At 34.6% G+C, this 127614-nt stretch overlaps 4 protein-coding genes across 9 annotated transcripts in view; all 4 read right to left on the reverse strand.

Moving 5' to 3' along the window:
- The window catches only part of LOC128555334 (brain protein I3-like), a 7664-nt gene extending 3971 nt beyond the window's left edge, over nucleotides 1-3693 (reverse strand). Inside the window, exon 1 of the mRNA XM_053537483.1 lies at nucleotides 3607-3693. The gene's annotated coding sequence lies outside the window, so the exon portion shown is untranslated. The remainder of the gene's footprint in view (nucleotides 1-3606) is intronic.
- Nucleotides 3694-32691: 28998 nt separating this feature from the next.
- LOC128555336 (brain protein I3-like) lies at nucleotides 32692-73567 on the reverse strand. 4 transcript variants are annotated; one of them, XM_053537489.1, is made up of 4 exons: nucleotides 73499-73567; nucleotides 39780-39834; nucleotides 34619-34731; nucleotides 32692-33424 (listed from the first exon to the last, which is right to left on the reverse strand). In XM_053537489.1, exons 2-4 carry the CDS (start codon nucleotides 39805-39807, stop codon nucleotides 33296-33298), a joined length of 270 nt encoding a protein of 89 aa, XP_053393464.1. In that variant the 5' UTR covers nucleotides 39808-39834; nucleotides 73499-73567; the 3' UTR covers nucleotides 32692-33295. The 4 variants fall into 4 exon arrangements, with proteins under 4 accessions (XP_053393464.1, XP_053393461.1, XP_053393463.1 ...); XM_053537486.1 differs by lacking the exon at nucleotides 73499-73567 and adding an exon at nucleotides 48999-49158; XM_053537488.1 differs by lacking the exon at nucleotides 73499-73567 and adding an exon at nucleotides 46687-46776.
- Nucleotides 73568-83821: 10254 nt separating this feature from the next.
- On the reverse strand, nucleotides 83822-109564 carry LOC128555333 (brain protein I3-like). 2 transcript variants are annotated; one of them, XM_053537482.1, is made up of 4 exons: nucleotides 109437-109564; nucleotides 86358-86424; nucleotides 85216-85391; nucleotides 83822-84688 (listed from the first exon to the last, which is right to left on the reverse strand). In XM_053537482.1, exons 2-4 carry the CDS (start codon nucleotides 86383-86385, stop codon nucleotides 84560-84562), a joined length of 333 nt encoding a protein of 110 aa, XP_053393457.1. In that variant the 5' UTR covers nucleotides 86386-86424; nucleotides 109437-109564; the 3' UTR covers nucleotides 83822-84559. The 2 variants fall into 2 exon arrangements, with proteins under 2 accessions (XP_053393457.1, XP_053393456.1); XM_053537481.1 differs by lacking the exon at nucleotides 109437-109564 and adding an exon at nucleotides 87989-88081.
- Nucleotides 98920-121562, reverse strand: LOC128555335 (brain protein I3-like). 2 transcript variants are annotated; one of them, XM_053537485.1, is made up of 4 exons: nucleotides 121495-121562; nucleotides 107326-107380; nucleotides 102796-102908; nucleotides 98920-99638 (listed from the first exon to the last, which is right to left on the reverse strand). In XM_053537485.1, the coding sequence occupies exons 2-4, from the start codon at nucleotides 107351-107353 to the stop codon at nucleotides 99510-99512; spliced, it is 270 nt and encodes an 89-aa protein (XP_053393460.1). In that variant the 5' UTR covers nucleotides 107354-107380; nucleotides 121495-121562; the 3' UTR covers nucleotides 98920-99509. The 2 variants fall into 2 exon arrangements, with proteins under 2 accessions (XP_053393460.1, XP_053393459.1); XM_053537484.1 differs by lacking the exon at nucleotides 121495-121562 and adding an exon at nucleotides 109521-109605.
- Nucleotides 121563-127614: the final 6052 nt, after the last annotated feature.

Below are 127614 nucleotides of genomic sequence, written 5' to 3' on the forward strand. Positions count from 1 at the left end.
TCAAAATCACCTCAGACGAAATCTTATTGTTTTCTCTTGTAGATCTAGTATTCATTTTCAGGAAACGCTGGTGAGAAATACTTTGTCTTTTTATCTAACATACTTCTAAATTTGTATTATGCAACATTTTCCATAACGTTTATAGACCATAAGGTTTGATCAGATAAATATGGCAATATTTCTACCGACAAAATTTGGGGGGAAATGGTCAGTACGCTGGAGTTGAACCAAAAATGCAGTTCAGTAGCTAAACGTTTTGTCGGCACAGCTATTTGTATATGTGACATTGTGAAAATTATAAAGAAATATATACGCAATATTTATATCGCTATTGAACTTCGGACACCGAGAATTAATTTACGGAAAATTCTTGAGTGTCAGGTCAATACTTAGGGACAATAACAGGCATGAAATAAACATTACAGTTTGAACTCATCTAACATTCTTTTCACGTGCTCAGGTATGGTGTGATACCTGTGCACGAGCGCAGGTATGGTATGATACTTGTGCACGTGCGCAGGTATGGTATATAGGTATTCATTTTGGTTATTAACCCGCAGAGAACAATAGAACAGTTGTGTAAAACAACTTAACGATTACGTGGTAATAAATTAAATACTTCGTAACCAAAACATGCAAGTTGCGGTCAAATTATCTAACGAAATCTCGTAACTACTACTTGCGGTCGCCAACGTATGGGAAAACAGACGAAAACAAGAGGTCGTCGAACACGAAATGCCCCCCTTGATGCATTCAGTAATTGCACAAGGAACAGAAATTATATGCTCACTGTAAACAAAAGTTCTAACATTCTGGTTTAATCTGACCTTGACCTTTAACCTAGTAACCTAACAAGAGATTACAGAGTGATCTTGGCGCCATCCACTGAGCCATTTTTGAATGTTCCAAATTTCAAGACTAGCTCAAGGTCAAAATCAATGTCAAATTTCATTTCGGTTCAAAACAATGTGTATGTGATCCAAATTTGAAAGCTGTGGCTTGATCCAAATTTGAAAGCTGTGGCTTGAGAAATGTGAAAGCAGGTCACTAGATCAATTTCAAGGTCAAAGTTCATTTCGGTAGACAGAACTATGCATGTGCCTCAAATTTGAAGGCTGTAGCTTGAGAAATGTGAAAGTAGGTAATAGGTAAAAATCAATGTCAAATTTCAATTCAGAACACAAAAATATGCATGCGGTCCAAATTTGAAGCCTGTAGCTTCAGAAATGTGAAAGTAGGTCACTATGTCAATCTAAAGATCAAAGTTCATTTCGGTACACAAAACTATGCATGTGGTTCAGATTTGAAGGCTGTAGCTTGAGAAATGTGAAAGTAGGTCACTCGGTCAAAATCAAGGTCAAATTTTATTTCGGAACACAAAACTATGCAAGTGGTCCAAATTTGAAGCCTGTACCTTCAGAAATGTGAAAGTAGGTCACTAGGTCAATCTCAAGATCAAAGTTCATTTCAGTACACAAAACTATGCTTGTGGTTCAAATTTGAAGGCTGTAGCTTGAGAAATGTGAAAGTAGGTCACTAGGTCAAAATCAAGGTCAAATTTTATTTTGGAACAAAAAACTATGCATGTGGTCCAAATCTGAAGCCTGTACCTTCAAAAATGTGAAAGTAGGTCACTAGGTCAACAACAAGGTCAAAGTTTTTTTCGGTACACAAACCTATGCATGTGGTCCAAATTTGAAGGCTGTAGCTACAGAAATGTGAAAGTAGGTCACTAGGTCAAGATCAAGGTCAACTCATGTCAAGGTTCATCTTGCCACTCAAAACTATACATGTGGTCCAAATTTGAATGATGTAAGTTATGGACATGAAGGTTCTAAGTTTTTCCCTATATAAGTCTATATGAACCATATGACCCCTTGGGCGGGGCCATATTTGACCCTAGAGGGAAAATTTGAACAAACTTGGTAGAGAACCACTAAATGATGCTACATTACAAAATATCAAAGCCATAGTCTTTGTGGTTTGGACAAGAAGATTTTCAAAGTTTTTCCCTATATAAGTCTATGTAAACCATGTGACCCTCAGGGCGGAGTCATATTTGACCCTAGGGGAATAACTTAAACAATCTTAGTAGAGGACCACTAGATGATGTCATATACAAAATATCAAAGCCCTAGGCCCTGTGGTTTTGGACAAAAGGTTTTTCAAAGTCTTTTCCTATGTAAGTCTATATAAACCATGTGACCCCCGGGGTGGGGCCATATTTGACCCCAGGGAAATAATCTGAACAATCGTGGTAGAGGACCACTAGATTATGCTACATACCAAATATCAAAGCCCTAGGCCCTATGGTTTTGAAGAAAAGAAGATCAGAAACCGTTTTAACTGTTCCTGGCCAATGTGACCTTGACCTTTGACCTAATGACCTCAAAAGCAATAGGGGTCATCTGCTGGTCATGGCCAACCTAACTATCAATTTTCCTGACACTAGGCCCAAGCGTTCTAGAGTTATTGCCTGGAAACCATTTTACTGTTCCTGGTCACTGTGACCTTGACCTTTGACATACTGATCTCAAATCAATAGCGGTCATCTGCTGGTCATGACCAACCTCCCTATCAACTTTCGTGACCCTAGGCCTAAGCGTTCTTGAGTTATCATCCGGAAACCGTTTTACTGTTCAGGGTCACTGTGACCTTGACCTTTAACATACTGACCTCAAAATCAAAAGGGGTCATCTGCTGGTCATTACCAACCTCCCTATCAACTTTCATGATCCTAGGCCCAAGTGTTCTTGAGTTATCATCCGGAAACCGTTTTACTATTCAGGATCACTGTGACCTTGACTTTTGACATACAGACCTCAAAATCAATAGGGGTCATCTGCTGGTGATGACCAACCTCCCTATCAACTTTCATGATCCTAGGCCCAAGCGTTCTTGAGTTATCATCCGGAAACGGATTGGTCTACATTCCGACCGACCGACAGACCGACCTACCGACCGACATCTGCAAAACAATATACCCCTCCTTCTTCGAAGGGGGGCATAATAAGTTATACATTCAGTTTCACGTTCTAAAAATAGGTTTCGGTACTCCATGAAAAATAAATGGAATTCGAATATAAAATTGCTGTTTGCATAGTACGAAATCATGAATAAAAGATGTAAATTCTTGCAATTCCATGGAAAGTAACTTAAAAAGCATATTATTGTTAACAAGGTATCCCCCATACTCAACTGTAAGCGCACGTCTGCGTAAAAATTATCTTAGTTCATCCGAAGCGTAGCTGAGCCAAACTTTAGTACTACATTAAATAGGTTATCAAACAATTGTGAAATATGATAATAAAGTGTCACGTTAAACTCTGCATATTTTGAGATAAGAAAACGCCCGTTTGAAATGAGATGGTTTATACCAAGCCTTTGTATATGAATTAGAACATGAAGAAAATAATAGAATGACGGATAGATCTCAAGTTTCCGCTTACTTTAACCCTAGATTTATTATGATTTCTTTGCCTATCTAAACTGTGATAAAATCTTACGGACATTATATATATACAATAAAAACATTAAAAATATGTAGTCATTTCTGATGCTGTTTAAATCACAAACAGAACAAAAGAACAATTTAAGTTCACAAACATCGGTAAGTCCCTTAATATTCCTTTTTCTTTCTTATCTAAATTTAGCTAGTTTAACTTATAACATGTGACCATGCGTGAGTATCAAGTTTATTTACCGTATTATCTATAAATAACTTCCGGATGTAGGATGTCCATTCATGCATACTGCGCAAAATATTTCTTTTACATATATATGCGCCCTGGGTGGCTGCATTTGAACTATGTAAAGCGCCTTTGAACGTGAAATTGATCATGAAAAGGGCGCTATATAAATCTGGTATGATAATAATAATAATAATAATAATAATAATAATATACCGTTTTCATGATAAACACGTTCAGATGCGGTTCACACAAGGGCAGTCACACACAGAGCGCTTTATCATGTACTAGTGATCTGACCAGAGAGACAGAGTGGACCAGAGAGACAGAGTGAGGCTTGTCCGGCTAACTTTGTGTATAGTCTGGGTCTTTAACGTGTCCGGTGTATCTAAAGTACCGATACACGCGGAGCCGTCTTTCCTGGCTGGCCTTTAAGTTGGGTGGAAGATACTCAAGAGCATCTGAGAAATTGCCAGTTCCTGGACCGGGATTAGAAACCCGGCATTATGGATTGACAGTCGGGCCATCTATAACTTTATAATGCCACTAACTAAAATCCTCTGTAGGCTGCTAGTTATAACCGTAATAACGTGACCTTCCTTCTAAATAGTCATTTCTGAGTAAGTTATGACCGTTACATGTATAACAAAACTGTATTTGATTGAACTCTTACTCAACATTGAAAATATGTATTTAAAATCATACATTATTTTAAAAAGTATATTCCCGGAACTATTGTATTGTATTAAACAGTAACGTACAATATATTTGAACTAAATGAAATGCTTTCCTTTTTACTGTTTTACTGCCGTTGCCTACCTATACATTTTCTTTCAAAATACAGCTGTCACCAAACAGGTTTACACAACATCCTGTATCATCACAGACTTGTTGTATTCTGAAACTGTATCACTCTAGTCGGTCGATTTGGCGGACTCTCTATAATATACAATGCACTTTTATTTCTACAAAAACGTTGGTTTCATTTGCTTTATTTTACATTAATTAAGAAAGAAAAACTGATAGAATGTAAATCTGGGAAATGTAGTCAGTCAATTCCACCATGTAGGGTAATACGGGTTCAGAAAACATGAGTAGATGATGGTACAACATTTATAGGTTAGAGTAATTAAAAGAAAAATACACTTGAATATGTCTCTGTGCAGTTTCAGTTTCAACAGTGTACTGAATTGGATGCTTTGTATCATGCCCCTTTCAGTACCGCTCTCATTCTACGGACACGGGCGATAAGTCAAGTATCTCACTGAAAATAACATGTACTACTGAGTATTTTGTGTGAATCTACATTATTTATGATGAAGACTATTCTGGTTTGTATTTTAAATATAAGTAGTATAGTAATTGTTTGTTTTGGCGTTATTTGACCTCACTTAACTCATTATGCCCGCACGACGCATTAATGCGTCGTCCGATTTTTATCGGTATATCGCGTGCCACATCTAAGCGGTGTTGTAAACTACACCTGGATACCGCATGCCGCGTACATGCGTCGTCACAGTAGTAGCTCTGAATTCCGCGTGACGCATTGAGTCGTCACATTTTATTGGTCTTTTGATAAATGCTTTAAGTTCTTTCTATCAAATTGGACCGATCAAAATTTTTGTTGCGTAACATTCATGAGACATTATATAAAATGGCGGATGATGTGGAATAAATGTATTCGTACTGGAAGCTGTAAAAACGATGTACATTTGTTGCTGTTGTTATATATTTAATTCTACTGAACAGTGTATTCAAGTTTCATTAAAATCTGTTAAATTTTGCCAGACATAAAAACAAAAACATAAGTGTGGAGTGAGAAAAAGCCTTTAAGTATATATTTGATATTTTTCATTGTGAAAATTCCTACTAATTCTATGATTCACTGTAATATCTATTTCTGTATTTTAGCTGAAAAAAAAATGATAAAAAATACATAAATTCTTTTTTCTTTAGTTGTAAATTGATCAGTGACATTTATTTATCTATTTATTTCTGTTAAACTTTGAAACTGTCTCTTGTGCAATAGAATAAAGTGTTGTTTATTATTCACATATTTTGACCACATGCTGGTTTAGAAATGTAATGAAATATTCATTCATTCATTCGTTCATTCATTCATTCATTCATTCATTCATGTTAAACTTTGAAACTGTCTCTTGTGCAATAGAATAAAGTGTTGTATATTATTCAGCTATTTTCACCACATGCAAGTTTAGAAATTTTATCAAATAGTTTCGAAATTCCAATTTGCATAACAAAGTTTTCTTAAAATTGGTCGAAAATCATTTCATTTTCAAGACAGTTACATTTTTGTCTAAAATAGTTTATTTATTGATGTTAAACTTTGAAATTGTCTCCAGTGCAATAGAATAAAGTGTTGTATATTATTCAGTTATTTTGACACATGCGAATTTAGAAATTTTATGAAATAGTTTCGAAATTTAAATTTGCGTAACAAACGTTTTTCTTACAATTAGTCGAAAATAATTTTATTTTCAAGACAGTTATAGTTTTTGTCTAAAATAGTGAAACCGTTTGCTTATATTCGTTTTACTATGTCTTCATATATAATGATTTCACTATTTTTCTATAAATGCAATTCTGATTCACTATTTTGTAAGATTAGAGTTATATAAAATGACAACAATATATATTTCAAGTAAGTTTTAAAGATCTGTATTTATTTGTTGATTAAATCTGTAAGTAATAAAATCAAGCAAGTCATAAATGTTGTTTACCTTTCAGAAAAAAAATCTGATGATTGTGTCCACTTGTTTTGTGTCCTTATACATGTTAATTCAACAGTCTGTTGAAAAATGACTGTATTGCACAGCTGCATGAAATTACCTTGCTGTGTGGCTTATTCAATTAACTTACAAAGAATGTAAATTCCATACCTATTAACACATATTTGATGTCATGTGTGTTTAATTAACAACAATACCCCAAGTAAAATTGTGCAGTCAACTACAAAATCAATGCTATCTCTTATAATATCTCTAGGTATTCAGAGGTAGATTAGCTTATCAGCCTCCTAGGTGGTTCCTAGATAAATATCAGTAGAGCATAAGTGGAGATAAGGCATTAGGGTAGAATGAGTTAACCTCTTGTTTCTATTTTATAAGTGCACCTTAACCTTACCCCAAACTTATAATACTAACTCGATACACCTGTACCCTCAAAATCTTTTAAATCATCTTTAGTTAAACCAAACGAAACCCTTAGGTTTAACCAAATGAAGAAAATATATATTTTTATTCAAAAATAGTTTCCACTTAAAAACTTTAAACACTACACCGAGAGATAAAATGTAGAATAGGTTTGGCCTAATATAACATACAGGAAGTAAAATATAGTGTGGTTGAATTTAGACCACATTTATTTTCTGTTTAAATCACCCTTCTACTTCCTTGTTTTGTAATCCTTCTACATAGATAAAACAAATGTTAAAGACATTAGAAATGACACAAAATGTACACAGTACCAATAAATACATTAATAATTATCCATGAAACAAGAAAATTTCAAACTAAAAATAACACAGACCTGGAAAACCAAATGCTAAATATAACAAATATAACAAGGTCAGGTTATTTACAAACCTATCTCCCTTTAATAATTGAAATTAAAAAAACAAGTAATATCTCCCTCTGATAACTGAAATTCATACAAATTATTTTAATTAATATTGGAAGAATAAAATTACTTTAGGAGTTGTTATTATTTAAAAACAAAAAGTAATTGAATAAATTATAACCAAAAAGTAATTGAATAAATTATAACACATGAAAAATAAAATTATGATAATTTCAAAACCATAACATTATTATAATAAAGAATATACGTTATATAAGAACGGTTTCAACTTTTATATCATTGAGTCGAGTTGTGTTACGCTTTCTTCCGGAAGTTAATCCGACGTTTCCTTGTCTGTTTAAAGGTAGCTTGCAGTATGGTTTGTGCACTGGGTCGTCTTGTCTGTTAACGGTTACAGCCTGCTGTTATGACATTGACTGGTTCTGCACATAAAGAATTCTTCCGTCAATGTCGTGATAGCACTGAATTGCCTTACTTCGTTCTTGTCTCTAGTTTTTTCGAAGGTTTCGGGAAGCAACGAACAATGGGGTTGAAGGTGATTCTGGCTGCAAAACCGGGCAGGTTTGATGATTTAGGAAAAACCAGCTGTAGGGGTGAGCCTACAGATGAGGTCTCTTGGGAAAAGGGACTAATGGTTCACCCCGGGGGTCGGGTGTGCACGTAATAAATTCTACCTGGCGTGGGGGTTTAAATAAATGTACGCAACACGGCTTTTGCACTTTTTTAATAGATATTGTTCAACCATGCATCGTCGAATGGTTTCAGTTGTTTATACAACATTTACGAACATAGTTCTTTAATGTTATACAACATAACCGCTTTGAGGTATTAGAATTTAAGTATTATATTATTCTGTGTTAATCACAATTTAGGGGGGTGTAGGTTCGATTTCCTGCCGGAACCCATTTTTTAGTAAAAATGCTTTTTTAATAATTTTAAATACATATAATATAAATGAATCAAAAAAAAATTTTTGTTTAAAAGAAAAAAGATTTACTGATATATAAATCTCATTATGTTACAACAAAAACGGGAGAAAAATGAAATGGCTCCCTGTTCATCTTGTGGAAAAATGAAATCAAAGTTTGTTAAAAGTACAGGGGGTAATTTAGATATTCACAAAGCAATGAAACCCTTTATTACCTAAAAAGGGGTTACACTTCCGGGTTTTCGCTTTTGGGGCCGGGGAAAATTCCCTAGATAATGGACCCCCTGTCAATGAACTGGATGCAGTATGTAGGGATCATGATATCTGTTATAGTTCAGAAGTAAGTAAACAAAAATCGACAAACAAATGCTTTCCAACTTAAATAACACTAAATCAAAAACATTTGGGGAAAAGATTCCCAAACATTTAGTTGTAAAACCTATAATTAAAACGAAATAAAATTGGGCTGGGACGGGAAAACAACATTTCCCCTATGGGCTTAACACCCAGCAAAAACGAAAGTCAAAAAACGGGAAAAGGGGGTTTGGGAGTATATCCCCGAAATAACTGTACCAAGCTACCGCTGGAGCGATGAATTAGCAGAAGAATTACACAAACCAATTAAAAAAGAAAATTTAGGAAAACGAAGAGTGATATTAATGACATTGATGATACTTGGCCCAGTTTATTTAGTTGACATGCAAGCTTTTCAAAAATAATAAAGGGAGTAAAGTACTTGTTAACCGTTATTGATATATTTAGTAAATATGCTTGGGTTTTCCATTAAAGAATAAAACTGGAGAATCGGTTATGAAGCATTTGAAAAATAATTTCTGAAGATAGAATTCAGGGACGAAAGTCCCCGAAGACGCAAGGTTTCCCAAAAACTTATGGGTAGATGAAGGAAAAAATTTTATGATAAAAGTTGAATCATTTTGAATAAAAATAAAATTAAATGTACCTACATTTAATGAAGGAAAGGCTGTAGTAATAGAAAGATTTTATAGAAGTTTAAAAAGAATAATGTGGAAATATTTACAGCAAAAAATACTTATACTTAATTAGGTAATTTGCAGGATATGGTTGATAAATATAACAAAACAAAACATTCTAGTATAAAAATGACCCCAAACGAAGCTAGTAAAAACTTAATAAAGGTTACGGGTTTACTTTAATTTATATGGTAATTTAAAGATACCAAAGAGTAAGCAAAATTTAAAATTGGTGATCGAGTTCGCTTAAGTAAATTAAAGGACATTTTGAAAAGGATATACACCAAACTGGACAGAGGAAATATTTATAATTTATGGAATAAATAATACAAACCCCAGAACATACACTATTAAGTTTTAATGATGAAATAATTCAAGGTTCATTTTATGAACAAGAACTTTTACCTACTAAAACAAGAGGTTTTTAGAATAGAAAAACTTATTAGACGAGACTATAAGAAAAAACAGTTTTAGTAAAATGGAAAGGCTACAATGAAAAATTTAATTTTTTGGGTACCATTTAGTGAATTGGAAGAAATTTAAATTGAAAAATTTAATTAATTATATAAATGAGTAATAAAAATTAATTTCTTATAATAATGGAATAGAAACAATAGATAAATTTAAATTATTCACTTAACTAAAAAGCTGCCTGCTTACAAAAAAAAGTTATAATTTTGCGGGAGAGAAAGTACTTGGTTATATATACAGCAGGTATTTTTGGTTGCTCAGCTGCATTAGATTTGTTCCGCTATTCCTATATTTGTAGCAGTTGCTGGCGCTGTTCCAACAATAATTACCATATTTACTAATAGACTAAAACTTGACGACAAAAAATTTTATTTTAAAAGCACATCATCACAAAATAAAACAACTTGTAACAAAAGCACGGATCGGAAAATTAAATAAAGAAGATCCAAATAAAGTTATTCAGGATATTTTTACAATACTGTTAGAAATGCAGAAAGAAAAAAAACTATTCAATGCCTCTTGAAATGCCTATGAAGGAATTTAAACTTAACGGATATAAAAGTAAAACAGAAGAAGAGTTGTATTAAAGATTATTAAAGATTTTTTCTATAAGTATTTTATATAAATGAGAAAAATTATATCAGTTAAAGGGTTTAATATTGCATCAGGAAAAAAGTACGTTTTTAGATATTATTAAAAAATATAATCGTAATTTAATATAATTCCAGAACCAATTCACGAATGGCAAAATGTTATGAACCCAAGCGAAAATTCATATAACCTTTTTGAATTTGGCTGCTCAAGAACCTTCAAAATATTTATTTCCTTTCAGCTAACAACTTTAAACATTCATATAAAAAATGTTATCTTCTGCTAAACAGTTTGATGGTGTTTCTGTCCTTGAACGTTGTTATTTAACTAACGTAACGTTTTTACAAAACAACACGACAACGGTGTTATAAAGGGACCCGAGTGGGCAGTATACCATCTTTTCTTAACTGATCATATTATAAAACCATACAAAAAAAAACCCCCAATTAATGGATTTGTTTATGTTAAAACCGACCCAGAAATATGTCTTAAAAAAGACTTCAAAAAAAGAAACAGGAACGGAAGAAAATTTAGAGTTGGTTTTAGATTATTTAGAAAAACTACCAAATTAACACAATGGTTAAACAGAATGTCTCAAGAAGGTATTACAATTTTAACAGTTGATAACAATTTAAAAAAATTGACTTTAAAATCTTATTCAAAAGATATAGATAATATAAAAAAATTTTCTCAAATCAATATAATTTCTTACATGCGTTTTAAAGATTTTTTTTCTATAAGTATATTATATATTAGATGGTTAATAGAAAGGTAGATAGAATGATTATGTCAAATTATCTACCCACTTTAGGAGAAATAATGAATCCAGACAAAAATTCATATAAAAAGTTTTTTAAAAAAAGAATTTGTTATTAAATCAAAACTTGATCAAATAGTTAGCGATGAATACAAAAATCATGTCATTGATAAATTACAAGATGTTATAGATCCTTATCTTTTAAAAAATAATTTATTTGAATGGAACTGCGGTTGTCTATTTACTGGAGAAGAAAATGCTGAAAGATTATGTGATTGTCCCAGACCAAATAATATTCGAAAAAAATCCTAAAAAAGTTATTGCAACCAATTATGATACTAAGAAGAAAAACATATAAAAGCACTTATGTAGCATCCAAAGACCTTAATATTAATTCAGGGTTAAAAACAATGTGCTGCAAAGGAAAAACCAAGTTAAAAGCGGAATATCAAAAACCAGCGGAAAAAGATATAAATTTAAATATTTTAATTCTTCTCTTCTTAAACTTTATTTATTTATTATTTTTTAATCCTTTTTTCCTAAGTGATTTTTTTTCTAATATAATATTAGATGGAAATTGAGAGATTTACAAAACAATATTATAAAAAAATTTGAAATTAAAAATTTACATATAGACAAGATCTAAATAATCAATTATATTTAACTATAAACGACTCTTATGAAATACTTAAATCTGAACTTAAAACTTTAAAAGGTATAAAAAATAAACGTTATTTTAAAAATAATTTTTGCAAAAAATGGATAAAACTGATACAATATATAAATCAGCTTTTTTTCAATCAAAGGCTTAGAAATTATTAATAAAAATTTGAAATAAAAAAACTTTACGTCAAGCTTTTGATGAAATAATAAATAAAATTTTGGTAATTGGATTTCTGAAGGAAGTGGCTGGAGAATAGAGTCAGTTGATGCTTATTATATAAATAGATAAGTATAGTCCATTGGCTGCTTCAAGTTATTTAGAGTTACCAAAACCGTTACAACATCCAATGAAAGGATTAATAAATATAAAGAATGATGATAACGAATGTTTTAGATGGTGTCATTCAGCTTATAAATTTCCTGTTGAAAAAGATCCTCTAAAAATTTCAAAATATAAAAAACATATAAACGATCTTAATCATAAAGGAATAAAATTTCCTGTTACATTAAATCAAATACCTAAAATAGAAGTTTTAAATGAAATATCATTTAATATATTTGGTTTGAAGAACCTAGGGGAAATTTATCCATTGTACATATCAAAATATAAATACAAAGAACACTGTGATATTTTATTAATAAAATAACGAAATATCACATTATGTTTGGATAAAAGACTTTTAATGATTAATGAAAAACAAAACAAAAAATACAAACAAGAAACATTTTTGTAGATCTTGCCTGAAAACACTTTACCCAAAAAAGAATATTAAAAGAACATGTTGAAAATTGTTTAGCTATCAATGGTGTTCAGGGTTTTAAAAATTTGCCAAAAGAGGGAATTTAAAGTAAAAACTTAAAAATTATCATAAAGGTTTAGCGGGACCTTTTGTAATTTATGCTGATTTTGAATCAATAACTAAAAAAGTTTTAATGCCTTAAACCATCAACTGAATCTTCATTTACTGAACCATATCAAAATCATGTAGATTGTGGTTACGGCTATAAATTTGTTTGTTGTTATGATAACTGTTTACTAAACCAACCCAGATTTTAGAGGCCTAATGCAGTTTATAAGTTTATTGAAAAAATGTTTGAGGAAGGGATATTGTAAAGAAATATTTAGTGTTAACTTTTCAAAAAAACTAAAAAATGTCTAAAAAAGACGAAATTGAATTTAAAAAACAAAAGTTTTGTCATATCTGTGAAAAAGAATATATAGAAGATTAAATCAAAGAAAAGGACCTTTGTCTTTTATAACAGGAAAATTCAGAGGAAGTGCTCACTCAGAATGTAATATTATTTTTAGACTAACACACAAAATTCCTGTTTTTTTTTCATAATTTAAGAGGTTATGACGGTCATTTTATTATGCAACAAATAGGAAAGTTTAAAAAAGAAATTAAATGTTTTTTCCTAACAATATGGAAAGATATATGGCAATTTGATTTCCGACTTGGTCTTTATTGATTCATTCCAATTTATGTCTCAATTATTGGATAACTTAGTAAAAAATATTCCAGAATTTGAATACACTTCAACTGAATTTGATAAAAATATAGCGAAGCTGGAACCTTCGGTTACACTAGAATTATTAAAACAAAGGTGTTTTTTCCATATGATTACATGGATTCATTTAAAAAATTCAAAGAAACAAAATTACCTTCTAAAAAAGATTTTTATTCAATTTTTAAAATGAAACACACATATCTGACAACGAATATGAACATGCTAAAAATGTTGGAATAAATTTAAAATTAAAAAAATGGGAGATATCACGATCTATATTTAAAAACTGACGTATTATTTTTAGCTGATGTATTCGAAAATTTTAGAAAAACTATGTTTGAGTACTACAAATTAGATCCTTTGTCATTATTTAGTAGCCCTGGGCTTGCTTGGGATGCAATTGTAAAAATGACTGGAATTAGTTAGTTTTAAATAACTGATATTGTATGTATCTTTTTATTGAAAAAGGACTGAGAGGAGGAAAAAGTTATATTTCAAACAGATACAGTAAAGCAAACAATGATATATAAAAATATTATGATCCTAAACTGGACAGCAAATACATTATGTCCCTTTCGACGCCAATAACCTTTACGTTGGGCCATGTGTCAACCTTTGCCCTCTGGAAAATTTAAATTTATATCCGAAAAAACATTCAAGACATTAATTGCAAAAGGTAAAAAACAAACTTTTAGTTGAATGTGATCTTGAAATCCAAAAAAATTTACATACTGTACATAATTGATTATCCTTTAGCTCCTGAAAAAATGATTATACCAGATCAATGGTTTTTCTGGCTATAGTAAAACTTTTTAAAACAGAATTTGAAATAGAAAAAGTAATGTAAAAAAAATGTTCCAACTTTAATGAAAAAACAAAAATTATGTAGTTCATTTTAAAAATTTTTGAACTTTTAATACAATTTTTACAATTAGGGTTAAAGTAACAAAATACACAAAATATTAACTTTTGACGAAAGCCCTTTGGGTTTTTAAAAAAATATTATTGATTTTAATACTCAAAAAAGATCTAAAGCAAAAATTCATTTGAAAAGGACTTTTTAAGTTAATGAAAAAACTCTGTATTCGGTAAGGACGATGGAGAATTTACGCAAGAGGATTAATGTTAAATTAACTCATAATGAAAACCTTTTATTAAAGTATATAGCCAAACCTTCATTTGTTAGTTCAACGATGTTTAACAAGAATTTGTTTGGTATTCATAGAAAAAAGGGAAAGTTTGTTATTAAACAGACCTTGTTATGTTGGGAATGTGCATTCTAGATTTATCAAAATATTAATGTATGATTTTCATTATAATTATATTAAGGAAAAGTACGAGGGTAATTGTAAATTACTATTCACTGACACTGATTCATTATGTTATGAAAAAAAAACCCAAAGATGCATATGAGGATTTTTATAAGGACAAGATTTATTGATAACAGTGATTACGTTAGTAATTCAAAATTTTGTTTCGACAAAAATTTAAAAAAAGTAATTGGAAAATTTTAAAAGATGAAGCTGCCGGCATTCCCATTGTTGAATTTGTTGGATTAAGAAGTAAAATGTATTCATATTTATTAGAAATTTTCATGTGAGCTAAAGTCAGATTAATATTAAAAAATGTAAAGGAATTAAAAAACTTGTTGTTCAGAAAACAATAGTTCATAAAAATTACAAAGATACTTTGTTTAATTCAACCCAAAGTAATCACACCTTTAAATTGATTCGTTCTGATCAACACAATCTTTCCAGTTATGTTATAAATAAAACATCTTTATCATGTTATGACGATAAAAGATATATTCTTGATAATGGTACTGATACATTGGCTTACTCTTAAATTAACTCTTAAATTAGTTCCTAAATTAACTCTTAGATTATAGAACCAGAAATTGTTAATTGAATATTCATAACGTTTAAAACATTAATATAAATAACATCATTTATTTTAAATTTATTAGCATAATTAATAGAAATAGATTCAATTTTTCTGTTATTTTTTACATTGTAACTTTGAAGAATTACGTTTTCTTTATTTCTTAGTTGTAATTTAGCTTCTCCTTTATCTAATTTAATTGCATCAACAAGAATAATTAAAATGCAATTAAAATTAATTCTTACATTATACCATTTTGAACTAAACCAGGACTAGCATTTACAGTTTTCCATTGAAATAATCCACTACCGGTATCTTGAGTATAACATGTTAGAAACAATGGGGTTTTCTTTTTTTATTTGTTTTTTATTTTATTTACTTTTTCATTTATATTATTAAATATTCCCATTATATTAATTATTCAGTTAAATAAAAAAAACAGTAATTGAATAAAGTTTTAATTAAAGTTGTAACCCAAAAAAATTGCTTTCTTTATAATTTATATATTCCTCCAAAAGTTTGCTTTCTTTATAATTTATATTCCTCCAATATGTAGAATTTTGACATAACTATCCGACATAAGAATAAATGGTATTTCTGTAGATGATGAATCGTCTAGGATGAATGTCAAACATTGCCCTTTCTGTTAAATAAATTTTAACTTTTTTCTGATACATACATACACTGCCCGCTTCGGGCCCACTATCATCGATCTTGGATGTGTATTTTACACTCCCACCGGGAAATGTACCTGTAAAACCCTTTTGCCACCACCTAAAAAGAAAATGTGATTTTTTGCTTTTGTCGACTGGTGGGACGCCACTATAAAAACCTGATATCTATTATATAAATTCCGGCTTTTTTACTGAGGAAAACATTTTTTAATAGTAATCGGTACAGCTAGTTTATATTCTTGGTTTGTGTTTATAAAAATCTCTTAATTACGATATTTCCAGATACCAAATTAAATGCACTAAAATAGCCTGCACCACTATTAATTATATTTCATATAATGAATATATCCAGACACCGTGGCGATCAAAATATTTTTTCAATTTTATGTATGAATATTGCTACTACAATGGATTTCCTTCATTATAACCGCTGTTATATTCAAAAAGAAACACTTCACGTCTTACTTTCTCTAGTTCTTTTTCCAATTCTTCTCTATCTTTTCTATCTTTCTTTTAATTTTAAGAATTATTTAAGCTAAATCATTAAGCTTTTTTGTTGTAGCAACTTCAAAAGCAGTTAGATTGTCAACAGTATTCTTTGTTTTAGCAAAATTGTGTTTCTTGTTTTAGAAAAACATTTTTTACTTTTGTAATTTCTTGGGTATTAGTAGAAATTTCTTGAGTATTAGCAGTAATTGATTCTCCTTGTTTAGTTGATATTTCAACTACAGAGTCCAGATAATTTTTTTATTTTTTTAATTTTATTATTAAACTCGCTGAATCTTTTCTAACATTTCTGTAAGTGTACTTAATTCCGCGTACTTTAAATTGTGGGTGTGTCAACAGTACTAATCAAGTTCCGAAGTTGTTTCTTAAAATTTCTAGCTGATCATTATTGTGTTAATGCTTTAGCATTAGCAGTAATTTTGATTCTCCTTGTTTAACTGATTTTTAAAACTACAAAGTCCAGTTGTTTTTTTATGTTTTTCAACTGTAGCTTTTAATTCATTAATTTTCTTGTAATTTTTTTGTAATATTACTTATTTTCTGCATACTTTAAATTATGACGGGGGTCAACAGTATAATCCAAATTCGAAGTTGTTTTTAAAGTCATCTTTTTTAGAATTGAGCTCTTTGTTAAGGTTATCTAATGCTGTGTCATGATCATCACCTCTTGTGAAGCTGCCTTTTCCAATTCAGATTTATATTCTGCAAGTTTATTTGAAATGTATCAAGTAAATCTTGATTCCCTTTTACCATTTCAGTATTTAGTTTATTACTTCTTTTTTGGGATTTCTAACTGATACATATTTGAAAACTTTTTCTCAGTTCAATAATCTTGTCTTTTAGTTTTTCATGTTTAATCATACTATTTTTTAAATTTCCAATATTTTGCTTGTGGAAAAATGTTTAACTGGACCTCTAATATTTCTTTTATGTTGTCATCTGTCAAATCAGATTTCTCTTCATGTTCTTTAATAGATCAAACTAAGCTTTCATTTCTTTCCGAGTTTACCTTGTAATTGACTATTAAAAATTGAATTTTTTTAAGTCTTTTGTTAAATCTTCAATATTCTTTATTTCTTCTTCCAATGTCTGTTTTATAGATTTGATGTCTTCAAGATATAGTCATCTATTACATTTTTGAAATTTTTTTAAACACAAATCGCCTTTGAAATTTGCACTTTTGGGTTTATCTGGATCCCCTGGGTTTGATTATTCATTACTCCCATATCTAATGCTCTGTTCATTGTGTTATCAAGTTCCTTATTTCTGTGAAGATACGATTCCGTTTCCTTTTAAGTTTTTGAATTGTTTTTAGTAGCATAATCACTTAAATCAATATCAAATTAAACTTTACTTATACTGTCAGGTTCACTTATTTGTTCTATATTATTTAAAAACTCCCATTATATATACCAGTAAAGTTTTTTCTAAAAAACTTCCTTGTTTGTCAATATATGAGAAATAATATTTTTGATTTTGTTGCATTAGCAAAAGATTTAGGGTTAAAATTTTGTCATACAAATCTTATCATTTTCCTTTTTACCTGGGAAATTCAAATAAAATATAATGTTGAAAAAGTTAATTCGAATATTTTTAGTGTTTTATAGTAAGTACTGACTTAAATAAATAAACACAACGTTTTTGGACGTCCTGAATAAAGTATTTTGTTATTTTATTTCTGAAACCTTTTTTATCTTCACTACAAAATCATCAATTTACTACTTTTGTTTTCTGATTGAAGTTCTCACAAGGTTCCCAAACTGGTTGGAATCGCCGAATATTCAAGTATTTCATTTGGATCCTACTTTTTGCAATTTGGTTTTAAATTGTTAATTGATCTTGATATTTAGATTGTTCTAAGTTTTTTGCATATAGGTATTATTTATCATAAATATAAAAGGTTTTCGAAGTATAGCATTGTGTATTTGTTTTCCAGATCCAGAAGATCCACATTTTAACATTCTAAAACATGAATCTGGAATAAAAGGATAATGTTGTTTAAACTTATTAGATTTATCACTTTTTGTATCATAATTTGGAATTTTCATTTATATATAATAATACATTATTTTTCATTATCTTACATTTCTTACATTATCTTACGTTATTTTTACATTATCTTACATTTTTTTATATAAATGCAATCAAAACTTAACGAAAAAAAGAATAAGAAAAAACTTAGCGGGGAAAAGATGAGGAGCTCTTAGAGAAGAAATAATGAAAGAAAAAATTAAAAAAGCTTACAAAACGGGATTGTACACTGAAATTTATAAACCAATTACTGAAGGAATAGAAAGTCAAAAAGAAAATTAACAAGTCAGTTAAAAGAATTACCTGCAATAAAACAACAATTAGAGTCATTGGTGATGAAATGAAAAGACATACAAACATACAGGGTTTACCACAGCTATTCCAAGAACCGCAACCAATTACAGGGTCTCCTGGAGAAGTTGAAAAATCTAAAAGACAACAAGAATATATACCAGTAGATTGGGGAGATAACCTGTTAGATGGATACCAGGAGATAAATTAAAAAAATTAGAAGATTATGGGAAAAGAAAAGATGGAATAACTGAAACAACTGATGATACAACTGAAAAATCAGAAGAATTGGGAGCAAGACCAAAAGAATTTACAGTTTATTTTAATAAAGAAATTGATTTTTACACTTTTTTGGTGAAAAAAAATAATACACCACAAGGGAAATGTTTGAATTTTGTTCACAGCAAATCTAAAGATCCAGATGAAAAAATGACAGAGAAAGAAGAAGAAGATATCATAAAGAAAGGCATCAAAGGTTTTTAAATAATTGGTATGAATTGGTGGCAATAACTAGAAGAAAAACACAAAACAGATTTTTGATCTAAAGCAAAAGAAGCATTTATGCTGAGTCGGTATTTAAGAAAATATAGAGAAAGTATTAGGAAAATATTCTAAAATCTGGGGAAAAATATATGGGAAAAGGAATAAGTATCATAACCCATATAAAGTTTCACCAAACGGCAATATGGAAAATTTAATTATTGATCTTAATAAACTTATGGTCAAAAAAAAATAATTTGCTAAAGATAGAATAACTGTAAAGAAGTATAAACACTAAAGTAGATAATGATTTGATTTATCTGATTTAATAAAAAAATTTTAACAATAATAAAAGACATTCAAATTTATTCTAGAAAATATTTAAAAAAATTAACAAGAAAAATCAGGATTACCTATCAAATAAAAGATCTATGAAGTTTAAAAAAGTAATTAGAGGACAGGTTATGACGTTTGCCATGTAATCCGGAAGAATTGGTTAATGACTTGGAGTTAATTTGTGGTTCAATTATTTCTGGAAATAATAATGAAAGAACTAAAAAATGAAGGTATTTTGCATTTAATTTATAAACTATTAAAAAAAGAATTCACTCTTACCAAAAGAAAAAGAAATGTTATATAAAATTATTTTTCTTGAATTTAAATTTAATTTATATTAAATGGGAAAAAAAAAAATAGTATTAAGTTCTGAAACAGTTAAAGATAATAACAAAAATACTCCGAGTGAAATTTTTCAATCAGATTTAGTCGTTCTTTAATTTTAGATAAAAATAAAACTTATGTTGTTTGGGTTTTGGGTAGTATTTAAAACCCATGACCTACTCTTGGCATAATATTAGTGATGGGAATATGACAATAAAAGAATTCGTTACAATAATGGTAAGGGGAAGGATTGGAAAGATTCAATTTACAAATGGTTCTTACAGTTACACAGATATTAATAATTATATTAGGGAAACATTAATAAATAATGGTGATTATGAATTTGATAATCAGACATTGCTCCAATAAGTTTTGGGAATTTTATTTAAGGGATTTTAAGATTTTGATTTCAATTAAAGATAATTTTATGTTGGATTTGGGAATATCAAATTTCATACATTGCTTAGATTTGGGGAAAAAAGCTTTAAACAAAACTTAAGGGGAACTACAACACAATTAACTAACTCTGTGGATACAATTTACATTCATTGTGGGTCTTATTGATAATTACTTGTTGATGGTAATTTCGTGATATTATCTATGCTTTAAGTACTGCAGATTTAACAAGAGCTTTTCCATTTACAAAAGAAAACCCCAAAGTTGGATATTCTTAATTAATAAAAAAAATCATAAATTCAATTAGAATATATATTACAGATGGATTTGGTAAAATAATTAATTTTTAATGAAGTTGAAACAAGTTTTACACTAATTTAAAAGAAATATAAATTGTTTGTTTTATATAATGTACAAAAAGTTTATGACAAAAATAAAGGAATATTTATTTATGTTGATGCTCAGACGAAGAAGAAATTATACGCGGAACAGGGATCTTTGACACTTTAACGAAATTGTTTTCAAGTGGAGTTGCATCTTCAATTTTGCACAGCTGGAAAAAAAAAAACTTTGGAAACAGCAGGAAAGCCGCGTTAGAAAGTGGAACAAAAAAGGTTGGAACAGAAGTTGGAAATTTTGCTGCAATAAAATTTTTGAAAAATTTAAAAAGAAACCTGCTCCGGCAGTTGGTAATTTAATTGCCAAGGAATTACAAAAAAGAATACAGTAAAATAATATGATAATGAGGAGGATATTAATATAAAATTAAATAGAATATTGTCAGGATCTGGAACTTCAACTCAGCCGTAAACGTAAAAAACGATAATTTATAAAAATAAAATAATATATAATATATACATGTTTAGAACAAAACAATATTGTAAAAGTATGAATTAACTCCTATTCAATTAGATTACAGCTTTAATATCTGTCTTGGGAAATAATGTTAAGCAACAAAAAAACGGATATCACTTTACAATTAATGATAGAAGTCATATTTTGATTGGTTTAATGCTTATTTTGAAGTAAATTTTAAAGTAAATAAGCTTGCTAACGGTAATAAATATGCTGATGGAGATCAATTGCTCCCAATTAATAATTGCAGCTTCAGTAATTGATCAGTTAGTGGTTAAACAAATGGAAAATTTGTATATGATTGTAATAATTTATACAAGGTAATAAATGTAAAAAAATTAGTTGAACTATCCAATGATTATGCAAAAAACTACTGAACAAATGAATTTATTTATAACTTATAAGTTTACTACTGGGTGTTGTGAAAGTAGAAAAGATAATGACAATTATAAAAGTGGTTTTGCTTCTAGGGAAATTATCAATCCAAGGTGGTAAAGAGGTAAGTGCTAAAATTCCATTAAATAATTATTCAGTTTTCAGGTTTAGAAAATAATATTATACCTCCAAGTCAAATTCAATAAACACTGCAGTTTACAGATGATGATGAATTTAAATTTTTTGAGCTAATGCTGCTGTTGCTTGGTAGAGTAATTGTAACAAAATTAAATTTTATGGGTTCCACGTTGATTTTTTTGAATTTGGACTTAATCTACTTGTTGAAAGACATACAAAGCAAGGTGGTCATACCCTTTGGGAAAAAGTGACACAATCAACTGATACACAACAAAATAATATAACCTTTTGAATACAGTGGATAACAAAACCACAAATGTATTTTTTATTTACAACGACCCGATAAAAGTAATTCACAAGAACATAACCCACATTTATTAGATACATTTAGTTAATGCAGCAAATAAAAGTTGCACTTTGAGCTCCTGTCGTCTTGAAGTTGGTAATGGTGTTTTTTATCCAGAAACAGAATACACAAGTATATCAAGAATATACGATGATGTAATTAATTATTATTATAAACAAAATAATAAGACTACTGGAAGTCTGCTAAATATATCAAACCTTTATAGTTTATTTGGATTTGTTCATTTTAACTTGGAATATAAAAAGGAAGTAATAACAGAAGATCCTAAGCATATTACAGTAACAGCTAAATTAAATATTCCACCGGCAGCTAATATTCGTGTTTACGCAATTGGATTGTATGAAGAAACAGTTAAACTAAATACTATTGGAAATGAACTTGTTATTGTTTAAATAAAATAAATTTTAAATATATAATGACATCAAATTATATTGAAATAAGTTAACCTAACAGATGGACAAAGAAAAAATTTTGCACAAGCTTATATAATAAAATTCCACATACTTTAGATGAAAACATAAACCAATTAAGTGGAAACTTTCTTTACTTTTAACAAAAACACAAATTAATCAAAACTGAAAAGTCTATTAGAAATAAAAAGGGATTAGAAATTAAAATTTCAAAAAAAACAAAGTCCAGTCAAGGTCAAAATGGGGATTTTTAGGAGCTTTGGCTGGTTTGTTAGGAAAAACAATTCTTCCCAAAGGCAGCGAAAATAGTTCCAAAAATATTTGCCCCCCTAAAGGGATCGGCGCTTTGTCTGGGCTTGCCAGTACTGGTGTTTGTAAAATACTTGAAATGGTATGATTTCAGTAGCTAATAATAAGCGAACATATTATCACCCTTTCACCTAATCAAAAAAAAAGCAACTGGAGTGATTTAAAATTTAAAACAAAAACAAAACCAAGACGGCGGGTTCCTGGGTATCTGGCTGCTTAGTCTAGGGATACCCTTTTATTAACATCTTTGTTAAGTGGGGAAGGGACATGGGCCCGGGTATAGAGATTGATTCTCAACGGAGACCGTACAGACGAATTCTATAGTAAAAAAAATAAAATTTATAAACAAACCAATTTCTAACTTTGAAATTGATCAATGGGTAAAACAATTAAAAAATTAAAACTTTAAGGGTTGTATTTTGTAGAAATAATTTTCCAAGAGGTGAAACTCTCGGAGAAACCCCAGGTTACCAAAAACAAAAGCAAAGGACGAGTGTGGAATAATCAATTTAGATGACTCTGCTGGACCTGGAACACATTGGGTTTGTTACTTGAATACTTTTTACTTTGATCCCTTTGGGGCTTCCTCCGCCAAAAGAAGTAATTAAATAAATACCAAATGTAAAATACAACTATGTTCAATATCAAGACAAAACAAGTACATCGTTGATATTATTGTTTATTTTCATTAAATGTTACAAGACAAAATACCGTTGTATGATTTACTTATAAAATACTAAAAGTTAACAATCAAAGAGTAAATGAACAAACTATTAAACTGTATTATAAATTGTTTTAATTGATAAGGACAAAACTATTGTAAATTACTTTTAGTGTGGAGTTTAAAGATTCATTTTCTATCAAAGTTTCCTTCTGGTTTTTTTCATTTTTTAAAAATATATTTTTCTTCATTTGGTTAAAAACCCAAGGGTTTCGTTTGTTTAAAATAAAGATGATTTAAAAGATTTTGAGGGTACAGGTGTATCGAGTTAGTATTATAAGTTTGGGGTAAGGTTAAGGTGCACTTATAAAATAGAAACAAGAGGTTAAGTGAGGTCAAATAACGCCAAAACAAACAATTACTATACTACTAATATATATCCTTGAAAACTGAATTCATTTATACTGTACTTTCATCTCTGTGAAATATGTTATGAAAATGGTATGTTATGAATGTTAGCTTTTAGCAGATATTTCTTACCGAATTGCTACGCGTGATCTTAATCCTGTTTGTAAACGTAATAAAATGTACCTTACCTGAATTTTTGTCGGTCTGCATGCATGAGAATACACCTGATCAGACCGAGTCGTTTTATGAAAGGTAGACTGAAAATATGTCGCCCAAATTTTAACGAAACGGACAAGATATATTACCAGATTAGTTTTGAAAAAAAAACATTAAGCGTGCAGTGTGACAGTATTTTTGCTAAATATGATATGCGGTGCAAACATAAAGTAATTAGAACGAAGTTAAATTCAACAAATATGTCTTACTGGCGTTTTATTACTATAGAATACGTGGAACAATGTGAAAAAGGGTTGTGTTATGTCTTTCAAAAAAATGGGAAAACGTTCCTTTTCATGACTTTTCATGACTACCATCAGCTAGGTCCCGTTTTATATTCTGGGCCATTTTCGTCAGTTTCATATTTTTACAAACGATCGTCTTGTGTTTTATTCTGCCCACTTTTCTTTTTTTCTTTGGTTTTATTTGCCAAAAAGCATCATTAGGTTATATTATTTAAGTTCTGATCTAAACAACGATGTCAATACAGTATTTTTAATTGTAAATCATCAAAAGCTTTAAAGTGTCAATCTGGCTTTATTTGCTGATTGTTTTAAAACTCTGAGATATCAAAGAAACATTTTCATATAAAAATTTTAAACTTTCGAAAAAATGAGTTTTCGATTTTTAAGAACCACAATTTTACAATAGAAAAATAAAATTAAAGGCCATGATACGTAGACGTAAGAGTAGGAAAGTCTTTTTCAACATACAATAATGTTTGAGAACAATAATATGTAAATTTGTATAATGAAATTATGCATATTTGTAGGACTACCACATATCTAACTTAATTATAAACTATACACTTTAACGAAATTAAATAAGAAGCGAATTCAAGCATTAAAACCTAAGAACTTAAAGATTCGTGCCACACGAGTAAATATGCCGAATTAGTTTGTTTCTAATAATTTCTTACATCAAAATTCCCGAGATATTAACTAAGATTGTTCAGAAGCAAAAAAAAATGTAGTGTAGATTATGGATTAGATGACATACACACTAGTTTCTTTGTTAGCAAATTCATTGAAAACGTAAAATTTTGGTGTGCATATAAACTTGATGTATATTCTCTGCATGCAGAATTCAGCTGAACTGAAATACTCAAGGTATCAGTAACGCAAATTAATAAATAAATAGAGATCTTTAACCCTTACCTTGCTAAATTTATATAATAAACTTGCCCATCTTCCAGTTTGGTCTTTAACCCGTACCTTGCTAAATTTATATAATGAACTTGTCCATCTTCCAATTTGGACAGTACCGTGGTGCTTACCAAAAAAGATACCGACTGAATGGCAAACAGTGCAGACCATGTGCAGGCTGATAAACTTAACGATACATCGACCTAACGGAGTAAGTGCCCCAAATACAAGCACCAACAGCTAAATATGTATCTTACAAACCCTTCTTCTATTACCTGACAATAAGCGGAGGTTTGAAAACAATGGAATTGCAAAAGTGCGTAAACTTTGATTTTACAATTTAAAAAGATATTTCAATTCAAGGAAATAATGGTTGTTTTAAAAAGGGGTGAACAAGATCTTTTCACTCGTGAACATCAGATTTTACATTTTTCACTCGGAAAAAAAGGTCACGACTTCGCCACTCGTAAAAATATAGCATCTAGCGTGAACACCGTGCAAGATATTTTGATCTTGCACTGATACAGACTAATTTCCTCAAAGTATGTACATTTATTGTTGCAAATAGCAAATTAAGAGGTCAAAATATATTTAGAGTATTGCAATAGCAAACTGATACAGACAGTATTGCAACAGTGCTAGGGGCGCCAGGGCTGTTGCACAAGCCATGATCTCTCATGAACAGACACAGCAATTAGTTTGCCTGGTTGCGATCTATCATTATAAAGTATCTTCATAATTGAGCCGCACCATGAGAAAACCAACATAGTGCATTTGGGACCACCATGGATCCAGACCAGCCTGTGCATCCGCGCAGTCTGGTCAGGATCCATGCTGTTCGCTAACTTTCTCAAATTGCAATATGCTTTGTAAGCGAACAGCATGGATCCTGACCAGACTGCGCGGATGCCAGGCTGGGTCTGGATCCATGTGGTCGCAAATGCACTATGTTGGTTTTCTCATGGTTTTGGCTCATATAGATTTAATTACAGGTAGAAAGACCATAAGTGTATCGAGCAAAATTGCGGGAGCCTGGATAGACATTACATGAAATATTTTTCATCTAAAACAGTATCGGGTTTTGCTACAAAACACCCAAAAAAATACCACAACTAGATGGCACGGGTCCTTGAGTTTGAAAAATGCCAATCCCATTCTAAATCGAGTAAGAAGTATGCGGAAGTATGATATCTCATAAACTTCTAATCTAAGTAAGCAAGTTTGATATGGCGTTAAAATTCAAACAAATTGCATTTTTTTTTTTTTTTTTTTTTTTTTTTTTTTTTTTGATAAAGTACTTTTCTAATGTTTACACTACACTGATAACCTGTTATTGTCCTCTTTTTATCTATTTCAAAACCTGCGTAACAAAAAGGTTACAAACAGGTATGAAAAACGGCAGATGACAGATGATAGAAAAGTCATAGATAAACGATAACACTGCTAACGTGCTGATATTTTGAAACAATACAAATCCGTACAGTGCACCATGACATGATTACAATAATAAATATACTCTATTATGACCATTTCCCCGCCATACATGACATTTTGACATAATAACCCTGTAATTTTTTCCGGCAATTTTAAAGTGATCGGCAATGGATTCAGCTACCAGAGTAAGAAGACGTGAGTGAATGCTGGGGCGCTATAAATCCAATACAATTAAAATACGAATGTGCTTAAGAAAAAGCCTGTTCCTTTTTAACACTGCAATGAGGTCTGGCTTTTTATTACCCCGTTGCGCGCCTATGTATTTGTCGGTTTATCCATCCGTCTTACATAATATGTTTTGCATGTATTCTCGAAAGTATTTTATACTTTATTAGAATGATATTCAGAAACTGTACACAAAAGTTCTACTGTTCTGGGTCAATGTGACCTTGACCTCAAAATCAATAGGGATCATCTGCTGGTCATGATCAACTTCCCTAGTAAGTTTCGAGATCCTAGGCCCAAACAAACTTCAAGTTATCGTTAAACCGTTTTAACTGTTCCGGGTCACTGTGACCTTGAACTTTGGCCTTATGGCCTCAAATCAAATAGGAGCCATCTGCTGTCTTGACCGACCTCCCTATTATGTTTCGTGATCCTAGGCCCAAGCGTTCTCAAGTTATTGTCCGGAAACGGTTTAAATGTTCCAGGTTACTGTGACCTTGACCTTTGATCTACTGATTTCAAAATCAATAGAGGTCATTTTCTGTTCATGACTAACCTCCTTATCAACTTTCATGATCCTAGGCCCAAGCATTCTTGAGTCACTGTGACCGTGACCTTTGACCTACTAAGCTCAAAATCAATAGGAGTCATCTGCTGGTCATGACCGACCTCCCTATCAACTTTCATGGTCCTAGGCCCAAGCGTTCTTGAGTTATCATCCGGAAACGATTTAACTCTTCCGGGTCACTGTGACCTTGACCTTTGACCTACTAAGCTCAAAATCAATAGGAGTCATCTGCTGGTCATGACCAACCTTCCTATCAACTTTCATGATCCTAGACCCAAGTGTTCTTTAGATATCATCGAGAAATTGATTGGTCTACATACAGACCGATCTGCAAAACAATATTGTTAGGAAATGGGTGCCTTTTAAAAGTTGGGTTTTGGCCAAAATGGTTAAAAAATAATATTCAGTGAAAAAATCAACTTCAGAATGAATTTAAACATGAGAATATACAAAACAACAAAACACAATCTGTTTATCATCATTAATAAGGACCTACAACCAATAAAACTGTAATTTGAAATTTGGAACGCATTTGACAGATCCCAGAATGTGGACAAATCATCCGTAACTCATATCAGAAAGCGAATTCAGACACAATATTTAGTCAGCTGAATGAAAAAACCTTACTTAATTTATGTAAACCGGTAGTGGCCTCTGACATCCTCGAGAGTGGCTGCAATTTGTGTGTGTTTACGCATTTTCCCAAAGTCTATAAAACTTTGTTTACGAATATAGTGCCCGAACGACAATTCTAAACGGAAAGATTAAACCCAAATGACAAAAAGGTATTTCGACAAAGATTTTGTTGCCAATAACAGATCTGTAATCGGTTTTCTTAACAATGTAGTAGTTAACTTTTAATTTGAGTTACGCCGTTGAGTTACGCCGTTGAGTTACGGAACTGTATTTTTGAAGTGTACGAATTCGGGGCAAATAGCGCTTTCCGCAACAAATTCCAGGAACTCTCCACCACAAGAAACCTATAGAAAAACCATCTAGTTGAGGAGCGGAATTCATACGACAAAACCCTATAAATAGAGGTTAGAAACTTCATTTGGCGGTTCTGGTTCAAAATAGCGCAACCAATAGGTTAAACTTAAAAGTTCCACTAGGGTAGTTTATACAGTAATAGTCTAGTCCGCAACTGAAATTCCGTAACCAAGGTAAACAATGTCAAAGTTTAACGCCCATCATGGATTTATTATAGGCGCAACTGTTACATTCTAATTACGGCGCAACTGTTACATTCTAATTACGGCGCAACTGTTATATTTCTAGTTACGGCGCAACCATTTCGTATTACACGGTAATACACGGAATCTACGTAAGGTGTCACCCCGGTATAGAAGTACTTCCGGGTCGTTGTATCCTAGAAAGTAGTTCGTTGAAATTTTGAAGTTCCCAATTTAACGCTATCCCTACTTTAACATGTTATATTCCAAATGTATTTATTGATACTGTGTACATTTTTTGTCATTTCTGATGTCTTTAACAGTTGTTTTATGTGTGTTTTTCAGGATTACATTTCTGTGCGGAAGGATTAAAAAACTACACCAGACTGGTGGCCATGACAGATGTCAGTGGGAAATTTAAACATGGACTAGATACTTTGATGTGTAGCAAAAAAGTTCATCGTTGATGGTGGTGTTTTTCTGTGATATATTGACCGGGAAAGTATTACTCTTCAGAAATACAGAGCTGTCAATGCTGCAATTTTGTTGTGAAATTCACAATCCATGTCCAAAAGTGCTTGTTTTGCTATACAGCAAAGAAGGAGAAATTGTACCGGGCCGACACCGTAATTTTATGCGCAACCGTAACCGTTTGCGTAACTGTATGTATTTAAACGAACAGGTACCCTTTCCGCGAAACGGAGTACATGGAGACGAATGTATTTGGACACCATCTTCCAAGGGACGATAGTATGATTTGTTAAGTCTTTGAATTAGAAGCTATTGGTTATTATTTAATAAACATTAAAAGTGTTCATATATTAAAATTCTCTTTGTTTGAAATATTCTGTGTTGTGTTCTTATCGGTCTTAATCTTGTGTAAAAAGGCGTTACACCACCAAATCTTGTGTTTATCAAGATATAGCTCAGGGATATAAATGACAACAAACAAAGTTCAGCTTTTCACCTTTTATTATAATATAAATCTTAGAAGTCATAATAAAGTGATCCTCATCAAAAGTCAACTCTGGTGCCATTCCAGAACGTAATAAAAGAGAGACGACTACACTACACACCTCCCGTCCTTAAGGTTACAATATACCCTTCCCACTTCGAAGGGGGTTGGGGGGGGGCGGGGGCATGAACATTAAATTTTAGTGTTCAAGCAAAGAAAAATGTAAATGTAGTGTGGATTATGAATTATATTACATACACATTAGTTTCTTTGTTAGCAAATTCATTGAAAACGTTAAATTTTAGTGTTCATATAAACTTAATGTATATTCTCTGCGTGCAGAATTCAGCTAAGTAAGTATTTAAAAGGTATCACTAACGCAAATTAATAGATAAATGAAGGTCTTTAACCTTTACCTTGCTAAATTTATATAATGTACTTGTCCATCTTCCAATTTGGACAGTATCATTATCTGTTAAAAGGGGTACTTACCAAAAAGGATACTGACTGAATGGCAAACAGTGCAGACCATGATCAGACTGCACGGATGTGCAGGCTAATCTTGGTCTGCACTGGTTGCAAAGGCAGAATCACATGCCGCCAGCAGGCTAAAGGTTAAACACAACGATACATCGACCTAACGGAGTAAGTGCCCCAAATACAAGCAACAACAGCTAAGTATGTATCTTACAAACCCTTGTTTTATTACCTGATGCTAAGCGGAGCTTTGAAACACATGGAACTGCAAAGTGGGTAAAAACTGATTTAACCATTTAAAAAGATATAAAATTCAAGGACTAATGATTTGTTTTAAATGTATGAACAAAATCTTTTTCACTCGTGAACATCAGATTTTACATTTTCACTCAAAACAAATGGTCACGACGTTGCCACTCGTAAAGTTACAGCACCTGGCGTTAATTCCGTGCAAGATGCACTGGTACCGACTAATTTCCTCGAATTATGTATAGTTATTGTTGCAAATAGCAATTTAAGAGGTCAAATTATATTTAGAGTACTGCAATAGCAAACTAATACAGACAGTACTGTGACAGTGCTAGGGGGCGTCAGGGGTGTTGCATATGTTAATACCTCTCATGAACAGACTCAATCAAACTGAGTCTGCGGTTGTGTTGATCTTTTTACAGCTGGCTTACGGAAGGTCGGTGGTTCTACTCAGGTGCCCGCCCGTGAATAAATAATGCATGGAGAGGCACCTAGGGGCTTCCTCCACCATAAACGTTTGAATGTCGCCATATGACCTATAATGGTGTTGGTGTGATGCTTAACCCAGCAAAAGTATCAGGTAAGCTACAGAACATAGACAAATGTCATCACTGTAATTACATGGGTCCTTGAGTTTAGAAAAGTGCAAAGTCCATTTTAACCTTTAGTCTGCTGGGGGTAAGTGATTTTGCTTTTGTGACCAGGGCAGACCAAAATCAGCCTGCACATCTATGCTGGCTGATCATGGTCTGCACTGTTCGCTGTTCAGTCAGTAAATATTTAGTGAACACCGCTTTGAATAATGAATGGTATTGCCCAAATTAAATTATTCAATTTTAGAAAGGTAAAGGTTAAATTGAAAAAGACGTAAGCGGAAGTAGACCATCTCATAAACTTCTAATCTAAATGAGGAAGTTTTGATATGGTGTTGAAATTCAAACAAATGTATTAAATTTTTTGGATAAAGTACTCTTCTAATATATACACTGAACTGATCGCCTGTATTCTCTTTTATCTATTTCCTTGATATAAGTACTTACTAATGGCAATTATCTTATCTATATCCATATCTGCATAACAAAAAAGGTATGAAAACACTGCGATGGATAAGACTGTTGAGAGATGATAGAAATGCATACCAAAAAGATACTAACTGAATGGTCATGATCAGACTGCACAGAATCAGATAATGGTTAGACGAAGACGAGCGTGAACTTTTGGGATGCTATAATATTTAAGGCTCATCGGAACAAAATTAACTATAATATTTGCTTTAGGAAAAACATGCGCATATAACAGCAATGAGACCTGGCTTTTTATAACCCCGTTGCGGGGCTATGCATTTTCCTGTGTCTACCTGTCGGTCTATCCATCCGTCTTACACAATATGTTTTGCATATATCCTCGAAAGTATTTTACACTTTATTAGAATGATATTCAACAACTATAATTGTGAATCTGCGGTTTTGTTTGTGACTAAAGCTATAATTTGTTTTAAACCATTAATTCAAGGGCCACAACTATGTTGTAACTGGCTGAAACCAGTAGTGCACAACTTCATGTGTTGAGTAAAACTCCAATAAAGTTTCATGACTGGCAGGACGGACAAAGGGCCCAACGAGAAAGTTTGGTTTTATTGCGTTAATATACGTACCGCGCATAATAAAATTTTATGTCTTAATTCTATGGTGGCTGATTTGTGCCATTTCGTAATTTCGTTCTATCGCTATAACGAAATGGCATTAATCAGCCACCTTATAATTCGCAAACGTTTAATATGACAAGCCTATATCAATAATCAGCATATACAAACCTGGGCACGTCACAAGATAACTGACTTGATTAAATAGATTATCAAACAATGTAACATACTTCATATGGAAACTTTTATGCAGTGTTTCTATAAACTGTTTGTTTTTGTGATGAATATCGTTCCCATCTTTATCAAATTGTATAAATACCAATGAACATGAATTTTTTATACCACGGGTGAAAATAAAATTCAAATGATAAATTCTTATATATTCTGCTTCAATTTACTCTGCTTAAGTTGAAAAACGACTGTTATATCGTATTTTAGTGCAAACACACATTATCACAAAAATTATCTTTTTAAATATTTAACTTATTCGTTTGTCTCAAAACTTGAAATTAGTCGATTAGCCTTCGTGAAATTTGATATTTTTTATATTCTATGAATTAAACTGTTACGTTTATGGTAAACAAACATAACTTATTTAAAAGCAACCTCGTCCAAATGCATATGGCCCATTTTTTTCGGTAGCTGGCATGCATACAATGTACCAATGCCATCACAATCCCATCAACTGTGAACTGGTATGGGGATAGTGCCAACAAGTTTCATAATATTTGTTCGTTATATTTTAAACTATGGCACACACACAACCTAAACGAAAATTGCAACAATAATAAAAAAAATCACATATATAAATCTTACGGCTACTTTACCTTCCTTTGTCACATCTCCGATTTATTCCTAAATGAGAGATATCGAAATTGTTTTATAAGCGAAAAACCAAAACACTCATTTCTTTGGCGTTTCCACCGCTGGGGACATTGGCTTCAAAGAATAAGCTGCTGCATATATAACTTAAGAAATTTATTGTGAATAAGTATGTACATAATGAATTTGAATTAAGGAGATACATGTATTAAACTTACAAAGAGCTGCCATGTAAACTGTTGACTATTTTGGCTAGTAAACAACAATTTATTAAATATAATGGTCTTTCCACTGAGGAAGATCTGTACAACCTTATTTAGACAAATTGGGTTGTGCACGTGTGTATATAAAACTGTCCGATTAGTTACTACCTGTACATATAGGCTCTCAAATTCAGAATTTATAAGTACATAAAGAATGTGTGCGACTAAATTATGAGAAAATTGTAATGTTCTAAATTTTGATATCTCAAACGCATATTGAAATCCTACACGTACACGTATCAATTACAGGTATGACACGAAACATCTCTTTGAAAATTACAGTGAGGCAGTCACTCGAATGAATTAGATTCGCTCAGTTTAACCTCAATGATGAAACCGGTACACTTTTTACAAATATGTAAGTTTTGATCTTATGCAATGTTTACGAAATGATGCATTAAATTTTAAAAGCTGTTAAGAAAATTGTGTTTTTACGTGTCATTCTTTCACGTTTCACAAAATTGCTGTATCAAAGTTTTTGTCTTTAAAATGCTGCCCCGCATCTGTCGCATCTCTTTTCCATTAGAAGGAAACAACACAGAACTCCAAGAGGAAAGAAGCATATCGCAATAATTATACCCAATACGGTAAAGTTGCGTGACACATGACCAATCTGAAAATAATATATCGTTTGTAAAAACATTTGGCATAGCGATGAGTATCCTATTATGGGCCCCTTAAGCGCCAGAGAACTGGATAACAGGGTAATGCATTTTGCAAAACCAAAGCGAAGAATCGCATTTTGTTGGCTAAAAAATGGTATGCAACTTCATTATAACGGCACACTTCTTTAAAATATGTAGACCGGTTCTTTGAAATTCTCAGTTTGTATTGACATCGACGCGGGACTGCTTTTCCTAACACTGGCACCCTTTAGATAATATCTCTTAAGATTTTATCAATGATTTAGTTATTAGTTGCTGTGTTAATGTGTTTTGCGCCAAAACTTCGAAAACAATAAATTGTAAAATAATCATTCATCTTACAATGCTTACTAATACTATCGTGTTAACAACAGAATAATAAAATATAAAACACATCAAGAGCAGTTTTTGTAAACTTTCTTTTTTTCTCTCTCTATAATGTACACGTTATATTTTATGGTCAACACTTTCATCTTATATCGCTTTCGCAGTGATTAGCTTGACCATACGGATACAAAAGCCAACATTTGTAACCACCACAGTACATATTTCACTCCCCAAAGTGGCCGACCATTTCATCTTCAGGGGCCTGGCTTTGATTTTTCATGAGGGGAATTTTCTTAAAACTTAAATATCAAATTTCTTTCACCGTTACCGGAATACATTTGTTTTATGTATCTTTTGATTGATATACTTTTATGGCACAATAAAGCCATACATTAAGAACTAGCAATAGCTTTGCATACGTTTCGTTGATACTTCTTTCATAAAGAGCAATTTGATCCAAATTATAAGTTTTGATCATTTTCATAACCAATAAACAAACCGGTCCATTTCTGCCATAAGAGTGTAAAAATGTAAATTATATAATTGATGCCTCAGCAATAAAAGAGCTGCTACACAAAAACATGTACTACCACAATTATTCAGGAACAAGTTAGGGGGACCGTGTCATACCCCTCCGGAAAAAAACTTGAACAGTAGACTAGCCTTGGTGCATTTGGATTAAAGTGAAAAATTGATTTTGTTGACAATCATAAACCTACATACAAGCCGTCGACTATGAACAAAACGTTATCATCGAGTTATCACGATGTTTCTTAAGAATAATGTTTGCGACATCCGTTGCTATAAAGAGTATTTAACGAGGAATAAGATCTTACCCCGCAACGGGCACAAGTCCCTACGGCAACAACCTGCGGCTGTGGCTGAGTAACAACCACCACATTACTAGAAGAATGTTGTCCTTGTGGTGGATAGCCAGGTTGTTGGTATGCTGAAAAATAACAAATTGTTTGTCTTCTAGTCTACGTACATGCAAGTGCGTCAGAATTTCAAAAATTATGGAATTTAAAACTATTTTCTCTTCTTCTAACATATTTTATATAACAACAAAAAGATCGTACAGTTTAAACTTGCATGAATACAGATTTAGAAAAATATTTATTAAAGTTACATAACAAAAATGGTTATGTTATATAGCAGCACACTGTTTTGTATCAAGGTCTAAAATAAATAAAAATGTTTATAATAAATGAAAGGCCAGTCATAACTGTCCTATGATATGACAATTTTTCTAGTGCTCTATAAAGTCTTTTAGTGTTTTTATTGGGTTTAACATCATAACGACAAAGTTATAGGTCATAAGTCGACATTCCAGCTTTTGGAGGTGGAAGAAGACCCCAGACCCGGTGCCCTTCCATACATCATGGACGGGCACCTCGGTAGAACCACCACCCTTCCGTAAGCCAATTGATGGCTTCATCACAGTCATGAAGAATTCTACGCCCTAAGCTAAGCTCGAACCCACATCTGTGAGGGGCAAGTGATTCGGAGTCAGCGACTTTAACCACTCGGCCACGGAGGCTCCCATTCTTTCGAGTGAGAAGGTCCTTAATAATAGGTGGTATCTGACACGGGTTTGACTGTAAAGGCCATGCCAAAAAGAGGTCTTTATGTGCAAGTTAACTTCATTCACAGGTTTACACAAAAATGAAATATTTAGTATGGAAATGAGGTGGTCGTTACTCACAGATGAAAAGTGACTAAAGATATTTAATTTGGTAATGAATGAGGAGTCTTTAGCGTCATGTGGCGTATGTTGTTTCTGGAAATAAAATCTGTGTAGCAAAAGAATGTAACCAAGCAAAATGATGACTGAGTCTATTCATGAGAAGTAATGGAAAGTGCCACCCCTCACGTCCTCTAGCACCGGCTTAACAGAATCGAATTCTATTACATAGATATTGAATGGACTCCATGATTCCAAAGCACCAGAAAATATAACAACACTGAATCCATGTACGGGAAGACATTTAGTAATGTATATGGACGCCACACTGCACTTAAAAGATTGTGTTGCGACAGATAGAAGATCCTTTGGATGCAAGAATGCAACCAACTAAGCAAAATGATAGCAGACTCGATTTGATTTAGCATGTACATGAACTATGTTTCGGCCAAAAGTGGTCCCTATGTGTAGATGGGTCTTCACAGGTAACTAAGAAAATAACTGCTGTTGGAAAAAAGGCTTAGGGCATTCAAAGCAACATGGTCTCCATTAGCAAATATTTGACTTTACATATGTTGCAGATAGAGTAATCATTGTACAAAACATTTTCCTTTGGCCTGAGCTATAACATGAAATGTAGACAATGTAGATGTCAGTCAAATTATCTTGAGGCGTTGAAACATTTTTCTGGGGTTCAAATGTGGAAATAAGACACACTTTACATTTCAGGGCTTTCTACAACTGAAAAATAATCTCGGCCAAAGATCTAGTGGAAACCTATCAATTTAAAGCTGAACCATAATACATTCCTGCTATCCTGTAATGATTTTGTTGTCAACATTGTTCAAGAATATTGTGAAGTCCGTTTTTTAAAAGCTTGAGAGTACACTAAATAATTGTAGTAAATATTTTAATTATCATTACTATAAAAAATGTTTTGTTGTTGTTGTTTTTTGTTTTATTTTTGTTTTGTTTTTTTAAATATTTCAACATTTTGTTATTGGATCTGGCTAATACTCTTTGTAAATGCAGATGCATGAATCACACATTATCTGTTGAAAAGAAAGATTATTTAAGGTAGTCAAAAATCTTAGAATTTGTTATCTATGCAATCAAATTACTTTGGACGACGAATTTCAATTATGTTTTAAAGTGTGATCACGTTACAGTTGAACGAGAAAAATATCTAAAGGAGTACTGTTATGAAAATCCAAAGGCTATCAAATTTTAACAACTAATGAATTAAGTATTAACAAAGCAGTATTGATAAAATTGTCAATTTTCTGTAAACATATCAGGTCGTTATGCAAATAATTGAAATGTGTATTCTCATTCTCCATTTCTTATATGGTATACTTTGTACTATTACACTTAGTTATCATTCCATTATTCATACTTTTATTCATTCTTATTATCTTGTTGCTGTTTGTTTTATTGTTGTGTTGTTGTTAGATGCTCTTAATTGACCTTGACTAATATATACATGTATATATGATAAAGTACTCGATTAAGTTCTGTAACTGTTTTATACATCATATTCGTAATTTAAACTGAGGGATTTTCTTAGGGTTATTACTCTAAGTCTTTGGTCGAGATTGATATCCTTTTCGATAAATGCGAATTTTCAAGTTTCTAATCTGTAACTGTTCCATCGCATGGAAAACATAACGATTAAAAATAGTATTTTGATTTAAATTTGATTATTCCCCTACCCCTTTCCCCAATTTGGACACCAAATATTGACTTCTCTACAATATATACTTATTGACAGCGACAATTTGAATATATATTTCAAGAGCACATGTGTTCAAACAAAAGAATTAAGTTCAACTTGTTTTTTCCAGCTAATCTGAACATTGAATGACCATTAAAAATAAAAATCACTTGTTTGGAATTCCGAGGTATGGTCCTGCAGACAAAAATGAGCTAGAGTCAGCATGAGAGTATACATCACCGCGCCTCTAAAGACCACTTTTTACGTTAACCTGTGAATAATGTCAAGGAAGATAGTTATGCGCCTGTATTGCAAGCTTATTTGAAGATGAAACCAATGTCACAGCAGATATTTACATATCTAAAACAATTTTGCATGTATGTCACAACAGAAAATTACTTATTTTAAGCTGGAAGAAATTATTTTTGTCGAACCTACAAGATTATCACAATTGAAAATGACTTGTGTCGCAATATTGCCAACTGATATCAATGTCCCAACAAAATATGATTTTTATCAAGCGATATCAATGTGTAAATATTCCCAGTTTACAGTTTATTAGTACACTCAGCACATACAAATGAGATAAGAGGTATAATAACTCAATAATTACAAACATATTAACCAGGCTGTGACACCCATTGTATTTGACGCGACCTATCTAGTGGGCCACCGTATTTTTCAAACAATCGGTGAATAAATCTATACAACAGTCTAAAAGTTTTTGTTGTTTTTTTACCAAATTATTATTATTGTATTATATATAGTGAAATATAGATTATCTAAGCGTATCTGAGAGGGGTTAAAAACGGCTTGTCGGTCTAATGTTAAAACTTTCGCAACCGCCGTTAAACGTTACATGTCGCAACTGCTTTTAAATATTGCAAAATCGTCTGCCGCTATATGTCGCACCTAGCTGTAACGCTAAATGGCGCAAAAATTTGTCCCTCGTTATATGTCGCAACACCATTGCTAATTGTCGCACTTTAAGCTCGACTGAAATCATAGTCATACAGTCTTGTATTCTTTCTCGACTTAACACGAACAATTTTTACCTTTATGCTAATTGCTGGTGTATATAACAAGAGGGTCTTGATGGCCCTAGATCGCTAGTTTGCTTGAACAGTTTTGACAGAGGATCACAAATTACATTAAAATAGGGCCAGTGTTTTCTGACAGGAAAATTGTAGTTTCAACTAAATAAGTACGGGTTGGTAATGACAGTGTGTGTTTGTGGGTGCAGGGGAAGGGTATGTAATGGTGAGGAAGGGGTGAATAATGATACAGACATCTAAGACACAATACCTACAAAGCCAAAGGATAAAAAATGATTTTTTGGTGTCTGGGGTGCGGTGGGTTGAGGGGGTTAATGTGTTTGGGGTAAAGGTTGAGGAGTGAGGGTGATAATATGGGCAGGGAGGATGATGATGTGACGATAAGAGACACATTCAAGAAACTTAAAGCAAAAAAATATATCAAAGTGACCGCTCGTTCCTCAAATAATGTACGGAAGGGCACATGGGATCTTCCTACGCAAATAAAACAAATATGAACTTAACTGTACATTCAGGCCACCCATGACCAATTAATAGCTCTAAGATGTCTTGCTTTTGAGATAAAATGTCATGCGGCCGAGATAATATGACAAGCACTCAAGATAATTTTATCTTCTGACAAGACTTAGATCGACACAGCTTAAACCTATGGTGACTGATTTCTGCCATTTCGCGTTTTCGCCCCGCGACCCCGCCGAGCGAAAACACGAGAATTAACATGGTAAAATGGCGGGGGCGCGGGGCAAAAACTCGCTATTTAGCGTGGGCGCGGAGCGAAAACTCGCTGTTTAGCGGGGTCGCGGAGCGAGATTTAGTAACTGGTATGTCTGGGGCGCGAGACGAAAACATTATAATCAGCGTTGCTTAAACGTCGAGTTTTCGCACCGCGTCCCGACATTTCAGTTACTAAATCTCGCCCCGCGCCCCCGCTAATTATCGTGTTTTCGCTTCGCGCCCCCGCTAAATAGCGAGTTTTCGCCTGGCGCCCCCGCCATTTTATATTGTTAATTTTTGTGCTTTCGCTCGGCGGGGTAGCGGGGCGAAAACTCGCTATTTAGCAGGGGCGCGAAGCGAAAACACGATAATTAGCGGGGTCGAGGGGCGAGATTTAGAAACTGGAATGTCAGGAGCGCGGTGCGAAAACTCGGCGTTTAAGCACCGCTAATTATCGTGTTTTCGTCTCGCGGCCCCGACATACCAGTTACTAACTCTCGCCCTGCGACCTCGCTAATTATCGTGTTTTCGCTCCGCGCCCCCGCTAAAAAGCGAGTTTTCGCCCCGCGCCCCCGCCATTTTAACTTGTAAATTCTCGTGTTTTCGCTCGGCGGGGTCGCGGGGCGAAAACGCGAAATGGCAGAAAATAGCCACCATATAAACCAGATATGAAACAAGTCCTGTTTACTAGCGGCCAATCAAAAGCGTTGGTTACGACATGTAACGTCAACCTTGCGACATTTAGCGGTGGTTGCGACATTTGACGGTGCCACAAAAAAAAGAATTAAAAGGAAAGACAATACTTGAATAGTTATTATAATCCTACTAACCTGGTGCTGTGCCTTGAGGCTGAGACATTCTTCAAAATTGACAATCCTTTCGTAACTGAAAAACAGAGATTATAAAACCAGTTTTATTCAATTGCATTATTTTTGACTTATGTGAAATCAAATTTTAACTTTTGTGAAGTCTCAAGTAATGTAATTTTATAAACAATATAAATATGACACAAACTGGGATGAAAATTTAATTTTACTGAAAAACGGAAATTAAGAACTGTTGTTGACATACCTGCACGTGAAATCAGCAGGATCGTTATCTTATCGATACAAAATTTATCAGTACCTACTAACACAATCTAGTAAACAGTTAAATGCACTCGTTTGACCTTTTCCCTTATTTGAAAGTTTAAAGATAGCCCGAAGAACGTACCCGCCTATGAACTTCGTACAAATGGTACAAAAATATACACAATTTAAATCTGTGCCTCACAAGATTACACAGGTTATCAACAATTTGTATTTGTTTGAACACAAAATTTTGAAATCTATTTACTCAACGATAAATACAAAGATGTCGAATATATAGTGTAAATTCAATTAATTTAAAAAAAAGTCACTATCTTTTGGGGGTATCATCTTTATACAATTTTGTTGTAGCAGCGAATGAGACTACAATGTCATATATAATGTCCATAATTAAACTTTATGTTGTATAATTCAGTATTTTTGTGTATCGCCTTAAACTGATTTCTTCTTATCCTTTTTCAACATGTATAATATCGATATTGTAAATTGTAAAATGTAATACTGGTATACACATATGTTTGAAATAAAATATGTTTAAATCAAAACTGATTTCATTTTGGAAAAGATTTATTGTATCTTAAAAAGATTTATTCGATAATTTAAATCACGGGATAATAAGGTGGAATTTCATTGGTTGTCGCAAGCCCAAAAACCATTACGGCTGCGCCCTTATAAGACATGCTCGTATTATCTACCTCAGACGCGTAGCTGGGGCATTTTTCATAGTACGCAGAGGTAATGCTGGGGTCGAGGTATCCTCCTCTGATTATTTTTTTAATATGAAAACCGCAAATTGTGCATTTTTAATAGCATATTTTTTTAAGCAAAAATATTGCACAAATATCTTTTTTTCTCATTTCTTTTATATAAAATGTATGGTTTTACTTTGTATTCGTATAATATTACACGTGTAAACTGCTGTTCATGTACATGTGTGCAAGTATTTATATAATCAAAACAGATGTTTTGAGGTAATATACTGTCAAAATATCATTATGATTGGATATATCATTCAAGGGATATGTCTATAAGTAAATGTACGATAGTTGTTAAAATGAATTTTACCGTCACTAGCTTTGCCATCGTGATCCAGCGCTTCACGTATCGCCTACCCAATGATGCCGAAGAGCTAGACCACGATGGAAAAGTGCGACACGATTGCAAAGTGCAAAACAAATTATAAATTTCACGCTTAGCTATCGTGATCTTGTGTGGGACACGACAGCAAAATGCGAGATCGCAAAATTCCGTGCTTCACCATCGCGTAATAGCGAAGCAAGAAGAGTGAAATAACGGTGGCGAAGCGTGAGATCACAATGGCGAAGTACGAAATTAAGAAATGTTCGCGATTTTGCGCTTGTGATCTCGCGCTTTGCCGTCATGGATCGTGATCCAACGCTTCGCTTATCACCTGTGCATGATGGAGAAGCACAAAACGAAACATTACGATTGCGAAACGCGGAATTGCAATGGCGAAGAGCGAAATTACGAAAAATTCACAGTTTCGCGCTTCGCCATTGTGATTTCACGCTAGTGTAATCATTGTGAACAGAGTTAACTTCAAATATAACGAACATAGTTAAAATGAATTTTCGGTAAATTTTCTATTATAAGGAACAATTTAAAATGTCCCTATTTTAGCCCTTCTTTGATCTATGTAAACAAACATGGTTTGTAAGGAACATATTTTCATGTCCCAATGTTAAAATATACATTGAAATAACATATATCAAGCTTTAGCGAACCAAAAAAGTATTTTTTCAGAAGTTTTATACGAGGCTTTAACATTAGCATTTGGTAGACATTGTACTAACATATTGATTCGTAAAACAAATATTGAAATCTTAGCGTGACAGTTGATATATCTGAACAACATCTAAAACCACTGAAATCTTGATCTGATTGTTTTTAAGAATGTAGTTTAACGTCTTCTGAAATATAATTACATATAACTTAGCTACCTAATCCGCCATTAAAATATATAATCATCAATTATAAAAGAAAGAAGATATTTATCTCACTGTGAATTGGATTTTACTGTAGTATCTAAGACTTGTGGGGCAATGGCGTAAGATAAAATCGGATTTAATTACTTGATTTCTATAGGATTTTATATTCTACAACAATGTGACCGTGGACTAAATGATAATTTTACATACCTCTTCCTTTGTTAGGAAGAGGTCTATATTTTTCTGAAAGACCTCTTTGAACAAAAGAATTTTCGTGCAGTGGTCTACCTGTTCTATCCAGACCTGAGCACAAGAAAAATAATTAAATACCATCTATCAAACACATAAATATGTTTCAATCACATGATTTTTATGGTGAGATAATCATTATATGCCTGACCAAAATGAGGAAAAAATTCCAACTTTACAAATAAAGCCGTAAATGACGAAAGGAAAAATATGTATGTGAAATCAAAATGATAAGTGAGAGTAAAGAATGACCGCTCTACCACTGAGGCAGACAAAAAACGTTTTACAATTCACCATTTTCCAGCCTATTCCAATCAAAACATTATTCAGTTGAATAAACTTTAAAACTTTGAATAAAATGCAACACAGATTTTAATAATATATGGTTGCGATTTGTGCCTTTTCATTTGTCCTCAATGTGTTTTATAATAACGAGCGCCTCTTATACTACACAAGTAATGCTCCATACAATTTTTAAACATCTAGGGATATATCTTCAAAAATATCAGCTGCATTTATGATACGTTGTCACTACACATCCTCCCACTTAATTCTTTAAATGTTTGAAGTATAAGTAAGCCATTTACATAGGTTTCTAGTTACACTCGGTACGATCTTTTATACTAAGAGTATATATTTCAAAGATTGAGTCAGGTTCTTTAAAACTACACTTCTTTCAAAGTAGGGTCACAGTCTCATACATATTTTTTTAAATCGGTACTGGACAAATTTTCTATAACCTTCTTGTCTGAACTTTGTAGACAAGCTTTTACGAGTGAGAATAAAAACGACATTCTTTCAATGAGAAAATTAGACTTTCAGCACACATACATGTATGTGTGTATACTTCAGGACATCTTGACCTTTGACCTACACGTGTGATATTGATCTTTGACCTACGGACTTTGGTCTTATGCCCGTCACGTCAGATCAATGTGATGAACACCGAGAAAAGTTATTCTAAAATCCAGCCATAAATGACACACATCTGGAAAGGAAACAGTGTCCCGTTTGTTCAATAATAAGGTGCTCAAGAATGTCTTCCTGGAACAGACATGTAACCGTAGTGGATTCGATTAAATGGTGCGAATTGTACACCATACTTTAAATTTTCTTTTATAAATAAACGTCAAATTCTTCGAAAACGAGATTTGTGTGACCTTTTTCAAAATTATATCAAGTTTCTTCACGGATGCTTACAGTAAAAGGTTTTAATCGTTTTAGGCAATGTTTTTGGTGTTTTGTCACAAAAATGTCCATAATTTGCTCTACAAAAATGAAAATATTTTTTACTTTTCTGAGGTTTCATATTGTCTACCGATATGGAAGTACTGTTTTGGTAGGCAGGCAATCCTGCATAAACCTTTCAGGTAATATCTGATGGGGTAACATACCTGTCCGGTCTTGCATGTGCAGTTTAACCACTTCCTACACCTATATAAACAAAATTACGAGAACAATTATCACGTCATAACTTCTAAATTTCTAAAAGTAACATAAATTCCTTACATGTTTATATTCTGTGTCAGAAAAACCTTTCTGTCTTTAAGTTCATTATATCATCTGAGATCTAATGCCTGTGATAAAATTTCGTCAGAATCGTAACCGATGGAATGACGGTATGTAAGTCGGGTATCGGCCTCATACATCGGCCTCTGTAGGAAAGACCTGCGCACGGGCTTCTCAAAACACGCTCCCGGTGTTCACAAGAAGCTCGTGCGTAGGTCTTTCCTGCAGAGGAAGACCTTGTACTCGGTCGACATTCTTTACGTATACATTTAAGTAAATTATAAATTTAACATATAGCAGATATTCTATGACGTCTGAAAATAACTTAATGATTATTATGTGCGAAAATTATTTCTGTAATATTATAAAAAATATCCTATTCAAAATTCCTTTTAGACTTGAAAGCCAACATTGTTTCATTCTTTTTTTTTTGACATTGTGTTATAATTTTGTTATAGAAGTTTGCCTGTTTAAACCGTTAGCATAGATGGCGTATGATTGTATTATTTCACACGATTATTACAAAATAAGTAATCAAATACATGTAGTAGGATAACGAAATAAATTGCAAAAGTATACATAAATTGTTATAAAACTACAAAGACAATTGGTGAATTGCAATGCATGTTAAATCAACTTATTATAAATCAGTTTGCTATACAAATAATTCCTACTGGTAAAGAACATGTAACATATGTTTAAGGATCACATTTTGCTTGTCCCGATGAGTTCGCTATTCTTCTTTTTAAAAACAGAGTACGAAGTAAGCAATGACTGTATATGAAGCAATCTCCGTTGCATGATTAGACTTCTTATTGAAACGAAATAGATTAGCAATTTGAATTGTGTATGCTTGCCAGATTTTCACTACGCAGCTGCGTATCTGCGTAAAGGCAGCTACGTTCCTGGAGGATATTACACGAGTGTTTTGTTTTATATTGAATTTATCAAACGAATTGAATAAAATAATAAAATGCAAGGCTCTGTCGATCATTTTATCAATTTTATAAAAAGGATTTAAAGATATTAAAGTGGAAAGTCACACACATAATATTCTTTTTATCACATGTGTCGAAACATATTTTTTTTTACTTTCTTTTACTATATAAACAAATCAATTTGACCAACGCCTCGTATACTATATACGACGTCGACGTCAAAGCTTATTACACTATTGTGCATTATCATTTTTATGTAATATGCTTTTTTCGGTTAAAACACTCTTACGCTAGAATGACGTCACGTTCGTGAGTGATCAATGCCACTTTTTCGTCTTTATTACAAGACTTTGGGTTCTCTGTGCTTTCAAAAACGTCAGCGTTAAGGGGACGAAGTGCCACAGTCAGCCATTTCAAACAGTCGCGGCTTGTTTACATTTTACATTTGGAATATACATGATACATGAAAAGTTATAAACGGTTCAACGAAGTAGGTCTGCGGTCGGCTTTTTGTGGGGGACATCTTCTCATTTTGAGATATTAAAAGAACTCAAGAATTCAGCTGTGATCGATAGGAATTTAATGCCTAACTCCCCTTAAGCATCGATTTTTAATGAAGTTTTCGAAATTTTAGACTTTTTATTTTTTGAAAATGCGATTTGAAAATGACGCACGTGCGTATTTGCGTATGCCTAGTTAAGCGCCTGATCTACCTGAATAAACACAAAGAACGGTTTGTTAATACTGCAAAAGTCGTCCCAGGACGCGGCCACTATGGGTTTGTGATAGGCATTGGCATGTCTTGTTAGTAGTTAACGTACTATCCCATAAAAGATATGTTAAATATTTAACAGAATACAGCATACCACAAAAAAAATCATTTGCAACACGTATTATTTGCTGTATATTTAGAGAGAGAGAGCGTTTTAGAACAATATAATACAAGTTATCAAATAAGGCTATTCAAAAACATAAATGAATGTTTTAGAAAATGAAATCTACATTACGACATTCTATATAGTACTGACGTATACAAACAGAGAGATAAACAACATAAATTTATTATCTGACGTTCGACGTGCCATAGTAACCGTTAATCTGTTTTATTTCAGGTCAAAATAGTAATTATACATAATTTTTTTTAGGTCGATTGTGAAGGAAGTTCTACAATTTATATTAATCACTCTTGACACCTCATTCCTGATGGAATCCATCGCCACGAGGGTATGAGAGAAGATGCCCGTTTCCCTTTTAATGCTGAGCGCCAAGCAAGGGAGCTACTGGTACCATTTTTCACGTCTTTGGTATGACGCGGCCGATGATCGAACCCAAGACCTTCCTCACTCGAAGCGGACGCTCTACCACTAGGCTATCGAGGCGGTTAAAATAGAAGTAGAACAGAGGTGTATACATATAACAGTTTGGTATAATATATATGTATTTTGAACGCTAATTTATACATGAACATAAACCATAGGCTAATAAAAAAAGCTATCTGCGTATACATTTTATCCAAAGTTCCATACGTTTTTAAGACAAATTTTTGAAAAAGATTTATGGGGGTTGTTAAATTATATACTTCTAAAACTAAGCTATATATATTAGTATAAACACCTACTTGATTAATTCAAACAAAATGTAGAAAATTCGTTTCAAATAAGATTACCGTTCATTAAAAAAAATGAATTTACTAAATGATTTTTGTAAAAATAATCATGCGTATTCCTGGAATACAACCTATAGTAACCCATTTATTAAATACGCAGGTATTCTGAATAAGAGTTTTGCTAAACAAGTGCAATAATAATTAATTTATTAACTTCACAAAACATCTGATTAAAGTCAGTAATTTCGGATTCCTTCAAATGCCATCAGAATTATCAGCCAGAAAAAAAAAACGAAAACAAAATCTTTACAAACCTTATAAAACGCGTATGTATTCCCTTTTCAATTATTTAACTAGTGTATAGAAAGAAACAAAACGCTAAAACTAGACCCGCCTACCATGTGACTGTTCCTTTTTGATTAGAGTGAAGCTACCATAATGTTTGTAATCAAAATGCATGCCGGATATAGGAGTGTACTTGCACCAAGTACACATAACTATTTTTAACCATTATTGAAATAATATGTCGAAATATATGTTTTTTCTATGAAAGTATATCTGCTAAAACATCTATTTGCAACTGAATCAAAGTACAATAAAACATATCACTTATTAGTCCATTACAATAGATTTATCTTTTAAACAGTCTATTTCTTTATCGCTGCAGCAGTTTCACTGTATGGTAACTACAACGGTTGCCGTGTGTTTGGATCTGTCCAATATGGCCTCTCCCGATCAAAAATGTCAAAAACATCATGTAATTTATGATGTTTTCTACGATTAAACACATATTTTTAAAAAAAGATTTATTGGGTATTCAGTTTTCATTCTAATGGTTAAGTTATTCGGTATAAAAAGATCAGATTATTCCAGTTTTAATTACTAAGTGATAAAAGCGTACAGATTATGGGAATCAAGAAGGGAAAACGAAACTTTTTAATGATGTTATCAGAACTATCAGCAGACAAATCAGTTAAAAAGAAAGAAGAAACATTTTCTGACATATCTTGTCATCGGTCTCTAAACTGGAAGCATAGTACTTTTGCGAAAAATACAATCTTAAGTCAATCATATGTATCAAGTGTGTAACGGTTTGGATACAAGTAATTGAAAAGCAGTTAACGGTTTGGATTTAGTATATGCACCGGTTTGGATAGCAACTTAATTCACATTCCTGAACGAAAAATCGGTATTAAAGTTGATAAAATCATATACAACCACATCTATCTCCTTTATTCATTTCTGGGATATAAGAGGTAACCTTTTGTATGGATTGCATATAAAGTCTATGGAAAAAAATAAACTGAATGTCATAAAACTAAATATCTAAGATGAGTATAAACGATTCGAAATTAACATTGTACCTAGAGCAATTATTTTTTGGTACCGGTGCATAAAAATGTGTTACATTGAATAACGAATTTATTTCATGGAATATTTTCGAAATAAATCATTATATATTCTGATAGATAGGTTAAATGAGTTCTAAAACGCAGCGTGAGAATGTTTAAGTGCCAGGCTGGTTAGATATCCAAGTTGTTCGCTTTTGAAAGTCTGGATTCCATCCACCGTCTCGAGGGTGATTTGATTTGAATTCTTTTACAATAAATGTTCATTTGTTTATCATATTTGTTAATTGCTTGTTTAGAAGAGGAATGAGTAAATGCTTAAAAATAGGCCCAAAATGAACAAAAACGTTTGTTTACCCTTCTATCTACCAACTTGAAAGCAGCCCCTGTGCACATTTGCTATTTCACTATTCCAAAAGATGATTTATATCGACTACTTGAAGAATTCGAAGGGCTATTGCACGCATCCGTTCGTCGACTTCCGCATACTCTTTGTTAATTATTTATAAGATGTTATATCAGAATGACTAGTGGGAATTTATTGAAACTAGTTGTTCAATGTGATGATCTGACATGCAATACACATATTCCATAAATCTAGTTTGCTTTTTTTACAAATGTATGACTCTTTTCTCGATTCACTAAATTGAATTTTGTACTTTTTTGTACGTACGCAGTATCTCAATAATCAATAGTTAGGAGGATATAATTTACTCTAATTATCCGACATGCAATGCACAGACTCAAAGATTGATTCTCTTTGCTTTTCAAAACAAATATATATCGCTATTTTGACTTGACTTTGCAAGTTATGGTTAAGTTCATATATGTATGCAGGTATCTTAGTGTTATTTAGCATCAGAAGAGGGGAAATTTCTATGACTAAAACATACGTCTTACCAAAATGCTTGGCCCTTTTGTACTTGTTTATGTCATTGATTCATTCAGTTAGCTTCTTTGTGACATGGCAATTAAATAGTCGACTATTATACTTGATATTTGCCCTTTTTCATCGAAAGGTATATAAACAGTCGTGAAATTGGAACAGAAGTCAGTATATAATTAAACAAGCTAGTGAATCATTTCCTTTAAAAAGCTGTTTTGAAATGTGAGATTGGGAGACAGGAAACAAAGCGTTTAATGTGACCCTACTATTAAACTAACAGTCATGTATAATCAACAACAGTATTCTTGCACTTGCCTATCGTACTCCCTGACGCCGATATCGTAATATATCTGCTGCGGCGAGATAAGAATTACCACCTAACGTCGAAGAACATTTTCTGATCTTATCACAATCTCACGCGCAGGGAATCATGCAGGGAATCATTGGTGATTAAAATAAATTAAAATAAACTTACAAAATCTTATTTTTATATCCTATTTCATCCGTAACCTATATCCAAATAGAAAAATATTTTCACTTCGAAGTATTCACAGTTTTAAAAAACCTACTGCTTTGAAAATATTTCAACGTTTCTGGTTCGCTTGTTTTTTCACATGTAAAGACATTGAACTCCACTAAAATAGAAATACAATATTAACAAAGACTATGTACAAAAGCATACTTAAAATTGACACCCGTTTTTGTGTGAATATCGATCATGCCCTTGTTTAATTTTGATGTATACATGTACACAAACGTTTTGTGACACGCGATGGGACAGATAAATTGTAATACAGTGCATTCGCGATGCTACGAATCGCAATTTAACGAAATACTGATATACTACGAAAAGGTGTTGTGGTCCCGGCTGCTTTCCTTCTTATTTCTTATGTTACAAAGTTGCGGTTTTACGAAAATGCAATTTTACGAAAAATGCGCTCCTACGAATGTATTGTTATGCCCTTAAAACATGTTTTCAACATATTTAAGTTGCGATTTTATGAATACAGTTCCTGGCTCGCGGATTTTGCTTTTTCCGCGTTACCACCGGCATAGATATTTGCCTTGAGTGGAAAATTGCGATGATTTTTTCACATTGAACGGCTGTTTGCAAGGGCGAAAAATCGCGATGATTATATAATACACCACAATAAAGGTATCACTAAATGCCCGCGGCGAGTCACGAGGAATAATCTCAGCGGGTCGCGGTGAATTGCGATGGATCGTGGTGAACCACCGGCAATCACCGCGAAATCCAGGTAAATTTTGTTGGTTAAATACATATAACTCTCTACTGTTGTTACCTGTATAATTGCATTAGTTTTTTCTGTTAAAATGGACAAATAATAGGGTTTAAGAACAAATAAATAAAATTAATGTTGATATGTAATCATTTCATTAGTTTAATAATTTATCTATAGTATTTAACAAATTAAAATTTATTCCTATCTTACCTTTTAGATAAATTTTAAAATTTACACGTAGGGCTTGGCGTCGCAATTTTGTAGTTTTAAGTTGAAATTTAATGATTTCCTGTAGAGGATAAATGTTTATATTCATTTATTTATCGATATGACATATAGACGTGGCGTGTAATCTAAAAATAAACCTGTGAATGGAAGGTATCGGACGTAAATACATTGTTTTTTAAGTTTTAATATATTTTAAATGTTTTAAAGTAGTAGTGCATACACTTTAGTTCATTTTAGTTTAACGCTCCTTATTTAGTGGCAATTCGGGGCCAATAAAATGGATAGATAGATCGTTTTTTCTAATTTCACAAAAAGTTAGTTTATATAATAAAAACATACATATTTCTGTTGGAGTTTAAAGCACTGACTTAAAAATATTTTTTATGATATTTATTTTGCATCCATGGAAAATTTATCTGTTATCATGATATATATTTCTAGTTTTTATTAAATCAATCATTATTATTGCAAATGTTTCATGAACATTATCGGGTGGAAAGTCAATTCCGTTTAAATGCAGATACTTTATATACATTATAAAATCATTTTCGACATTTTTTTTAATTTCACTATGTAACACCTTCAACGCCTTATTTACATGTAGCAGACTTGATCACTAAAATATTACAGAAAGCTGTAAATATATGATTTTTAAACTCGTAATCTGATAATATCTGAAGAAAAAAAATCATTATATAATTGAGCCGCGCCAAGAGAAAATCAGCATAGTAGCTTTGTGACCGCTCAGTCTAGACAGGATCCAAGCTGTTCGCTTTCATAACCTACTGCAGTAAGAGAAACACAGATCCTGATCAGACCGCGCGGATGCGCAGGCTGGTCAGGATCGACGCTGGTCGCAAAGCTACTTTGTTGGTTTTCTCAAGGCGCGGCTCATATTATGCAAAACTCCCGGAAAATAATAAGATATAGGATAACGAAGTGAAATCTTCAATTACCTCATCGTTAGTTCTAATAAGTGCTTTAATTCCTGATCTGTTTCTTGTCGTCACACAAGTATTTTACAAGAAAATGCGAAATTTAATTCGTCCGTTGACAAACCACGCGATATTCTGGTCAAATTTATATCACGTCGCTCAAGAGATAAACTTCTTAAAAAACGCTCCCTACTAAAATCAAACGGCTATGAGGGCATCTTTGTAAACGAGGACCTCACCAAATACAGGTCGGAACTGCTTTTCGAAGCCAGGCAACTTGTTAAACGCAAGCACATGATTGGTGCTTGGTCCACTGATGGAACAATTCTTGTAAAAGTCACTAAAGACAAAAAAGTTAGTGTCCACAGAATCCACACCAAACGTGACATCAATCGGTTCCTGTCATACACTGTAGCAGAAAACAGCAATGCCTCTTCTAATGTCGACTAGTTTATTTTCCGCAGTATATTGGCATAATTTAAGTAGATCAATCATGAACTTTTCGCGGATTACCTGTATTGCAATCCGTTCAGTATAAGTTACTACCTGTGACGTTTCTTATCTACTTGTTATTGCACTGAATATAATAATACGAATTTGGTCAAATATTTTGACTGTGATGTACTTATCTGCTCTTTTTGCACTGTAAAATAATTAATTATATATTGACTGTTATGTTAATTAATTGATTTTCATTTTTGATTACCATGCCTTAGTTAATACTGAAACTCTTGATTCAGAAATTAAAATGCTAAGATATAGCTAAACATTGTTATATTCCTGCATCTGCCGCTTGTAATGTTATTTTTCATACAAGACTGCGACCCAGTACAATTAATTCATCCAACTGTACGTTTTTAACAGATACACGTGATGTAATTCCATTTGAAATTTTTTGTTAACCTTCTGGATCTGTCGTTTGTAATATTCTTTTTTTTCTCACATGACAGCTTTGCAGTACAATGAATTCGGCCAGTTATAAATGAGTTATACGCGGTGTAGTTTCATTTTTTTATTCATTTTTTTTTGTACCTTCATGTTCACATATAACTGCTATCAGTATCAATATGACTAAACAACTTTATCATGGTGTAATGCAATTTGTTTTCATACTCTGCCGTTTGTAATGATCTTTCTCATACACGAAATTAATTCAGCCAATATGACTGATACATGTCATGTGGGGTAATTTCATTTTCATTGTGTTTTACTGCTATGTCGCCTGTAATGTTTTTTTTCCACACATGAATGCTATCCAGTACAGTTTATTAAGCCTAAATACTAAACCTTTTCAACTGAGATACAGGTGGTGTACTCTTGTTTTTATTGTTTTTGTTTTTTTTTGTCGTTTGTAATTTTGTTAATTCTTACACGACTATCACCCGGTATAGATTATTCAGCCATAATGACTGATCTTTTTTCATCAGAGATATAACTGACGTATTATTTCACTTTTTCTTGTTTATTGCTTTTTCCTGCAAATGTCGTTTTCTTTTAAGTTTCTTTTTCGTACATTAGTGCTGTCTAGTAGAGTTAATCCAGACAATATGACTGAACATTTTTGAAATGAGATTTATGTGGAGAAATTCCATTTTACCGTTTTTCTCCTTGCATCTGTTTGTAATGTTCTTTTCATACACGTTTTTCAGTTCAACCCAGTGTGATGTTTATTTATTTTGTGATGTTGAACAGTCAATAGAATTCTTTTTATCCAAGTTATTTTCCGTCTAATCTATTTTAATAGCTATAAAACCTAACTATGTAGTATTTAAGCGTTTATCAAATTAGTTTATCAGCATGTACATTAATGTATTCATCTATGTTCTTTACTTTTCAAAAAGTCACCCTTATTGTTTTCATCTTATCCCTCACACATCCTCTAATTTTTCATTTAACAGATCTAACAAATGTCGTATTTTTGCATCTGTTTTCTTATTTGTCTCCAGTACTTTGTATCTCTTAAAGTCTTCACTTATCTCTTAGCCTTATTTTGTCCGATTTGGCCTGTACGTCTCAAGGATATTGGATATGTTATTCGATTACCAATGACGGCGATTTTCAGATTCTTGCTGTCTATTTTTCAATCACATAAATAAACGATTAACTTGTAACCAAGCCGTCAAGTACACATACAGATACCATCGGTTCCTACCTTTTTTCTCACATATGTTATTACTCATTACTATCCATAGTTGTCCAGTATTTGTCTTGTCGTTATGTTACTCCTTGTTAGCAAGCGCTTGTATTTACAACAATGTCAACCACCCTCGTAGTAAAAATACTTTGCTCAACATGGACAGACTCTACAATAACTTAATGTTCATGGAATATGTAATCAACTGTTTATTTGTCGTTACTTTTGCAGCATGGATTGCATGCCTCCTGCTGGTTGCTGGGGACATACATAAAAATCCAGGTCCATCTTCATCCACGTCATCTTATGACACTACTCCCACAAACACACTAATACATCTGAAATTTATATCTAATCATCTTTCTTTCGTTCATTTAAATGTTCAGAGCATACAGTACAAACTCGATATTCTATATGCCGAACTGTGTGACTTTGATATTCTTGCTTTCTCTGAAACATGGTTGAGTAACTCTCTCGCATCCGAAGATATAGTGTTGCATTCATTTCATAAACCTGAACGTAAAGACCGTACTGGTGATTCACATGGAGGTGTTATCTTGTATCTAAAAGAAAACATCCATTACTTTCGCAGACATGATCTTGAGATCAACCGCCTTGAATGTATATGGGTCGAAATAGTTCTTTCCAACAATAAACATATACCTTTTGGAGTTTTTTATCGTCCCTCAAGTTCAGATGCATTATACAACAATCTTATAGAGGACTCCATCGGCCTAGCAATTGATACAAATGTCCCTGATGTTATAGTCACAGGTGATTTCAACTACAATGCCCTTGGTCTAAATCCACATCGGAACATATTATCCATTACACAGCAATTTAGTCTTGAACAATTTATTGACGAACCCACACATATTACAGAAAATACTTCGTCCTTACTGGATCTTATTTTCGTTTCAAATAGCAGTAACGTTCTTCTCACTGGCGTAGGTGAACATTTCTTGGAACAGGAACAGCGTTATCACACTCCTATCTATGCTCTTCTCAAATTTCACAAGCCCAAACAGAAGTGTTTCGATCGACTAGTCTGGGAATATGATCGAGGTGATTACGACAGCATGCGAGAAGAACTACACAATTTTGACTGGAATAGCTGTTCTGATCAGGATATAAACAAATATGCTTCTAATATAACTAGCCAAATTACTTCCATTGCAAAAAATAATATTCCAAACAAGAATATCAAAGTTAGACCCGGTGACGTTCCTTGGATGAATAACGAGATAAGGAAATATATACGCAAGCGTAAGAGAACTTATAGAAAAGCAAGAAAAACAAATTCACCATACCAATGGCAGACTTTTAGACGACTCCGTAATGAAACTGTCTTGCTGATTCGTGATGCTAAATCAAACTACTTCATAAAACTTTCAGACAAACTTAAAAATGGCTCTTTTTCTTCCAAAGATTGGTGGAATGTTTTAAAATCTTTTATTTCCAAATCCACCGACAACACTATTCCCTCACTGTACAATTCCAATACGCATCAAACCACTTTCTCTGACTTTGATAAAGCTAACCTCCTCAACGAGTACTTTCAGAAGCAGACGTATATTGATGATGGAAACCGAGACGTCCCAGACCTATATCCTTCAAACCAAGTCTTAATGAACATCCATCTTTATCCAACAGAAACAGAAGATGTTTTAAAGTCCTTAAAAGTTAATAAGGCCGCAGGTCCTGACGGAATAAGCAACAGAATTTTTTTGAAGCTTCTCACGAACTATCTTTCCCTCTTTGTGATCTCTTCAATGCCTCATTACAACTCTCTATTGTGCCGAATATGTGGAAAGAAGCTCACGTTAGCGCAATCTACAAGAAAGGTGATGCCACTCTTCCTAGTAATTATCGCCCAGTCTCCCTCTTAAATACCATTGAAAAAGTTTTTGAACGTCTTATTTTCAAGCATGTTTTCAATCACCTTCATGATCCTCGTTTTTTTTACTCCAGTGCAATCTGGTTTCATTCCAGGTGACTCAACAGTCAACCAACTTGTTTTCATATATGACACTCTCTGCAAAGCCCTCGATAACGGTCTTGAGGTACGTGTGGTGTTCTTCGATATCAGCAAAGCCTTTGACAAAGTCTGGCACAGAGGACTACTTTGTAAACTTAAACATGCTGGAATTACAGGTCCTCTCCTTAATTGGTTTGAAAATTATCTTTCTAACAGACATCAACGAGTTATCCTTCCTGGAGTTAAATCAAACTGGGCTTATGTAAAATCTGGCGTTCCCCAAGGATCAATCCTTGGTCCCTTACTATTCCTTATCTTCATAAATGATATTGTTGATGAAATAAGATCATGTGTTAACCTTTTTGCTGACGACACAAGTCTCTACGTTATAGTTGAACAACCAGATACAGCGGCAGGTCTTCTTCAGTCTGACATTCAAACAATATCTTCGTGGGCAGATAAATGGCTCGTCACATTTAATCCTTCCAAATCCGAAACTTTGTTGGTATCAAGAAAACGAAATGGTCAACCACACTCTCCTCTTCAAATGTATAATCAATACATACCCGAAGTAACTGTCCACAAACATCTGGGTGTATTCTTGTCAAGTGATTGCTCCTGGCATCCTCAAATCAACTACATCTTAGAAAAAGCGTGAAAGAGGGTTAACATTATGCGCAAATTGAAATTCTCGCTTGATCGCAGATCCCTTGAAATTGTATATCTCTCTTTCATAAGACCTTTACTTGAATATGCTGATGTGGTGTGGAGCAATTGTACCAAATATGAACTGGACCAACTTGATAAAATTCAAAATGAATGTGCACGCATTGCATCTGGTGCGACTAAGCTCATCTCAATAGAAAATCTACAAAGAGAAATACATTGGGAAACTCTCTCAGAAAGACGCTATAAACATAGACTCATCTTGTTCTTCAAAATGAAGTCGAATTTGACCCCCACATATCTGTCTTCTCTCGTTCCTGACTCAGGTGACACACGCTACAATTTAAGAAACTCAGACAACATCCACGGTATACCCGCAAGAACAACACTTTATTTCAATTCATTTTTGCCTTCAACTATACGTGATTGGAACCTGCTTAACCCTGATACTCGCAACTCCCAAACACTGTCTTCATTTAAACGAAACTTAAACTTAAACAAGCGACGTACACCACTGTACTATTACGCTGGGGACAGGAAGTCTCAGGTTCTCCATACACGTCTCCGTACTAAATGCAGTGCACTGAATTATCACTTGTTCCTTAGAAATATTTCTCCTACACCATTATGCCAATGTGGCAATATTGAAACTAATCATCACTTTTTCTTTGAATGTACACTTTACAATGATTGCCGGGACGATTTTCTTAATAATCTGCGGAATTTTGATATTGACTTGGATACTGTTCTTTTTGGTAACCCATCCCTTTCTGATCAGGATAACATGACTATATTCTTCTACGTACAGTCCTTCATATCGGACAGCAAGAGATTCTTATAAGACAAATGACCCCTTTCTTTAAGACAGACTTCAACACTTCTATCTTTATATTTATAGTAAGACTATAATGCAATAGATATCATTTCATTATTATTACTTCACTTTATAACAACTCTTCTTTTACTAACCCTTTTTCGTCTTTATTTTTCTTTAACAAAAATACTGAACTGACAATCTTTGTACATTTGTTTTCAGAGAACATAACGACAACATTTTTTTTTCTTTCAAGTCCCATTTTAGCTACAAATTTATAGTATGTCTACAAGTTAATTGTCCGCGAAGGAGAAGAATTCTATAAGACTAGTCTTCCATTCTTATCCTTTCCTAAGTTACAATATTCACTGTATGACTATGTATCAATGTATATGTTAACTATTTGGGAATAAATATGTTTAAACTAAATAGAAAAGTAAGAAGAAATAAATGATTCAAAAATATAAAACATTGTTTAATTTCTTCATTTCTTATCCCATCATAGTGTTGATATTTTAAATTAACTGTATACATAACAACCAGCCACTGCATTTACCTGTAAATCGCGGCGATTCATCGCAATTCACCGCGAACCACCGGCACTTCATCGCGATGCGCCGCGACCATCATCGTCGGACATCGCAATCGATTTTATTGCATTTGGTCGCGGCGGACGCTGTTAAATGTATTGCGGAGATGCATGAAAAAACGCGCATCCCCGCGGCTCAGGAAATTGTCCGCGCTAGGGTCCAATCGCGGGGAAGCGCGGACTTTGAAAAATCCGCGAGCCAGGGACTGTACCTGCATCGTTTAAGTTTTCACACCTTCCATAACGGCGTGAAAACTCTTTAGAGTGGAAAGTGTCACTATCATTTAGCTGGGCGTAAACAATAATTAAAGTGAAACTTAGTAATTCAATTCGAAACACATACGGTGTACACCATGACACAAGCTAGTTGTTATTTTTTTCTCCTATAACTATCAGATCGGATGGCATACTAGTCACACTTGCTTTGATATCTATACGTCTCAAACAATTACTGCATAAAGAAAATTCAAGAAGTATTTAAGTACTGTTCGTCTGTATATTGTCGCTTTATTTTTCAGAACAATTCAGTAAAGGGTAGCTGAGGGATATCGGAATATGCAATTACGACGTTTTGTTCTCGTGCAAAAATGTACCCTATATATATTTTTGTACAGTGAATAAAAAGCGGAGAAAAAATAACAACCCGTTTTACATTCCAGATACTATCTGAGTTCAGATTCGAATAAGATTTGTAGTAAACCCAGATGTACATATAAAATTGGTATACATGCACTGCGATACTTAAGGTATTAGGTCACTAATAGTAATGTTTACAAAGTGGCCTTTGCTTGGTATATTCTGAAAGGTAACCCTGTTTTGCACTATTTTGCAAATTTTAAACAACTTTTACCGTGCCGTTTTTAAAAAGTTTTGAATAACTTATGGTGTCTCCTCAAGCTCAAGTAGAGACAAATTTCAAAGTGATAGCCACTATCCAAAACGTTTGCAGAGAACTCATTTTACCATCAATTTCAATAGAAGAAACATCAAACTATTGGTAAACAATTATAAAACACAATATAAAAATGTCAATATCATTTTTTCTACGGTGCCTCAAGTAAACGGATTTAATGAGACAGAATTCATACTTAAACATTGAAAAAATAAGGTCGAATGATGTGTTTCTGTTTTGAATTTTGCTTACTCCATTTAAAAATAACCTTAGGGAAGACGTAAAACCTACCTAATTTTCTTCCACAATATATAATCTAAGAGTGAAAGCAAAATAGAGAACTTTCACCGTGCGTAACTCAATATTTTTAAAGATTTGTAACTCTACCCCTTCTGTTTAAGTAGTAAATTCTCTTTGAACACCAAGAAATTGCTTATAAGATTCATCTTTTTCCATTTTTGTACAAAACATCGATAAAAAGTCTTGAAAGAAGTAAAAACTTACTAGTAAAAAAGGAAAATAAGGGGAAAAAAATGGTCCCAGTAGGGCTTGAACCTACGCCCTCCTAAGAATTGCAGTAAAAGTAGGTTTATGGTAGGAATTGAATACTATTCAAAAAGGAGGTTCTCCATTAGTGATCTAATACCTTAAATCAAATGTTTAGATATCACGGGTTACGACGTGTAGATATTAAGGTTCTGTATAGCGAAATTTCCTATGCTACGCTCGAACGAAAATGCGATATTACGAAAAGAACGACCGGTCCCTTGGCTTTTCGTAGGATCGCGATTGTACTGTATATACATTTACCTTTGAAAAAAAGATTATTACAATCATATGCTTATGCAGTCACGTTGTTTTTGTATTTTATAAAATATGTTTTGTTTTGTTCATGTTTTTCAGTTTGTATCGTATTCGATGTAATTACGTGTACGAATATTTCAGCCTTCTAAAACTTAACATTTTCCGACCAATCATTTAACTGATAATGGAATTTCATCGTCTGAATCATCATAGGACGGAACTGATATGTCAGAAGCTGCATGATAATGAATATTTTCTTGTTTTTAAGAAAGATTTTTGGCAGACGACATTATTTTACTCCTTTGAAATACAGTATGAACGAAACACAGTGGATTTCGTCTTTACATGGCCGCATAATGGCAAACACTTATTTTAACACGGGAACTAATTAGCACTTATTATAAAAAATAATACTCAGTATGCAAAATAATTTTGCTCTTGCCAACATTATCAAAAATTAACAAGTACATGTCACAATCAACATGATCTCGGTGCCGCGACTATACTCGTCAATCGCCGTCCTGGGGAGTCCTGATAACGCGCATATAGTCGGATATCGACGCTACGGGGGTAGAAAATATAACGCCTATAGTCGCATTTCGGCCCCAGGGAGTTAATAAAAGGCCTGTGTGTTTGACTTTCCTACAAAGATTAATGGTGCTGGCGATTGCTTTTCGTGGCCATTCCTCTCCCATTGTTGTTTTAGATTGGAAAATTTCACTGCTACGCTTGAGAAAAGAAATTATAAAAGGGAAACATATCCAATAGGAGAAAAACACGAACGCCTACAGCAGTGTATGGATAGATGTGTAAATTATTAAACTCTCATAATATATAGACATACTATAACGTATATGTAACATAGCAGAAAGAAACAAACAAACATCTGAATGTCGCAATGGCACTGTCAATAGCAAATAAAATCTGTAAAAAGATCCTTTGGAAGCAAGGAATACAACCAAGAAGAATAATAGCAGATTGAATGAATGCGACGTCATAAGTTGGAGCTAAGTCATTTTTGGCTATATTTTCTATTAAAGAAGTTTCACTACCGCTATGTATGATACAATATATATATTATGTAATATATCTTCTGAAACTAGAAACCAAGCTCTGTTTCATTTTATAGCTTTTAGATAATCTAAATAAGCTATTAGCGATTTTTATGGGCCTAAAAAGACATAACGCAAAAAGAAATTCTGCTGTAGAGGTGTAACGGGAAATTCCATGCATCTACAATAAAACAGACAGATGAGAAACAAAAACATGTCTGACGCTCATGAAATTTCCGTGTAATGATCGTCTGCCGTATATACGTTTTGAGTCCTTTTGAAGTTTAGGTGCAATGTGCATATCACATATTATGCATACGTATACTAGAGATTATCTTATAGTACATTTACATCCATTTAGTCCAAATAGTTTGATTTTATAGATAATAAAAATGAAATCTGGGAACATCTGACAGGAAAAAGAACAATTTCCATGAGTTTATAAGATATATTTATGCTAAATATGATTCCGATCGCCATGTCAGTCCGGCGATTACTCCTTTGGACATTACCAGTGTTAGTGAACAGAGTTTGGTAACGAAACGTAGCAAGACGTATTAAATATCTGTAAGAACTTACATGACCTTCCGTTGTTTTTTTCTTCGAGCGGTCATATTGGACAAATCCAAACACACGGCTACCGTTGTAGGTTTGAACCATTATGAAATGTAAATAGAAACTGTGGCCAAAACGAAGTCAACGGGATTACAGCCGCACTAACGAAAGTACTCACAGGGGCCAAGTCGGTTTTAGTATAATTTAGCACTGTTACCACAGTAAATTTAAAAGTAGGTTTGGTCAAACATTTAATAAACCGTTAAGTATAGGGTTGTCTATCCATAAAATACTTACCTGGACTCAATAGTTCGTTTTATTTTCTGGTCCTTTGAGACAATTGAGCCATTCCTTAGAGGTCCACTTAAGTCGGTGCTATTTGTTGGGCAATAGCCAAATCATAACCTCTTGTAATTAAACCTTTCATTAATTTACCAGACACAGTTGGAATATTACCATGACCAAACTCCTTCGAAAAAAAAAACATCCCCGTAAAAGTCAGGTTGTGTTCTTCTTTGTTTTTAAATCTATTAGACGATCCTTTTGATAGCTTTAGATGCATAAAACACAACCGAGCAAAACTGAAACAAACTCGGTTTAACCCTTACCCTGCTAAATTTATATAATGAACTTCTCCATCTTTCAATTTGAACAGTACCATAAACTGTTAAAAGGGGTGTTTACCAAAAACATACTGACAGAATGATGAATAGTGCATATCATGATCAGACTTCACGGATGTGCAGGCTGATCATGATCTACACTGGTCGCAAAGGCAGAATGCGGTTATTGTCACTTTTCGGGGGTGTTTTAACAGGAGAGAAAACGTGTGTTAACAGAGAGATTCTCGTGCTCACGTGCTGTTATAACACCTTTTTATATATGCACGTTCCGTGGCAAAGCGTAAACGCATTACGGCCCCAAAACGGATAATTCAAAATGAAAGTCAACTTGACAAAACAATGTAGACTTTACCGCGCATTTCATTGAAATTCAATGACGTTGAGGGACAATGTAGGGATAACGCATGTTTTTTCGTGTTATAACATCTGCAGAATCCCGAGGGATTGGTTGGTGATTCTGCAGATGTTATAACACAAAATGAACATGCGCTAACGCTATTCTAGCATAAAACGCGTAAAAACTGATAAATGGATACATTGTCCCTCAACGTCATTAAATTTCCACGAAATGCGCAGGAATGTCTGAGTTGTTTATTTACGTTGACGTCATTTCGTTTTGAATTATCCGTTTTGGGGCCGAATGGCGTTCACGCTTTGCCACGGAACGCACATATATAAAAAGGTGTTATAACAGCACGCGAGCGCGAGAATCTCCTTGTTAACACACGTTTTCTCTCCTGTTAAAACACCCCCGAAAAGTGACAATAACAGCAGTTTTATGCCAGAATATATTAATTCACCTGTTTCTTACGCGTTTTCTTTTAGAATAGCGTTAGCGCATGTTCTTTTCGTGTTATAACATCTTCGGACGCTATTCTAACAGGTAAAATGTTTTTGTCCAACATGGGGGTTGACAATAGATGCACATATGTATCATGTTGAGTTTTATACTGCAAATGTTCAATCAGTTGGTTGTCATCGCAACATTTTTAAATGACTGCCATAAGCACCATCACAAGTTAGCGTCGTCGTCGACGACGTCAATAACGTCATAAAAATTATTTGAGCCGCATCATGAGAAAATGGGCCTTCGGGAACTTTCGAGGCTTTGCAACCAGTGTGGGCCCAGATCAGCCTGTGCATCCGCGCAGTCTGATCATAGCCGACACCGTCGCTGTTATTTCAAAGAAGGCTTATTCTACCTGAATATGAAGTTTTCTGACCCTAATTCAAATGCATAAATGCACAGGTCAGCATTAATATAGAGTTTCCGGAAAATCACGAAAATGTTCGAATGCCAATTTTCCCGTGACTTGGCTCAATTGTTATTATCATTTCTGCATCCACTGCCACTACCACTATAATATGATTACAACTTCAGCTTCTTCTACTGTTACCTCGACTAGCTGAAAGGTAGACCCACATGGCCAGGTCACTTGTTCGAACCCGGTGGCGACATAGATTTGTAGCTATCTTTCGTTATCCAGAGCTGTCTCAAGTTGGGTGACAAACAGGAAGTTGCTATGTCCTGGGACAAATTATATACAACTGGTCATGGGCGGAGTCGTTAGCCTTAAGTCTAGGAGGGCCCAACCTTGTGCATGCTGCGAATTTATGTCTATGAGATTTTAAGAAAATACACCTTAGTTTTTAATTACCCTCACCCCACTGAGCTCGCTCGTAAGGGAATAGGCCTTCGTTTATTATAATCCCGCCGTGAAATAGCGGAGTTTGTGCGTTCGTGCAGTTATATATAGGTTCTTGTCCTTGGTATAACTTGCCCATGCATTGTTAGATTTTTAAATTATTTGGTACAAATGATCAGCATGGATAGAAGGTTTGTTGCGATCATGATCCATGTTGATATATCCATATCATGGTCACAGCTTTGAACTTAGATTTGTTTTGTTATTTTGCTGTAATATATACGTTTGTGTTCGGATCATAACTCGCTTTAGTCAGATTTCCAAACACTTTGGTACAAATAACCACCATTTATTGACAATCTGTAGTAGTCATATTACACATATTACTGCAAACGACTCAAATTTTGGCACCCTGTAGAATGGTTTTGATAAATATCATGTTTGTATATATGAGTTTACACTCATACAATCGTTTACGGGTCTGGTAAAACGCACCGATACACGTAAAGTCTTAACTGGGTGGATGAGAGACACAATAGCTCTGGAAATTCCGGCCCTGACTGGAAATTCAATAGGCTCCGCCGGTTTCGTAATCTGCAAAACTATCCACTGCACCACCCTCACCGATGGAGTTACTTGTGCCGCTCCTACAGAGATACAAAATAAGAGTATTTCCATACGAATGCAGACACCAGGCCAGGCAAGAAAACTCTCTTAGTAAATATAATCCAATAAAGTTCACGTCAGGGTTTTGAATAGGACATATTTCATTTGATGTATCCGTTGTCTTCAGAATAAGTTTTTTTTTGTTTTTTTTTTTTTTTTTAATTTTTGATGTTCAAAGCAATGCGAATAGACAAAGATCAAAAAACGAAAACGAAAAACCTATTTTGCAGCGAACCCGCGCACGCCGACGACATCAGGATCAGAACAATAACATTGAGCAGTCTTCGAATAGTCAAGCTAGTCACTATTTAAAAGTATACATAAATGTACATATATGTCACAAATTGACATACGGGCCTTATTTTATCTGTAGTGTAAATGCAGGTATTGCATCATCTTTTTGTAAATTTTTGAGTTATTGAGGTAAATGTCAGATTTCACGCATAAAATACCTTTCATGTTTTTCTGTATTTCATAACTTAAATTTCCATGTAAATTTTATTAAATTCGGTTCAGTAATAAGAAAGTTGATATTTTATAAACTTCAGTAATTTATGTTTTAATCCCCAAAACCACTATAATGGGCCTCAAATTGTCCATTTCAATCCGCGCCAAAGTAGTTAGATTCCCCGGCTATATCGTGAATCCCGTGAAAATAGAAATAGTAAGAGTTCACGCATAGGCCGTGAATCCCATGAAATTTAGTATTTGGCGGGACATTACCCTTTAAATAGACTGGACTAAATATGCCTTGCGCACACCACCTTCCGTCATTATAGACGAATCTATGTCTGAATTATTTTCTTGCTAGAAATTTATGCTCGATCGAGGGAAGAAATTTATTTGTTAGATTTTTGTATGATTTTTGCATTACGATTTTTATTTGGTAAATTTTTGTTCATTCTACAGAATTCTGTAACATTTACTTTTCGGCACATGATTTTAGCTAGTTTCGGTATGTTAGGATAATTGATTAAATTTTTCAGATTTTTGTAAATTATTTAGAAAGAGGAGTCTAAACGTTTCGTTTATATAAGATGTTAGATTTATACTGAAATTTGTATCGTGATAATTGTAAAGCACTGTTTCAAAAACTTATGTCAAACATTTTTGTTAATTATGGAACGCCATTACTGCATTGTATTGTTATGTATAAATCTATATGGCAAGTCTAGTACCATGTATGTAATATATTATTGTAATTTGTAATTGTGTGCCAGTCTATAGCACATCTAATTAATGTCCGTTGTAGTGTATGGCATTAGATATTATATGGATGCCAACTATGATATAACGTTTGATTTATATTGAATTTTGTTAATTTGTAGTTGTAAATAATAGCTGCAGTTTATCATGTCCGTATCTATAATGTTTCATCATATACTTTTCATATCTTTTTCATACTTTGACTTTAGTCTTTTAAGTAAGTAATTTTTGTAATAATGGAAGTAATTAGTGACGTATTTTAATCACGTGACGTCTGAACTTAGTAGCATATATATTTGTATAAGTAGCACGTATTATTTATGGGAGCCTACGGAGGTATGGTGTACCCAAAGGAGCAGTTTTATGCCCTGATTATTTGTTTTGCTATGGTGCTTACCATTTGTTATATATTTTAGCTTCTTCCGCCAGACGATTTTACCTGGTGATGTCATAACCCGGAAGTACAATGCCCGAGGTTCACTTGTCTTCGCTCGCCTGGATGTGATATTCCTAGCGCAGAGCTTTCGTCCCATGGTCATGCCGTAAACCGCAAAGACGATGATTTTTGTTATCCTCTGAAGTCAGCTCAGGGATGCAATCACCTACCACCATAGGGAGCCAACACAGAATCAACGTATTCACGGTTTAAAGGGACTGGATTTAGAGATACGTTTTGTTTGTGCTACTTAAAGTTCGCAATTAAATTAAAGAACTGTACCACGTCACATTAGAATGGAACTATACGAACTTTGTATCTGGTGATACTGAACTTTTTTTTTCTTATAATCAGTTTTTTTTCTTCATATCATCTATTCATTGTAAATAATCATCTTATGTAAATAAATTTGTAAATATTGTAAAGGGTGTTGATTTGTTCTGATAGTAACTGTCGCCGGTACGGCCTTTCCTGTCACAATATACCCGGTGTTCTACGGAAACAAGCTTTTACAAGACTTTCTATGTTAGTTGAGACTGCCTTGATCTTGTTTTAGTACATTTTATTTGTTGTTGAAGCGATACAACCAGCGATTTGCCGATTATAAAAGTTGAACAGGGATTGCATGCGGTGTGCATCTTCCCCTTTAATCATACATATTCATTTATTCATGCATTCAGTAAAAATGAAATCTTACAAACCAAAACCTATATGGGAAATTTATAAGTGGCATGGTCATGTAGTACCATGCTACTATGAACAGACCAGTCATGATAACGATATTCTTTCCAAGTTTAATTGCCAGATAACAAACCAGTACCAAGATATTAACCTGAACGGAAATATCCCTCTAATCAACAAGAGTGTAGTCATGGCTCACTATCGCTAACATGAGTAATACTACACTAAACAGGTTATTAAATCTGCGTTTTTTTGCCATTTCAGGGGCCATAACTCTAAGACAAATAGCGTGATGTGGCTACTCTTCGAGGGAAAAAAACAAGATATTAATGATATATAATTTCAATGCAAGTTTGGTCAAAATCAAATAATAAATGTGATCTATGTCATGTTTACAATGCTAAAGTCAGCAAATTTTGTCATTTTAGGGGCCATAACTCCAGGACAAATGGTGCTATATAGCTGGTTTTCGCAAGGAACCGAGATGGTATAGATATATAACTTCTATACAAGTTTGGTCAAAATGGAATAATAAATATGGTCTCTATTGTGTTCACAAGACTAAAATAAGCAATATGGCTGTTTTTAAAGGAAGTGAGATCCTTTATAAGTTTAACAAGGCAGTCTGAAAGACAGCTAAATCCCCCGCCACTGGTATGCATAGTGAAAGGGTAAACCTTTGACCTTGAGCTATGATCTTGAGTTGACATGGCTGACCCATCATATTCTGCACATCGTCTAGATTAGGTGTTCATTTGACCCAAGTTTCATGAAAATCCTTCATGGGGTTTAGGAGATACAGAGCTCAAACCTTTGACCTTGAGTTGTGACCTTGACCTTGAGTTGACATGAGTTGACTCGTGAGTTCTTGATGAGGTGATCATTTGACTCAAATTTAATGTAAATCCTTCAAGGGGTTTAGGAGATACAGAGGTGACACAAAATGGAAGGCTCAAACCTTTGACCCTTATTGTGACCTTGACCTTGAGCCGGTATGGCTTACTCATCAGTTCTGCACGTCGTCTTGATGAGGTGATCATTTGACCCAAGTTTTATAAAACTCCTTCAAGGGGTTTAGGAGATATAGAGCGGACACAAAATGGAAGGCTTAAACCTTTAACCTTGAGTTGTGACCTTGACCTTGAGCCAGCATAGCTGACTCATGAGTTCTGCACATCGTCTTGGATAGGTGATCATTTGACCCAGGTTTCATATGAATCCTTCAAGGGGTTTAGGAGATACAGAGGGGACACAAAATGGAAGGCTCATAGATTTGACCCGGCATTGTTATCTTGACCTTGAGCCAACATGGCTGACTTATAAGTTCTGCACATTATCTTGATGAGGTGATCATTTGACCCAAGTTTGATGAAATTCCTTCAAGGGGTTTAGGAGATAGAGAGCGGACACGAAATGGAAGGCTTAAACCTTTAACCTTGAGTTGTGACCTTGACCTTGAGCCGGCATAGCTGACTCATGAGTTCTGCACATCGTCTTGGATAGGTGATCATTTGACCCAGGTTTCATATGAATCCTTCAAGGGGTTTAGGAGATACAGAGGGGACACAAAATGGACGGCTCAAACATATGGCTTTGAGTTGTGACCTTGACCTTGAGCTGACATGGCTGACTCATGAGTTCTGCACATTGTCTTGATGAGGTGATCATTTAATCCAAGTTTCATAATTATTCTTCAAGAGGTTTAGGAGATACAGAACGGACACGAAATGGTAGGCTCAAACCTTTGACATTGAGACGACATGGCTGACTCATAGGTTCTGCACATCATCTTGATGAGGTGATCATTTGACCAAAGTTTCATGATTATTCTTCAAGGGGTTTATGAGACACAGAGCGGACACGAAATGTTACGGAAGGACGGAAGATGGAAGGTCGGAAGGACGGACGGAGACCATTCCTATAACCCCCACCACGTGGCGGGGGATTAATAAAAATCAAATAATAAATGTAGTCCCCATTGTGTTGACAAGGATAAAATCAGCATGTTTTTTTTTTGTTGTTATAGTTTTTTGTTGGGTTTTTTTGCTAATTCAAAGGCCGTAACTCCAAGTAAAATGGTGCAATACGGTTGTTTTTGAAAGGAACCGAGATCTTATAGATATATAAGTTGTGTGCAAGTTTAGTAAAAATAAACAAAAAATGTGGTCTCTATCTCGTTCACAAGACTAAAATCAGTAATTATTGCCATCTCTGGGGCCATAACTTCAAGACGAATAACGTGATATGGATGGTTTTAGAAAGGAACCGAGATATCATAGATATATACACGTTCTGTGCAAGTTTTGTCAAAATCAAATAATAAATGTTGTCTCTATCGTATTCATTAGAAAAATGTGAACGTACGGACGGTCGGACCGTACAAAGGATGATCACAATAGCTTACTTTGTTACTTCGTACAAGTAAGCTAAAACATGTTACAAATGTGTTTCAGATGTAAAAATGCACTTTTTTGTTCATTTTTCCGATTGAAAATGACATGTGACAAATGTGATCAGATGTCACATCAAAAATCGGCATCGATCACATTTGTGTCAAAAACTGTTACAAATGTGCTTGATTTCTGTTACATACGCGATCTCATTTGTAACACCTGTTACAAATGCGATCTGTTACGAATGTGGTCCTACACAGCATGCACAGCATGAGCGAATCAAATCAAATTCGTTGCAATGAAAAGCAGTGTTGAGCAGTATACGTCAAAGATCGAATATGTAACACGTCTGTGATATATTCGACCGTAAAATTGACATTTGTCTAATGTGACGTATTCGTCTGGTCATTTTTGACAGTTAACACCGAAAGGTATATATCACATACGTTGTGATATAAAAGTGCATGATACTACAGCTTATACTTCAGTTAAACTCATTCCAGGAAGGGGATCGAACCCCCACCCCCACCTCCACCCCGCCATCCCGCAGGTGCCGGCCATGTAATTATATAAAGTTTATTCTATGTTTAAGTTGATCGCTTTGAAATAAATGAATTGTTATGGTTGTACGTGTGACTGGGACTTTTATAGATAATCCAGTCGTTGCATTTCGGTACAGCGTAGGCCTTCATGACGAAGAATGTACTGCTAATGGGTGTCTGTGGAACACCGTTACCTAAAGTGTTACACTACGGAATTCCGTTAGGGCCATCGCCTTTGAATGTGTTCATCTGAAACGCGATACTCGATAGTACGATGATGAAAACGCGAAATCACGAAACTACGATAACGAAAACGCGACAACACGATGATGATAACGTGATACTTCGATAACGAAAATGCGATTATACGATAGTACGATGATGATAATGATATATACTTTTTTTCACCATCGTAATGTCGCGTTTTTTACATCGTACTATCGTATTTTCGCGTTTTCGTTATCGTAGTATCGTGATTTTGCAATTTCATTAACGTACTATCACGTTATCACCATCGTATGTCGCGTTATCACCATCGTACTGTCGCCTTTTCATCATCGTACTGTCGCGTTATAACCATCAGTACTGTCGCGTTATCATCATCGTACTGTCGCTTTATCACCATCGTACTGTCGCCATATCATCATCGTACTGTTGCGTTATCACCATCGTACTGTCGCGTTATCACCATCGTACTGTCGCCATATCAAATAGCAATTATTTACTCCTCTGCACTGGATCGGGTGAAAACACTAATAGATCAACTTTTAAAAATATAGCTTTAATTTTCTAGTGATAAGTTTACATCACACTAAATCCCAAATGACAGAAACTGAATGAGGAAATAAATCAGGTCCAAATACCACACTCTTGTTGTTCCTGATCTCAGTTCCTTTAAAAATATCATTGAAAATTAGGACTGGACTTCCCTGGCTCACTCATCAACCCAGACCTGAGATCAGAACATGCCTAATTTACGTTAAAATTAACGTACGAAAGTATGTTAGTTACGTTGTACTACACACAATTAAAATGTAAAACCAGAATCTCGCATTGACAATCAATCTGACCTCACCGCGACCTCGCAAAAATGTTATCAATTATTTCATATAAACTGGCCATGGCCGCAAGTTAGTTTCACTAATCTGACCTGGTCATCAATACCTCAGGAAAATAACTAATTACATTTTGTATAGGAAATGTTCTACAAATGAATAGCAATTATTCAACCCCTATGCTGCTAGGGAATCATTATGTTTTTGTATGAACATTTTGGTTTCAGTCAGTCAAAAACGCTTTTTTAATCAATCAGCAAATATTCAACTGAAATAATAAGTTGGCATTTCTTTCTATAGTTTCACAAAATCTGTTACTGAAAGGTCAAAATGACTAACTCTTACACTTATTATATATTTTAACTGCAGTCTTTAAAAATATGGCCTTGACTGACCTGGCCTGGCCTAGCCCGGTCATATATTGAGCTCATCGGACAAGGGTGGCCTGGTCAGGCCTCAGATTAGAACATCCATGCACATATCAACACAAATTACGTCTTTTATTATCTAATTAAATGTCGTAGATAAAACATTTGAAACTGCAGTACTTCGTTAATAGCAAATTGTGCTAACGAATTAGTTATTATAAACATATTAGTAAGCTTTCAAGTGAAATGTTGCTTCAGATGTCTCTGCGAGAGAACGAAATAAGGTTATGGCACAAATCAGCCACCATACCCATCGGCAATACTTTCATATTTTTATTTTGAAAATACATTTATAATGACATTTCAGGCGCGTAACTGGGGCATTTTTCATAGTACGAAGAGGTAATGTGAGGGTCGGGGTATCCTCCTGATATTTTTTGAAGCAAAAATATTGCATAAATAACTTATTTTTCTCATTTATTTTATATGGAATGTATTGTTTTACCTTGTATTCGTGTAATATTACACGTGTACATACATGTGTGCAAGTATTTATTTAAAACAGATGTTTCGTGGTAACAAACTTTCAAAATATCATTATAATTTGATATATCATTCAAGGGATATGTCTATAAGTAAATATACGATAGTAAACTCTAGCTTTGCCTTCGTGATCCCGCGCTTCATGTATCGCCTGTCCAGTGAAATGACGATGGCGAAAAGCTAGATCACGATGGCAAAGTGCGACACGGTGGCAAAGTACAAAAACTCTCCATTTCACGATTAGCTATCGTGATCTCGTGTGAGGTCACGACGGCGAATTGCGAGATCGCCATATTCCGTGCTTCGCCGTCGTATGTTAGATCACAATGGCGCAGTGCGAATTTGAGAAAATTTCGCTATTTTGCGCTTGTGATCTCGCGCTTTGCCGTCATGGAACGTGATCCAACGCTTCCCTCATCACCTGCGCATGATGGAGAATCACAAAACGCAATATTACGATTGCGAAGCGCGGAAGTGCAATTGTGAAGCGCGAAATTCGAAAAATTCACTATTTCGCGCTGTTATGATTTAGTGCTTTGCCATTTTGATTTCGTGCCGCGCTATTGTGATTTCACGCTCGCGAAATAATGTAAACAGTTAATTTCAAATATAACGAAAACTGTTATAATGAATTTTCGGTAAAATGTAATTGAAAATGTCCCTATTTTAGCTCTTATTTGATGTATGCAAACTAACATTGTTTGTAAGGAACATATTTCCATGCCCCTATGTTAAAATATATATACATTGAAATAACACATATTAAGATATAGCGAACCAAAAAAGTTTTTTTCAGAAGTTTTATACGAGGCTTTAACACTAGCATTGGGTAGACATTGTAATAACATATTGATTTGTAAAACAAATATTGAAATCATAGCGTGATAGTTGATATATCTGAACAACATCTAAAACCAAGTATTACACTGAAATCTTGATCTGAATGTAGTTTAAGATCTTCTGAAAATATAATATATATAATTCAGTTAGTAATAGGCCATTAAAAGTATATAATCACCAATTATAAAAGAAAGAAGATATTTATCTCACTGTGAACTGGATGTCACAGTAGTATCCTACGATTTGTGGGGCATTATAGCGTAAGATTTAATCGGGCGTAATTATTTGATTTCTATAGGATTTTATTTTCTACAACAATGTGACCATGGACTTATTGATAATAGTATACATTTAAGTACAATTATTAGACATAGCAGCCGTCTGAAAATAACTTAATAATTATTATGTGCGAAAATTATGTCTGTACTATTACAAAAAAATATCCTATTCGAAATTCCTTTTAGACTTGAAGGCCAAAATGTGTTTAATTTTTTTTTTGACATTATGTTAAAATTTTATTATAGAAGTTCGCCTCTTTAAACCGTTAGCATAGACGGCATATGATTGTAATATTTCACATGTTCAGGATTATTACAAAATAAGTAATCAAATAGAAGGATAATGAAATAGAGTGGTGGAACCTATGCTCGCGGTATTCCTATGCTCGCGGTATTTCGATAATTACGCTCTCTGCAGAAGCACTGATAAAAATATTTCACCATGCTATGTTCAACACCGACCAGTGGTGAAATGCATTTGCAACAAACGTAGCGATAGCCGCTCGTGCCGCTCACGTGACGTATACAGCAGCCGATACATTTTACGCAATCTTTATCCGTCGCACAAATCTCACACAAATATGTCAAAATCACTCAACTAAAGTTAGTTTTTTAGAAATCGTGCATTACGTTCAGATATAAGATACATTTAAGAGCAAGATGTGATGAATGTGACGCCTGGCTACACTACGAGTGCCTTTCGAACCATGAAAAGATCGACGTTGATCTTAGTATTTTGACAAAGTCCAAATGGTTATTTCTGAGATGTAGGGAGGAGTAAATTTCCTACACACAAAAGAAGTGTAGAAAACATTAGTGAATTAATCACTGTCGTTGTTTGAATCTTTAATACTTGAACATTCTGTTTTTAAATAACATTATCATACGTCTTTAAGCTTTGTTCTAATAGTGACTCCATTACTATAAGGGAAATATACACATAGAGGCACATACTAAATTTTATCCTCATTTCTTTTGTTTTTCACATAATAAATGAGTAATGTTCTAAATATTATATTCGCATATGCTTGTTTGTTCCTTTTTAGCCTGCTGAATTTTTTTTTCGCCCTTAGTTTAATCGATATAACATACCGCCAGCATGGGTTCCCTTCAGGGCGAATTTTCACCTTTTCACGTATGCCGTGTCGATAGCTCACGAGACGACTAAGTCCCGTGATGACACACATCAACAATATGTTTCGATAAAAGGAGGATAACTTTATGTTTTTGCATAGGCAAGTCGAAATAATAATTTTTTCTTGCTTCTTAAAAAGATTATATATGTACAAAATACCGCGAGCATAGGTTCCGCCACTCTAAATGTCAAACCTATACAAAAACTGTTGTAAAACTACAAAGACAAATGGTGAATATAAATGCATGTTAAATCAACTTATAATTAATCAGTTTGCTATACAAATAATATCTACTGGTAAGGAACAGGTTATATATGTTTAACGATCACATTTTGCATGTCCCATTGAGTTCGCTATTCTATTTTTAAAAAACAGAATATGAAGTAAGCAATGATTGTATATGCAGCAATCTCTGCTTCATGATACATGTATAGACTTCGTATTGAAAGGACATAGATTAGCAATTTGAATTGTGTATGCTTGCCAGATTTTCACTACGCAGCTGCGTATCTGAGTAAAGGCAGCTACGCGCCTGCATTTTGCATTAGTCTGCAATGTATTTAATAAAATTATTTACTCAGTATAACTTAGCAAATACTTCCTTTAGCTAGCTATGCAGGCAAACTGTAAAACAAAACAAAAAGTAACTAGATATTTTCTAATAAACATACCTATTTTTGCTTAAATTCCGATTCAACGTTAAACACTAAGTCTTGACTATACACTGAAAACTACACACACAGTAGCAACGCTTTCTAATCGAGCCCGCTTCAGTGATAAATAATCTTGATCTGAAAAAAAAATCACCAGCCTTCCTGACCTGAGTCCAGCCTTCCTGACCTGACCCAGTCAGCCTAATCTTTGACAAGGTCTCGCCAGTCCAGACCAGATTTTGCGAAAAATTAACATTTACAAATATCCATATTTGGCTATATACTGAAATATATAATGACTTTAAAATGCTTACACACAGCTTAAACAGATAGTGTTGACAGCTATTCCCGGAGGAGAATCATAAATCATATTATCATTGTTCGAATGAAATACTGTAGAAAGTACCAAAACCTTTGTTCTGTCTGTAGTCCCACGAACATTAACTGATTGGTTTTCATTAAACAATGTGACCTGTTTTAATAAATCAATGTATATTTATAATATGAGCCGTGCCATGGGAAAACCAACATAGTGGCTTTGCGACCAGCATGGATCCAGACCAGCCTGCGCAGCCGCGCAGTCTGGTCAGGATCCATGCTGTTCGCTTTCAAAGCCTATTGCAATTAGAGAAACTGTTAGCGAACAGCATGGATCTTGACCAGACTGCGCGGATGCGCAGGCTGGTCTGGATCCATGCTGGTCGCAAAGCCACTATGTTGGTTTTCCCATGCCGCGGCTCATATTGATATTGGTATTGCTGTCCTGCTGCTTCATAAACCAATAAACACATAGTTAATGGACCTGGAGACAGATTTATATTAATTTTAACAGATAAATTGGAAACAGTTCCCAGTGTATCCCTTTGGGATCAACGTTTGTCTTAGTATAACAATACAGATCAGTCAAGTTTAAAATAATTGGAGGTTAAATTATTTCATACGTTCGTATGATATTTTGACATTTTAATTACATCAGACTTAATTCTAAATGACAGATAATTTTTTTTACTCAATATGAAAATAAACCAGGTTTAAATGTCACCATATTGCAGTCCCTAGTGTCAGATTCATTAAAACTAATCACTTTTGATATATTGAAAACGATGGCCTCTCCTTGCCTGGCCCTAGAAAATTGGGCTCAATGGGTCAGGGCCAATCAAGGCCAGGGCGAATTAACGTGATGGACTTGTATCGTTTTGATGGTAGTGGAAAGACATTGGTTTATCAGCAACTAAACTTTGGATGAAAACTTCTAATTAATTACACGGAAATGCGCCATCTCATCTACAAATCAGATGTAACACACAAAGTTCGTTAAACCGAGTCTGTTGTAATTTTTCTTGGTTGCAAAGGATCACTCACTACCACAGCAATCTTTTGAATGTCGTGTTTCGGCTGTTATGTTAAAGTCTCCACGAACTTAAACTTAAGTGTTGTTACATTTTTTGCTCTTTGAGATTGCATAGTCCCTTACTTTTATTATAACAGCGGTACTAGGAGACCTGCACATTCTATTTCCTCTCATGAAAAGACTCTTCCAGCTTGCTATTGTTTAGCTTGTTTGTGTTCTCTGCTTCCAACTGATCTTCTGCCCCATGTGGTTCTGGGACGATCAGTGTATGAAAAGAATTGGAACCACTGCCTTACCCTTTAATACTTGGTTTTGCTGTAACTCTGTGATTCCAGCAGGTATACAAATTTTGATTCCATACCTCATGTTTTTATTTCAATGTAAATGAGAAATTTGTAGTCCTGTTTGGCGCCATATAACCTATACTGTGTTGGTGCGCTGTAAAACCCAAATAAATAAACTGATCTTCTTATACATTTTATTAATCAAACATAATATCATAATAACAAAATGAATGTATGTAATCAAATGAAAATATATTCTGGAATCAGGACTAAGCGTGCTAAAAACTAATAATACAAGTTACACGCGTGTATTTCTCAAGAAAGAACCTATTTCTATAATACGATGTATCTGTGGAAATCAATGAAGTAATCGCTATAAGATAAATACACAGTGGGTTCCATAAGCTTGAAATAATGAATATCTAACAGAACAAACCGTCCAGAAATGATACAACAAATAGGAGGTAAAACACTACGAGACTCACCTCTAAAATAATATTGATAAAATAGTAAATACAAAAATATGTATAAGGAAGGTACTTCCTATTTCCTGGCCTGACATAAAAAGCGGTTATATGACCTTAAAACTGTTTTGAAAAATTGAGAGATTAGTACCAAAAGGTAGTAAGTGCCTTTTTTATTATATGTACTTAGGTCCACCTGGCTCTACCCCCTAGAAATGTTTCTCAGACGTTACCTGATAAAGTTATTCAAAGTTAGCTTCTGTAGAAAACAAAATCTTTCAAATTGGTGGGTCAACAGTAAGACTTGTCATTTGATATCAACACAAATGTCTATTTTTTTAAACGTAAGTGTCACAAAAAAAGTTATATTCTTTATCTAATAATTTAAAAGCAATTCTATCAATTTATGCTTCATGTAAAAAAAATAAATTTGAAAAACATAAAATGTTAGCATACTTTTAAATCCTTCAATATAGTCATATCATAAAGCTTGACAGTTTGACTGGTATTCAGAGTTAATTAATATAGAAACAATCATTGAGTCTCGATGATAAAAATCATTTTAGAACGAAATTGTGTAGTGTCAGTTAAAAGTAAAGAACTTTATTTTCCCACGTAAAATCATTATATACTGAAGATCTGAAAAAAGACTGAAGTACTTTCTACTCTTGGAACAATATCTTGCTAACAGCATTAATAACATTTCAAACATGGCATAAAGTTATTCATTTTACGATTTCAGTTCATTTTTTGAAAAGTTACAAAAATAAAACAAAATGTCTGAATTTAAACTTTGGCGAAAAATCGTTACATTGTACGAGGAAAGAAAATGACATTAACCTTTAGCCTGCTGGCGGCAAGCAGGCTGATCTTGGTCTATACATTAATCGCTATTCATTCAGTCAATAAATTTTCAGTGAACACCCCTTTCAATAATAAGTGATGCTGCCCAAATTGCATGATGAACCAGTTCATTTTAGAAATTCAGCAGGCTAAGGGTTAAAGAACAAAATGTGCCCTATTGAAAAAGATCATTTGATATTAGTGTGATATTTAACCATATTCTAGTAAAACAATTTTTTTTAGTGGAATAAATATTGGGAGATTCAATACTTTTTAAATGTTCATGTGTTATTACATTATGTTCATCTAGTTTATCAAAATACAAGATTAAGGATATTGGCAAAAGATCAAACGGCAAGTTAGCTGTTAGTTATACGATTTCTAATACATTGTAGGAGTATGAAATGCTTTCAGTTGACCTATATTCACTTGTTGCACTCTTATATACCTGATGGAAAGCTTATAACAGACCCTTATGTTTGGATTTCTCCCGATATCTAACAGCCTACTGAGATGTGCAGCATCTGTTTCTAAGATTCGAGTGAAAAATGAGCTTACAAAATAATTTCGTTCAATCAGCACACGATCAAACAACATAAAGAGCACAATGTTTACATTGTCTGATCTAACCTGGTACATAACAAAATAAATATCTAGGGTACTTGCCTGTCTTGCATTATTAACAGCCTTAAAACTAAAATATACGGTGTTCCGTTTGGACAATCGTGACTTTTTATTTAATACTAAACCGCGATGCACAATGGTACGATGACGAAAACGCGATGGCGCGATGGCACGATGATGAAACAACGATGGTACGATGGTGAAAACGCGATGGCACGATGATGAAATCGCGATGGTGCGACGATGGTGAAATGTCGATGTAATGTCGCGTTTTCATCATCGTACCATCGCGTTTTCACCATCGTATCATCGTACCATCGCGTTTTCATCATCGTACCATCGCGTTTTCACCATCGTGTCATCGCGTTTTCATCGTCGTACCATCGCATTTTCACCATCGTACCATCGCGTTATCACCATCGTACCATCGCATTTTCACTATCGTACCATCGCCTTCCGGTGGTTATGCGCAGTGGTACAGTATATGTGTCAGTAAAATACAGGCTTGATACAATCTCATTTTCACATTGCACTATGTACCTTCTACATCCTATTAACAAGAATAAGCTGAGTTTGAATAATACCATGTGACTATTACACCCAGCTTTTTATATACTTTCATGCATACATAAAATACAAAAGACGTGGTCTTGTCGATTTTACAGTTTTAATGAACTGAGCACTGAACATTTTGTAAAACATCATAGTTTGCAAAACAGCAGAATCTAAATGGTAAATTTCTTCTCACAAAATATATTGAGCTACATTCATCTATTGTTGACAAAAATACAAGTGTACGGGACTACGCATTTCTAACCGGAAGGCGATTGTACGATGATGAAACCACGATGGTACGATGATGATAACGCGATGGCACGATGGTTAAAACGCGTTGGTACGATGGTGAAACCGCGATGGTACGATGGTGATAACGCGATGGCACGATGGTGAAAATGCGATGGTATGATGATGAAAACGCGATGACACGATGGTGCGATGGTGAAAACGTGATGGTACGATGATGAAAACGCGATATTACACCGATATTTCTACGGAATTCCGTTAGGGCCATCGCTTTTGTATGTGTTGATCTGAAACGCGATACTCGATAGTACGATGATGAAAACGCGAAATCACGAAACTACGATAACGAAAACGCGACAACACGATGATGATAACGCGATACTACGATAACGAAAACGCGATAATACGATAGTACGATGATGATAATGCGATATACTATCGCGTTTTCACCATCGTACTGTCGCGTTTTCACCATCGTACTGTCGTATTATCGCGTTTTCGTTATCGTAGTATCGTGATTTCGCAATATTATTATCGTACTATCGCGTTATCACCATCGTACTGTCGCGTTATCACCATCGTACTGTCGCATTATCATCATCGTACTGTCGCGTTATCACCATCGTATTGTCGCGTTATCACCATCGTACTGTCGCGTTATCATTATCGCACCATCGCCTTTCAGTGCGCATGTGCATGCTAAAAATGAGAAGATTAGAAGTTATACTTTTAGAACTACAGCTCCTGCTCTAGCGATAGGGCGATATGCAGATTCGAACGCGGGTGCTAGTGTGTGAAAATCTTGATTTGTATTGATGATCCTCCTATAGCTACAGCTGCTAGTTAGTCAAAAGCAAAAAATAATTAACATTTTTCCATGCTTTTTTAGCTTTCGTCAATTTAAGAGTCATTTACAGAAAATGAATTTAGGGAGACAAAGCGTGTTGGATGTTGAACAGGTTCAGAATGCTGTGCAGATATAATTTTACTGCATTTCTCATTCCTGTAAAATCATAAATAAAATGTCTGAGTAAGGGGGCGTTAACTCACTTTGGGTTGTAAACTGCTTTACTTTTAATTTCATTTTTGCAGAAAATAACCAGACTTTGATGCATTAAAAGAAACTATGTGCCATGAAAACTGCAAACAATATTCTTCGAATATTTGCGATGCTCCGATTTCAGTGTTGTTATGCGTCTTACGGAATTCAACATCAATGACCTGAGCTTTACAAGACATGCATTTGCTTTTCAGTGTTGAAATATAAACCATCATATTTGTGAAAATATTCATCATCATATTTGTGAAAATATTCATGTCAGACCAAAATAAAAACAAACAAAAAACGCCCTTATCATGGTACAATATAACATTCTTTTTTTTTTTTTGTTATCATATACTATATAGAAAACTCAAACCGATTGACCTGCAGAGTTTTTGCCTAAGTACATATTTGGTTTTAGCTGAAAAAACTTTTTACAACCCATTAGCAAGCAATAGAAATCATTTTTAATTTCAACAGAGCTTAAATAACAAGATAAATAGAAACCAGAACACTGGAGAGGAAATTCTTCTGTGCGCATGGGCACCGGAAGGCGATAGTACGATGATAATAACGCGATAGTACGATGGTGATAACGCGACAGTAAGATGGTGATAACGCGACAGTACGATGACGATAATGCGACAGTACGATGGTGATAACGCGATAGTACGATAATGATATTGCGAAATCACGATACTACAATAACGAAAATGCGATAATACGATAGTACGATGGTGAAAACGCGACAGTACGATGATGAAAACGCGATAGTGTATCGCATTATCACATCGTACTATCGTATTATCGCGTTTTCGTTATCGTAGTATCGCGTAATCATCATCGTGCTGTCGCGTTTTCGTTATCGTGGTTTCGTGATTTCGCGTTTTCATCATCGTACTATCGAGTATCGCGTTTCAGATCAATACATTCAAAGGCGATGGCCCTAACGGAATTCCGTATATTTCACCATCGTACCATCGCACCATCGCGATTTCATCATCGTGCCATCGCGTTTTCACCATCGTGCCTTCGCGCCATCGCGTTTTCGTCATCGTACCATCGTGCATCGCGGTTTAGTATTGAATAAAAAGTCACGATTGTCCAAACGGAACACCCAGATATAGAACCAAACGAACAATTAGACAAAAGTAAAACAAACAAAACACTTGGAAAAACGTGCAGAATTACCAGGAACAACGTAGCACCGAGGTCAGTCGCCGGGAACAATACTACAGGGTACTACTTATAAAAGTGGGTCCTAATTGCGGGCCAGGCGTGGTCTTAATTTTGGGTTTTTACCGTTACTGTACTTGTTAACGGAAAAAAAATGTTTCATCGTCTTGATAATAACTGTAATGCAGGCAATATCAATTTCACTAAGTTGACCTTCAATAGCTGTTGCGTGAAAACAAAACATCTTTTCTATAGAAAGTATTTAACAAATTGTTTATACACATATCCCATACCAAACGAAAAATTATAGAATAATAAAATGATGTTTACATGACAGAATTGTGCATGCTAATCGATGTCTTTATTTTAAAGAAATAAGACGAATTATTGTATGTGCAGGTAACTGCTTACTGTTTGATATTTTTCCATTTTTATTGTAAAAAAAAACTGTAGTTTGCTAAAATACATAATTTTGGTACTATCCTAGATGGGTGTTTTGGACTTTTTCCGGATCTTACTTCGTATAATTGCTATCTTTCTATGTTACATGAATATGTTCTTCTGTATCATGTAACTTCAGACATCAGTGCTGACTGATGCCACCCTCCCCAAACCGGCCCGCATTTTTTTTTCAAAAATCTCTTCAACACCCGTACTCGTATGTTGCTTAAGATAACTTTAAATAGTTTGATGCGGACGAAGAAAGACATCAATTCTTCCGAAAGCCAGTTGGATTCCTTCATTTATCTTCAGACCAGTCCATCATCCAAAGTTAGCGGGCATATAAAAAGACACAGTTACATGTTCTGTAACATATCACATCTTATTGTTACGACAGTCGTCAATTAAGACCTATCGATTTCTGTTCCTTAGCTAATTCAGCCAAGCATTATCTTAATCTGTCCTGTCTGACAAATTGTACGAGTTAAGCTACTTCCTTTTATCTGGATTTCCATTTGAGCCGCACCATGCGAAAACCAACATAGTGAGTTTGCGACCAGCATCCGGAGCCATGCTGTTTGCTTTCAAAGCCTATTGCAATTAGAAAAACCGTTAGCGGACAGCATTGATCCTGATCAGACTGCGCGGATGCGCAGGCTGGTCTGGATCCATTCTGATCGCAAATGCACTATGTAGGTTTTCTCATGGTGCGGCTCATTTTTCTGTAATACAACATTAACGATTAGATTTGTCGATATAGTGACAGTTTAGAGACACCAGTCCTTATCTTAATTTCTTAGCATTCGTGACAAAGTAGCCAGATATATAAATCAAACATAAAAGCTGGGTTATTGAAATATATGTTCAATCGAACGAGCATAACATCTTAGAGCAGTTTAGTGTGACTAGAAAAAAAGTTGTTCCTACTCTTTACCTTTATTCCCCCGTTTATTTTGTTTACAGAAGCGTAATGCCATAATTGTTGTAAAAATTCAAATAGCCTAAGAATGTATCTCCTTTGCCTTAATTAAGGCAATAATGTACTTTCTCCGTCCACGATGTGGAAATTAGGGAAAATCATATTTTTTACCAAAACAAGTAAATTTAAATAAAATTTAATGCACGTGTTCTTGCAGCAAATAAAATAATTCCATTCTAATGGTATTTGGAACTTTTTCATACGTATATGACAATACATACACTTCGCTTTACGACATTTTCTAATGTAAATCAAAAAGTTAGGAAACTTTCACGAAATCGTCAACGAGAATCAACACACATGGCTAAGCCAGATGCGTCTATCCAAGGTTTATTCCACATGCTTTTCGTTTAGAATCGACTTAGACAAGTATTATGTTATGTATAGTAGTATAATGATTTCATTGTTATTTCCTATAATACTTTTAATCAATTTTTTCTTTACATATTTCGATTAACACCGTGATTTGTGCGAATCTTGCACCATAGTGTAGTGGTGTTCGGATATAAACTACAAGGATATGATAGATCTACATCATAGAAATAGACTGTGTGACATGATATTCAGGAATTAAACTGTCACAGGTATGTGTCATTTCATTTATAACCTTGGAAATATCACGAATTTTAACGATAATTCAAAAAACAATTGAATAACATGTTTTACTTCTAGGATATTTATATTAACATAACAGTTTGATAGTGCATAGTGTATGGTGTTTTAGCACAAGGGATATATTGAACAGATTTAGATCCTACAAATTCTAGAAAGGCCACTGTCTGTATTCAGATGAACTCAAATCATTAGTTGTCTTTTCAAGTTTTTTCATTTTCTTACCGTGACATTCTATACGGGGAGTAACTAAATAACACAGCTAACATTTTCGAACATTTTGCGGTACCTTTATAATGAGAAATTTAATGTAACTTGTCATACAACAATAAAGGCCGCTGTCTGTATTGAGTGGAGATGTAATAATTAGATACTATAAATAGAAATTCCGATTATAATTGTCACAACACACGGAAACTGAAAATAAAAAAGATACCTGACCCCATACCTGAAATAAATGAGCCGTGCCATGAGAAAACCAAGATAGTGGGTTTGCGACCAGCATGGATCCAGACCAGCCTGCGCATCCGCGCAGTCTGGTCAGGATCCATGCTTTTCGCTAATAGTTTCTCTAATTACAATAGGGTTTGAAAGCGAACAGCATGGATCCTGACCAGACTGTAATTACAATAGGGTTTGAAAGCGAACAGCATGGATCCTGACCAGACTGCGCGGATGCGCAGGCTGGTCTGGATCCATGCTGGTCGCAAACCCACTATGTTGGTTTTCTCATGGCACGGCTCAAATGTGAAAAGCTTTAGTAATACAACAGGTTCCATTAGTTTTTATTTGTGTCTTCTCCTTCGTCAGTATTATCTGGTGTGCTGATTGCATTCAGAATATGTAACGTTATCGTACAGTGTTACAGCTAAATCAAACATAATACATTATATGGTATAAATACAGTTTAATGCACATAATATATAGGCTTTTATTTATCTATAAATATTTTACTCTATTGTATGCAGATTTTTTTTAATAGTTACATTATTTTGATGTTAAGTAAGAGATGTCTGCTAGTCTATTCTCTAGAAATTTGATTGGTGGGGATACTTGATTTCTTAAGCCATTTTTACTAGCGCACATTCAGTGCACCTGTCTAACCTTGTGCAATGTCTTATAACCTATATTTTATATAAATTTTTGGACACAATCATTGTGTTGTGCTTAACAGACATGCCTTGCTTTTTACTGTAGTACATTTTGTATATGAGAATTGATTAAATTGATAAATATGGTGTTTAAGTTAAGCGTACTGCCGTGTGTGGGCCAATGTTTGGGACTATATGGGTGGTGTGGATTTGGTCGTCTGGCTCCGTGTGGCCTGTTGGGGGACTGCAGTGTTCTCTTATCAACTAAACAATTGCGGTGTGGTGGATTACAGGATGCTGTGGATCTCTTCCTGGTGACTTCAGCGTGCTGGCTGATCTGGTTCTGCATTGCTTGTTGGGCCACTTGCATTTGCTGCCACGCGGTGATGCTCATTTGACATACATAGTAAAATGTTGGGGGAAAATGTGATATGTAGAAATTTTATAAACATAAAGTCTCTTGTAGTTCAAATTTGAATGGCCATTTATTTGTGTTTTATTATGTATATATCATGTTTTATATTGTAAGCATGTAAATGGAACTGAGGCTGAAATAAATGAAATAAACTATAAAACATGTTTACGGCACTACTACATTTTCACAAGGAAGGTAAAATGTCAAGACGTGAATTTGGATGTATGAAACTTTATTTTTGTGTTTTATTAAAATTACTACCTTAAAATTAAACTTTTGCCTTAAAACTAATATTGGTCTTCCAATAAATGATAATGAACACAACATGGTTTCTTAACACCTCAAGAACAAAAAGAATATAGACTTTTTACAACTATGTTTCAACTTTTTCAAATTGACTTGATTGAACTGTCAATCCTGCATAATTTTGAATTCATTTTTTCGATTATGAAAATGTTTCACATTGTCAACTATGGTGTTTCTCCAGGCTTTCACATTGGAAGTATTTGGCTTTTTAGTACATTTTGTGGCAGTAAGATGAATTACCATTTTCTGTAAGTCTATCGTTTAAATGCTAGCATTAACACATATATGCATACCGAGCGAATAGTATTATCAGTAAAGCCACCCGCAAACACAAACATATGGTAAATCGTCTGTCCGAGACGCTTTGGCTTAAACTGTATTTATTTCCACAATTATAATAATATAGTACAAACAAACAAGACGCTTTGGAATGGTGCACAGAATCAATATTAATATAAATGTTTTGTTTTTGTTTTGTTTTGTTTTTTTTTGTACAAATTTCAGTTCTTTTGATATAAACTAATGTCAGATATAGATTTTATATCATCGTTTTGTTTATTTAAAATGAATGCGACTATTTGATGTATAAAACAGTCTGAAATACGTCAAAAAAATGATGCCCTTAATGAGGCCCAAAACATGTGTCATTAAAATGATGCTCCGCATCTATCACATCTCTTTTCCATCAAAAGGAAACAACACAGAACTCCAAGTGGAAAGAAACAAATCGCCAGAATAATACCCAGTCCTGTGAAATTTTCTGAAACATGACCAACCTGAAAATAGAAAAACAAATATTTGTATCCAGTATAATAAACATATATAAATTATATATCATGTTGACTTTTCGGTTAAAAACTGCTTAAATTGCTTTGAAAGCTTTAAAATACATTCAAATGAAATTGGGTATCTTTAATTCCAAGGGATCGAGCGTTTTACTTCGAGATAACCGAAATTCAACTTAATATTTATATTATAAGCACATGTTTTCGGGACGGGATTTGAAAACGACTTCGAGATAGCCGGAATTTTAAAATAAGCGAGTTTGAGAGTATGGGTTTCAACTGTATTTATACCATATATCGAGGGTTAAGGGTAGTACTGTGGTCAATTCTTGAATTGTGATTATCAAACTTTAGGCAGGTATATATGGGTGGTACTACCACGATGTAGATATTATTTTAGAAAAAGGGGAATAATGCTTTGCCAGAAAAAAAGCAACAACATGAAATGCATGTCACTTCAGTGAGGTATGCAGTGTTTAGATTTCAGAGGTTTATCACACTTTCAAATTAGATCTTACCCCACAGACTCGACAACTTCCAACGGCGACAACTTGCTGTGGCTGGGTAACAACAACAACATTAGATGACTGTTGTGTATATCCTTGTGGTGGCGGCGGTGCATAGCCTTGTTGTGGAGCGTAACCAGCCTGTGGGGGGTACCCAGTCTGGGGAGGGTAGCCAGACTGTTGGTAAGCTTAAAATGACAAATTAAATCTATGAGAACATCCTTTGTGATCATAGGAAATAAAAATCGGTTTGCCTTATTCCATATATTAACCATTAGCCTGCTAAATTTCTAAAATGGACTGCACGGTCCATCATTCAATTTGGGCAATACCATTTACTATTCAAAGGGTGTTTCACTGAAAATTTACTGATTGAATAGCGAACAAAGCAGACCATGATCAGCCTGCACGGAGGAAGTGCCGGCTGATCTTGGTCTGCACTGGTCGCAAAGACAGAATCACATGCCGCCAGCAGGCTAAAGGCGAAAGTCAATGTGATAGCAACATCCGCCCGTGGACATCTTTTAAATACATGTATTACAATTAAAAAACAACTTAATGCTTCCGGTACGTTTTAGATAACAAAATACAAATATGTACACATTTATAGTAGTGCAAGTTTAACATGTACGGGATATACATGTATATTGAAATATCGTTGTACTATGGGATGGGGTCATTCGCCTGTTATGTTTATTGTAAAATTCTAGCGGGATATGTTCTTGTCGAAGGAACAAATGAAGCATTTGTTGATATACATATATTCGATTTCAAAGAAAGTATTATTACATTTTAGATGAGCAAAACTGCGCAAAATCTAAGAAAAATTAACACCCAAACTGTTTCCACAGGCAAGGATATCGGACCTGGGACGACATGAGTATGATCAAATATTATCAAAACACATGTTTTCAACCTTAAAATAAGTCTAATGGAATGTACTCGCATGTATTATTTGAAAGGGTAGCACGTTTCTATATATTTTAATTCATTTTGGCTTGTTTTTTCGAATAATAAAATAATAAAGACAAGGGTTTTCATTAAACCGATCCATACCAGGTCCGATAATTTTCCAAATTTTATTTTTCCAGAGATGATATATGCTTGATGTAAGTTGTAAGTTTAGAAAATTAAATATGATCAAATATACTTACATGGAGGCGGACCTTCAGGTTTTGACATTTTTCAGGTTATGATAATTCTTCTCTCTGATCTGAAAAACTGAAATGAAATTCAATCATAGCAACGTAAATCAGTTTTAACTTATATGAAGTTGGTCTTAAAATTTAAGTGGAATTACGTTTAAAGGTTGTGTTATCTCGGAACGTTATTTGGACGCGTATAGATAGTGTTTTTAACAATAGTTAGTCCGATGTGACGAATCTATAGAAATACGTAATACCCCTATAGGTATAGGAATACGTAATACTCGCAGAGAAGTACGAAATACTCGTACAGAAATATGAAATACTCGTATAAATACTCGTACAGAAATACGAAATACTCGTACGAGTATTTCGTACTTCTCTGCGAGTATTTCGTATTCCTATACCTATAGGGATATTACGTATTTCTAAATGCTAATAAAAGAGAAACACGAAATACTCTTATAGAAATATGGAATACTTGTATAGAAATACGAAATACTATAGTATAGAAATTAAACTATCTGTAAATGTTCTTATTACAAAAATAAGGTATACTATGTTCGAAATATTTCTTCCCTTTGTGTTCATATTTTGCTAGTTTCATCCTGTTTATATGCTATGTTTTTTTTGTTTCTGTTAACTGTTAATCATAAACTAACCCATTACATACACTAAGACAAGGTTACGATTCAAGGGTGTGTACAGTATGCTGAACACGATTGATTCTGCCGTAACATTCGTCAATTTAGAAAATACCTTTCACAGGTTGAAATATTGAATTTTGAGGCTACTTTCCACTGAACAATTAAATTTCGTTACAGAAAAAAAATCTGTTCCACTTGTACGTGGTCAATAATCTTTTTTTCAATATTAAAGCAGTGAAAATTGTATCGATTTCGATGCACGACACTGGGAATTTAACCTCGGTGCATGTGCAGGCATCTATTTCCGGGTGTTAAACAACTTAACGATTACGTGGTAAAACAATTAAATACTTCGTAACCAAAACATACAAGTTGCGGTCAAATTATCTTACGAAATCTTGCGGTCGCCAACGTATGGGAAAAACAGACGAAAATAAGTTATACTTTCAGTTTCACGTCCTAAAAATAGGTTTCGGTACTCCATGAAAAATAAATGGAATTCGAATATAAAATTGCTGTTTGCATAGTACGAAATCATGAATAAAAGATGTAAATTCTTGCAATTCCATGGAAAGTAACTTAAAAAGCATATTATTGTTAACAAGGTACCCCCCATACTCGACTGTAAGCGCACGTCTGCGTAAAAATTATCTTAGTTCAACCGAAGCGTAGCTGAGCCAAACTTTAGTACTACATTAAATAGGTTATCAAACAATTGTTAAATATGATAATGAAAGTGTCACGTTAAACTCTGCATTTTTTGAGATAAGAAAACGCCCGTTTGAAATGAGATGGTTTATACCAAGTCTTTGTATATGAATTAGAACATGGAGAAAATAATAGAATGACGAATGGATCTCAAGTTTCCACTTACTTTAACCCTAAACTGTAATAAAATCTTACGGACATACAATAAAAACATTAAAAATATGTAGTCATTTCTGATGTTGTTTAAATCACAAACAGAACAAAGAACAATTTAAGTTCACAAACCTCGGTAAGTCCCTGAATATTCCTTTTTCTTTCTTATCTAAATTTAGCTAGTTTAACTTATAACATGTGACCATGCGTGAGTATCAAGTTTATTTACCGTATTATCTATAAATAACTTCCGGATGTAGGATGTCCATTCATGCATCCCGCGCAAAATATTTCTTTTACCTTGCATATATATGCGCCCTGTGTGGCTGCATTTGAACTATGTAAAGCGCCTTTGAACGTGAAATTGATAATGAAAAGGGCGCTATATAAATCTGGTATAATAATAATAATCAAAGGCCTGAAGGGCCTGAGTCGGCTAATGATTGATGTACTGACAGTACAGTCTACCAGTTTCAGTTTGTTTTTAGGGTTTTTTTCTTAAAATTTCATAACACAGCTCGATATTTACCCAAAATATTATATCCGGATACGATTACACTTTTCTCCAGTTTCAACAATATATTTTACAAATTGTGATGATACGAAGACATTTAGCAGCAATTGGCAGTATCTGACATTGAAGTTTACGGTTAAATTACCTCTTATTTAAATCTTTTCATAAAAAAGTTGTTTCGTTTCGTGAAAGCAGCCAAACATAGACGATCTACTTTCGATTTCAAAAACTACAAGAAAATACAATTTAATGTTTCGCCGATTTGTTTATTTCTCGAAAATAAGAATTAAAATCATTTTAATATCAGTAGTAACTAAACAAACCAGTAAGAGCTTCTTCTTCCGATAATTTATCCGTTTACTGACTGCAAAATTCAACCGGCCACGCAAAGTTTATAGAAATCATACGATGCCTGTTTACGTTCAATGTGGGAGAATTAAGGCTGATCGGCTATGTTACCTAACGCATCCAGACGATTCAGATTTTGTTTTTAAAAAAGCATTGTGTGCGTTTCTGTAATTTTATATACGTTTTTATACGCTTAGAAATTATTAGACATGCGTATTTGCATTATTTCTATACGTAATTCACGCTAATACGCATCTTATCTGGAGCCCTGTGGACTATTTTTTGTCTTTCGCTGGATGTTATCCAAGCTTTGTAAGCCTGCGCAATTCTTAAAATGCACATTTATGCTTAATGAGTTACATTCGAGTATTGCACAATTACAAGTCATAAATATGACAGATTACATCGTATATTGGTCATAGCAAAGGGAATTGACACAACTTAACTTCATTCATGCAGTGAACTGTTTGAAGTTTGGGAAATCTAATGGAACTACATCCCTTCACGTGTTATTCGGTCCATTTAGAGAATCGCTGAACAGCAAGGACTCGTCAAAAGGCTTTCAGCCTTTAGCCGACTCAATAATATATTATACCGTTTTCATGGTAAACACGTTCAGATGCGGTTCACACAAGGACAGTCACACACAGACAGCGCTTCATCATGTACTAGTGATCTGACAAGAGAGACAGAGTGAGAGAAAGCTTGTCCGGCTAACTTTGTGTATAGTCTGGGTCTTTAACGTGTCCGGTGTATCTAAAGTACCGATATACGCGGAGCCGTCTTTCCTGGAAAGAACCAGTGCTGGCCTTTAAGTTGGGTGGGAGATACTCAAGAGCATCTGAGAAATTGCCAGTTCCTGGGCCCGGATTCGAAACCCGGCATTATGGATTGACAGTCGGGCCATCTATAACTTTATAATGCCACTAACTAAAATCTTCTGTAGGCTGCTAGTTATAACCGTAATAACGTGACCTTCCATCTAAATAGTCATTTCTGAGTCAGTTATGACAGTTACATGTATAACAAAACTGAATTTGATTTAACTCTTACTCAACATTGAAAATATGTATTCAAAATCATACATTATTTTCAAAATTATATCCCCGGAACTATTGTATTGTATTAAACAGTAACGTACAATATATTTGAACTAAATGAAATGCTTTCCTTTGTACTGTTTTACTGCCGTTGTCTACCTATACCGTGATTTTCTTTCAAAATACAGCTGTCACCAAACAAGTTTACACAACATCCTGTTTCATCACAGACTTGTTGTATTCTGAAACTGTATCACTCTAGTCGGTCGATTTGGCGGACTCTCTATAATATACAATGCACTTTTATTTCTGCAAAAACGTTGGTTTCATTTGCTTTATTTTACATTAATTAAGAAAGAAAAACTGATGGAATGTAAATCTGGGAAATGTAGTCTGTCAATTCCACCATGTAGGGTAATACGGGTTCAGAAAACATGAGTAGATGATGGTACAACATTTATAGGTTAGAGTAATTAAAAGAAAAATACACTTGAATATGTCTCTGTGCGGTTTCAGTTTCAACAGTGTACTGAATTGGATGCTTTGTATCATGCCCCTTTCAGTATCGCTCTCATTCTACGGACACGGGCGATAAGTAAAGTATCAAAATTAACTCGACGTAATAAAACCGCCCAGATTTACACATCGGTAAATTATGCCTTACATTATGAAGACTGTTTGGCTGTCATATTAAGTGTGAAGTATCTCACTGAAAAAAAATGTACTACTGAGTATTTTGTGTGAATCTACATTATTTATGATGAAAACTATTCTAGTTTGTATTTTAAATATATATCCTTGAAAACTGAATTGATTTATACTGTACATTCATCTCTTTGAAATATGCTATGAAAATGGTATGTTATGGATGTTAGCTTTTAGCAGATATTTCGTACCGAATTGATACGCGTGATCTTAACGAATAAACGTGAACATTTCAAAGATCTTTACTAATTTATTTATACAAGAGTATTGTTTTGAATAATTATGGTAGCACTTAAAATGTCTTCCTGGTTGTTCAAGTTTCGAAATGATGCGTCAATAAATGGGCGATATGATACAATACCATTTAAACGTATATTGAATACTGCGGTAAATATTTGTTTTATCAGAATAGCCATATACTAAGAGGTACATAAAATTTAATGATACATTAACAAAAGCTTTGCATAATTGTTCTGCTTTGACCGGGGAGAATTTATATGACACGACTCAAAATATATTTCTTAAATGATATGCGAGTATCTCTATCATGTTTATAAGCGTAATAAAATGTACCTTACCTGAATTTTTGTCGGTCTGCATGCATGAGAATACACCTGATCAGACAGAGTCGTTTTTTGAAAGGTAGTATGAAACTATATCGCCCAAATTTTAACGAAACGGACAAGATATATTACCAGATTAGTTTTGGGAAAAAAAGACATTAAGCGTGCAGTGTGACAGTATTTTTGCTAAATATGATACGCGGTGCAAACATAAAGTAATTAGAACGAAGTTAAATTCAGCAAATTACTGGCGTTTTATTACCATAAAATATGGCGTTTTATTACCATAAAATACGCGGAACAATGTGAAAAAGGGTTCTAATAATACGTTGTGTTATGTCTTTCAAAAACAAAATGGGAAAACGTTCCTTTTCATGACTTTTCATGACTATCAATGCTCAGCTAGGTCCTGTTGTATATTCTGGGCCATTTTCGTCAGTTTTCATATTTTTACAAAACGATCGTCTTGTGTTTTATTCTGCCCACTTTCTATTTATACCTTTGGTTATATTGCCAAACAGCATCATTAGGCTATATTATTTAAGTTCTGATCTAAACAACGATGTCAATACAGTATTTTTAATTGTAAATCATCAAAAGCTTTAAAGTGTCAATCTGGCTTTATTTGCTGATTGTTTTAAAACTTTGAGATATCAAAGAAACATTTTCATATAAAAATTTTAAACTTTCGAAAAAATGAGTTTTCGATTTTTAAGAACCACAATTTTACAATAGAAAAATAGACTTAAAGGCCATGATACGTAGACTAAGAGTAAGAAAGTCTTTTTCAACATACAATATGTTTGAGAACAATAATATGTAAATTTGTATAATGAAATTATGTATATTTGTAGGACTACCACATATCTAACTTAATCATAAACTATACACTTTAACGAAATTAAATAAGAAGCGAATTCAAGCATTAAAACCTAAGAACTTAAAGATTCGTGCCACACGAGTAAATATGCTGAATTAGTTTGTTTCTAATAATTTCTTACATCAAAATTCCCGGGATATTAACTAAGATTGTTCAGAAGCAAAAACAAAATGTAAATGTAGTGTAGATTATGAATTAGATTACATACACACTAGTTTCTTTGTTAGCAAATTCATTGAAAACGTTAAATTTTAGTGTGCATATAAACTTGATGTATATTCTCTGCATGCAGAATTCAATTAAACTGAAATACTCAAGGTATCGGTAACACAAATTAATAAATAAATAAATAGAGATCTTTAACCCTTACCTTGCTAAATTTATATATTAATAAACGTGTCCATCTTCCAATTTGGTCTTCAACCCTTACCTTGCTTAATTTATATAATGATCTTGTCCATCTTCCAATTTGGACAGTACCATGGTGCTTACCAAAAAAGATACTGACTGAATGGTCTGCACTGGTTGCAAAGGCAGAATCACATGCCGCCAGCAGGCTAAGGGTTAAACTTAACGATACATCGACCTAACGGAGTAAGTGTCCCAAATACAAGCAACAACAGCTAAATATGTATCTTACAAACCCTTCTTCTATTACCCAACAATAAGCGGAGGTTTGAAACACATGGAATTGCAGAGTGTGTAAACTTTGATTTTACAATCTAAAAAGATATATAATTCAAGGACTAATGGTTTGTTTTAAATGCGTAAACAAGATCTTTTTCACTCGTGAACATCAGATTTTACATTTTCACTCGAAAAAAAGGTCACGACTTCGCCACTCGTAAAAATATAGCATCTGGCGTGAACACCGTGCAAGATATTTTGATCTTGCACTGATACAGACTAATTTCCTCAAAGTATGTACAGTTATTGATGCAAATAGCAAATTAAGAGGTCAAAATATATTTAGAGTACTGCAATAGCAAACTGATACAGACAGTATTGCAACAGTGCTAGGGGCGCCAGGGCTGTTGCACAAGCCATGACCTCTCATGAACAGACAGCAATTAGTTTGCCTGGTTGCGATCTATCATTATAAAGTATCTTCATAATTGAGCCGCACCATGAGAAAACCAACATAGTGCATTTGGGACCAGCATGGATCCAGACCAGCCTGTGCATCCGCGCACTTTCTCAAATTGCAATATGCTTTGAAAGCGAACAGCATGGATCCTGACCAGACTGCGCGGATGCGCAGGCTGGTCTGGATCCATGCTGGTCACAAATGCACTATGTTGGTTTTCCCATGGTGTGGCTCATATAGATTTAATCTACAGGTAGAAAGACCATAAGTGTATCGAGCAAAATTGCGGGAGCCTGGATAGACCTTACATGAAATATTTCTTCATCTAAAACAGTATCGGGTATGCTACAAAACACAAACAAATACCACAACTATAATGGCACGGGTAATTGAGTTTAGAAAAATGCCAATCCCATTCTAAATCGAGTAAGGAGTATGCGGAAGTATGATATCTCATAAACTTTTAATCTAAGTAAGGAAGTTTGATATGGCGTTAAAAATCTTTTTTTTTTTTTTTTATAAAGCACTTTTCAAATGTTTACACTACACTGATAACCCGTAATTGTCCTCTTTTTATCTATTTCAAAACCTGCGTAACAAAAAGGTTACAAACAGGTATGAAAAACGGCAGATGACAGATGATAGAGAAGTCGTAGATAAACGATAACGCTGCTGACGTGCTGATATTTTGAAACAATACAAATCCGCACAGTGCACCATGACATGATTACAATAATAAAATATACTCTATTATGACCATCCCAGCCCATACATGATATTTTGGCATAATAACCCTGTAACTTTTTTCCGGCAATTTTAAAGTGATCGGCAATCGGATTCGAGCTACCAGAGTAAGAAGACGTGAGTGAATTGCTGGGACGCTATAAATCTCAATACAATTAACTAGGATATGTGCTTAATTAAGAAAAAGCCTGTTCCTATAACACTGCAATGAGGGCTGGCTTTTTATTACCCTGTTGCGCGCCTATGTATTTGTCGGTTTGTCCATCCGTCTTACACAATATGTTTTGCATATATTATCGAAAGTATTTTATACTTTATTAGAATGATATCCAACAACTATAGTTACCCAGCAAAAAAAATTACAACTTTATAACAGCAACATCTTAAATTAATATATATTATTGTTTGGAAAGAGAATATTATGTCTTAAGAAGTTTTTAAACTAAAATGTTTGTTTAAAGTATCAATGACTATACCTCGTTCAGTAGACTCAGAATCGAAAAGACTGGAATCTGACGAGACGGGCGTTTATATACCTGACCCAGAATTCCCTGGTCACGTGAAGGTATGGTGTACAAGGGGAGTCATTTTTGCCGAGTAAAGAGTTTAACCTTAATTCGGTTAAACTGAATATTGTGAATCGGCGGTTTTGCTTGTGACTGAAGCTATAATTTGTTTAAAACCATTAATTCAAGGGCCACAACTAGTGCACAACTTCGTGTGTTGAACAAAACTCCAATAAAGTTTCATGACTGTTTGTCAGATAATGTTTGAGATACGTGCCACACAAATTTGGTTGGACGGACAAAGGGCCCCAGCGAGAAAGTTTGGTTTTAATGCGTTAATAAACATACCGCGCAAAATAAAATTTTACGTCTTAATTCTCTGGTGGTTGATTTGTGCCATTTCGTTATTTCGTTTTATTTTTAACATTTCAACTTTTATTTCAATACTTAGGCTCATACATAATGAACAGCAAAACATCACAGTAAAGAAAAACATTTCGAACAATATCAATGGTGGTAACATATGTGTGTTTAGTGCAGCGATATATTAGGAAACGGCAGCCTAATTTATTATACACTATATAATTATTTGTTACATGGATAATAAATGTATGTGTTGTTTCTGAAGACAATTTATATTATTTACCATCGCGATATAAAATTAAAATTTATTTGTTTACTATTGCAGCTTTCCAAAGGCTTTACGGTTTCCTTCAAGTTGATTGTTATTCACGAAAAGTAGCTAGTATTAGCGAAACACCAGATTATCTTCTGTATAAATGGTTTCTAAGATTATGATTCATGTAACCAAGAACATTAATTCAAAAGATACATCTAGACAAATAATTTTCAGTACATAACAAATTATCGCTATAACGAAATGGCATAAATCAGTCACCATATAATTCGCAAACGTTTAATATGACAAGCCTATATCAATAATCAGCATCATGACACAATTATTAGATTTTCTTTGTTAGCAAATTCATTGAAAACATTAAATTTTAGTGTTCATATAAACTTGATGTATATTCTCAGCATGCAGAATTCAGCTACGTAAGTATTTGAAAGGTATCAGCAACGCAAATTGATAAATAAATGATAGTAATAAGCCGGAGGTCTTTAACACAACGATACATCGACCTAACGGAGTAAGTGCCCCAAATACAAGCAAAATCAGCTAACTATGTATCTTACAACCCTTCTTTTATAACCTGGTGATAAGCGGATCTTCGAAACACATGGAACTGCAAAGTGGGTAAAATTTGATTTAACCATTTAAAAAGAACATAAGATTTTACATTTTCACTAAAAACAAATGGTCACGACTTTGTCACTTGTAAAAATACAGCACCTGGCGTTAATTCCGTGCAAGATAAACTGGTACAGACTAATATCCTCGAATTATGTATAGTTATTGTTGCAAATAGCAATTTACGAGGTCAAATTATATTTAGAATATTGCAATAGCAAACTAATACAGGCAGTTATGTGACAGTGCTAGGGGGCGTCAGGGGTGTTGCATATGCCAATACCTCTCATGAACAGACTCAGACACATGGAACTGCAAAGTGGGTAAAATTTGATTTAACCATTTAAAAAGAAAATAAGATTTTACATTTTCACTAAAAACAAATGGTCACGACTTTGTCACTTGTAAAAATACAGCACCTGGCGTTAATTCCGTGCAAGATAAACTGGTACAGACTAATATCCTCGAATTATGTATAGTTATTGTTGCAAATAGCAATTTACGAGGTCAAATTATATTTAGAATATTGCAATAGCAAACTAATACAGGCAGTACTGTGACAGTGCTAGGGGGCGTCAGGGGTGTTGCATATGCCAAGACCTCTCATGAACAGACTCAGTCAAACTGAGTCTGCGGTTGTGTTGATCTTTTTACAGCTGGCTTACGGAAGGTCGGTGGTTCTACTCAGGTGCCCGTCCGTGAATAAATAATGCATGGAGAGGCACCTAGGGGCTTCCTCCAGCATAAACGCTTGAATGTCGCCATATGACCTATAATGGTGTTGGTGTGATGCTTAACCCAGCAAAAGTATCAGGTAAGATACAGAACAACTGTCATCACTGTAATTACATGGGTCCTTGAGTTTAGAAAAGTGCAAAGTCCATTTTAACCTTTAGTCTGCTGGGGGTAAGTGATTTTGCCTTTGTGACCAGTGCAGATCAAAATCAGCCTGTACATCCATGCTGGCTGATCATAGTCTGCACTGTTCGCTGTTCAGTCAGTAAATATTTAGTGAACACCGCTTTTAATAATGAATGGTATTGCCCAAATTAAATGATGGAGCAGTCCATTTTAGAAAGGTAAAGGTTAAATTGAAAAAGACGTATGCGGAAGTAGAACATCTCATAAACTTCTAATCTAAATAAGGAAGTTTTGATATGGTGTTGAAATTCAAACAAATGTATTAAATTTTTTGGATAAAGTACTCTTCTTAATATTTACACTTAACTGATCACCTGTATTCTTTTTTATCTATTTCCTTGATATAAGTACTTACTAATGGCAATTATCTTATCTATATCCATACCTGCGTAACAAAAAAAAGGTATGAAAACACTGCGATGGATAAGACTGTTAAGAGATGATAGAAATGCATACCAAAAAGACACTAACTGAATGGTCATGATCAGACTGCACGGAATCAGATAATGTTTAGACGAAGACGAGCGTGAACTTTTGGGATGCTATAATATTTAAAGGCTCATCGGAACAAAATTAACTATAATATTTGCTTTAGGAAAAACATGCGCATTTAACAGCAATGAGACCTGGCTTTTTATAACCCCGTTGTGGTGCTATGCATTTTCCTGTGTCTACCTGCCGGTCTATCCATCCGTCTTACACAATATGTTTTGCATATATCCTCGAAAGTATTTAATACTTTATTAGAATGATATTCAACAACTATAATTGTGAATCTGCAGTTTTGTTTGTGACTAAAGCTATAATTTGTTTTAAACCATTAATTCAAGGGCCACAACTATGTTGTAACCGGCTGAAACTACTAGTGCCAACTTCATGTGTTGAGTAAAACTCCAATAGTTTCATGACTGGCAGGACGGACAAAGGGCCCAACGAGAAAGTTTGGTTTTATTACTTTAATATACATTCCGCGCATAATAAAATTTTATGTCTTAAATCTATGGTGGCTGATTTGTGCCATTTCGTTATTTCGTTCTATAGCTATAACGAAATGGCATTAATCAGCCACCTTATAATTCGCAAACGTTTAATATGACAAGCCTATATCAATAATCAGCATATACAAACCTGGGCATGTCACAAGATAACTGACTTGATTAAATAGGTTATCAAACAATGTAACATGTAGTTCAACGATTATGATAATAATGTACAAGTACTTCTAACATGAATGATTTTTATAACATCGAAATACAGTATATGTTTATCTTCATATGGAAACTTTTATGCAGTGTTTCTATAAACTGTTTGTTTTGTCATGAATATCGTTCCCATCTTTATCAAATTGTATAAATACCAATGAACATGAATTTTTATACCACGAGTGAAAATAAAATTCAAATGATAAATTCTTGTATATTCTGCTTCAATTTACTCTGCTTAAGTTGAAAAACGACTGTTATATCGTATTTTAGTGCAACGGTTATGTCGGGCAGTCTAATTATATGAATTATGAAACAAACACACATTATCACAAAACTTATCTTTTTAAATATTTAACTTATTCGTTTGTCTCAAAACTTGAAATTAGTCGATTAGCCTTCGTGAAATTTGATATTTTTTATATTCTATGAATTAAACTGATACGTTTATGGTAAACAAACATAACTTGTTTAAATGGAACCTCGTCCAAATGCATATGGCTCATTTTTTTTTCGGTAGCTGGCATGCATACAAGGTACCAATGCCATCTCTCGAATAACACTGTGAACTGGTATAGGTATAGTGCCAACAAGTTTCATAATATTTGTTCGTCAAATTTTAAACTAAGGCACACACACAACCTAAACGAAAATTGCAGCAATAATAAAAAAAACACATATATAAATCTTACGGCTACTTTACCCATATCCGATTTATTCCTAAATGAGAGCTATCGAAATTGTTTTATAAGCGAACAAGAAGCTGCGTTCAATAAACGCTTGATGCCCCCAGTGGTGGCATCCTTGTCGATAGATTTTGCACCTAAGTCCAAAACGAGGTCAAGATCAAGGTCAAACTGAGGTCAGGTGATGTTTGAAGATGAGGAATCGTCACAGTTTACATCTGTATTAGTATCAATTCATTCTTGTAAGGGGTATTGATGCTAGACGAAACGGTCCCATTTGGTTAACCAAGAGATGGCTCATATAAAGCAACCTAAGTCCAAAATGAGGTCAAGGTCAAACTGAGGTCAGGTGATGTCTGAAGATGAGGAATGGTCACAGGTTACATCTGCATAAGTATCAAGTAATTCTAGTAAGGGGTACTGATGCTAGACGAGACGGTCCCATTTGGTTAACCTCGTACGGACGGATGAACGAACGGATGGACGGACGGACAGGACAATCACTATTTGCCTCCCGCATCACTAGATGCTGGGGGCATAAAAACCAAAACACCCATTTCTTTGGCGTTTCCACCGCTGGGGACATTGGCTTCAAAGAATAAGCTGCTGCATATATAACTTAAGAAATTTATTGTGAATAAGTACGTACATAATGAATCTGAATTAAGGAGATACATGTATTAAACTTACAAAGAGCTGCCATGTAAACTGTTGACTATTTTGGCTAGTAAACAACAATTTATTTAATATAATGGTCTTTCCACTGAGGAAGATCTGTACAACCTTATTTAGACAAATTGGGTTGTGCACGTGTGTATATAAAACTGCCCGATTAGTTACTACCTGTACATATACGCTCTCAAATTCAGAATTTATAAGTACATAAAGAATGTGTGCAACTAAATTATGAGAAAATTGTAATGTTTTAAATTTTGATATCTCAAACGCATATTGAAATCCTACACGTACACGTATCAATTACAGGTATGACACGAAACATCTCTTTGAAAATTACAGTGAGGCAGTCACTCGTATGAATTAGATTCGCTCAGTTTAACTTCAATGATGAAACCGGTACACTTTTTACAAATATGCTGCAATGTTTACGAAATGATGTATTAAATTTTAAAAGCTGTTTAGAAAATTGTGTTTTTATGTGTCATTCTGTCACGTTTCACAAAATTGCTATATCAAAGTTTTTGTCTTTAAAATGCTGCCCCGCATCTGTCGCACCTCTTTTCCATTAGAAGGAAACAACACAGAACTCCAAGAGGAAAGAAGCATATCGCAAGAATTATACCCAATACGGTAAAGTTGTCTGACACATGACCAATCTGAAAATAATATATCGTTTGTAAAAACATTTGGCATAGAGATGAGTTTCCTATTATGGGCCCCTTAAGCGCCAGGGACCTGGATAACAGGGTAATGCATTTTGCAAAACCAAAGAGAAGAATCGCATTTTGTTGGCTAAAAAAATGGTATGCAACTTCATTATACTGGCACACTTCTTTAACAAATGTAGACCGGTTCTTTGAAATTCTCAGTCTGTATTGACATCGACGCGGGACTGCTTTTCCTAATACTGGCACCCTTTAGATAATATCTCTTAAGATTTTATCGATGATTTAGTTATTAGTTGCTATGTGTCGTGCGCCAAAACGTCGAATAAATTGTAAAACTATTATTGATAATATGCCCAGCATCCTTACGATGCTTATTAATACTATCGTGTTAACAACAGAATAATAAAATATAAAACACACCAAGAGCAGTTTTTATGAACTTCCTTAATTTTTTCTCTGTACATGTATATATAAATAATGCACACATTGTACATTGTATGGTCAACACTTTCATCCTATATCGCTTTCGGAGTGATTAACTTGACCATACGGGTACAAAGGCCAACATTTGTAACCACCACAGTATATTTCACTCCCAAAAGTGGCCGATCATTTCATCTTCTGGTGCCTGGCTTTGATTTTTCATGAGGTCATTTTTCTTTGGTTTGATTAAAAGTGAGAATTTTCTTAAAACATAAATGTCAAATTTCTTTCAGCGATAACCAAATACATTTGTTTTTATGCACCTTTTGATATACTTTCGTGATTAAAAAAATAATTGCCACAATAAAGACATACACTATGTACTGGGTTAGTCCAAGCAATATCTTTGCATGTTTCGTTATACACATGTATACTTCTTTCATAAAGAACAGTTTGACCAAAATGAAAAGTTTTGATCATTTCCTAAACAATAAACACACCGGTCCATTTCTGCTATAAGAGTGTTAAAATGTAAATTATATGATTGATGCCTCAGCAATAAAAGAGCTACCAGGGCTGTGAGCAGTCACAAAAACATGTACTGGCATAACTATGCAGGAACAAGTTAGGGGGACAATGCCATCCCCCACCTCCCCGGAAAATAAACTTGAATAGTAAACAGTAGCTCTGGTGCATTTATATTAAAGTGAAAATTTTGATAACAATCAATAACCTATCTGATCATACAGGCTGTCGACTATCAACAATTTCTTATCATCAAGTATATCGAGTAATTGAGTTCTCACACTACTTCTTTAAAAACGAGAAATTGCTTTTGTAAAAAAGCGCATGTATCCCCCAATACAAAGTCCTATAGGCAAGAAGTCAATAGGAGTCAGGAGCGAAAGTCAAAGAGACACTGATGGTTGGCTACAATAGGGATCATCTACTTGGCATGTCCAGTCATCCCGCTAAGTTTCAACACTCTTGGCCTAGTGGTTCTCAAGTCACTGTTCAGGCTCCTGTGACCTTGACCTTTGATCAAGTGACCTCAAAATAAATATGGGTCATCTACTCTGCATGTCCAATCATCCTATTAAGTTTCAACATTCTAGGTAAAGTGGTTCTCAAGTTATTTTCCGGAAATGATTTTACATGACCAGGCTCCTGTTACCTTGACCTTTAACAGACTGACCAAAAAATCAATAGAGGTCATCTACTCTGCATGTTCAATCATCCTATGAAGTTTCAACATTCTGGGTCAAGTGGTTCTCAAGTTATTGATCGGAAATTGTTTTCCATGTTCAGGCTCCTGTGACCTTGACCTTTAACAGAGTGACCCCAAAATCGACAGGGGTTATCTACTCTGCATGATCAATCATCCTATTAAGTTTCAACATTCTGGATCAAGTGGTTCTCAAGTTACTGACCGGAAATGGTTTTCAATGTTCAGGCCCTTGTGATCTTGACCTTCAACAGAGTGACCCCAAAATCAATAGGGGTCATTAACTCTGCATGACCAATCATCCTGTAAAGTTTCAACATTCTGGGTCGAGAGGTTCTCAAGTTATTGATCGGAAATTGTTTTCCATGTTCAGGCCCCTGTGACCTTGACCTTCAACAGAGTGACCCCAAAATCAATAGGGGTCATCAACTTTTCATGACCAATCATCCTATGAAGTTTCAACATTCTGGGTCAAGTCGTTCTCGAGTTATTGATCGGAAATAGTTTTCCATGTTCAGGCCCCTGTGACTTGACCTTTGATGAAGTGACCCCAAATAGGGGTCATTTACTGCGCAGGACCAATCATCCTATGAAGTTTCAACATTCTGGGTCGAGAGGTTCTCGAGTAATTGATCGGAAGCGGTTTTCGATGTTCAGGCCCCTGTGACCTTGACCTTTAACAGAGTGACCAAAAAATCGATAGGGTTCGTCTACTCTTTATGACCAATCATCCTATTAAGTTTCAACATTCTGGGTCAAGTGGTTCTCAAGTTACTGACTGGAAATGGTTTTCAATGTTCAGGCCCCTGTGACCTTGACCTTCAACAGAGTAAACCAAAAATCAATAGGGGTCATCTACTCTGCATGACCAATCATCCTATGAAGTTACATTATTCTGGGTCAACCCATTCTTGAGTTATTAATCGGAAATGGTTTTCCATGTTCAGGCCCTTGTGACCTTGACCTTCAGCAGAGTGACTCCAAAATCAATAGAGGTCATCTACTTTGCATGACCAATCATCTTATAAAGTTTCAATATTCTGGATCAAGTCGTTCTCAAGTTATTGATCGGAAATTGTTTTCCATGTTCAGGCCCCTGTGACCTTGACCTTCAACGGAATGACTCCAAAATCAATAGGGGTCATCTATTTTTCATGACCAATCATCCTATGAAGTTTCAACATTCTGGGTCAAGTCGTTCTCGAGTTATTGATCGGAAATAGTTTTCCATGTTCAGGCCCCTGTGACCTTGACCTTTGACGGAGTGATCCCAAAAGCAATAGGGGTTGTCTCCTCCATAAGCCCTACCAACCTATGAAGTTTGAAGGTTCTAGGTCAAGTGGTTCTCCAGTTATTGCTCGGAAATGAAGTGTGACGTACGGACGGACGGACGGACAGGGCAAAAACAATATGTCTCCCCCAGAGAGAGGGGAGACATAATAATGTTTGCGACATCCGTTGTTATAACGAGTATTTAAACGAGTAATAAGATCTTACCCCGCAACGGGCACAAGTCCCTACGGCGACAACCTGAGGCTGTGGCTGCTGAGTAACAACCACCACATTAGAAGAATGTTGTCCTTGTGGTGGATAGCCAGCTTGTTGGTATGCTGAAAAATAACAAATTACATGTCCTACAGTCTATTTACATGCGAATGTATCAGAATTTCAAAAATTATGGAATTTAACTTCTAACATATTTTATACATCAACAAAAATATCATAGAGTTTAAACTTACATGAATACTAATGTAGAAATAAATATTTATTGAAGCTTATTGCATGCATACGGTGCCCCTAAAGTGACATGTTACGCACTTTTTTTCCATTTAGGTAATGTGAGACTTTTTTTATTTCGTTTCGTTTAAACGAAATAGTTATTTCGTTAAAACGAAATTCGTTTAAACGAAATAAAAAAGTTTCACATTACCTAAGTGGAAAAAAGTGCGTAACATGTCACTTTAGGGGCACCGTACATGCAACTGTAATTTTCCTTTCATATTTTCTGCATGATAAACAGTGCAGCACAAATAAATAGACACAACTCTGCTGTTGCCTAACAAAAAATGGTTATGTTATATAGCAGCACACTGTTTTGTATCAGGGTCTAAAACAAAAAAAATGTTTATAATATATGAGATGCTAATCATAACTGTCCCATGATGTGAAATTTTTCTAGTGCTCTTATAAAGTCTTTTTAGTGTTTTATTGGGTTTAACATCATAGGCCATTATGGCGACATTCCAGCATTTCGAGGTGGAAGAACACCCCAGACCCGGTGTCCTTCCATGTATGACGGACGGGCACCTCGGTAGAACCACCACCCTTCCGTAAGCCAGTTGATGGCTTTATCACAGTCATGAAGAATTCTACGCCCCAAGCGAAGCTCGAACCCACATCTGTGAGGGGCAAGTGACTCGAAGTCAGCGAGTATTACCACTCGGACACGGAGGTCCCCATTCTTTAGAATGGGAAGGTACAATAAGTGGTATCTGACACGGGTTTGACTGTAAAGGCCATGCCAAAAAGAGGTCTTTATGTGCAGGTGACCTTCATTCACAGGTTTACATAAAAATAAAATATATTATACGGAAATGAGTTGGTCTTTACTCACACTTGAAAAGTGACAAAAATATTTAAGGAAATGAATGAGGAGTCTTTAGCGTCATGTGGCGTATGTGGTTTCTAGCTTGGGTTTTTTTGGGGTTTTTTTTTTTTTTTTGGTAAATAAAATCTGTGTAGCAAAATTGCAACCGAGCAAAATGATAACAGACTTGGTTTGACTGAGTCTGTTCATGAGAAGTAATTGAAAGTGCAACACCCCTCACGTCCTCTAGCACCGGCTTAACAGAATGGAATTCTATTACATAGATATTGAATGGACTCCACGATTCCAAAGGACCAGAAAATATATCAACACTGAATCCAAGTACGGTAAGACATTTGATTAGTAAGAATGCAACCAAGCAAAACGATAGCACACTCGATTTTATTTAGCATGTTCATGAATCTATGTTTCGGCCAAAAGGTGGCCTTTATGTGTAGATGGTCTTCACAGGTAACTAAGAAAATAACTGCGTTAGAAAAAGGCTTAGGACCTTCAGAGCAACATATTCTCCATTTGCAAATATTTGAATTTACATATGTTGAAGTTAGATAATCATTGTACAAAGCATTTTCCTTTGGCCTGAGCTATATTATGAAATGTAGACAATGCAGATGTTAGTCAAATTATCTTAAGGCGTTGCAATATTTTTCTAGGGTTCAAATGTTGAAAAAGACACACTTTACATTTCAGGGCTTTCTATAACTGAAAAAAATAGTCTTGGCCAAAGATCTAGTTTTATATCTCATGTGGAAACCTGTCAATTTAAAGCTCGACCAAAATGCACTCCTGCTATCCTGTAATAGTTTAGTCATCAACATTGTTCAAGAATATTGTGGAGACTACTTTTTTTGAAGCTTGAGAGTACACTAAATAACTGTAGTAAATGTATTAATTATCGTTACTATAAAGAACGTTTTGTTTTTTGAAAAATATTTCAACATTTTGTCCTTGGATCTGGCTAATATCCTACAAGAATCACACATTATCTGTTGAAAAAGGAAGATTATTTAAGATAGTCAAAAATCTTAGAATTTGTTATCTGTGCAATCAAATTACTTTGGCCAACGAATTTTATTATGTTTTAAAATGTGATCACGTTACAGCTGAAAGAGAAAAATATCTAAAGGAGTACTGTTACGAAAATCCAAAGGCTATCAAATTTTAACAACTGATGAATTATTAACAAAGCAGTATTGATAAAATTGTCAATTTTCTGTAAACATATCATGTCGTTATGCAAATAATTGAAATGTGTACTCTCATTCTCCATTTGTAATACGGTATACTTTGTACCTATTACACTTAGTTATCATTCCATTATTCATACTTTTATTCATTCTTATTATCTTGTTGCTGTTTGTTTTATTGTTGTGTTGTTGTTAGATGCTCTTAATGGACCTTGACTAATATATACATGTATATATGATAAACTGTTTTATATATCATATTCGTAATTTAAACTGAGGGAATTTCTTAGGGTTATTACTCTAAGTCTTTGGTCGAGATTGATATCCTTTTCGATAAATGCGAATTTTCAAGTTTCTAATCTGTAACTGTTCCATCGCATGGAAAACATAACGATTAAAATTAGTATTTTGATTTAATTTTGATTATTCCCCTACCCCTTTCCCCAATTTGGACACCAAATATTTACTTCTCTACAATATATATTTATTGACAGCGACAATTTGAATATATATTTCAAGGGCACATGTGTTCAAACAAAAGAATTAAGCTCAACTTATTTTTTCCAGCTTATCTGAACACTGAATGACCATTAAAAAATAAACATCACTTGTTTGGCATTCCGAGGTATGGTCCTGCAGACAAAAATGAGCTAGAGACAGCATGAGAGCATACATCACCGGGCCTCTAAAGACCACTTTTATGTTAACCTGTGAATAATGTCAAGGAAGATAGTTATGCACCTGTATTGCAAGCTTATTTGAAGATGAAACCAATGTCACAGCAGATATTTACATATCTGAAACAATTACATGTATGTCACAACAGAAAATCACATATTTTGAGCTGAAAGATATTACTTATGTCGAACCTACAAGATTATCACAACTGAAAATGACTTGTGTCGCAATATTGCCAACTGATATCAATGTCCCAACAAAATACGATTTTTATCAAGCGATATCAATATGTAAATATTCCCTGTGATACCCATTGTATTTGCACGCGACCTATCTAGTGGGCCATTTTTCAAACAATCGGTGAATAAATCTTTACAACAGTCTAAAAGTATTATTTTTTACCAAATTATTATTATTATACATCATGAAATATAGATTATCTAAGCGTATCTGAGAGGGGTTAAAAACGGCTTGTCGGTCTAATGTGAAAAATTTTCGCAACCGCCGTTAAACGTTAAATGTCGCAACTGCCTTTAAATATTGCAAAATCATCTGGCGCTATATGTCGCACCTAGCTGTAACGCTAAATGGCGCAAAAATTTGTCCCTCATTATATGTCGCAACACCATTACTAATTGTCGCACTTTAAGCTCGACTGAAATCATAGTCATACAGTCTTGTATTCTTTCTCGAGGGTAACAGACTTAACACGGACAATTACCTTTATACTAATTGCTGGTGTATATAGAAACAAGAGGGTCTTGATGGCCCTAGATCGCTAGTTTGCTTGAACAGTTTTGACAGAGGATCACAAATTACTTTAAAATAGGGCCAGTGTTTTCTGACAGGAAAATTTTAGTTTCAACTAAATAAGTAAGGGTTGGTAATGACAGTGTGTGTTTGTGGGTGCAGGGGAAGGGTATGTAATGGTGAGGAAGGGGTGAATAATGATACAGACATCTAAGACACAATACCTACAAAGCCAAAGGATAAAAAATTATTTTTTGGTGTCTGGGGTGCGGTGGGTTGAGGGGGTTAATGTGTTTGGGGTAAAGTTTGAGGAGTGAGGGGGATAATATGGGCAGGGAGGATGATGATGTGACGATAAGAGACACATCCAAGAAACTTAAAGCAAAAGAAATATATCAAAGTGCCCGCTCGTTCCTCAAATAATGTACGGAAGGGCACATAGGATCTTCCTACGCAAATAAAACAAATATGAACATAACTGTACATTCAGGCCACCCATGACCAATTAATAGCTCTAAGATGTCTTGCTTTCGAGATAAAATGTCATGCGGCCGAGATAATATGTCAAGCACTCAAGATAACTTTATCTTTTGACAAGACCTAGATCGACACAGCTTAAAGTAGGTATGAAACAAGTCCTGTTTACTAGAGGCCAATCAAAAGCGTTGGTTACGACATGTAACGTCAACCTTTCGACATTTAGCGGTGGTTGCGACATTTAGCGGTGTTGCGACTTTTGACGGTGCCACAAAAAATAATTAAAAGGAAAGACAATACTTGAATAGTTATCATAATCCTACTAACCCGGTGGTGGGCCTTGAGGCTGAGACATTCTTCAAAATTGACAATCCTTTCGTAACTGAAAAACAGAGATTAGCATCAGAAAGTGTAGCTCATAGTCAAGCAAATGTAACACAGAACTAAAAGACCGTCTCCTTAATTATAAAACCAGTTTTATTCAATTACATTATTTTTGACTTATGTGAAATCAAATTTTAACTTTTGTGAAGTCTCAAGTAATGTAATTTTATAAACAATACAAATATGACGACACAAACTGGGATGAAAATTTAATTTTACTGAAAAACGGAAATTAAGAACTGTTGTTGACATAGCTGCATGTGAAATCAGCAGGATCGTTATCTTATCGATACAAAATTTATGAGTATCTACTAACACAATCTAGTAAACAGTTAAATGCACTCGTTTGACCTTTTCCCTTATTTGAAAGTTTGAAGATAACCTGAACGTACCCGCCAATGAACTTAGTACAAATGGTACAAAAATATACACAATTTAAATCTGTGCCTCACAAGATTACACAGGTTATCAACAATTTGTATTTGTTTGAACACAAAATTTTGAAATCTAAGTACTCAACGATAAGTACAAAGATGTCGAATATATAGTGTAAATTCAATTAATTTAAAAAAAAATAGTCACTATCTTTTTGGGGTATCATCTTTACACAATTTTGTTGTACAGCGAATGAGACTACAATGTCATATATGATGTCAAAAATTAAACTTTATGTTGTATAATTCCGTATTTTTGTGTAATGCCTTAAAACTGATTTCATTTTGGAAAAGTTTTACTGCATCTTAAACAGATTTATTCGATAATTTAAATCACGGGATAATATGGGGGAATTCCATTGGTTGTCGCAAACCAATAAACCATACGCCCAGGTAAGAGATGTTCGTATTATCTACCTGAATAAACACAAAGTACGGTGTGTTTATACTGCAAAAGTTGTCCCAGGACGCCGCCGGCCACTACGGGTCTGTGATTGGCATGTCTTGTTACTAGTTAGCGTACTATCCCATAATAAATATGTTAAATATTTAACAGAATACAGCATACCACAAAAAAAACATTTTGCAACACGTATTATTTGCTGTATAAAATTATAGAGAGAGCGTTTTAGAGCAATATAATACAAGTTATCAAATAAGGTTATTCAAAAACATAAATGAATGTTTTAGAAAATGAAATCTACATTACGACACACTATATAGTATTGACGTATACAAACAGCGATAAACAACATAAATTTTTTATCTGACGTTCGACGTGCCATAGTAACCGTTAATCTGTTTTATTTCAGGTCAAAATAGTAATTATACATAATTTATCTTAGGTCGAATGTGAAGGAAGTTCTACAATTTATATTAATCACTCTCGACACCTCATTCCTGATGGAATCCATCGCCACGAGGGTATGAGAGAAGATGCCCGTTTCCCTTTTAATGCTGAGCGCCAAGAAAGGGAGCTACTGGTACCATTTTTCACGTCTTTGGTATGACGCGGCCGATGATCGAACCCAAGACCTCCCTCACTCGAAGCGGACGCTCTACCACTAGGCTATCGAGGTGGTTAAAATAGTAGTAGAACAGACGTGTATACATATAATAGTTCGGTATAATATATATGTATTTTGAACTCTAATTTATACATGAACATAAACCATAGGCTAATAAAAAAGCTATCTGCGTATAAATTTTATCCAAAGTTCCATACGTTTTTAAGGCAAATTTTTGAAAAAGATTTATGGGGGTTGTTTAATTATATACTTCTAAAACTAAACTATATATATTAGTATAAACACCTACTTGAAGAATTCAAACAAAATGTAGAAAATTCGTTTCAAATAACGTTACCGTTCATTAAAAAAAATAGACTGAATTTACTTAATGAAATTTTGTAAAAATAATCATGCGTGTTCCTAGAATACAACCTATAATAACTGATTTATTAAATACACAGATATTCTGAGTAAGAGTTTTGCTAAACAAGAGCAATAATAATTGATTTATTAAATTCACAAAACATCCTATTAAAGTCAGTAATTCCGGATTCCTTCAAATGCCATCAGAATTATAAGCCAGAAAAAACGAAAACTAAACTTTACAAACCTTGTAAAATACGTATGTATTCCCTTTTCAATTATTTAGCTAGTGTATAGAAAGAAACAAAACGCTAAAACTAGACCCGCCTACCATGTGACTGTTCCTTTTTGATTAGAGTGAAACTACCGTAATGTTTGTAATCAAAATGCATCCCGGATATAGGAGTGTACTTGCACCAAGTACACAACTATTTTTAACCATTATTGAAATAATATGTCGAAATATATGTTTTTTCTATGAAAGTATCTATTTGCAACTAAATCAAAGTACGATAAAACATATCACTTATTAGTCCATTACAATAGATTTATCTTTTAAACAGTCTATTATCGCTGCATCAGTTTCACTGTATGGTAACTACAACGGTAGCCGTCCAATATGGCCTCTCCCGATCAAAAAATATCAAAAACATCATGTAATTTATGATGTTTTCTACGACTAAACACATATTTTAAAAAAAGATTTATTGGGTATTCAGTTTTCATTCTAAGGGTTAAGTTATTCGGTATAAAAAGATCAGATTATTCCAGTTTTAATTACTAAGTGATAAAAGCGTACAGATTATGGGAATCAAGAAGGGAAAACGAAACTTTTTAATGATGTTATCAGAACTATCATCAGACAAATCAGTTAAAAGGAAAGAAGAAACATTTTCTGACATATCTTGTCATCGGTCTCTAAACTGGAAGTATAGTATTTTTGCGAAAAATACAATCGTAAGTCAATCATATGTATCAAGTGTGTAACGGTTTGGATACAAGTAATTGAAAAGCAGTTAACGGTTTGGATTTAGTATATGCACTGGTTTGAATAGCACCTTAATTCACATTCCTGAACGAAAAATCGGTATCAAAGTTGATAAAATCATATACAACCACATCTATCTCCTTTATTCATTTCTGGGATATAAGAGGTAACCTTTTGTATGGATTGCATATAAAGTCTATGGAAAGAAATAAACTGAATGTCATAAAACTAAATATCTAAGATGTGTATAAACGATTCGAAATTAACATTGTACCTAGAGCAATTATTTTTTGGTACTGGTGCATAAAAAAATGTGTTACATTGAGTAACGAATTTATTTCATGGAATATTTTCGAAATAAATCACTATATATTCTGAGAGATAGGTTAAATGAGTTCTAAAACGCAGGGTGAGAATGTTTAAGTGCCAGGCTGGTTAGATATCCAAGTCGTTCGTTTTTGAAAGCCTGGATTCCATCCACCGTCTCGAGGGTGATTTGATTTGAACTCTTTTACGATAAATGTTCATTTGTTTATCATATTTGTCAATTGCTTTTTTAGAAGAGGAATTAATAAATGCTTAAAAAATAGGCTCAAAATACACAAAAACGTTTGTTTACCCTTCTATCTACCAACTTGAAAGCAACCCCTGTGCACATTAGCTATTTCATTATTCCAAAAGATGATTTATATCGACTACTTGAAGAATACGAAGGGCTATTGCACGCATCCGTTCGTCGACTTCCGCATACTCTTTGTTAATTATTTATAAGATGTTATATCAGAATGACTAGTGGGAATTTATTGAAACTAGTTGTTCAATGTGATGATCTGACATGCAATACACATGTTCCATAATTCTAGTTTGCTTTTTTTACAAATATATGACTCTTTTCTCGATTCACTAAATTGAATTTTGTACTTTTTTGTACGTACGCAGTATCTTAATAATCAATAGTTAGGAGGATCTGCAAAGTAAGGTTCTGCAAGTCTGACTTTAACTTCTTTGCAGAGTTATGCCGCTTCATTGAGCTAACAAATACTGCTGTAGCTTCGGTATGGAAGCAGGTACCTCACATACCACTTTTAAGAATGAAATGATGCTTCAAACACCTGTTTACTCTAATTATCCGACATGCAATGCACAGGCTCAAAGATTGATTCTCTTTTTGACTTGACTTAGCAAGTTATGGTTAAGTTCATATATGTATGCAGGAATCTTAGTGTTATTTAGCATCAGAAGAGGGGAAATTTCTATGACAAAAACATACATCTTACCAAAATTCTTGGTCCTTTTGTACTTGTTTATGTCATTGATTCATTCAGTTAGCTTTTTTGTGACGTAGCATTTGAATAGTAGACTATTATACTTGATATTTGCCCCTTTTTCATCGAAATGTATATAAACAGTCGTGAAAATAGAACAGAAGTCAGTATATAATTAAACAAGCTAGTGAATCATTTCCTTTTAAAAGCTCCGTTTTGAAATGTGAGATTGGGAGACAGGAAACAAAGCGTTTAATGTGACCCTACTATTAAACTTACAATCATGTATAATCAACAATAGTATTCTTGCACTTGCCTATCTTACTTAGTAATAGGCCTGTGTGTTTGAATTTCCTACAAAGATTAATGGTTCTGACGATTGTTTTTCGTGGCCATTCCTCTCCCACTGGTGTTTTAGATTGAACAATTTCACTGCTACGCTTGAGAAAAGAAATTATAAAAATGAAAACATATCCAATAGGAGAAAAACACGAAAGCCTACTACAGTGTATGCATAGATGTGTAAATAATTAAACTCTCATAATACATAAACATACTATAACGTATATGTAACACAGAAGAAAGAAACAAACAAACATCTGAATGTCGTAATGGCACTGTCAATAGCAAATAAAATCTGTAAAAAGATCCTTTGGAAGCAAGGAATACAACCAAGAAGAATAATAGCAGATTGATTGAGTCTGTTCATGAGAGGTAATGAAATGTGCAACACCTCTTAAGCCCTCTCGCACTGGCCTAAGCGGAACTCTATTACACATATGTTGAATGGACTCCATGATCCCAAAAGACCAGAAAATATAACAACACTGAATCCTCGCTGGGTTATAAACCTGTCAGTACATACTGAAAGGTGAGAAGGTGTACCAGTCGTGTATAGCCCTGTATAGCAAACACTATATATTAAAACTGTCGCTTAACGTATAGATTATGGAGCTATGCCTTCCACGAGGATGTTCATTTGGGTAAGTGCTGAAGCAAATATTACTTGTGAGGTGTGCGTCAATGTGTAGCGAATTGAAACAATCTTCAGTATGCAATGATCATTTGCTCAGTTTTAACATATTTTTCTGGACATCAGCAAGGATATGTGTATACTCATTTCAAAAAATCTTGAAAAGTCTGGTTTCAAAATTGTTAGCAGTAACATCAGTTTGATTAAATACACTAGAAAAAGTAGCATCCATATTGATCAACATATGAGTATTTTATAAGCATATATATTTAATATAATCTAAAATAAATGGTCTGTCGGAAGACATATTTGAACATGTACCATTGTAAAATATGAAAACATTACATATAAACAAACATTACTTTAAAATTAGCAGTTAAAAGTGTTAGTCCAAACCGCAAACATCCAAAGAGATTAAGTCATCCAAACCGGTGTACACTTGTTATCCAAACCGTTACATTCATGTTTCGCAACACTATACGTTTTGGGTCCTTTTGAAGTTTAGGTGCAATGTGCATATCACAGATTATGCATACTTATACTAAAGATAATCTTATAGTACATTTACATCCATTTAGTCCAAATAGTTTGATTTTATAGATAATAAAAATGAAATTTGGGAACATCTGACACGAAAAAGAACAATTTCCATGAGTTTATAAGATATATTTATGCTGAATATGATTCCGATCGCCATGTCAGTCCAGCGATTACTTCTTTGGACATTACCAGTGTTAGTGAACAGAGTTTGGTAACGAAACGTAGCAAGACGTATTAAATATCTGTAAGAACTTATATGACCTTCCGTTGTTTTTTTCTTCGAGCGGCTATATTGGACAAATCCAAACACAAGGCTACCGTTGTAGGTTATGTAAATAGAAACTGTGGCCAAAACGAAGTCAACGGGATTACAGCCGCACTAACGAAAGTACTCACAGGGGCCAAGTCGGTTTTAGTATAATTTAGCACTGTTACCACAGTAAATTTAAAAATAGGTTTGGTCAAACATTTAATAAACCGTTAAGTACAGGGTTGTCTATCCATAAAATACTTACCTGGACTCAATAGTTCGTTTTATTTTCTGGTCCTTTGAGACAATTGAGCCATTCCTTAGAGGTCCACTTAAGTCGGTGCTATTTGTTGGGCAATGGCCGAATCATAACCTCTTGTAATTAAACCTTTAATTTACCAGACACAGTTGGAATATTACCATGACCAAACTCCTTCGAAAAAAAAACATCCCCGTAAAAGTCAGGTTGTGTTCTTCTTTGTTTTTAAATCTATTAGACGATCCTTTTGATAGCTTTAGATGCATAGAACACAACCGAGCAAAGCTGAAACAGACTCGGTTTAACCCTTACCCTGCTAAACTTATATAATGAACTTCTCCATCTTTCAATTTGGACAGTACTATAAACTGTTAAAAGGGGTGCTTACCAAAAAAAATACTGACAGAATGATGAATAGTGCATATCATGATCAGACTGCACGGATGTGCAGGCTGATCATGATCTACACTTGTCGCAAAGGCAGAATCGGTAGCATGACAAGGGTTAACTGTTCAAAGCCCTTTTCGGCTGACATTTATATTGTTTTTGTTCAGTATTTGAACGATATTATAAACGTGATGAGTTCGTTTAAAATATTGTGTATTAACTGCTTATAAAGATTTGAAAACTGATGAAGTAATGTCTTCCTGGTTGTCTGAATGCACAGTTATATGAGTCATTGTTATAACAGTCAACTTCCTGCTTCAATTGTACTTTGCGTAGGATTTTAACATTGTTTACTTTATTCTAGCATAAAACTGCTGTTATTGTCACTTTTCGGGGGTGTTTTAACAGGAGAGAAAACGTGTGTTAACAGAGAGATTCTCGTGCTCACCTGCTGTTATAACACCTTTTTATATATGCACGTTCCGTGGCAAAGCGTAAACGCATTACGGCCCCAAAACGGATAATTCAAAATGAAATGACGTCAACGTGAAAAAAACAATGTAGACTTTACCACGCATTTCATTGAAATTCAATGACGTTAGGCACAATATATTAATTCACCTGTTTTTTACGCGTTTTCTGCTAGAATAGCGTTAGCGCATGTTCTTTTCGTGTTATAACATCTTCAGAATCCCTCGGGAATCGTTGGTACCCTCGCCATAACGGGCTCGGGTACCAACAAATCCCTCGGGATTCTGCAGATGTTATAACACGAAAAAAACATGCGTTATCCCTACAATAAAACCCAGAACATTAATTTTTAAACAATTGTATATGTGGCAATATTCTATATGAAACAATTATTATTCACAAAATAAAATATCTCTGATCAGCATTGTAGGACCACATTCGTAACAGATCGCATTTGTAACAGATTTCGTACGCATGCGATCGCATTTGTAACAGGTAAAATGTGGTACGAATGTGTTTGTCCAACATGGGGGTTGACAATAGATGCACATATGTATCATGTTGAGTTTTATACTGCAAATGTTCAATCAGTTGGTTGTCATCGCAACATCATTAAATGACTGCCATAAGCACCATCACAAGTTAGCGTCGTCGTCGTCGGCGTCAATAACGTCATAAAATTATTTGAGCCGCATCATGAGAAAATGGGCCTTCAGGAACTTTCGAGGCTTTGCAACCAGTGTGGGCCCAGATCAGCCTGTGCACCCGCGCAGTCTGATCATAGCCCACACCGTCGCTGTTATTTCAAAGAAGGCTTATTCTACCTGAATATGAAGTTTTCTGACCCTAATTCAGATGCATAAATGCACAGGTCAGCCTTAATATAGAGTTTCCGGAAATTCACGAAAATGTTCGAATGCCAATTTTCCCGTGACTTGGCTCAATTGTTATTATCATTTCTGCATCCACTGCCACTACCACTATAATATGATTACAACTTCAGCTTCTTCTACTGTTACCTCGACTAGCTGAAAGGTAGACCCACATGGTCAGGTCACTGGTTCGAACCCGGTGGCGACATACATTTGTAGCTATCTTTCGTTATCCAGAGCTGTCTCAAGTTGGGTGACAAACAGGAAGTTGCTATGTCCTGGGACAAATTATATACAACTTGTCATGGGCGGAGTCGTTAGCCTTAAGTCTAGGAGGGCCCGACCTTGTGCATGCTGCGAATTTATGTCTATGAGATTTTAAGAAAATACACCTTAGTTTTTAATTACCCTCACCCCACATAGCTCGCTCGTAAGGAAATAGGCCTTCGTTTATTATAATCCCGCCGTGAAATAGCGGAGTTATATATATGTTCTTGTCCTTGGTATAACTTGCACATGCATTGTTAGATTTTTAAATTATTTGGTACAAATGATCAGCATGGATAGAAGGTTTGTTGCGACCATGATCCATGTTGATATATCCATACCATGGTCACAGCTTTGAACTTAGATTTGTTTTGTTATTTTGCTGTAATATATAGGTTTGTGTCCGGATCATAACTCGCTTTAGTCAGATTTCCAAATACTTTGGTAGAAATAACCACCATTTATTGACAATCTGTAGTAGTCATACTACACATATTACTGCAAACGACTCGAATTTTGGAACCCTGTAGAATGGTTTTGATAAATATTATGTTTGTATATACGAGTTTACACTCATACAATCGTTTACGGGTCTGGTAAAACCACCGATACACGTAAAGTCTGAACTGGGTGGATGAGAGACACAATAGCTCTGGAAAGTCCGGCCCTGACTGGAAATTCAATAGGCTCCGCCGGTTTCGTAATCTGCAAAACTATCCACTGCACCACCCCCACCGATGGAGTTACTTGTGCCGCTCCTATAGAGATACAAAACAACAGTATTTCCATACGAATGCAGACACCAGGCCAGGCAAGAAAACTCTCTTAGTAAATATAATCCAATAAAGTTCACGTCAGGGTTTTGAATAGGACATATTCCATTGTCTTCAGTATAAGTTTTTTTTGTTGTTGTTGTTGTGTTTTTAATTTTTGATGTTCAAAGCAATGCGAATTGACAAAGATGAAAAAACGAAAACGAAAAACCTATTTTGCAGCGAACCCGTGCACGCCGACGACATCAGGATCAGAACAATAACATTGAGCAGTCTTCGAATAGTCAAGCTAGTCACTATTTAAAAGTATACATAAATGTACATATACCCGGTGTTCTACGGAAACAAGCTTTTACAAGACTTTCTATGTTAGTTGAGACTGCCTTGATCTTGTTTTAGTACATTTTATTTGTTGTTGAAGCGACACAACCAGCGAACAGGGATTGCATGTGGTGTACATCTTCCCCTTTAATCATACATATTCATTTATTCATGCATTTAGTAAAAATGAAATCTTACAAACCAAAACCGGTATGGGACATTTATAAGTGGCATGTACATGTAGTACCATGCTACTATGAACAGACCAGTCATGATAACGGTATTCTTTCCAAGTTTAATTGCCAGATATTAACCTAACCGGAAATATCCCTCTAATCAACAAGAGGGTAGTCATGGCCCACTATTGCTAACATGAGTAATACTACACTAAACAGGTTATTAAATCTGCGACTTTTTGCCATTTCAGGGGCCATAACTCTAAGACAAATAGCGTGATGTGGCTACTTCGAGGAAAAAAAACAAGATATTAATGATATATAATTTCAATGCAAGTTTGGTCAAAATCAAATAATAAATATGATCTATGTCATGTTTTCAATGTCAGCAAATTTTGTCATTTTAGGGGCCATAACTCCAGGACAAATGGTACTATATAGCTGGTTTTCGCAAGGAACCGAGATGGTATAGATATATAACTTCTATACAAGTTTGGTCAAAATGGAATAATAAATATGGTCTCTATTGTGTTCACAAGACTAAAATAAGCAATATGGCTGTTTTTAAAGGAAGTGAGATCCTTTATAAGTTTAACAAGGCAGTCTGAAAGACAGCTAAATCCCCCGCCACTGGTATGCATAGTGAAAGGGTAAACCTTTGACCTTGAGCTGTGACCTTGACCTTGAGTTGACATGGCTGACCCATCATATTCTGCACATCGTCTAGATGAAGTGTTCATTTGACCCAAGTTTCATGAAAATCCTTCAAAGGGTTTAGGAGATACAGAGCTCAAACCTTTGACCTTGAGTTGTGACCTTGACCTTGAGTTGACATGAGTTCTTGATGAGGTGATCATTTGACTCAAGTTTAGTGTAAATCTTTCAAGGGGTTTAGGAGATACTGAGTGGACACGAAATGGAAGGCTCAAACCTTTGACCCTTATTGTGACCTTGACCTTGAGCCGGTATGGCTTACTCATCAGTTCTGCACGTCGTCTTGATGAGGTGATCATTTGACCCAAGTTTTATAAAATTCCTTCAAGGGGTTTAGGAGATATAGAGCGGACACGAAATGGAAGGCTTAAATCTTTGACCTTGAGTTGTGACCTTGACCTTGAGCCGGCATGGCTGACTCATGAGGTCTGCACATCGTCTTGGATAGGTGATCATTTGACCCAGGTTTCATATGAATCCTTCAAGGGGTTTAGGAGATACAGAGAGGACACAAAATGGAAGGCTCATACATTTGACCCGGCATTGTGATCTTGACCTTGAGCCAACATGGCTGACTCATAAGTTCTGCACATTATCTTGATGAGGTGATCATTTGACCAAAGTTTGATGAAAATCCTTCAAGGGATTTAGGAGATACAGAGCGGACACAAAATGGACGGCTTTGAGTTGTGACCTTGACATTGAGCCGACATGGCTGACTCATGAGTTCTGCACATTGTCTTGATGAGGGGATCATTTAATCCAAGTTTCATAATTATTCTTCATGAGGTTTAGGAGATACAGAGCGGACACGAAATGGTAGGCTCAAACCTTTGACATTGAGACGACATGGCTGACTCATAGGTTCTGCACATCATCTTGATGAGGTGATCATTTGACCCAAGTTTCATGATTATCCTTCAAGGGGTTTAGGAGATACAGAGCGGACACGAAATGTTACGGAAGTATGGAAGGATGGAAGGACGGAAGATGGAAAGTCGGAAGGACGGACGGAGACCATTCCTTTAACCCCCACCACGTGGCAGGGGATTAATAAAAATCAAATAATAAATGTAGTTCCCATTGTGTTGACAAGGATAAAATCAGCATGTTTTTTTTTTGTTGTTGTTGTTTTATGTTGTTTTTTTTTTGCCAATTCAAGGGCCGTAACTCCAAGTAAAATGGTGCAATACGGTTGTTTTTGAAAGGGACCGAGATCTTATAGATATATAAGTTGTATGCAAGTTTAGTAAAAATCAACAAAAAATGTGGTCTCTATCTCGTTCACAAGGCTAAAATCAGTAATTATTGCCATCTCTGGGGCCATAACTTCAAGACGAATAACGTGATATGGGTGGTTTTTGAAAAGAACCGAGATATCATAGATATATACAAGTTCTGTGCAAGTTTTGTCAAAATCAAATAATAAATGTTGCCTCTATCGTATTCACTAGAAAAATGTGAACGTACGGACGGTCGGACGGTCGGACGACGGACGACGTACAAAGGATGATCACAATAGCTTACTTTGTTACTTCGTACAAGTAAGCTAAAACATGTTACAAATGTGTTTCAGATGTAAAAATGCACTTTTTTGTTCATTTTTCCGATTGAAAATGACATGTGACAAATGTGATCAGATGTCACATCAAAAATCGGCATCGATCACATTTGTCTCAAAAATTGTTACAAATGTGCTTGATTTCTGTTACATATGTGATCTCATTTGTAACACGTGTTACATATGCGATCGCATTTGTAACACCTGTTACAAATGCGATCTGTTACGAATGTGGTCCTACACAGCATGAGCGAATCAAATCAAATTCGTTGCAATGAAAAGCAGTGTTGAGCCGTATACGTCAAAGATCGAATATGTAACACGTCTGTGATATATTCGACCGTAAAATTGACATTTGTCTAATGTGACGTATTCGTCTGGTCATTTTTGACAGTTAACACCGAAAGGTATATATCACATACGTTGTGATATAAAAGTGCATGATACTACAGCTTATACTTCAGTTAAACTCATTCCAGGAAGGGGATCGAACCCCCACCCCCACCCCCACCCCGCCATCCTGCAGGTGCCGGCAATGTAATTATATAAAGTTTATTCTGTGTTTAAGTTGATCGCTTTGAAATAAATGAATTGTTATGGTCGTACGTGTGACTGGGACTTTTATAGATAATCCAGTCCTTGCATTTCGGTACAGCGTAGGCCTTCATGACGAAGAATGTACTGCTAATGGGTGTCTGTGGAACACCGTTACCCAAAGTGTTACACTACAGAATTACGTTAGGGCCATCGCCTTTGAATGTGTTGATCTGAAACGCGATACTCGTTAGTACGACGATGAAAACGCGAAATCACGAAACTACGATAACGAAAACGCGACAACACGATGATGATAACGTGATACTACGATAACGAAAACGCGATAGTACGATGATGATAATGCTATATACTTTTTTCACCATCGTAATGTCGCGTTTTTTACATCGTACTATCGTATTTTCGTGTTTTCGTTATCGTAGTATCGTGATTTTGCAATTTCATTAACGTACTATCACGTTATCACCATCGTATGTCGCGTTATCACCATCATACTGTCGTGTAATCATCATCGTACTGTCGCGTTATCACCATCAGTACTGTCGCGTTATCATCATCGTACTGTCGCTTTATCGCCATCGTACTGTCGCCATATCATCATCGCACTGTTGCGTTATCACCATGTACTGTCGCGTTATCACCATCGTACTGTCGCCATATCAAATAGCAATTATTTACTCCTCTGCACTGGATCGGGTGAAAACACTAATAGATCAACTTTTAAAAATATAGCTTTAATTTTCTAGTGATAAGTTTACATCACACTAAATCCCAAATGACAGAAACTGAATAAGGAAATAAATCAGGTCCAAATACCACACTCTTGTTGTTCCTGATCTCAGTTCCTTTAAAAATATCATCACCTTTGCTACATTGAAAATTAGGACTGGACTTCCCTGGCTGACTCATCAACCCAGACCTGAGACCAGAACATGCCTAATTTGCGTAAAAATTAACGTACGAAAGTATGTTAGTTACGTTGTACTACACACAATTAAAATGTAAAACCAGAATCTCGCGTTGACAATCAATCTGAATCATTATGTTTTTGTATGAACATTTTGGTTTCAGTCAGTCAAAAACGCTTTTTTTTTAATCAATCAACTTTACAAAAAGCAAATATTCAACTGAAATAATAAGTTGGCATTTCCTTCTATAATTTCACAAAATTTGTTACTGAAAGGTCAAAATGACTAACTCTTACACTTATTATGTATTTAAACTGCAGTCATTAAAACATGGTCCTGATTGACTTGGCCTGGCCTAACCCGGTCATATATTGAGCTCATCGGACAAGGGTGGCCTGGTCAGGCCTGGAGATTAGAACATCCATGCACATATCAACACAAATTACGTCTTGTATTATCTAATTAAATGTAAACAGCTTCAGATGTCTCTGCGAGAGAACGAAATACGGTTATGGCACAAATCAGCCACCATACCCATCGGCAATACTTTCATATTCATCGCTTTAAAATGTATAAATTTTCTTTACAACATGCAAAAGGATATCTTCTTGCATATAACAGCTGTAGTTTTATTTTGAAAATACGCAATCTCACATAATTGAGCCGCGCCATGAGAAAACCAACATAGTGGCTTTGCGACCAGCATGGATCCAGACCAGCCTGCGCATCCGCGCAGTCTGTTCAGGATCCATGCTGTTCGCTATTGCAATTGACTTTGAAAGCGAACAGCATGGATCCTGACCAGACTGCGCGGATGGCGGTCGCAAAGCCACTATGTTGGTTTTCTCATGACACAGCTCAAATATGATTTGTATTAACGCTTGTTTATAATGACATTTTGCATTAGTCTGCAATGTATTTAACAAAATTATTTACTCAGTATAACTTAGCAAATACTTCCTTTAGCTATGCAGGCAAAACTGTAAAACAAAAAAAAGTAACTAGATATTTTCTAATAAACATACCTGCTCTTGTTTAATTTCCGATTCAAAGTTAAACACGTCTTGACTACACACTGAAAACTACACACACAGTAGCAACGCTTTCTAATCGAGCCTGCTTCAGCGATTATAATCTTGATCTGAAAAAAAAAACAGGTGTTTTCCTTATTTTTGCCGCAAGTAAGGAATATGCAGAAAGTTTGAGTTACGTGTCTCGAAATTTCGACTTAGTAACAATTTCGAGTTACTAACTACAATAGTTTACGTTGATGTATAGGTCCTGGCCAAGATTAGGTACCTACATGGTCACACTGGCCATAGCTTTCGCAGAAGCAGTGGTTCCAACGTCGCGGCGGTGGAGGATTCGTCGCAGAAGCGGTAGAGAAATATGGCCGGCTGACTACATTTACGCTGTCATCGGTACTTTTTCTAATGAGTTTATCACGTTTGACTGAAAACAACCAGTGAGACAGGAGCCCACATGTGTACTCTTCCAGCCACAAACCCTTGTTCAGTGCAATTCTTTGTCATTAATGTAAACACTTCTGTACAGTTTGACGAGGGACTGCCGTTTTGTAGAATTTCCATCAAAAATGGTAAAATCTTGTACAAAACGACCCCTGAGCACGTTTGCATCAAATCATAAGTATGACACTGTCAAGCAAAAACTATTTCTCCGTAATCGGTGAATTTGCATTGCAGGCATACACAATAATCGACAAAAATGATTCCAACGCAGTGCGCAGTGGGTACAATTGCAGCGCATTACGGTGTTTCTTTAATGTTCGTTAAGGACTTTTAACTTAACTATACAGCACTTTTCCCGTGATTTTAATTGGAGTAGGGCCATACAATCACTTCGACATTAGACAGCAACAAACTGAAAGTTTAGAAATTAGAATAAATATATTATTGATTTGCACATCCGTATATACAAAATATCAACCGACAATATTGATTGTTTGATGAAATGCTGACCGCATGCTACTTTTGCATCGTATAAAATACGAACTTGACTAATGTAGAATACAGTGACTTATACGTAGCATACCATTACAAAATGCCATTGAGCAGCTGCGTAATAGGAGTTAAGACTTTACAAGTAGGCTGATTTGCATCTACTTCTAGAAATCCTTTTATTTTCAGACGTTTACCACAGGATTTCAAAAATGTCAAGGAAAAAGTTAAAGTTTTTAATGTAGTGACAAGATGAGATTACGTGATCGCCCTTCGTCCGTCGTCTGTCCGTCGTCTGTCCGTCCGTCGTCCGTCCACAATTTCTTGTGAACACGATAGAGACCATATTTTGCAATAGATTTTAATCCCTGAAAGAGCCAAAACGTGTTAATGTTTACCTTATGAACACGATAGAAGTGACATTTTGCATTCGACTTTGACCACACTTACACATAACTTAAGTCACAGTAAGATCTCGGTTCCTTTTGAAAGCCAGCTAGATTCCATCATGTGTTCTAGAGATACTATCCCTGAAAGGGGCAAAATTTCTATTCTGGCCCTTTCAGCCATATGTGGTTTCATTTATGCTTTGATTTGATACAAACTTGCAGAGAATGTTTATCTTAATTATCTCTAGGTCAAGTTCGAAACTGGGTCATGTGGGGTCAAAAACTAGGTCACTAGATCAAATCAAAGGAAAATCTTGTTAACACCCTAGAGGCCACATTCATGGCCTTATCTTCAGTAATGTTTATCTTGGTGATTCCAAGGCCAAGTTTAACATTGAAAAATAAATGGAGAAACAGAGTACAAACAACTTACAACAGACAAGCAGAAAGCAATGATACAACAAATAAGAGACAAAAACTTCATTCTCCTCTGAAAATTGTTATAACGCCAATCAAACATAAGAGACCTTTAACTCCTTGTTCTGGTGCCAAGAAGACGACAAAGAAACAACTAATTTCAGTTATTTTTATTATATCAACTGAAGAGAAATTACAGCTGTGAAAATGATGAAAAATACTATAAAAATGACAAATGATTGCAGTATGCGCAGTGTGTTGGAGAATACTCCGCCGCCCTCATCCCAGTGCGTCACCGACTTCGATATTTTGTGGCCAAAACAAATTAAGGCCAGCGGAAACCATGTCAGCCAAGTTCTACATTAGATGAGTTGGTCAGCATTTAATCAAACAATCGTTGTTTTCAGTTGATATTTTGTATATAATTAGGGAAAATGAAGATGAAGGAAACCTTTATGCGTTCATATGAATAATCATAATTGAGGTTTATAAAAATTCAGGATCTATTGCTGTCTGATGTCAAGGTGATTTCATGGGCCTATCCCAATCAAAATCTCAGGAAAATAAATGCTGTTTACTTAAGTTAAAAGTCCATAACGAACATTAAAGAAACAAGATCCACCGTAATGCGTTGCAATTGTACCCACCGCACACTGCGTTGGTATCATTTTTGGTCGATTATTTTACATGCCTGCGATGAAAATTCACCAATAACGAGGAAACAGTTGTTGCTAGACAGTGCCGTACTTACGATTTGATGCGAACGTGCTCAGGGGTCGCTTTGTACAATACATAAATGTAGTCAGCCGGCCATATTTCTCCACCGCTTCTGCGACAAATCCTCCACCGCCGCGGCGTTGGAACTACCGCTTCTGCGAAAGCTATGGCCAGTGTGATGGTGTATCCATCGGGTTGCCCTACATGCAGGGTCATATGATTAAGATGACCGGGCAGCGTTTGCTCATAGAAAATATCACTATTTAAACCAGGTTTATTTATTTATTTATTTTGTTGGGTTTAACGTCGCACCGACACAATTATAGGTCATATGGCGACTTCCCAGTTTTTATGTTGGAGGTACCTAAACCATGTTTAAGTCTGGAAGGTTTTCGACCTAGTTTGAGCCCATATGGCAATGAAATATAGACATACCCTAAATGAACGTGTAGTTGTGAGTCTGACCAAGATCAGGTACCTGAACGGATCTAGATTTTGAGGAGAGGTCATAGAAGGTGACCGGGAAGTATTCAAACTTAAAATATTTCATTATTTTGACAATATCTGGAAGGTTTTCGACCTAGTTCGAGCCCTACTACCTGAACATACTATACATGTCAATGAAGGTCTGGATACAGTTTGAAATCTGGCGTAGCTCTAAAGGCTATGGTAGGTCATACATTGATGTATGGTCGTATATGTTCAAGTCCCTATATGTTCGGTACAATATATGCATTTATTCTATATCTATTTTATTTATCCAATCGTGAATGTTTATTTGCAACACGTGACCGTACAATATATTACCATACTGGACGCACGTGCGTACAAAAACCCTGTATTTTCCGTATTTGGACGGTTCAACAGTCCCATGTTAAACAAACGATAAAGCCCGAAACACGTGAAAATGTTCCGAATGCAAATCGGGTGAAGTAGGCGCTTTTTGTAACATTGCTGTACTCATAGCAGAAATACAATATTCAGTGAATCATTCTTAAGTATAACTAAAATAAAATAGACTATTCTAGGCCATATACTGTCTGAGCTATGAACATCACAAACATCACAAACAAAACATCCACTATTTTGGCTATTTCAAGGGACGTAACTCTGTAATTAGCGCTAAAATCTCAAAAAGTATGCCAAGTGTGCAAGGTCACATCATGATAAAGACTCATGCAAGGTTTCGTGAATTTACATAAAAATACTTCTTGAGCCAGGCACGTCATTAGGTGAAAATTAGCATTTTTACTATTTCAGGGGCCATAACTTTGAAAATGGGGGGAGTGGGGGGACCAGACGAAAAATAGGAGGTGCGCAAGTTCTTATCATGATAAAGACTCAGTTTTTATCAATTTGTATCAAATACTTTTTGAGCTAGGCGCATCATGATAAAGGCTCATGCATGATTTCATCAATTTCTATGAAATACTTTTTAGCTAGGCACGTCACAAGGTGAAAATGTGCATTTTTTACTATTTCAGGGGCCATAACTCTGGAAATAGGGGGCGGAGCCAGACGGTAAATGGATAAGAGGTGCGCAAGTTCATGTCATGATAAAGGCTCATGCAAGGTTTCATCAATTTATATGAAATACGTTTTGAGCTAGGCGCGTCACAAGGTGAAAATGTGCAATTTTGATTATTTCAGGGCCTATAACTCTGAAAATAGGGGGCAGAGCCAGGCGAAAAATAAGAGGTGCGCAAGTTCATATCATGATTAAGGGTTAGCAGTATATCACAAAACAACAGATCTTTTAGTAAATGAACAGCATCTTGACACACAGCTTATCTGTCCAATACATGTTTTACTGTTCTGCCCCACAGAGTTGGATACTTAAAATTTTCATAATGAGTTGTCCCCCTTTAAGTAAGAATGCCATTTGTAAAGAAATAAATGTAAACAATTGTCAAAAACGATGGTTTACCTAGTTATGTAAAGTTTAAACACTCGTACGATGTTGCAAATGCATCAAAACGAAGACATGTAACAGCTTTTAAAAAATAGTGAGTTAAAGGCGCTGAACTGTCCAGAAGTGTGGCCCCTTCATGCAGTCCCTTTCCGGAATTCAATACATGTATGAGTAAATTGACAATGGTTTTGTAGAATAATATGAATGATTTATATGCTGTTAAATTTCATGTAAAACAATGCTTTCTTTCTATGATTTGATGACGTTCGAACTCTTTTCTCCGAAACATGGACCTATATCTTAAGACTCGTGCAAGGTTTCATCAATTTGTATCAAATACTTTTTGAGCTAGGCGCGTCAAAAGGTAAACATGTGCATTTTTGACTATTTCAGTGGCCATAACTCTGGAATTAGGGGCGGAGGCAGGCGAAAAATAGGAGGTGTGCAAGTTTATATCACGATAAAGACTCATGCAAGTTTTTCTAATTTATATCAAATACTTTTTAGCTAGGCGCGTCACGAACTGTTTTAAACGCACAGATGCACGGACGGACCAAATCTATAGGCCCCCACCACTTATAGTGGGGATACAAAAAATCCCATATATAACGTGTAAATAATAAGCAAGTTTACCTGTCCTCAATAATTCGTTTTCACATGGTCCCGTGCTAAGCGTGCAAAACGTGGCCGGGCTTCACCTCGTCATTGATTGAACACCCAATTATATTTACATCTGCCGAGTTTTCGTGTTTGTTTTCGTGCTGTCGTGTTTCCGCCCCGCTAACACGACAACACGAAATGGCAGCCTTCATAATTAATGACCAATGCACAATCACAAACCGCGGCCTCCTGTAATTCATTATTTCATCGGCTGAGATCGATTATCATATTTGAAAACTACGCGAAAACTCGACGTTTAGAAGCCGCCAACACGGCAAATTTATTATATATATGTTGGTGGGTATGAATATGTCGTGTTGGCTCCCTTTATTTGTCGAGTTTTCGTGTTTTCGCCCCGCCGACACGAAAACACGACAAATACTTTCCACCCGTCTCTAATAAAACGTAGAGTTATTCTGATGGCAGAGGGTTTGAGAAGCATTTTTCTTTCTATTCAGAATTTATTTATATTCGCTAAAGCGGCATAAGGAGATTTGAGATTATAAAACAGGACAATGATATGTCAGATGTTCATTTATCGTTTTAGAAATACGAAGTGGGTGTGTGTGTGTGTGTGTGTGTGTGTGTGTGTGTGTGTGTGACAGGCTCGGATCCAGAAATATTTAATTAGGGTGGGGTGGTTGTTGGTGGGCACCAGTTAAAAATGAAGGCGGCATCGGGGAGCCGAGTGGGTAGGTATGGAAGGGGGTAACCCCTCCTGTTAGATAGGTCAGGGCATGTCCGCCTGGAAATGTTTGAAATATATGTTTAAAATGGTGGCCCCTTAAAAATGTTGCCCCTGCTGCATTCTAGTCTAAAATTTGAGGTACGAGACAGGGTAAAGCCCTCCTCTTTGGGGGTCAGACGGTATCTCCATGGAAAATTTTGAAATATATGTATGAATTGATGGCCTCTGACTAAATTGTGAGAAAATATTATTCATTTGCCAAAATGGTCGGGTGCAACTTTGATGAGTACAGGTCACTTCTCAGCCGGCCGACTGGGGTGGGGGTGAGGGGCTTTGGAGGCGGCCGTGTATAATTAGAAAAGTAATTACGGAGGGCCTCAATGAAGATAAACTTATTCAAATGA

Source organism: Mercenaria mercenaria, chromosome 2, assembly GCF_021730395.1.
Source record: "Mercenaria mercenaria strain notata chromosome 2, MADL_Memer_1, whole genome shotgun sequence".
NCBI lineage: Eukaryota > Metazoa > Mollusca > Bivalvia > Venerida > Veneridae > Mercenaria > Mercenaria mercenaria.

What these genes read in the sequence shown, in the direction of transcription:
- LOC128555333 (XM_053537482.1), bottom strand. Translation starts at nt 86,385, where the DNA reads ATGTCAAAACCTGAAGGTCCGCCTCCAT. An exon ending in ACCTGAAGGTCCGCCTCCAT is followed by an intron (nt 85,392 to 86,357) that starts GTAAGTATATTT and finishes TGTCATTTTAAG; the next exon opens with CTTACCAACAGTCTGGCTAC. An exon ending in GAAGTTGTCGAGTCTGTGGG is followed by an intron (nt 84,689 to 85,215) that starts GTAAGATCTAAT and finishes TTCTATTTTCAG; the next exon opens with GTTGGTCATGTTTCAGAAAA.
- LOC128555336 (XM_053537489.1), bottom strand. Translation starts at nt 39,807, where the DNA reads ATGTCTCAGCCTCAAGGCACAGCACCAG. An exon ending in GCCTCAAGGCACAGCACCAG is followed by an intron (nt 34,732 to 39,779) that starts GTTAGTAGGATT and finishes GTTATTTTTCAG; the next exon opens with CATACCAACAACCTGGCTAT. An exon ending in GGACTTGTGCCCGTTGCGGG is followed by an intron (nt 33,425 to 34,618) that starts GTAAGATCTTAT and finishes TATTATTTTCAG; the next exon opens with ATTGGTCATGTGTCACGCAA.
- LOC128555335 (XM_053537485.1), bottom strand. Translation starts at nt 107,353, where the DNA reads ATGTCTCAGCCTCAAGGCCCACCACCGG. An exon ending in GCCTCAAGGCCCACCACCGG is followed by an intron (nt 102,909 to 107,325) that starts GTTAGTAGGATT and finishes GTTATTTTTCAG; the next exon opens with CATACCAACAAGCTGGCTAT. An exon ending in GGACTTGTGCCCGTTGCGGG is followed by an intron (nt 99,639 to 102,795) that starts GTAAGATCTTAT and finishes TATTATTTTCAG; the next exon opens with ATTGGTCATGTGTCAGACAA.